General features: G+C 37.9%; 2 protein-coding genes across 2 annotated transcripts; both read right to left on the bottom strand.

The window, feature by feature from the left end:
* Positions 1-37,948: 37,948 nt before the first annotated feature.
* On the bottom strand, positions 37,949-64,903 carry RAE1 (ribonucleic acid export 1). Its single transcript, XM_020981443.2, has 12 exons — positions 64,691-64,903; positions 55,475-55,571; positions 54,853-54,957; positions 52,418-52,510; positions 49,248-49,334; positions 45,089-45,175; positions 44,905-44,976; positions 44,420-44,527; positions 42,127-42,233; positions 41,958-42,033; positions 39,743-39,937; positions 37,949-39,336 (listed from the first exon to the last, which is right to left on the bottom strand). Exons 2-12 carry the CDS (start codon positions 55,562-55,564, stop codon positions 39,250-39,252), a joined length of 1,107 nt encoding a protein of 368 aa, XP_020837102.1. The 5' UTR covers positions 55,565-55,571; positions 64,691-64,903; the 3' UTR covers positions 37,949-39,249.
* Positions 64,904-77,005: 12,102 nt separating this feature from the next.
* Positions 77,006-91,180, bottom strand: SPO11 (SPO11 initiator of meiotic double strand breaks). The gene is made up of 13 exons (XM_020981352.1): positions 91,004-91,180; positions 89,255-89,368; positions 87,141-87,229; positions 86,586-86,652; positions 86,190-86,298; positions 85,447-85,530; positions 84,685-84,721; positions 84,356-84,465; positions 80,998-81,097; positions 80,624-80,661; positions 79,570-79,646; positions 77,707-77,818; positions 77,006-77,164 (listed from the first exon to the last, which is right to left on the bottom strand). Exons 1-13 carry the CDS (start codon positions 91,123-91,125, stop codon positions 77,045-77,047), a joined length of 1,179 nt encoding a protein of 392 aa, XP_020837011.1. The 5' UTR covers positions 91,126-91,180; the 3' UTR covers positions 77,006-77,044.
* Between the last annotated feature and the right edge of the window lie 36,210 nt (positions 91,181-127,390).

Below are 127,390 nucleotides of genomic sequence, written 5' to 3'. Positions count from 1 at the left end.
TATCTGGGCTGGTCCTGGTGTGATAAAAACACCCAATCTATACCTGCTAGACTGTACTGGATGTCTTCCCAGTGATTTCTTAAGACTTTGGAGACCTCTGGGTCACCTCTACTCCTAGATGAGTCTTAAAAAGGAGAGCTTTGAAGGAAGAACTCCCAGACCACGCACACCCTGTGTTTGTACCCTGCTTTACATCTGTGCAGTGCATTCTCCAGTACCAAGAAAGGTCAAGTCAGTCTGAATGGAAGGCATGAAGAGGCCCAAGAATGTTACCAGTGAAGAACTGCACTCCAGAGTCAACATTAAAGATGTCACCAAATGGATGTATAACCAGCAAAGGACATGGGTCAGTCATGTATGGAGAGCAAGTGGTAAAAGATAGTGGGTATGCCACATAATGTCAACACATCTGGAAGAAGGTCCCCAAACACTGGATGAGCCCTCAGTAGATGATTTTGGGAAAACATGGACAAGGCTCCCAAGATGAGGAGTGGATGGGTTACAGCTGACAGAGCTGGCACAAGGAGTCTTATCAGTGAGATCGCAGAGCCATCAAGTATATCACAGCGCAAGTGACATAGTGGGTATGCAGTAGATGCTACTGTTCTGTGATGTTGTGTGGATAAAGAGCCAGCCCCCAAAGAGAGAAGATCCGAGTTTAAGTCTGTCCTCTAACACAGACATTTAACCTCTCAGTTCTCTAAGCACCTCTCTAGGACTATAAATTGCAGAGAAGGGGAGGAGCTACATTGATAGAGAGAGTTTTCTCACTGAGGAGTTTTCGTATACCAATGAAATCAAAGGTCTGATGTCTTCACTTTGTTAATTTGTCCTGTACGTATCTTGTTTGTACCTAGCTATTGACAGTTGTCTCTCCCATTAGACTGTGAGTTCCCTGAGAGCATGGCCTGTATTTTGCTGTTTTTTTGTTTCCCCTAGAGCTTAGCACAGTGCCAGGCACATAATAAGCATTTATTTAATAAATGCTTATTAACTGACTGATTATCCTTATCTTTCACCACTAAGCCTTCTAGAGGATAGGGAATAGAGAATAACAGGAAAACACTTTATATTTATATGACTCTCAAAATTCTCAAAGCACTTCCATGTAAATAATGATGGTGGTGACGATTATAATAATAATGATGTGTATATTTGTTCAGTCATGTCCAACTCTCTGTGACCCCATTTGGGGTTTCTTGGCAAAGATACTAGAGTGGTTTGTCATTCTCCAGCTCATTTTACAGATGAGAAAACTGAGGCAAACAGGCCTAAGTGACTTGCCCAGGGTCACACAACTAGTAAGTGTCTGAGGCCAGATTTGAACTCAGGAAGATGAGTCTGATTCCAGGCCTAGCAGTCTGTGCAGTATGGCGCCACCTAGCTACCTGCAATGTGTATGTGTAATGAAAACTGAAGTTTTCAGGGAACTTTACCTGTGTCATCTGATCCTCACAAAACTGTGTGATAAGTAGTGTGGCTATTCTCCCCATTTTACAGATGAGGAAACTGGGGCTCAGACAAGGTCTCAGATGTCATTTAATCCTTGCAAAAGCCCTGGGAGTAGATGAGGAGAAGGTAAGGACAGAAGAAAGAAGATGGAGCTAGGTAAGATGAGCATCCTGGAGGCTAAGGAAACAGATTCAGAGAGATGAAGAGATTAGCCCAAAGTTATACAGCTAGTAGGTGGGGTGGGGTGGTCCTGAGGTTAAAATGCAGGTCTCCTGCATTCTTTGTAAACAGCAAAGTGCTTACTGCAGCTGCGTGCTCTTGGTGGGTACTTAGTCCAGGATGAACTAGGATAGGAAGTGGCCCCAGTCTTTAAAAATAATATTTTAGCATGAATAGGGCCTTTGGGTTAAGCCAAAGTTAAGCAGGATTCCATCTGATGTGTCAACAAGTCAGTAAGCACTTATTTTTTAAAATTTTTTTTAATTCTTTTTTTTTTTTTTTGGTTAGGCAATGGGGTTAAGTGACTTGTCCAGGGTCACACAGCTAGTAAGTATTATGTGTCTGAGGCCGGATTTGAACTCAGGTCCTCCTGAATCCAGGTTGGTGCTCTATCCACTGTGCCACCTAGCTGCCCTCCAGTAAGCATTTATTGAGCACCTACTGTATACCAGGCATTGTGCTAACTACTGAAGATACAAAGAAAGTCAAAAGACAGCCCCTGTGTTCTGGGAGCTCACAGTCTGATGGGGGAGACAACATGCAAACAACTATGTGCAAACAAGATATATACAGGGTAAACTGGAGACAATCAACAGAGGGAAGGTTTTGGTATTAAAGTGGGATCAGGAAAAACTTCTTGTGGAAGGTACCATTTTAGCTGGACTTTGAAGCCAGGGAAACCAGGAGGTGGTGATGAGGACAGAGAGAATTCCAGGCACAGGGAAAGGACAGCCAGTGAAAATGACCAGAGTCAGGAAATGGAGTATCTTGTGCAAGATAAAGCGAGGAGGCCAACATCACTAGATCATAGAGTATTTGGAAGGAAGGAAGGAGTAAGAAGACTGGAAAGGTAGCTTAGTTCAGGCTATAGGGCATTGTCTCCTAGAATAATAGCTCTATCTTCAGAGCTTGGCTGGTATGTTACTGGGGGCCCCAAAGAGGAAGGTAATGAGGGCCAAACAAAACCAGTCAGGCCAAATTAGTGCCCTACGGGCTGCCAGGCCTGGGCGTGCCCTGTCTCTCCTTGCCAGGCTGAAGCTTCTATTCCTCTGCTTTGTGCTGTCCAGACTCTTGTTCATTCATCCATCAACTTTGCCCTAACAGCAGGAAAAGAAATAAACCTAACCACCCAGACAGGTTCCTTTCAATTGGAGCTCTGGCCTCCACTCTGAGGGACCCAAGGGAAAGCATCTTTTGGGTGAAGCAGTGTGGAGACTCTCCATTAAAAGGTTCACTCCACAATTTCTCCTGAAAAGTAACAATTAAGTATGCTTTTCCCCAACAGATACCAAAGCCCTGGACTCTGTCCAGAAGAGATGTTGCTGTCAATTTTTTTCTACTCTTAGATCTATAAACCCTTGACAGAAATGTAAAGGAAGCAAAGTTTGTCTTTGGTACTCCTAGGCCTCTTTCATCAGAATATCCTCCTCCCCAAACACTTAATGAATGGGAATTTACTGTTCGATTCCATGCCAATCTCCCAATGTCTATCCAAGACCACCCACCACCATCCTCCTGTCCAACCCAGGTAACCGTGGTTCTTTAACTTTCTTCTACTTCTGCCTTCCCTCCATCAACAAAACTGCTCTCATCTAGCTATCACATTAGAAAGGATTCGATAAACTAATTCATAGGACCAAGAGGTTGGAAGGCTCTTTAGGGAATTGGGTCCAACATGCAAAAACTGAGGCTCAGAAAAGATGTGATTTGCCCAAAGTTATATGGCTATAAAGAGCCAGGATTTGAGCCCAAGTTGTTAGAATCCAAATCCTGTGCTCTTTACACCACAGTAAAGTAACCTGTGACCTCTAGGTGGCGCAGTGGGTAGAGTGCTGGGGTTGGAGCCAGGGAGACCTGAATTCAAATCCAAACTTGGATACTTACTAGCTATGTGACTTTGGGCAAGTCACTTCACCTCTGTCCGCCTCAGTTTCTTCAGCTGTAAAATAAGAATCATAATAGCACCTACACAGGGGGTTGTTGTGAGGATCAAATGAGATAATATGTGTAGAGCCCAGTGCCTGGCACATAGTAGGTACTTAGGAGCTTATTTCCTTCCCTTCCTTCTTCCCTGTGTATTAATGATGATTAAATAAGTAGGCATGTAGATTCTGCCCAGGAACAAGGATTATTAAATGAGCAGGCATATATAGATTCTGCCCAGGAACAAGGCAGTACTAGGAGTCAGAAGGCCTACATTCTGGTCCTGGCTCAGTCGATGACTAGCTGTATACCCTAAGGTAAATCATTCTGCTCTTGTAAGAAAGTGTTACCGGGGCTTTCTTTACCTGTTATCTGAACTATCAGTAACCTGATTGGTCCCCTGTTTCTAGTATCTCTCCTTTCCAATCTAACCTCCCAACCTAAGCTTTGAAAATAATTTCCCCAAAGAACAGGTTTGACCTTGTCACTCCTCTGCTCAAGAAACTTCAGTGACTGCCCACTGCCTATAGGATAAAATGCAAATTCCTCAATCCATCCAGACTTTTTTTTACATTACTCTCTTTCATGTACTCTATATTCTAGGCAAAGTGGCCTATTTGTTGCTCCCAGAACTCAATATTCTATCTCCAGCCTCCTTGCCTATTATATATAGGTTCTTCCCACGACTAGAATGCATATCTCCCAACCCTCCTTCCCTTTTCCTCTTAAAATCCTTAACTTTCTTCAAGACCCAACTCACATGTCACCTCCTACAGGAAGCCTTTCCTAATCTCCCCATTATTAGTGCTCCCTGCTTCCTCAAACTATCTTGCAATGAAGATTATGGAGTCAGAAGACCTGGATTCAAATCCCACCTCTAACATTTAGTACCTGTGTGACCTTGGGCAAGTCACTTAACCTTCTTGGACCTCAGTTTCGTCATCTATAAAATGGACTAGATATCCTCTGAAGTCCTTTCCAGCCCAGAGGCTATGATGATATAACCTTGTATGAACTGATGCCAAGCAAAGTAAGCAGAACAGCATACATAATAATAGCAATAATATAAAGGAAAAACCGTAATGAAAGCCTTCAGAACTCTGATCAATGCAGTGACCAAACATGCCTCCAGAGGACTGGTATCTTGTAAATGTTTAACAACCAACCAGCACTCCTGAAAAAGAAAAAAAAAACAGGCTGGCACACTTTTAAGTTTAATTTGCATTCTTAACATTTTCTCCATCACTTTCTTAAGTCTAGACAATCAACAAAGCAATAACCAAGACCTGATTTGCAGCCCTTGTCTCTTGCTGAGGCACAAATGCTTGCTTCCTTTCCAGCAGGCTCCGGCCCCCCACTGACTAATGGTGCAACAGCACACCTACTTCCTCTCGGCCCAGGAGAGGTGGACTGTAGGTGTAGACTGACGCATACATTTTCACGGTGGCCAATGTGTGAATCTGCTTTGCTGGACTGTATTTATTTGTCTCAGGGGAGAGTTCTATGGAGGGGGCAGAAGGAACAAGGATTCATTGGAGATTGACTGTTATCCTTAAAAAAGAAAAAAAGGAAAAGAAAAGAAACTCAATAAATGTTTTAAGAAGAAAAACAATCTTTACTTAGTCATGCACATAAATGTGTATTTCTACCTCCCCAAACTGTAGAATGTAAACTCCTCGAGAGCAGATTCTGTTCTCTTTTTGTCTGGTGTTATCGGGCCTAGCAACATACCTAGTATCTAGTAAGCACTTAATAATTGCTTGTTGAATGAATGAATGAATTTCTAAGGTCCTTTATGCCTCTCAAATTTGATTTTTTACCCAAATTTCTTCCTACAAAGGTGAACTGGAGGACAGTGTTATCTTCCTTTTTCACATTCCTAACTCTTCCTTCCTCTCTCCGCCCCCCACCCCAACCAGAGTCACAGGGGAGCAGAAAGTGAGCCTGGCTCTGTCCACGGCTCATCCCACCTCTGCACCATCTGTTAGGGTTACTGCCATTCTAGGGCTCCTAATTGGGCTCCTTCTACTTTACTGTTTGGACAGAATAGTGATCAAGAGTTGATGATCATTTTGGTTTTTTTCTGAAAGTCTTGGCTGTTACCAGGATAACCTTCACAGCTTTCCTTCCCAACACATCATCTGGGCACACATGGTTCTTGGAGCTGTGCAATTGCAAATACTTGAATCATCACTGGCCCAAGGCGAGCAGGGCTCCTGGGGGCCAGCAGGTTTCTGCTACAGGTTGCCACCTCCTAGATCCTGTCACTGTCAAAGACTTTACTTTCTTAGGATTTACCTCCTCCTCCACCCAGTGGGGGTGAGGGTGGGGAAGTGAGGGTCAAGCGATCTCCAGTCCTAGCATCACTAGGCCCATGGTCCCACTGTCTCCTGCACTATGACTTCTGTTCTCTACCTGACAACTGTTTTCATTCCGGATGAAAAAATTCCTAGCTATGGCTCTGTAAACACCATGGCCTTTAGATGAATTTGTGAGTTAGCTTGATCGTAGAATCTCATTGTTGTGTTATTTAGTCCAACCCATTTCTGACCCAGAATCCCCGCCAAAACACCATTAGGTTGAATTCCTGAGATTGAACGAAGAACGAAGGGTCTCTAGGGATAGGTCTCTAAAGAAAAGAAGATTTTTCCATTGCAAATAATTTTGATTTTCAAGTGTAGTCCTGGGAAAAGAATTCAAGGCTTCTGTGTGTAAAATTGCAACAGGGCATATAGGAGGGGCTCTTAATAAATGTTTATTGGATGAATTAATGCTTCCTAATGATCCATTTCCCCATGATGCCAAGGCCAGAATGGCTCTGCACAGGTAGATAAGCTTGCATAGGAATGAGGGGACCAGGTTTCTCCCAGCTGTCTCCATCTGCAAGAATCACAGTAACAAATATGATCTCGTCTGAAATAACAGATGGGCCAACTAAATTTGAATGCCAAGTGCAAAAGCAGCAAGAACTAACAAATGAGAAAACTGGCTTGAGTGTATATTCAAACAGTAAAGGAATCTGCATTGTTCATACCTTTTAAACTTTGCAAATTAATTTTTTAAAGCTCCATTATCAAAAGGAGACATTCCTCAGCACATCTCCCCTCTACCCATCTCATTGTTCTCCACAATGACTTTGGTGCTTTGTCTATGCCAACACAGGACACTAAAACTCAAAACTGGAAGGGACCTTAGAGATCTTCTCATTCAATTCCTCAGGTTTTGAAGATGAGAAAACTGAGGCTCAGAAAGAAAGGATTCGCCTATGGTCCCAGAGGTACTAAGTGGAGGAGTGAATTCCAGATCCTCCTCTCCGCAGACCATAAAATAAACACAACATGTTTTTACTACTGCTCACCCTTGCGGGCAGCTAAATGGTATAACAGATAGAGAGACAGGCCTGGAGTCAGGAAGACCTGAGTTCAAATCAGTCCTCAGACACTTACTAGCTGTGTGACCCTGGGCAAATCAAATAATCTTGTTTGCCTCAGTTTCCTCATCTGTAAAATGAGCTAAAGAAAATAGCAAACCACTCTTGTATTTCTGCTAAGAAAACCCCAGATGGGGTCACGAAGAGTTGAACACGACTGAAACAACTGAACAGCAGCGGCTCACCCAGCATCAACAATCCCACGTAAATGATCCTTAGCAAGGCTGTTTGAAGTCCACTTTCTAAGCAGTGCGGTTGATTCGAGCTTTCCTGCAGATCGTGTGTCTATCTTCTTTCCATTCATTTAGAAGTTAGAGGCAACTCGGGGGAATATGGATAGAACGTTGGACCTGAAGTCAGGAAAACCTGAGTTCAAATCGAGCCTCAGAAACTCTGTTTACCTCGGTTTCCTGAATTGTAAATTGGGGATAATAACAGTACCTATCTCCCAGAGTCGAAATAGATACTATTTGCACAGTGCTTGGCACTGTGATAGGTGGTTAATAACTGCTTATTTTCATTCGCCTTCTCTACTGGTCAGCTACCCAAGTCCAATCACCTCCCACCTGGACTTTGGGATTCCGGGCTTCTGGTATCTTTCCTCTCCAGTCCATCTTCCACACAGCCACCAAAATAAAACACAAGATGAACAGAATCACTCCCCAAATTGAGAACCTTCCTCTAGTGCTTTCCTGTTGCCTCTAGGATAAATACAAATTTCCCAGCATGGGATTTAAAACTCTTCCCATTCTGCCTTTGTGGGCTTACTTAACGTCACTCTCCTTCACAAACCTTATGTTTCAGCCAAACTAGACACATTTTCTCTGTATGAGAAATATGGGGTGTGTGGGGTGTTCAGAGAGGACCAGCACCTCTGGTATGAGGGCTGCTCATTCACCTTGGTGTCCTCATCACCCAACTCTCACTGGAGGCTCCAAGATGCTGTGGCATGTGCAGAGGCCTCACCCTTGAAGATGAGCTAGATGAGGCTGAGGGTAGGCAATAGGCTTCTAGGGGCTCACGTTCTAACAAAAGAGACCACAGGCAAATAACTATGTCCATACAAGACACATAGGGTGTGAACAGGGGCTAATATCTGAGGGAAGGCAATAGTAGTCTTCCTCTCCCTCTCGCTACAATTTGTCTAGCACGGAGCATATGCCAACATAGGAAGTGGAATTAGAGCCAGGAGAGATCTTAGAGAATTGTGTTCACAACCCTCATTTTAAAGAAAGGATCTAGGGAGTAGCTAGGTGGCGCAGTGGATAGAGCACTGGCCCTGAAGTCAGGAGGACCTGAGTTCAAATCCGACCTCAAATCAAACGCTTGACACTTACTAGCTGTGTGACCCTGGGCAAATCACTTAACCCCAATTGCCTTAAAAAAAAGAAAAAGCAATCTAAGGCCCAGAGAGGACAAGGAATGTGCCAAAAGTCACACAGGCAGGAGAAAGGAGATTTGAACTTAAGTGCTCTAACTCTGAATCCCAGGCTCTTTCCTCTACACCTCAGCATGGCTAATTAATTTTTAATGTCCCGGGGCATCTAGGTGGCAAAATGGAGAGCCCATAGGCCTTGGAGTCAGGAGGAGTTGAGTTCAAATCAGCCTCTGACACCTACTAGCTGTGTGACCCTGGGCAAATCACTTAACTCCAATTGCCTCCAAAATAAAAACAAAAAAACACTGTTAATAAAATTTTTAATGTCCCTATGTCCTGTGTCCCAACTAGACAGGATATTTTTTGCCCTCCCCATGGTAACACTGTGACCTACACATGGCAGGTGCTCAATAACTTACTTGGTGGTGATGAAGACCATTCCGGCAACATCGATTGCCTGTTTGTCTTAACCCCATTTTCGATACTCTCTAAATCAGATTTGAGCAACAGCGTTATGGAGGAAGATAGTCACTTCTCTCCCAATGAGTCTCTTAGAACTAGGAATTCAACAAATCCAATGTCCTGCCATTGAAGAAGTCCTTATATCGGAAGGGCGGTTACAAGGCCGGATGAGAGCACCTTGGTAGGAGGGTCAGACAGTCAGTGGTTTCTGTCTCTGGGCCAGCACAAGAGAAGAAATACTGATTGATGCCTGAGCAGTTGGGCTCTCCTAGCCCTTCTAAGCAATCATGGAAGAGGAGGCCAAGAACTCCATCAGAGAGGCAGGTTACAGAAAAATGGAGCCAGGCTAGTCTTATTAAACAAACTTTGTTGGCAAGAGCAGCTGCCTTTGGCTGGTTCCCCAGGATCTTCATGGAGAAAGCCAGCAAGGCAGGGAGAGCTTCCTAGCTTGCTATTCTCTGCTCAGCACCTTAACCCTCTCAGCTATAGAACCTTGCAAGGCACAGCTGTTCTGCAGGAGATTTCTCCTTTATGCTGGAGTTTGTGCCGCCCCCTCCCCCAGGTGCCTCTTTATATTTCATCACACCTACATACTTGCTGAGAGGAGAGAGGACAGAGTCCACACGGTCGCAGGAGGAACCCTTGTATGGTCAAAAATACAGTCTATACATCCTGAGGCACCTTTTAAGCAGCCAATTATCTGGCACTGAGACAAAAAATAGAACATCCCAAACTATGAAGGCTGGAAGATAGCTGTGCCCACATGAAATGCTAAGCTTCCATTCCCAGGGGAAAGAGCCACAATCCAAATTGGCCATGGGCAACAAAAATATTTGAGGGCATTGATTCAGTTTTCAAATATCTTTTGATAACCAGATTATATCCTCTGGTTCCTATCCACAAATCAGTCCAATACCCCAAGTCACTTTCAAAATTATTGATCATGAGGGCTGTGGAACTCAGAAATCTCTGGTTGCAGGCAGTGAGGGATGAGGTACCACTGGGAAGGGATGAGTCAGTCACATCATTTTCACATCTTGTTGTCACATTTCTGTTTGAAGGACACAGCCCAGGCACTCTTCATTAGTTAGTCAACTTGCATTTACAAAGAACTTACTAAGTATGGGGTGTTGTTCCAGGATTTATGGGTTCAAATAAAGGCAAAAATACAGAACCTGCCCTCAAGGAGCTTACCATCTAATGAGGGAGACATCAACATGTGAATAACTATCTATGTACAAAATGGGTACAGAGTAAATGGAAGGCAATCTCTAATAGAAAAAAATTGTAGTGGGGGAGAGACCAGGAAAGGCCATTTGGAAAAAAAAAAAAAGTGGCATTTGGAGCTGCCTTAAAGGAAGCCAGGGGCGCAGAGGTGAGCAGGCAGAGTAATTCAGACTTGAAAAAAGCCAGTTGTGGGGGAGGGGGAGGCCCAAAGGCAGGAAATGGAGTGTTGTGTATGAGGAAAAACAAGTAAGTCAGTATAGCTGGGTAAATAGAATGTCAAGTATAAGAAGACTAGAAAGGTAGGAAAGGGCCATTCTGGGAAAGGCTTCAGTTATCAAGCAGAGGACTTTATATTTGATCCTGGAGGTAATAGGGAGCCACTGGAGTTTATGGAGTATGTGTATGTGATGCGGAAAAGGAGGAAGGGAAGAGGCAGCAGTTACCATGATCAGAATTATGCTTTAGGAAAATCACTTTTATTTGACAGGTCTCTCTCTTTTGGTTTATGATCATACAGCGTCATGGTGATGATTGTGAGAAAAAAAAATTATTATTTTTTTTTTTATCTCAAGTAAAGAGCATCGGATATCAAACCAGAGCATCTGCTTTTATATCCTGGTTCTGCTACATGCTATCTGTGTGACCTCAGGTAGACCACTCCCTTGTTTTGGACCTGGTTTCCTCATCTATAAACATAATGAGGGAACTATACAAGATAATCTCTTAGATCTCTTCTGACTCTAACTCTTCTCCTCTGAAATAATGATAAATTAAGTGAAACAGCCAAAAAAGCATTTATTAAGCGCCTACTACATGCCAGGCACTATACTAGGCAAAGAGATGCAGTCAAAGGCAAAAGACAGTCCATGTTCTCAAGGAGCTCACAGACAGAAAGAAAAGTCCAAATTCAAGATAAAGTTAACATTTATATGGTGCTTTAAATTTTCCTAAAATTTATGTATATATATATATATATGTATATATATACACACACACACACACACACACACACACACACACATATGTGTATGTATATATACAGTCTTACTGGATACTGACAAATAGGTAGGTGCTTGCTTCTCAACTGGATTCAGTGAACATTTATTAAGTGCCTACTATATGTTGGGCCCTGTGCTAGGCACACACATACACACACACACACACACACACACACACACACACACACACACACAATAATGCAATAATGCCTGCCCTCAAAGAGCTTACATGTTGTTGGGAGATACAACATGTACCCAGATAAATCAATACTAGTTAATTTCAAGAGGGAGAGACCACTAAAAAAATGGAAACACCCAAAAAGGATTCTTGTAAGGAGATGGCACCTGAGTTGAGCTTTGAAGAAACCTAAAGATTCTAAGAGCCAGGAGGAAGTGTATTTCAGACACGAGAAATATCCTGCACAAAGGATGTTAAAAAGATGGGAAATGAAATGCTGAGTTTGGGAAACATCACTTAAGTCATCTTGGCTGCCTCGCACAGTGGATGAAGGAGTGTAATATGGTGAAAAATCAGACAACTTGGGTTGAAGCCACAGGCTATAGGGCACTTTAAACACCCTTCTGGGGAGCTTGTCTTCTATTGCAGAGGCAGTCATTCTACAAGCATTGTCAAGTCCACTGACTATCAGTGAGGTTTCAGGACTCGACCTCCATCACAGATGGCAAGTGTCCCACTCAGGATTCAAATCAATATCTGTCCTGACTCCAAATCCTACTCTTTCCACTCTGCCTAGGCTGGGAGGATCTGGTGAAGTCTGACTTTTAGGTCTGGATTGAATAGAGCCCTTAAACCGTATGGATGAAGTCACCAAATAGAAACATTGCAGTATTTGTTTGTTTTTTAATGTTTTATTGATGCTTTGAGGTTGGGTGTTTTTTTTTGGTTACATTACTATCACTTATCAATAGAGACCCCCACCTCCAGAACTTTTCCTAGTAAGAAAGGGAGTCAGATAAGCAAAACTGAAATGGCAACCATATCTAGTGTAAACAGAACCATATCCATAGTTTGCCAACTCTCTATTGAGATGAGAAAGATGTTTCATTGTCAGTCCTCTAATCTATACTTATAATTGCATTCATCAGAATGCTGGGGTCTTTTATGTCATTATGGTAATTGTATATGTTATCTTCCGGGTTATACATCCTTTTCCTGTGTCAATTCATGCCAGGCTTACCAGGTTTCTCATATTCCTCATAGTCATTATTTCTTATAATGTAATAATATTCCATTGTGTTAGTATATGACAATTTGTTCAACTATTCCCCAGTCAATGGACATCTACTTCCTTTCTGACACTTTGTTGTGGAAAAAAAAAAGTACAGTGAGTTTTTAAAATTCAACATGTACAAGGTTAAATGCTTTTTTTTTTTTTGGAGGGGGAAGATGGGGTTGGGATCACAGGGCAAAAGGCTATTTACAGGTTACCTAAGGGGTTCACTAAAAACGGCCATGTATTCTCTTGCAAGCTATATGGCTAAACATACAGTTACGATGAAAACACTTCCTAAAGCCGTGAAGAAAAAGTTTAAGAAAGACAAATCTAACAATATTTCTTGACAAGCTTTTTTCTCATCCTGAATGACTAAGCTTAGCTTGAGTACATTTCAATCATTCCATGTAGGGTGCAGAAGATCCGGGCCTGGGATGAGTCAAAACACTCATGTGAAATAGATTCCCTGATCATGTCTCTTTTGGGAGCTGGTCGGCTCATTTTCCTTTTAGAAAACAAGGTTATTCACAGCATTTCAGGTCTCATCTATTTTTATTATGAGCAATCCTTTATAGGGATATGGGGCCTTGTATACAGTTGGCACTCAATAAATAAACGTTTATTGATTGACTGGCTTTGGTCTTAATCATAGGATCTTAAATCTAGAACTAGAAGGCAATTTAGGGGTCATCTAGTCCAGAGGTATCAAACAAATGGCCCACAGTACTCCCAAGTACAGCTCAAACCAGTTCAAAATGTCACTCCTATCAGATTTTAATGTGTTGATGTGTTAATAAAAAAGATACATAAACATGTGTGGTTTTCTAAATCAACATATGGCCTCCAGGGATCCTTATACATGGTTATTTGCCTCCATTTCTATTTAAGTCTGACACCACTGATCTGATGCAGCTCCATCATTTTAAAGATGAGGAAACTGAGTCCCACAGAGATTACATGACTTACCCAGGATCACACAAACAGTGAGTGAAAGAGTCAGGACTGTAACCTCAAGCCCCACAATGCCAAGTTCAGCTCTCTTTTTACTGTATCATGCTGGTTCTCTAGACCCTCGTGGTTTTATTTTGTTTTCCCATCACCTCTTTCACCGAGTTGGAAGAATGGGTTTTCTCTTACATGAAGACGTTAGAAACTAAGTCCTTTGAAAAGACCCATATAGACCAATGCTGAGTGAAGTGAGCAGAACCAGAAAAACACTGTACACAGTAACAGCCGTGCTGTGCGATGACTAACATTGATAGACTTAGCCCTTCTCAGCAATGCAAGGATATAAAAAAATCTCCAAAGATCTCATGATGGAAAATGCTATTCACATCCAAAGAAAGAACTATGGAGTTTGAATGCAGATCAAAGCATATTATTTGCTATTTTTTCTTCTGTTTTATTTTCTCTGTCTTGTGGTTCCTCCTATTGGTTCTAATTCTTCCTTACAACATCACTAATGTGAAAATATGTTTAATAGGAATGACTATGTATAGCCTCTATCAGATTGTGAGCTGTCTTGGGGAGGGAGGATGGGCCGGAGTGGGAGAAAAATTTAAAACTCAAAAGCTTATGGAAGTGATTATTGATCAATTGAAATAAATTTTTAAAAAAAGAAACTATGTCCTTCATTAAGGTCATTCTCAGATGTCTCCTAATGCCTTGGAAGTTCTCAGAGGTCTGCCTAGGTTCCCAGAGGCTTTGTCACCAAGTTGGAAGCACTTACTGTGTGGGCCTGGGTGATGGAAGGTGTGTCTGTCTGCCAAGCACTAGCTCAACTAGTCTCAAACAGGCTCATCACCAGAGAGCTGGCAATGAGATAATTTTTTTTCTGCCAAAACTCACGAAAATCACCAGCTCAGTGGAAGGGTTATGGCTTACATTGGTTGAGGGAAGACACAGAGACAGATGAAATAATGAATTCTTTAAGTAATGAAGGGCAGACATAGAGCAAGAGTCCACAAATGGAGCTTTGCCCCAGGGCAAAACACTTGCAGTCCTTCAGTAGGCAGAAACAGCAAAGTTTCGCACCTAATTAGTAAGAATAATTAGTTAAAATGGCAAGCTAGCTGATAGCTCCTCTCGCCCCTTGCAATGACTTCATGCTCCTTGTCCAAGGTCTTTTGTCTGCTTCATTCTGGCAATGTCATGTCAACACTCCTATCCTTCCCTCCACAATCAAGAATATATTTTAAACTCTCTCTCTCTCCTCCCCCCACCCCACTCCACACACACGCATATACACATACATCACAGCAACTGCCTTGTATTCAAACATTTTTGGTTTAAATATGAATTAGAAACTAAGGGAATGTAAGCTATGAAATGGAATTCTGGGTTTTCAAATAATGGTTAAAAAAACCAGACATATTAAAAGAGCAGACAAAAAAGTACAATTCCTGTGAAAAATTCTGTTCTTTTGAAAACAAAGACACTGTTCCACCACAGGGTGCCAAATACCAATGACGTGCAGAGGACTTGAGATGTGATTCTAATCACTTTAACCAGAAAGGCCCCAGCACCCTATAAGCGAATGAAGCAGAAATTACTTTTTAATATACTCTATAATGAGGTATACAATTCTATTTCCAAGATCGATATCAGGTGCAGAGTTCAAACTGTAAACACAATCTGCTCCTTTAACCACTGGCTGCAAGTCGTAATTAATATAGTATAACTGCTCAGATTACGAATCCTCAGTTAACCTTGTAAAATTTCATTAACACTAAACCTGCAAAGTAATCTAGAGTAATACTGACAGTGCATTAAAAAAGGATATCATACTGCATTTTAAAAGTGACATTAATATGTGGAAGGAGAAATCTGTGATTTAGATCAGGACTAAAGAATAGAAGTTAAAGATGCCAAAAAAAAAATGATGATGATGATGATGACGATGAGGTAGCCACACTGGTGTTTTCTTTAGGCTTTTTTTTTCCTTCAAGTTTTATTTCTGCCTTTTATTTTTGCATCACATTTCACTTAACACTTTCCAACCCCTACAGCGAACCCTTTCTCCTAACAAAGAAAAATATTCATGCAAATCAGCTGCCACTGACCCTGTCTCACAGTGCATGAGGCACATTCTGCATCTACAAGGACCCACCTCTCTACTAAGAAGGTCTATCTAATGATCAGTTCTCAGAGTCCAAGACCATCACCATCAGCTCAATTACTTTTAATGCATTGTTATCATTTATCATTTTCAACATTAGGTGTGTGTGGTTCTCTGGGTTCTGCTTCTTATATTCCCCATCATTTCAAGCAGATCTTCCTGCATTTCTCTAAATTACTCAAGCCACCATTTCTGATTGGGCAATAGTATTTCTTTACATTCATTCATTTATCACAGTTTGTTCAGTCATCTCCCAATATATGGCCATCCATTTTATTTCTGAGGTTTTTTTTTCTTTTCACTCCCAGAAGAAATGCCATTATGAATATTCTATTATGGACAATTTCTTTCATTTATTTCATTCTTATGTCCAAGAATGTGATTCTTGGGTCAAAGGATATGAAGAGATTAGTCTCCTTTTTCATATATTTCCAAATGTACGTATGATTCTTTTTTGAATATTTGATAGAATGGCACAGTGAATAAAGAACTGGATTTGGGGTCAGGAAAACCTGGTTTCAAATCCCATCTCAGATTGCTAGATGTGTGAGCCTGAGCAAGATATTTAACCTCTCAATCTTAGTTTCCTCATCTGGAAAATGAGGATAATAATAGCATGTAGAGATTGTGAGGATCAAATGAAAGAATAATTTAAAGTGCTTAAAGTGTTGTGTAAATGCTAGCTATTATGTTGGTGATGATGCTGTAAGTGTTAGCAATTGTTGTTATTGCTGCTTTAATGAATCCATCTGGATCAGTGTTCTCTCCCTCTCCTCTTTGGTAGTTTACTTATGGTTTATTCTATTTCTCTTCCTGTGATTTGAGTTGTTAAAGAAAGACTTCTATTTCTTATTTTGTTCATTTGAGTATTTGATATATTTTTGTAAGTAATCATCCATTTCCTTTATGTTTGCATGGTGTTTGTTCGTTTTGTCATACGATTTGATGAAGTAGTTTCTGATCATTTGTTCTATTGCATCTCCAATGTGAATTTATCTTTTTTATTTCTTATTTTGGTCATTTGATTTTCCTCTTTTTTTTTTGAATCAAGTTACCCAATTGGTTATCCACTTTGTTGTTATTGTTGTTGTTGTTGTTTTTGAAACAGCTACTGCTATTTGTTTATCACTTCTAAAGTCTTTTTTGTTTTCACTTCTATTTCTCCTTTGATTATCACGATTTCTACTTTGATGCTTTCTGGAGGCTTGTTTATTTGTTGATTTTCTAGATTTTTTAAAATTGCATGTTAAGCTCATTGGTTCTCTCTTTTTCATATGGAGTACTGAATATGAGTGCTGGTCTTGGGGTCAAGAAGACCTGAATTCAAATCTTGTTTCAGACGTTGACTAGCTGTGTAACCTGGCAAATCACTTAACCTCTCTCAATTTCAGTTTCCTCATCTGTAAATAGGGATAATAATAGAAGCTAGCTCACAGGGTTATTGTGAGGATCAAATAAGGATAACACCTACAAAATGCTTTGTAAATCTTAGTGCTATGTAAATGCTGGCTATTGCAATGATAAAGTTTTCCTTCTGAGTACTGCCTTAGCAATATTCTAAAAATTTTAGTATACAGTCAGCTTATATCTTTCCCTTTCATATAGTTATTAATTATTTCCATGATTTGTTCTATCATCTGTTTATTTTTCAAGATGTCATTACTTTATTTCCATATAGGTTCACATCTTTTGCTTCTTTTCCCAGTAATAGTCACTATTTCTACAGTCTTACAGTTCATAATATGATTATCTTTTCACATTTATTTATTATTTCTTTGTGCCCAAGCAAAAGACCTGGGTTCAAGTCCCACCTATGATACATATTGGTTATATGACTTTGGGCAAATCACTCAGACTCTTAGTGTGCTAGGTGACTGTAAAATTGGGCTGGATGGCTTTAAAGATTCCTTTCAACTTTAAAATTTTGATCCTCTGACTATAAGATGCAAAGAAGGTTATGACCTCCCTTAGGAGACAGTTTCCTCACCTGAGGGTTCCCTATGCCAGTGAAATAACAGGTGTCATCTTTATACTACCTTGTGCTCTGCCACATGATCAATTTTCATAAAGGCATCATGGGATGAATGAAAAAGTGAATGATGAAGCATTTATTAAATACCTACTGTATGCCAGGCACAGTGCTAGGTTCTTGGATTACTAATACAAAAGTGAAATAGTCTTTCCCTTCAAGGAGTTTATATTTTAATAGAGGAAGATAACACACTAGGAGACTGGTGGTCAGGAAAGCGAGTTTTAGTCTGGGGAGTCAAAGGGACCTAGAGTGGAACTGCAGGGCAGTTAGCTGTCACGCCCATGCCAGTAGCCATGATAGTAGGGATTGGATTAATGTTCTCAGAGCAAGAGGTAGAAGGTGGGAAACCTGGTAATGTGTGCTTTGTCAGGGTAAGATGCTTAGGGTATCCTGAAAGGCTTAATTTACTGGTGGTGGGCAAGACAGGATGTGAAGCATTTCTGAGACCAGCTAGATATTATAAGTTAGACGAGTTTTCCCTAATTTGCCCACCTATCAGGACAAATTGGCCCTGGTACAGAGTTCCAAAGCTAAGTGCATTAACAAGGGGATGGAGGGAAGGAATCATCAGGTTCTGGTCCAGAGGGTCATTGTTCCAGGTGAGCAGGAGGATGGCAACAGGTCATATGGCAAGATGCTTGGGTAGACTTTGCAGTTATCCCTTCCACATCATGTGGGTTAGGGGCACAGTGCCCCCATGATCTGGAAAATCTACCTAAAACTTTTTGGCCCTCCCTTCATACCAGAGAAGAAATCCATTATTATGGTATTAAAAGATAAAATATGCAGAGCAGCTAGGTGGTGCAGTGGATAGAGCATGGGTCCTGAAGTCAGGAGGACCTGAGTTCAAATCCAGCCTCAGACCAAACATTTGACATTTAGCTGTGTGACCCTGGGCAAATCACTTAACCCCAATTGCCTAAAAAGAATAAAAATTTAAAAAAAGATAAAATATGTTGATGTTGTACAATGCTACACATATATTTTATACTTTTTTGAGTTTCTAAACTTTCCTGTGTCATCGGTTGTGTTGTCTGTGACTTCTGCAAAACTCTCAAAAAATCCCCATTTAATTTTTTATGCCAACCCTCGATATATCAAAACCATGATGGGGAAAGTCACAATGTAGAAGGGATAACTGTAGTTTCTTGGCTAGGGTGCTAAAAATATATTATTGTTCAATATTTTCACTTAGAATATAACATAAGCATGTCTTTTTTCCAATAGTCCATAATATTCTATGGTTTCCCTTTTATTTATCTTTCTATTAGATATTTAACTTTGAAAGAAGAACATTAAATATGCTTGCAATTGATGTGTTTTGCATAGTTTTGTTTTTTAAACTATTCAGTTAGCTTTTCTTTTTTGAGGTTAAATGTCATACCTTTTGGTGCATATATACTTTTGTTGTTTCATGGTCTATGGTGACTTTAAGCATAATGTATTTCCTACCTACCCTCTTCACATTGAGAATTTTTATTATTGCCTTGTCTGAGGTCTTCATTGCAGCTCTTACTTTTTTGGAATTGTCTTCTGCATAAAAAAATTTATTTCAATCCCTCATTTTTGTTTTGAAGTGCAATTTTAAAGTGTTTTTCTTACATGCAGCAAGCTGTTAGATTTTTAAAAATGAATTCTCTCATTCTCTCATTTTATTAACAGTTTCATCCATTGACATTTAAGGTTTTGATTGTTATGTTTTTATTTTCCATTTAATTATTTTGTATTTATTTTCCCTTCTATTTTAAGTCAGCTAATTTGATCCCAGTTTCCTCCCGTGGGCTTTCCTGTTTCCTCCTGTTTCTTTAAGCTATTACAAGTTTCTTGAACTTAGTTAAATTATTATTTTTCTCTTATTTCTTTTTTATTTATTTTTCACTTTTCCCCAGTGCAGATAAAAGAGTGGTTCAGAATCTTTCTGGTTCCACCCTCCAAAACCTCAATCCATCTCTTCACTTGAGCAACATTCATCTATGGAACCATTTTCAAGAATAGCTAACTTACTTTTTCCCTCTCCTTAATATTTTCTCCCTATTTAGCCTATTCTGAAATTTAGTGCCCCATTCATGGGCTATCCATTTAAATGTTGTTTCTTTACTCTCTCTGTAGCTCATTTAAGGTAGAACTTCTAGAGAATAAAAGGATTGATTAATTAATTCACTTTACTATTTGTCTGTTAGGGCAACCAAAATTTTGTCCACTCTTCCCTTTCTCACCTTTTTTTACTTAATGGGGGACTGGCCAATGAATCTAGCTTTTATAAGCATGTAGGGAGTAGCTGCTAGTGCAGTTCCCTTTGTAGATGAAGATAGGAGAACCTACTTCTGGGGAAGATGTGATGATGTATAATGAAGTGCCTTGGGGAGACTGTGGGGCACGTGGAGACATTCTGTAACTGATTCCGTCTGCTAACCACATGGTAAGGATGAGGGTTTTTTTTGACTGACTAGAGATGAATTCAAAAGAGCTAGCCCAGCAGAGCCTCAGCCTCTTCTCCCTTGGATTGACCTTCTTTTAGTCTGATTTCCTGCCAGATGGTAGCCAGGGAGAGACAATACTTTAAGGGGAGGGGCTTCAGGCCCTCTTCCTCCAAACCTGCCATGTGGCCCCATGAATATGGGCCTCAGTCCTTTGCCCCAACATTTGCTCTTTCATTTCAGCTGAAGGAAGTTTGAGGTTACAGCCTTATGAGATCTGAAAGGTCAGGAGAGGGACAGGCTGGAATAGGGGCTTGAGCAGATGGAATTAGAGAAAGACAGTCCAACCTCTCAGGGGAACCTCCAAGAACCCAGAAAGGGAGATCTCTCCCCTAGGCAGGATCTCTCAAGGTGAGTGAGGCCAGAGCATATTTCCTACATTTATTTGTTTATTCAGTTTCCTCTCTTGGTTGAGGAGTCTCATTCTTTGAGATCTCAGTTTATGAAAGAGTCAGTATAGTATTATAGTTTCTTGAACGGTAGGGCCTGCTCTTACTCTATTTTCAGGTAGGCTTAAGGGACCAGAGAGTACGTTTCTCCCCTCTTCTATGAAAGCCAGGCTTGAAGTATATCTCCAGCTTCTTCCTATCATTTATGTCTCTTCTTCTTACCTGACTGGTTACCCTCTTAGTATCTACCTTATCTACCTTCCCCGTCCCTGAATAAAAAAAATTTATTTTTTAAAATGTATTTTATTTTCAATTCATGGAAAAAAAAACAAGCATTTCCATATCATGGTACAATAAAAAAGATGATTACACATGGAACTGCAAATCTACCATGTACAATTTGCTATTCCCTCCAAATATAAACAAAGTTATCACATAAGTTTTTTTCTTCCCTCTCTCCCCCCCACCCTAGAGAGGTAACGTGTGTTTTAAGTCACAGATTATTAATTTAATTATCTCTGTTTCCCATTTTCTGATTCTTTTATCTGCTTTATATCACTAGCCCCTTAGGTCCATTTGTCTTTATTATTCTTTATTCTCAGCGTACAGTTGTGGTTACTGGTCTACTCTCAACTGTATTATCTAATTTCAGCTACTCCAGGACTTTCGCAAGTCAACCTTTTACTCTTCCCTAATTGATTTCCTATCCCAGTCACTACATCAATGGTTCTAAACTTTCTCTTCTCTCCATTATCCTCCCTCATCTCCTTCTTTCCTGACCTCTCAGCTAAGGACCATATTTTACTGAAAAAGTTGTGGCCATTTGCTTTGAGCTCCCTCTTTTCCCCTTCTCATCTCATAGCTCCTTGATATCATCTCTAACTAGGTGAAGACTAGGCTCTTCTCTTTGCCAAAGGCAACCCATCTACACGTGTCCTTGATCTCATCCCATCCCATCCTCTCTAACAGATTTTCCCCAATACCATCCCCTCACTATCTCCAATATTCATTTATTCCTTATCTATTTGATCCTTCCCTGTTGTCCAAGTGTCCTTCATGTTTGAAAAACCTTCACTAGATCCTATCCTATCCTACCTGCTAGTTTTCGCTTGCTGATTGATTGATTATGCTGTTATAACCCTAACTGCTCTAATTGTTCTTATAACAAAGGCTGATCTTTCTAAACCAAATATTCTTGCTGTGATACTATATATCATGGAAGCTCTGAAGAGCTGGAGTTTAAGATCCCCCAAATGGCAATGGAGAGATTAGGAATTACTCTGGAGAAGTGGTATTAAGAATGCCAATAGATAAGTGGAAAACAAGGAAAAAGAGATTGGGTAAAGAGATAAAGGATGAAAAACCATTGCTTTCCAACAAAAACAGAATCCTTACACATTGGTGGTACCTGCAGTGGGAGATTTATAGGATGACATGGATGGGGCTGCACAAGAGGAGTAGGTATGGATAAGTTTCTATCTTTAATTGGAGAAAGCAACCATATCAAGGAGATCTCAGAGATATTGGAATAAAATGGGACACTTTCAAAAATGTCGTGACCTAAAGCTATAAATTCTCTGGCTTGGTGCTTTTCTTCCCCTTTAGACTGACTCTGTAGGCCCAGGGTATTTGTAAGTTAGGTAATGAACCTTAGCACAAACTTGAAATAGTTGTTAACTTCAGTGAGCCAATTTAGCCCTGGCATTTTGACTAACTCTCCAGAAATTTTGCAGCAAGGATCTCAGATGAACCCTGTTTTCCTTGTATACTTTTATGGTATGGTTTTTCTAGAGGGCGAATACAAAAGTATAGCCCTCCCAGCAATAACATTACCAAAACTAAATGTAACCAAGAAATAACCCGAAAATAATAGGAATAGGTCACCTGTTTTTACTACTTTAAGGTTTACAGAACGTTTTCCTCACAACCACCCTATGAGGTTGGTATGCAAATTTTTAATCCCATTTTATAGATGAGAAAACTGAGGTTCAACAAGAGAAAATGATTTGCTTAAGGTCTGACAAGCACCAGAGTCTAAATTTGAACCCAGATCTTTCCTGACTCCAAGTCCAATATTCTGTCCATTATATCACACTGCCTTCCATTATTATAGAAATGCTTCATGATAATAACTAATTTTGCCGTGTTGTTTTTATTCAGTTGCGTCCGATTCTTCATAACTTTGGGGGTTTCTTGGTAAAGATACTGGAGTGGTTTGCCATTTCTCTAGCTCATTTTACAGATGAGAAAACTGAGGCAAACAAGGTTAAGTGACTTGCCCAGGGTCACATAGCTAGCAAGTGTCTGAGGCTAGATTTGAACTCCGGTTTTCCTGACTTGAGGCCCATACCACCTAGCTGCCCAATAACTAATATTACAAAGTACTCAATCACTTGCAAGGGGCAGCTGGGTTGCAAAGTAGATAGACCACTTGGCCTGGAGTCAGGAGGACCTAAGTTCAAATCTGGCCTCAGACACTTACTAGCTGTGTGACCCTGGGCAAGTCATTTAACTCTGTTGGCCTCAGTTTTCTCATCTGTAAGATGAGCCAGAGAAGGAATTGGCAAACCACTGCAGTATCTTTGCCAAGAAAGACCTGACTGGGGTCATGAAGAGTCAGACTAAAATAATTGAACAACAACATCTCTTACCAAGTGCTTTCTAGACACAGTGTTATCTGATATGTAAGAGGTAATGGGTGTGAATATTACTATCCTCATTTATAAACGAGGATGTTGACACCGATAAGTGGCAGAATTGGTACTTAAACATAGGTCTCCTGACTTCAAGTTTAGGGCTCTTGGATAGAGCCCTGAGCCTGGAGTCAGAAAGACCTGAATTCAAAGCCAGCTTCAGATACTTATTAGCTGTGTGACCCTGGATAAGTCATTTTACCTCTGTAGGCTTCAGTTTACTCAGTTGTTAAATGGGGATCATAAAAGCATCTGTCTTCCAGGATCAAATGAGATATTTGTAAGGTATTTAGCTTAGTGCCTGCATATAATAGATGCTTAATGGATGCTTTACACTTCCTTCTTTTTGTCCTTCCCCCCCTTCCTTTTTTCTTTCCTTCCCTCCTTACCCCCCTTCCTTTACCCATCCTTTCCTTTCTACTTTCCTTCTTCCTCTCTCCCTTCATTCCTTCCTTTCTTCCTTCCTCCCTTTTTTCCTTCCTTCTTCCTTCCCTCCCTACTTTTCTTCCTTCCCTCTTTCCTTCCTCCTTACTTCTCTTCCTTGATCCATCCTTTCCTTCCTACTTTCCTTCTTTCTCCCTCCATTCTTTCCTTTCTTTCTTTCTTCCTCCCTCCCTCCCTTCCTTCCTTCTCTCCTTCTTTCTCTTCTTTTATCCATCCTTTCCTTCCTTCCTCCCTCCTGCCTTCTTTCTTTCCTTCCTCCCTCCCATCCTTTCTCCCTCCCTTCCTTCCATCTTGCCTTCCTTCTTCCCCTCTTTCCTCCCTCCCTTCCTTCCATCTCTTCCTCTACCCATTCTTTCCTTCCTTCTTCCCCCCCCCTCCTTTCTTCCCTCTTTCCCTCCCTTCCTTCCTCACTCAGCTTAATCACCTTTCTTCAGGTCTCTATCTGAGAATAGGCCACCCCTCTTCCCTGCCCTCCCCCCACACTCTGGTTTGCCTAATTTGAGCAGGAAGAAACCTTCCTGATCACGTGAACCAGCTCAGGAAGCTGGGATCCATTGAGGAGAGAGGCCTGATGCCCAGGCGTTAGTGCCCCTGTTCCATATGGACGTGTCTGAAATTCCAGTATGTGTAAAAACTAGCAAACACAAATTTTAGCGACCTGAGCACACACTGACTTACACAAAGCAAACCTGGAATTTAAGTTTTAAACAGAGAAACAAAGGGCCTGATCCAGACAGATTGAAACATTTTCCACACAGATCTCTAATCTCACTAAAAGAAAAAACATTTATTTCCATAGCACGTTTTCCACCAGAGTAGAGAAAAGCTTCAAATTCACCTCCCGTTAACATACTAAGCACTTAGTGACAACACCAGAGGTAACATCACGCTTTTAAAGGCACCTAATAAACTGGGCTGGGAAACTTTGAACTCCTTGTGCCAACCTTGGGGCCAGAATTTGTCGCTAGTGCCACCTTGTGGCACAATGTGAAATTGCTGGGGGGGTCGATGGAAAGCTTGTCCTTCAATTTAGGTACCAGTCCTTCCTTTGCTTTTAGATGGCAGACGGAGATGCAAGATTAAAGTTCCAATGACATTTTTGCCCTGCCTCTTATTTGATGGTGCAGAAGGAGGCGTGCTCCAATGGAAAAGCAAAGTGAGCGAAATTCCCAACTAAAGTTTCCCCACCAAACTGTTCAAAATTTCATACTCTCATATGGTTAGGAGCTAAAAGGGACCATAGAGATCATTTAATCCCTTAATTCACAGATAAAGTAGTCTAATGGGTCCCTGATCCATCCCCCTTGCATGCAGATGAGGAAATTGCATGTTAAGTGATCTTATGGTCCAAGATGATGCCACAAACAATAATAATAACTAACACATAGAAATTTCTATGTGCCGGGCACTGTGCTAAGTGCTTTATAATTATCTCATTTGATCCTCAAAACAACCCTTGGAGGTAGGTGCTGTTATTATCCCTATTTTACAGATGAGGAAAAAGAAGCAAATGAGTTAAATGACTTGCTCAAGTCTATAGTCAAACAAGTGTATACTCAGTGCCCTTCCAGTTGGAGATGATGGGTTATCTGAGTATTTTATGCTTATGTGTCTCTTCACAGGTTCTTGTGAATTCTCATGTAACATGACTCCCATGGCCTCACCACATGGAAGGCCAAGTAAGTTAGATTTCACTCTACCACCAGGGTTCCTGGTGCCCACAAAGGGGTTTGAGGTGTCTAGGCTCTCTGCAAATGGTTCCAGTCCTCACCAATGAAGTTTCCTCAATTGTAAGGAGTGGCCCCCTAAACCCTAGTTCCATTTCATCACTAACAATCAGATTTGCTTTTACAAAGGAATATATACTTCCAAAGGTATAGTCACAAATATACAGATTTGCTCCTCCCAACACATGGGAGGTCTAATCCTCCTCCTCTGTGCCACCTCAGTCTCTGGGAAGGAGACTCTGTGCTGTAGGGCACAGTCCTAGTTCCAAGACCCAAATCCTGTCAGGTTCCAGTCTCAAGCACATTGACTTCTTAGGGCTTCTATGCCCGGTTAGCTGGCTGGCTGCACCATCTAACCTGTAATCCTGGCTCCAAGGTCACCATCGCTCAAACTCTGGTCCATGAAGATCACTTCTAGCACCTGCAACTGAGGAAGACAAACAGCACGGAACAGAAATAAAAATTTAAAAATTCAGGCCCATTTGTCAGAGCCAGGACAAAAGAAAGGGAGCAGGAGAAGAAACATCCTTCCCCTCTCATTGGTTCAATCCACGGAGCCTATTCTTGGGTGAGCTATGACCTTCATCCTTTGGACTTGGCATCTGACTGGCTACAAAAGAATGCAGCATGCTCAGTCTCGCCAGTTTTCAAGATGAAGGCAACCAGTCGAAGGAGACTACATCCACCTACGTGGTGCAGGATGCAGAGGGCTCCATGTTAGGACATGCTCCAATCTGGACATGCACCAAAGACCCCTCAAGAGAGCTTCCATGTTACCTGAACTGGGCATGCTCAAATGAGCCTAGGTTACATTTAGCATCTTGTGCATTTAGATGAAATAAGTTATACCATACCCAATATCCATATTGTACACATGGTGACAGTGTAGTAGTTGGGGATCCTGTTGTCCACAGTTAGGGATACCTAAATACAAATTATACTTTAGTTTTATTTTGGAGATTTTCTTGGATTTCTTGGATTGGAGGCAATGCACCAAATAGAGGGGAAACAAAAGACCTTCTTGGGGTCAACCCTTAGGTTTGGACCTAATCCATGTGAGTCTAAGGCTTGAGTTGTTGGATTTGGGGGAGGGGGGTCAGGAGAACAGGGAAGGACTAGGAGATGGGTTCCATGTAAAATGAGAGTTTGACTAGAAGATCTCTAAGGTTCCTTTCAGGTCTACTCTATGATCAATGAAAGGGACTTCCAAATCAAAATGCCTCAGATTGCAAATCTAGTATTCATTCCTACATACCATTCTGCCTCTCCTTTGTTGTAATGTTTCAAAGAATTGCCACATTCAAGTCAACAGAGATTTGTTAAGCATTTACTATGTTCAAGACCCTCTCCAAGGTAATGGGAATACAAATATGAAAAATAATGTAGTCCTAGTGTGCAGTCTACATTTGAATTTGGGAGCTATGCCAAGTACTCAAATAATTGTGATACAATGAGAATGTGATAGGGCAAAGAAGAGAGCTAGATGAAGTGCTCTAGGAAATTGAGAAGAGTGAGATCACTTTCATAGATGGCTTGGCAGGAGTGTAAGAGAAGGATCCATGGGGAAGGTAATATCTAAGCTGGGACCTGAAGATGAGAAGAGATTTCAATAAGTACAGATAAGAAGTAAGTATATTCCAGACATGGGGAGGGGTAATGGGAAGCAGTCTACGTGAATGCATAAAGGAAGAAGAAAGACAATATTTAGACATAGTAATAGTGTGGTTGTAAAGAGAGTTATGAAAATGAGCAGTGTAAATTAAGGCTAGAAAGGTAGAATAGATGTAGATTGTGGAGGGCCTTAAATAACAAATTAGGATTTACTTTTTTTTTCTTTTGGCTATAGGCAATAGTGAGTCACTAAAGATTCTTGAGCAAAGGAGTGACATTCTCTTCAGTTCAAACACATGTATATTATGTGCTTTCTATGTGCACAGCTTTGTGAAAGGGGATGAGAATGCAAAGACAAAAACATGAGCAGTCCCTGCCTTCAGAGTTTATCTTTATTAAAGAGATACAAGGAACTTAAATTCTGCTGGGGAGATAGAATATGCACACCTAAATAAATACACGGTAATTAGAGGAGTCACTAAAGACTAGAGAGACGAGTAAGAGTAATTAATCTCCATAGGAGATGTTACCTGAGCTGAGTTTTGAAGGAAGAAAAGGATAAGAAGTGACAAGGTGAGGAAGGAGAACGTGGAGGACATGTGGCCTGTGCAGAGAGATCAGGGAGGGAGCATCAAATTCAAGAAATAGCTAACTAACCTTCTTGGGGAGAATAGAGTGTGCGATATGAAGTATCTGGAAAGGCAGCCAGTTTGTGGAGGGCCTTGAATGCCACACTGAGAAACTTATATTTTATCCTAGAGGCAGCAGGGTATCACTGAAGACTTTTGAGTAGGGGAGCCACATTGTCAGACTTACGTATTAGTTATATTAAATTGGCAGCTATGTTGACAAATGATTGGAGAAGGGAGATATGGGAAGTCGGGAGACTAAAGCAATAGTCTGTCCAGAGGCCCTGAAATAGGGTAGGGGCCATGTGAGTTATTTGTGGTGAAATGATCATTAAATACCTATGGGAGCAGCTGAGCTCTCTGAGAAAGACAGGAAGGAAATAAGCACTTATTAAGTACCTACTATGTGCCAGGCAATGTGGCACTTTTTTTTTTTTACAAATATTATCTCAAGGGATCCTTACAACATTACTTGGTAGGTGCTATTGGGGAAACCAAGGTAGACAGAGGTTAAATGATTTAGCCAGTCATAGCTAGTAAGTATCTGAGGCTGGGTCTGAAATCAGGTCTTCCAGTGCTCTATCCATGGTGCCACCTAGCTGCCTCAAGAGAGAATAGTTATTGTTTATCTTTCAGTCTGGAAAAGAACCAATGATATCAGGAGGCTCTTGACTTACAAGTGAATTGGATTTAAGTGAAGCAGGGCCGTGCAAATCATCAGCCTCATTCAGAGAGCATCATATGGTACTCAGGAGAGTTTTGAGAGATGATTATGCCTAGGAGAAGCATAAATGCTATCTATTTGGGGGCAGGAGATCAGTGATGATCCAGCAGAGGAAACATAGACCAGTGGTACCAGACCAGTCACTTGTCACTCCAGACACTGGAAAATTGAGGGTGGAGGCAGCCGTGGCCTTGGGCCAGACCGCATGCACACTTGGCACCAGCCCCTTAGTCCCAACCCAACATGCCAGGGGATGAGGCACAGAAGATGTACTGCATGCACAGAAGCAAAGGCCCTAGAATACTTTTGGATGCTTGGGATTGGTTGGGACTAATCAGGATGTCTGATCGATGTGCTCTCTTTGGTACCAAGTCTGCTCATGCCTCTCATTTTCTGATGGTGAGGCTGTCTTATGGTTAGACCTGCGGATAAAAAAATGATTTTCTTAGTTTTGTGAAGGATGGATTCGAAAGGGGAGAAACTGAAGACCAGTTAGGAAGCTTATCTCTTTTAATTAGGTCTCTTTTTGCCTTTGCTTTGTCTGAGATCACAACTGCTACCCTTGTCTTTTTGACTTCAGCTGAAGCATAATACATTCTGCTTCAGCCCTTTATTTTAACCCTTTCTGTGTCCTTTTGTTTCAAGTGTGTCTCTTATAAACAACATATTATTGGATTCTGGTTTCTAATCCATTTTGTTATACACTTCTGTTTTATGGGTGAACTCATCCCATTAACAATCACAGTTATGATTATTAACTGTAGATTTCCTTCTATCTTATTTTCTTCTGTTTATCTTTCTCTCTCGTTTTATCTTGTCCCTCCTCAAAAGTCTGTTTTGCTACTGACACTTGCCTCCCTTAATCTGCTCTCCCTTTTATCACCCTCCCCCCAAATCTCTTATCCTCTTCCCCTTATATTCCCTATTGGGTAAGATAGATTTCTATACCCAACTGAGTGTGTGTATATATCTTCTTCCCCCTTTGAACCAGTTCTGATAAGAGTGAGGTTCAAGCATTGCTCACCACCCTCCACTTTCCCTTCTACTATAAAAGCTCTTCCTTGCAAGCCTCTTTCATACCTCTCCGCATTATACCTCTCCCTTCCCCCTTCTCCCAATGCTTCCGTCTTTCTCACTGCTTTTTTTTTTTGAGATCATCCCAACATAATCAAGTCACACTCATGTTCACTGTTTATGTAGACTCCTTCTAACTGCTTTAATAATGAAAAAGTTCTCCAGCATTACATGTATCATCTTCCCATGTAGGAATATAAGGTTTAACTTTATTGAGTCTATTAAGATTACCATTATTATTATTTCATGTTTACCTTTTATGCTTCTCTTGAGTCTTATGTTTGAATGTCAAATTTTCTATTCAGCTCTGGTATTTTTATCAGGAATGCTTAAAAGCCCTCTATTTCATTAAATATCTATTTTCCCCCTGAAAGATTGTACTTAGTTTTACTGAGTAGGTTATTCTTGGTTGTAATCCTAGCTCCTTTGCTTTTTGGAACATATTCCAAGCCCTCTTCTGCTTTAAGGTGGAAGCTACTAAGTCTTTTATGATCCTGACTGTGGCTCCATGATATTTGAATTGTTTCTTTCTGGCTGCTTGCAATATTTTCTCCTTGACACGGGAGCTCTGGAATTTGGCTATAATATTCCTGAAAGTTTTCATTTTGGGCTCTCTTTCAGGAGGTGATCAGTTAAGTCTTTCAATTTCTATTTCACCCTCTGGATCTAAGATATCATGGCAGTTTTCCTTAACAATTTCTTGAAATATGATGTCTAAGCTCTTTTCAGGTAATCCAATAATTCTTAAATTATCTCTCTTTGATCTATTTTCAAGATGAGTTGTTTTCCCAATGAGATATCTCACACTTTATTTTTTTCATTCTTTTGACGGTTTTATTGTTTGTTTGTTTGTTTGTTTGATGTCTCACGGAGTCGTTAGCATCCACTTGCCTAATTCTAATTTTTAAGGAATTATTTTATTCAGTAAACTCTTGTACCTCTTGTTCCATCTGGCCAATCCTGTTTGTTAAAAAGTTCTTTTCTTCAGTGAATTTTTGTGCTTCTTTTACCACTATGCCAATTCTTTTTTTTTAAGGTGTTATTTCTTTCAGTATTTTTTTGTGCTTCTTTTATCAAGCTGTTCATTCTCTCTTCATAAGTTTCTTCATCACTCTCATTTTTTTCTCCAACTTTTCCTCTACCACTCTTATCTTTCTTTAAATCATCCAGCAGAGCTGGAGAGAGGGGAGCAGGATTGGCTCCAATTGGCATTTTTTCTTTGAGGCCTTGTTTATAGTTGTTTTCATATTGTTGTCTTCTGAGCTTATGTCTTGGTCCTCCGTCGCCCCTGTAGTAGCTTTCTATGGCCAACTTCTTCTTTGTTGTTGTTTTCTCATTTCTCCAGCCTGTTTCTTGACTCTGAACTTTATGTTAAAGTTGGACTCTGCTTACCTTGGGGTACGCAAGTTCTTCCTAAGCTTCAGGCTTCTTTGTGCTGCTGTTTTCAGAGATAGCTGTGGGGGTCTGCATGTGCTAGGGCTCCTCTTGGCCCTGGAACTGTGACCAGGGCACCTACTCTCTCGTGACTGACCACAAATGCTCCTTTCTGCCCTGGAAGCAAGCACTGGGGAATGACATGGTCAGAACCGCCCTTTAGAAAGACAACTTTGGCAGAGTGGAAGAGGTTCTGTAGTGGGAGGAGACTTGAGGCAGGTAGACCAACCAGAAGTCTATGGGAATGATCCAGGCATGAGGTAATAAAAGCCTGTAACAGGGCAGAGGCTGTGTGAGTAGAAAGAAAGGGACAAATAGGAGAGACATTGTGAAGGTAGAAACAACAAAACTTTACAACAGTTGTGACCCAGAACTGCATATGGGCAATAGAGTTGCCAATCAATACTAACTGTTGCCAGTGCCAGCAAAAGGTCCCCTGTAATTTATTTTTGACTAGTTGTCTCATCCCCTTACCATCTCTGGGCTGAGAGCTTTCAAGACTGCTGCTGCTACTGCTGCTGCTGCTGCTGCTTGGCTCCAGGCTGACCCCTATCCCACCGTCACTGACCTCTCCTGCCGATCTCCTAAATTGTCTTAAGCTGGAAAAATGTCTCCCCCTGACCTCTTGTTGGTTCTGCCACTCTAAAATTTTATTTGAGGAGTTAAAGTTGTTTGAATGGGAACATTGGGAGAGTTCAGCTGGATTGCTGTTTTAATTCCAACCTCTTGGCTTCCTATTTTATGCATTTTAAAACATTATTCTGAGAAAGGATCCATAAACTCCACCAGATTTCTGGGGGAGTCCAGGAGCCCTGAAAGCTGATGGCACATCAGTAATCATATGGAAATTGGGAGGAAGGGCAGATCTTGAGGGGAAAATCTGCTCAGTTTGGAATCTGTTGAATTGGATCTAGTGGTACAACATCCAAGTAGAGGTTTCTAGAAGGCAGTAGGTGTTATGCTGGAGTTCAGGGAGAAAGAGGGGAAGAGGATTGCTTATATGGATCTGAGAGTCAGCTACATAAAGATAATAGAACCCATGGGAGCTAGGATCACCAAGGGAGAGAGTACAGAGAGAGTAATAATTTATATTACTGTCATAGCTGTACTTCATCCTTAACTCATTCAAGAATAGTTACTTAGCAGCAGAGAAACTACAGAATTGGTATATACCAAGAAGCCCATTTCAGAGAACTCATGTCTGACTATGCACACAAGGTTTTAAGATGACTTATGTATTTCAGAGACCTCTGACATACCCTAACTAATTCACTGCGGATAAGTGTAACTAGTTGAACTAGATGGCCTCCTAATTCTCCAATTCTCCAATTCTGGGATTTTGTGAAGTCATGTAACATAATATGCCCCAGGCTACTCCAAGATGACAAATTATGGAGGAGTTGCTGATCTGCATTGGGGGAAGCAGATTCCACACCAGGAGTTCTCCACACTGATGAATGGAATAAAAAATATAAAAGTAATCAGTGTTGCTGATATGAGCTGATATGTGTACTCTTTTCATGATTTTCTCTTATCAAATGTGTCCTAGTAAGTACAACCTATGCCTTCTTTGCCAAATGGGTATGTAGGTGGTTGACAGAGTAGTCAGTCATTTAAGTTTGTGATGAAACAGGCTTCACATTGGTAATTTCCTGTTTGCCTAGATTTTGGCAATATAAAGTGTTGCTTTGCATATACGACCTTTCCTCTACCATTAATAGCCACATATTTGAATCCTTTTTGCAGGGATGGGTTGCATCAAACCCCACTCTTCTGCCTTTGTTACTAATGATCCATGTTTTTAATTGTTAATTGGAAGTAAGATCGTCAGAGAAACAGAGAGAGAATGAGAATGGTTTATGTAGCTTTGAATGAAAGTGGCTGTTCATTGATGGGCTTATAAGATATACTGAAACAAAAAGCTGTGTTTTTCATCTGGCTTCTAAAATTTACCATACTGGTTTGTCCCCCTATTAGAATATAAGCTCCATGTGAACAGCTCCATGTCTTATCTAAACTTTTTCTCTTCTCTAGCACCTAGTGACTGCTATAGACACAGGAGGCACTTGGTATTTGATTGACTGAAAGGACATGGGGAACAGCCAAACTGGAACATGGCAATGGTCACCATTATCTGCTTGGGTATAACCAGGCAAACATTAATTTTGTTTGGTTTCACTTTAATGCACCAGAGTCATAGTCAAGTCATGGTCTCTGGTTTTAGATATTTAGGGTTTGCATAAAAATCAACATAATACAACCTTTACTTCCCCCACGTGGGGGAAATGGCCTATAGGCCAACACGTGGGAGGGATAAGACTTCCCAACACCACTTTCCCACACATATAAGTTGTAACCCCAATTCCAAACCCAGTGCCACCACCTCTAGCTTCTACAAACAGCTGGCTAGCCACAGTGCCCCATCACTTCAGTGAGATCAGAGAGAAGTCAAGGTGGGCATCTCTTCTTCTTTCAGAACCTTGGGAGCCTCCTATATAAGCTGAAAGACAGATAACAGAAAAGGTAGCAGACAATACCAAATCTGAGAGAGGGGCCTTAGCTATTCACCATCCTGCTCTTCCTAACGGTGGTTCAGCCTAGAACCTCCCTCCACGCTGGGAGGCTGGAGTGGAGGGGCAAAATGGGTGTACCTAGTGCTGTGCTTAAGCCAGCTCCCAGCTCATAACAGCTCTTAAGAACCAGAGCCAATTGTTAAATTTTCAGTGTGAGCACTTACACTTCAGAAATCAGCAAATGCTACAAATCAGCTAATTTATTGTTTTGATTTTTCTAGAAAATGTAATTAAGTGATGAAGAAAATGTAAATATAATTCAGATTTTTAAAGTGAGTAATTCATTTTGCAGACCTGGTTATTAAAATTTTACCAGCATAAGGCTGGAGAACCTCGGCATCTGGGTTTGATGAGCACTGTTGAAATAAACTTTCATCACTTTCACCTGAGGGTCTTGGACTTTTCCCCCTGCAATTGTACATCCTCAAAAGATGCCCAGCACTACTATTGAGGGATAAAAATCACATAAAGTCCGTATTTCCCTTCTCCCAAATTATGTACTTTCTTATTCCACATCCTCTATTCATGCACAGGGTGGTGCCAAGATCAAGCAGACACAGAATACTTAGTCCAACTTGGGTAAATTATGCCTCCTCCCCATCCCTGGCCACTCTCTACCTAGTAGAAGGCCTTATACATCATCAGTAGAGGTGAGAGGCAGGTGATTGAAGAAATATATTGGACCTCCCTCACCTACTCACCCACATCCACCATATTGGGGCCTTTGGACCAATTGCTCATGCCTAACACTTAATTTAAAATTATTGAAAATGGAAAACTACCAGATGGTCCATAGGGGTTAGCTATACCACATTCCCACTACCACTTTCACACCACTGTGTCTGTCTCATGCCACTCCCTTCCTCCAGTTCTGAGGTTCCATCTTGCTTCTTGGCCAAGGCGCAAAAATCATAATTATAGTTCTGCAATATACCACCTAGAGTTAAAACATACACACACACACACACACACACACACACACACACTTTTATGTTACATTTCAGACATTTCACAGGGAGTCTGCCAAATACAATCAACCAAAAAAATTTCATGATTACTTGTTGTTGTTGTTGAGTTGTCTCAGTCATGTCTAACTCTTCATGACCCCCTTTGGGGTTTCCTTGGCAAAGATATTGGAGTGGTTTGCCATTTCCTTCTCCAGCTCATTTTACAGAGCAGGAAACTAATTACTTAGAAGAGTTTTAAATATACTAACTGTACTCTGGGCAACCCCAACCAATCACATATTTAGCATATTCTAAAGCAGAGGTGTCAAATAAACTTTCTTGAACCAGATTAAAATGTAATTGGGAAATATTTAACTAAATAAAAATGTAACATAGATAATGTTAACATATGATTTTCTAAGACAATATGCAGCCAGCAGGGCTTCTTGTTTACAATTTAGTGGGCCTGTGTCTATTTGACATCACTGCTCTAAAGCAATTTTAAAAGATACTTAATTCATATTAAACTATTGTTTAAATATTAAGCAATTAATCAGTGAAAAATTTTTGGATAGCAATCTGGAAGTACATTTTACAGTCCTTTCTCTGAAGCCACACTGCTCAATGCTGCAAATATGCCCATATAACATCAGTTGCTTGATTCAGTTCTGGGCTCAACACATTCATTTGCAATGTCTGTCCAAGATATATACAAGTCTGATGGATGAGATCCATGGTGTGTACATTCAGCTGACCATTATAATCCACACCTTTCTCCATTATGTGGATAGTTAAACTTATTTACAAGGTAGGTTCTAGGGCTTGATGCAATCAGTATATTATATGCAAACAAGATATCTGTAGGCTTTTATTATTTATAGGGAATCCCTGGATCTTTAGGTATCCTAGAGGTGAGAGGGAGCCACTGAAATGTGTTGAAAGTGGATGACATGGTCAGATTTGTGCTTTAGAAAGACCACATTGAGAGCTAGTTGGGGGACAGACCAGAGTAGGGAGACTTAACAGTAGGCTATAGCAACAGTCCAGGCATGAGATGATGAGAGTTTGCAACACGGTGGTAGCAGTGTCAGAGGAGTGAAGAGGGCATATACAAGAGATATTACATAGGTCTTGTATGCAATTGTATACAACTGTTAAGACTTACAATAGATTGGATATGGTAAGGGATGGTAAGAGTGAGTAATGAAGGATGACACCTAGGTTTAATGCTTTGATGACTAGGAGGATGGTGATGCCATTGATGGGAATAATAAAGTTAAGAGGAGGGGAGGGGTTAGTGGAGATACAATGAGTTGTTTTGGATGTGTTAAGCTTAAGCTGTCTATAGCATATTTACTTCTATTTGTTCAATAGGCAGTTGGATATGTGATACGGGGGGTCAAGAGAGAGATGAAGGATGAACATGTAGGATGTGAGAATCATTTGCATAGAGATTAATAATGTAATCCATAGGAGCTGAAATGGTACAGAAGGAGAAGAGGACTCAGGACAGAGCTTTGGAGGACATCCACGGTTGGTGGGCATGACCTGGATGAGGACCCAGAAAAGAAAACTGAGAAGCACTTAAAGAGCAGGAGGAGAACCAGGGGAGAGCAGTGTCATTAAAAAAAAAAAACTAGAGAAGAGATTACTAAGGAGAAGAAGGTGATGATCACCAGTGTCAAAGGCAGCAGAGTCAAGAATGATGACCACTGAGAAAAAGTCATTCAGTTTGGCAGTTGAGAAATCATTGGTAACTATGGAGAGAGCAGTCTCAGCTGAATGGTGTCAGAAGCCATACTATATAATTGAGAGACTGAGAATAGAAGGAAGCAGACTTTAGATGGCCTTCTCAAAATTTAGTCATGAGAGCGGAGAGATATAGGATGATGGCAGGGATGGATCCATCAAGTGAACCTTTTCTGAAGATGGAGGAGGTATAGACATTTTAGTAGGCAGCAAAGAGAACATTAGTAGACAAGAAGAGATCAAAGGTTAGGGAGAGTGGGGATGATACACAGGGCAATCTGCTACAGAAGGCAGGATGGAATATCCACACAGAGGCATTTTCCTTGTCAAGAAGGGCCACCTCTTCATGTAAGATGGGGTGGCAGAAGGCATCTAAATATGATGGTAGAGGGGCAGCTAGGTGGTGCAGTGGATAAAGCACCGGCCCTTAGGTCAGAAGGACCTGAGTTCAAATCTGGCCACAGACACGTAACACTCACTAGCCGTGTGACCCTGGGCAAGTCACTTAACCCCAAATGCCTCACCAACAACAAAAAAAATATGAGAGGAGAAAAGGAAGCTGAGAATTCTTCAGTGAAATAGGAGGCAAGGTTCTCAGCTGAGGGTGGGGGAGGAGGAAGCCATGGGAGGCCAGAAAAGAGATGAGTTTTCTTAGCAAAAATACTGGAGTAACTTGCCATATCCTTCTCCAAGCTCATTTCACAGACGACAAAGCTGAGGCAAACAAGGTGAAGTTATTTACCCAGGGTCACACAGCTGCTAAGGCCAGATTTGAACCTGTTGTGGACCCCATTAGCACAAGCATCTTGTATAAATTTTGGCATACAGATTTAACAGAAGGATAAGAATAGGCTGGATTGCCTTTGGGAAATGGAAAAATTATCTTAATGATTCTAAGCTTCTCTCTGAAACAAAGACCTAACTTCTTAATACCCATTTTCTTCCACTGGTGGCTTGGGGCTCTATCATGGAGCACTTTAGTCTCTGCAGAATCCAAGATGAAGATCACCGAATAAGGAACATCAGCATAGAATAGTGGAAATGACATCAAAGATGTGTCTAAGCAGAAAAAGATGCTGAGCTGGCTGTCGGTGAGTGAATAAGAATCTATGCACATCATCATTAGTGTACTTCACTTGCATTCTCATTATGTTGAGAGAACTTGAGGAAGCCCTCCAGCATGCTGAGCTGAATCCCTGGACAAAATTAAGGGAGGACATACAGAATGGGTTGCAATCTGCATCACCAGAAAGAATATCTTGTCCTAGGAGGACCAAAAGTTTAGTTCTTTTTACTACTCAAATAACCAAATATCATGCCCCTAGGCAATCTTATGCACTTAAATGGATTGTACTTAACCCTTTTACTTCTACAAATATTTACTGCGTATGCATAAGTTACTGTGAGGAAAAATACTAGCTTTGTCAGAACTTGTTAGTTCAAGTTTCAAATCTTGCACTTACGATGTGAATACATGTAATCACATAACCTCTTTCTTGATGACGGGAATAATACTTTCATCATCTAGCATGTCACAGCATTATGTAAACATATCTTGTAAACCTAAAGTTCTGTATAAATGTGAATTTTTCTTCTGGAAAGAAGCTTAAAATAATTCCTGCCCTCAAAAGACTTAAAATCAACCAAGACAGCAGATAAGGATGCATAGGTAAAGCTAAACAGCAATTAAACTATCTGATTTGTCTTTTCAGGAAAGACTCATGATAATTTAAAAAAAAAAAAAGGAAATTCTGCCTTGTCTTCTTGTTTGGGGCAACAAAGAATCTGTATTACTTAGAAATTCCACATCTAGTAACAAACGTTTCAAGTTTGCAAACTATAGAAATGCTAACACCATAGTGCTGAAGTCTAATCTTGGAAAACAGAACACCCTGAAGAGCAATCTGGCCCACGATTCTGGCAAACTTATTTTGTGGTTATTTTTCAATCATGAATTCTGCAGCTGACTTGGAAAAAGGCTGAAAAAAAGACAACTTTTAAAGTAAAATGGTATGGCTGAACTGAAGCCAAAGACAATTTATTTACACCAAATGACAATGAACATTAACTGAGACTAGTACTAAGTATTTCCATAAAACAGCCTTTTCCATGGAATGTTTTATTTAACAGATCGTTTTTAAACTTTAGAATTCTCAAGCACAGGGATAATTCATAATGAAACAGTTTTTATAACAGTTTTTTTTTCCCTTTATCTACCGGTTTCATTTTTGGAAAACAATTTTCAAACTAAACTGAGTTAGTGAATTATAAGAAGAATTTTACTTGAAATGTTCAGCTGTGCATAGGCAAACACATCTCACAATATAAAGGTAACAGGCTTTTACAGTTAGCAGGCCTTTAGGTCATACACTAGCCCCAAATGATAAGGAATTTCAAGGATTTGCTGTTCATTAGGTACACAATATTAGATCTAAATTTTAGGCTTGTTCCATTTCTAACAATTACAAGGGATTTGTAACTACATGAAGTGAAAATACAATGCAAAACTGTAAAGATATTAGCAGTAAAGAATTAAGAGCACTTCACAGGCAAGGGACCTGGTTATAACTTGAAGGCCATACATTACATTACTCACTGTAGCTTTGGAAGGTTCACCCACAAAACTAAACATAGTTTGGCACAAAACATTGCCTGTTTAAGACAATTTGCACAGCAGAATTGATTAAGCACTGTGAATGTGGAGAGGGAAAAAAAGGGAAGTAAAATAATTGAATTCAAATTGCCTGCTAGCAGTCCATAGAATCTCTACTTCATCTCTATTTTATGAACAATTACATCATAGGATTCTTCTCCACTATGAGCCAAGAGTTTTGTTTTTCCAGATAGGACATTTCCAAAATTACAAATTAAACAAATCCAATAGTACATTATAGAAGATAAATACTTGAGAAGTTCAGAGGAAAAACAACTTTTAGGCAATTCTGAAAATAGTTTATTACAAAATATGATACAGTCTTTATAGATTTGTGTCCCAATCTCCCATAACTCACACACCTTGAAGATTGTAAAATATCTATGCAAATGCCCATACAAATCTAAGCTGTACAGTACTTTCAATCCTCTTACATTTACAGAGCAGTTTGTCAGGCAGTATTATAGTGGAGTAGAAACAGGCAAGTCACTCTGTGGACATCTGGCATTCTTGCAGGTAGCATGATTCAAATGGTTTTTTCAAGTGGATCCAAACAACGCAATAGTTGTTGAGAATCCACCACATTTTAGCGATCAAAACCATACTGGGGCGAGGAAGAACAATCCAGGTCAACACAGGGTTTTGTACTTGTTACTTCTTATTTCTGGGCTTTAACTCTTCTGCAGCATTACGTAGAAAAATGTAATTTTTCTTTTGGGGATTATAAAATTCATGTCCCTAAAAAGGGAGGAAATATCAGTTATATTAGAAAAAATTACATTTTGAGAATTCAATTCTTAAACAAGCAACAGTTTAATTTAATAAGAATTGAAAATAGCCCCAGAATGTTACATGTTCACCTACAGGCACAGCTCCTTGCTGTTTTCTTTTCTAGATGAAGGTCTAATACAGTTAATTAAGACAAAGGCCTGACTCAGTCTCTTCAGAGTTAGAAAATCTTCAAAACACTTCAAATTCCACCTTAAATTTTCTTCATGTTATGGAATAAGGTCAAACAGTAATTGATTTTATTTATCCAAGTAATAATATATAATTTATGCCAGAATTTATAAACTGAGTTTTTAAAAATGTATATACTGAAAAACCTAATTTTTTTAGTTAAAGTTGGAATATGAATCCTTACCTTTGACCAGTCATAGCTAGAGGCATATGCAAATATGTTTCCATTGTGATTGAAACAACAAGCTGAAATTGGCTGATCTAATTGTTCCGAGGTTTTTAGTTTTGTCCTTGCGTCTTTGTCCCAAAAGCTGAATCTACCATCAGATCCTACAGTTGCAAGGGTTCCATGAACAGGATGAAATGCTATCCCATTCACCTGCAAAGAATTGTATATATTATAAGAAAGAGAAGGTAGAATAATAGCGAGCAGAGGCATTTTCAATATATGTGGGACAAACCCTTAGGTTTAAATTGGAAAGACAAGAGAAAATTTTAAAATAAGTATTTAAAAGTACCTATTAGAAGGCCATTATCATTCTAGTGTTAGCCACTCTGGGAATGAAAGACAAAAATGAAATCATACCTGCTGTCAAGGAAGTAAATAAAAACATGTACAAAATAAACACAAGGTAATTTCAGGGATGGGGGAGGCTCTAGCAGATAAGGGGATCAGAAAAACCTCCTTAAGGAGGAGGTGCTTGATCTGAGCTTTGGAAGAAAACTGAGATGAAGTATAAGGAGGGAATGCATTGCAGGCATAGGAGATGTCTGAGCAAAGCCATAGGAGAAGGAATGCTGTGTCTAAGGAACAGGAGGTAGGCCAGAGTATGTGAGGGAGAAGTAATGTGCAATAAGCCTGGAGCTAGAAGCCAGCTAGAGCCAGATTCTGAAGGGCTTTTTAAAATTACTAACAGTGGAGCTGGTGTTGTATCCTGGAGGCAACAGGGAAATGATGCTTCTTAAGTAGTGAGCAGCATGATTAAAATTTGTGCTTTAGGAATATCAATGTGGCAAATGTGGAGAAAATTACCTGGAGAAGAAAGAAACTGGAAGTGAGAAGACCAATCAGGAGGCTATTTTATTGGTCTAGCTACATGGCGGCCTGACTTTGGATGGTGACCATGGGAGTACAGAGGCAAGAGATATTGTGAAGCTAGAATCAACAAGAATTAGGAACAGACTGGGTGTGGAGAGGAAGAAAGAAGAAAGAGTAGAGAATCAGTCCAAAGCTGCAAACTTGGGTGAATGGAAAAATGATGGTACTCTTAATTAAAAAACATTTACTAAGTGCCTGGTCCTATGCTGGGGACCAGGAATACAAATTTTGAAAAAAGTAAATATCAACAAAAATGGAAAAGTTAACAAAGGTAAGAGTGGAGTGGGGATAACTACTTTGGACACGTTGAGCTTGAGATGTCTAAAAGACATCTAGTTCTAAATGTCCAACAGACAGCTGGTGATGAGGAGATGGAGCTAAGATCTTGGAATCATTTACACAGAAAGACTAATTAAACCCAAGAGTTGTGATGAGGTCATCTAGCAAGAGAAGAGAAGAGATTGCAAGGCACAGAGGAGGGGACATGACATGGATGATGACTCTGTACATAACTCTATACTTCTATAAAGTAGACTTTTATAAGTACTTTCGTAAAGTATTTATATAAAGTAGACTGACAGTGATCAGGTAGAGGAGAATCTCAAGAGAACAGTATCATGAAAACCTAGAGAGGATATTCAGGAAAAGACAGTGGCAAATGCTGCAGGGATGTCAAGAACAGAAACTGAGAAAAGACCATCAGATTTGTCAATTAAGAGATCACTTGTATCTTTGGAGAGAGTAGTTTCAGGTGAATACTGAGGTCAGAAGTCACATTGCAAAGGGTGAGGAGTAAGTAGAAAAATGGAGGCCATAGCCTTGGCTGTGAAAGAGAACTTGAATGAGATGATACTGTCAAGTGAATGTTTTTATTCAATTCATTTTTAAGAATGGGAGATATCTAAGCATGTTTGTAAGTAGCAGGGAAAGAGCAAGTACATAAAGAGAGAATAGGGAAAGGGTGATGACTGCAGGGTCTTTATTCATTTCAGACACAGAAGAAATCCAGCAGTTGTAGTGTTCTTCAATTACACAGTGATTTTCATCTTATCTTGTATGTGGGGATGTGTGTACAGAAGCTATAGTTTTTAGCTGTACTTTAAAAAATTATAGGGGCAGCTAGGTGGCACAGTGGATAGAGTACCAGCCCTGGAGTCAGGCGGACCTGAGTTCAAATCCAGCCTCAAACCAAACACTTGACACTTACTAGCTGTGTAACCCTGGACAAGTCACTTAACCCCAACTGTCTAAAAATAAAAAAATAAAAAATAAATTATAGTCACTTTCTCTAAATACTTACAGCATAGATATCCTGAGGAGCTGAAGTATTAGTTCCATTAGAACGATGACATTTAAAGGTGAAGTTATCTTTTGCACTGAAAGAGAATGTTATTTTAACTTTTTAAAAAACTTTTTTTTAAAAGCTTCAAACAAAAAAAAATTGCTGAAATTGATGCAGTGATACTTACGGATTTGGTGGATTAATATAATGAATAGCAACTCTTCCTTCAATACTTCCCAGAGCAAAACCAGTAGGCTTATTCTGTTTGTCTTTAAAAATGGCAACACAGCGATGCTAACAATACAAAGAATCACACAAGGTCAATTATTTAACTCCATTTTAAATCATAACGTGGAAGCTAACAAAATTTGTATGTTCTCTGGAATATGCATTTAAATTTTTACTGATATATTTTGTTTCTACATAATTTACATTTCCAAACATACATCTCTACTTTTTCTTAAAAAGCCATCTCTTATAACAAAGGATTTTTAAAAGAAAAAAAAAGTTCAGCAAAACCAAATAATCAGTGTTTCATACTCACAGACCTTCACTTATGCAAAGAAAGGAGGGAGAGGCCTTAGCATCTCTTCCTTGGGACCAACCTTGGCCGTTCTAATTTCAGTTTTGATTGCTTTGTTTTTTCCATTTACATCGCTGTAATTACTGTGTATATTGGTCTGTTTACTTTACTCTGTTTCAGCTCATCTTAAGTCTTCTCCATCTCCTCTGTACTCAGCTATTCTGAAAGCACAGCACTATCACATTACATTCATGTAAGCCTGTTCATCCATTCCCCGATAGGAGGACATCTACTTTATTTCCAGTTCACTGCTACCACTACAAAAAAGTGCTGGGTATATATTGGTGTATATGAGTCCTTTTTTATTTTTCAGAAAACCACATTATTTATGTTAACATGTAATGGGTTTTTTATTGTTTTTAATGAATTTATGTCCTTTGGCCACTTTATTTATTGGCTAATTTAACTGGTGTTATATATTTGTATCTTTTCCTAAAAACTGTGGACATCAAACTTTTCTCATTGATATTTGATGTAAATATTTCCTTCTTTTCTAATTCTAATTATTTATGCAAATTTAAAAAATTTTTATTTTCTTTTATCATCTCCTTTACCTCTTATTTAGACAGTCTTTTCCTTGCTATCACTATAGAAGGCATCTGATCTCATTTTAATTTTTTATGGATATATTTCAATCACTTTGTCATTCTGAGTTTATTATAGCAAACAGAAACCTAATTTCTGCCAAGTTATTTTCTAATTTTCTCAGCAGTTCTTATCAAAAAGCCCTTACCCTGAGCAATTTAGGTTCTTGGCTTTATCAAACATGGGGATGTCATTTTTGATTGCTTCTGTTTCTTATCCAATCTGTTTTCACTACATCAAACAGTTTCGATGGCTTTGCATATAATATGGCTTGATAATGCTATGCCCCCTTCATTTATACTTTTTCTCATTAGTTCCCTTGAGAGTCTAGGTAAGATGCTTTTTTCATAACAACCCCATGTTGATAGAGGAGCATCAGTATCTTGACAGCTGAATTAAATGAGGCCCAGAAAAATGTTCAAACTGAGGTCTTACTCCAAGGAGACAACTATATATTTCTATACTACTGGGTATCTAATAAAGTAGTAAGTCACCCCCTTTGAATGAGTATTTTAGGATTTAGAGCTAGAAAGAGATCATCCAGTTCAACTTCCTCATTGTAGGGATGAGAAATTGAATCCCAGAGAGGCAAACTTTTATACTGACCTATGCTATTTCATAAATCCAACTATATAGACTATTTTAATTTTTCTTTTATTTTCTATTGTAGTATACTATCATACCATAAATTGCTTAAGAGGAGACTATGGTCCAAAAAGACTTAAGACATTTTGGGAAACAAATACTTCTTCAATATTTTAAGGATCCATGATTTCATTGTTCTGGGTACTCCTTCCACCGACACATACTTCAACCCTAAAGGAGATTGTTTACATGTGAACATGTCCAAACTTAGGCAAAAAATGTCTTCATACAAAAGACATAGGGACAGGGACCAGGGACAGAATCTGTCAGACTTTATGCTTTTCTAGTAGAACCCAGGACTGCATCCATGCCACAGGGGATTACTTTTCTCCAAATATGAATTATAAAATTTGAAAAAAAAAGGAGAAATGACTACATGAAGATCTAAATCACTGTATTTAATTGCCTCAATATTCAATATTACCCCCTAATTCAAACAATAAGATTTTCGTTACCTAAAAATTTAATGTTTTTCTTTCTAATACTGATTTATATAACTGCAATACGCTCAGAATTTAATGTAATGTACATAACTTAATACCAGTTTAGATAAAACTTCCTTGACCCTCCCTAGAGGAAGACTTTCTGTAGTGTATTATTTACAAGCACAGCACCTTTCATAAGGTAAGACCGTAAGTATTCACTGATGTGATGTGTTGCTGCTTACCTGATGTTTAAGAGGAGATTCTATTCTCCTGAATTCAGAAGGCTGATTTTCTAACTGATAAACTATCAGTCCTCTCTCAGCAGTAGCTACAGCTGCCATGGGGTAGACCTAAAGCCAGAAATGAAGAAAAGATGAAAATGCATACTCAATATTAAGATCGAACCATTCTCTTAAAAGCCATTTCCTTTAAAATGAAAGAATATGCTTCCTATAGCCAACTGTTAGAAGTAATGCTATTCAGTCATAAAATTATAAATATGGACTTTATTATTATTTTAAGTGAGAATTTAATCATTCCATACTATTAACACATTCTACTATAACCTGAAAGGTAAACACTTGGGAGACATTCTTACGCCTAAAATTGATGACCATTCACAGGGTCTCTACTTCATTATAATATAGCCTTCAAATTTATTATTAAATGTTATGGTCTAGATACTATTTAGGTAAAGAAATTAGAAGTCTAGCATGAAATGGCTCACCACATCAGCACAGTAACATCTTTCAGGCAGTTGCAATGTCATCATAGGACTTGGTGACCGTGTGTCCCAAAACTAGATAAAATGAAACAGTGAGCCTTTGGTTAATCAGAGCTCATGGCCAAATCATATAAATCTTGCCGTATCTTTTAAACTTCAAGGACATTATCTCGTCAGTGTGTTATACCTTTAAAGTCTTATCCCAGCTTCCTGTCATCACACAACTATAGTTTGGTGCTTTGATCCAATGCACAGTTTTCACAGGAGCATCATGCTTTTCATAAACAAACAAACAAAAGAAAAAAATCGATTAGAAAAGACAAGGTTGGTGGTGAATACTAAATATCTTCAAGATTCAGTGAAAAACTTTTTCAACTGAACATTCAGGTTAATGTTAATATAAAGAACAATGAAGCTCACACATTCAGGTTTCTGCAACCCCCTCCCCTACCCCATTGCCCCATGATAATCTTCATGAAAATACACAAAGGATTTTCAGCTGGAAGGAGGACCAGCTTAGCTTGTTCAATGCACTCATTCTACAGACAAGGAAGCTGAGGCCTAGAGAGATGGATGGTAAATACCAAGCCTCTCCTTCAAATTCAATGTACTTTATACTATAATATGCTGCCCCAATGGTGATCTCAAGGTTCTATCACTGGCTCTTTTCTCATCTCTCTATAGTCTCTCTCTTAGTGATCTCATCTATCCTGATAGTCTGATTATTCTGATAATCACGATCTCCTAAGACTATATACCTACACCTGACTTTTCCCCAGAGCTCTAATACCATAGCTTTGACTATCCGTTGGGCATCTTCACTTGGCTGTTTCAACACAACCCCAAGCTCAACATCAATCTTCCTTCCTACCCACCTTCAAATTCTATTTCTGTTGATGGCTTTCCCAGTCACTCTGGTCCATACCCTGTGAGTCATTTTTGATTCTTGCCTTTCTATCCAGGCCAGTCCTCACTGTCATAATCTGGGGAGGAGGCCAGCCATCCCCACCAGCTACCAACTACTACTCACAAGGCAAACCTTCTAGCCTAGCTGAATGAAGCAGGAGGGCACCCTGAGGGGTACAGAGGAGGCATGTCAAACTACACCCTCACCACCTCCCTTCAGACCCTGAAGGAGATAGCTGAGAATTCTGAGCCCAACAGCTTTTGGAAGAGCAATACTGCCACTCTTAAGTGCCTGTAATCATCATCTTGAGAAGCTACCCCTATGGAGATGCAACCTGGTAACAACTCCTGAAGGAGATAAATCTACATTTGGTGAAGACCTAGAAAAGAAAGTTCCTATCACTACAGTCCTTCGTACTGTCAATATCAGAAAAGGGTATCATTTCATTAGTGGAATGACATTAAAGAAGAGACCATCTGCTTTGCTGCTGTACCCAAAGGACCATGGGACCTTTCCATCTGACTGGCAGCTGAAACTTTTCACGTGTGTTGTCTCCACCAAAAAATGTGAGCTCTTTTACTTTTTTCTTTGTATCCCTAGCACTTAGCACAGTGCTCTGAACTTAGTTAAGTGCTTAATACTTCAATTCATTCATTCATTCAGTCTATTCTTAATATTCAAACAATTGTCAAGTCCTATTGATTCTCTCTCTGCAACAACTCTCTCAAGTGTGTCCTCCTTTCCATAATCAACTGAAATCTCCCCAGTGCAGGCCTTCATTAATTCTGGCCCTAACTACAGCCTTAAGTCTATCTTCTATTTAATGAATCCTTGAATTAGACATGCAAGGAATATTCCTAATACTCTGCTATTATTCCACTATTCTGCTACTCAAAAACCTTCACTAGCTCCAGCTTGCAAAATGAAATATCAACTCAAGATCCTGAATCAAGGCCTCTCAAAATGAGGTTCCAATCTACTTTTCTGGCATTATGCCATACTACTCCCCTTCATGAGCTCTGTGGTCCAGTCAAACTAGAACTTCCACATTCTCATTCAGGCCTCTTCTGCCTTGGTGCCTTTGCTCATGCTGTTATTAACATGAGAAAGCAGGACGGTTGAGCTGATGGAGCAAGAAATAGCACTTCCTGCCAATAATCCTAAGAAATGCACATGTCTTCCTCAATTTTGTTTAACTCAAACATTTATTAAGGACCTATTACATGGAAGGAATTGTGCTAGGTGGTGGGCATACCATGACAAAAAGCTAATTTCTACTCCTATGAAACTCCTGCAGGCAACATATAAAAGCAGGGAAGAACCCAAGCCTCTGCACTGATATTTCTAATACTGTAGTTATGAACCTAATTGTGTTAACAAGCAGGGAAGCAAGAAAGCTAGGTCACTGTGGGCAAAAATCCATTTTCCTTTATACTATAGTCTGAAAAAATGTTACATGTGACAAAAAGCAATAATTTTAAAAATACTTTGAATAGCCTCAATTGTTTTCCCACCTCAGATCTCTTCCCACTCCAATCCATTTTCCATAGAGTTGACAAAGCAGGTTTCCTAAAGTGCAGGTCTGACCATGCTATCCCTCTTAGTCAAAAAAATTAAAATAGCTCCCTACCACCTCTAGAATGAAATACTTGGCATTCACTTGGCATGTAAATGTAACAATACTTAAAACCAGTTTAGTATTTAAAGCTCTTTACAACGAGGCCTCTTTCTCTCTTTCTTGTCTTCTTACACATTACTCTTTCCAACATACTCTTTGGTCCAATGACACTAGACTATTTGCACTTCTCCACACCAGGCTCCTCACAACAGCTGTCCTTTATTCTTGTCCTTCTTATTCTCCTCACCTCCACCTCACAATTCTTAACTTCCTTCAAGACTCAGCTCAAATGCCACCTTCACCAAAAGGCCTTTCCTAGTCCCCTCAGCTGCTTCCTCCTACCCTGTATTTACTCACTATGTATCTTGTATAAACCCACTTATGTATATGTTGCTTCTCCTATTAGAATGTAAGGACCTTGAGGGTTATAGGGCAGTTTTCACTTTTTCTTTGTATTATTAGGGCTAAGAACAGTGTTTGACAATGGGCTTAATAAATGATTGTTGACTGACTGTGACATCAAATTCAGCATTTTCATACTATCACTTATAATATTTGTGTGTGTGTGTGTGTGTGTGTGTGTGTGTGTGTAAACATATCAATACAGATATCTACATCTATGGAAACACACACAAGAAGTGGACAAAGTAGAAAAGATATACATGACCTGAAAAGGAGGTGGACTGGTCATGTAGTGAGAGGGAGGGTCAACAGTTAAACACCCTGCATTGGTTTCCCATGAGAAATGAAAAGAACCATAGGAAGGCCACCATTATCCTGGTTATAGTCTCTACAGAGGATTTACAAAAGGATGAGAAAGGCCTTAGAACTCAATCTAATCTAACTCTCTGATTTTACAGAGAAGGAAACTTGGACCCAGAGAGGATACGTGACTTGTCCAAAGTCACACAGCTACCATAAGCTGAGCCAGGATCTGAAGCTATATACTCCAAACCCATCATTCATGTATTATTCTGCCTCCCAAAGTATGGACAGATTTATAGTCTGCACAGACAGAAGAAGCACTGCCAATAAAATCACAGATACCTCCAAGTGTTTCTAGAACTGCATCTGAATACTGGAAGTTAGCTCGTTTAGTAGTGTTTTCAATGAAAAAAAAAAGAAGAGGGTATAACAACAATTTTATATATTTACTAAGATAATGAGGGTATGAGACAAAAACACTTCCTCTAGACTACACAACTAGAATAGCTGAAAAGCAACACCTTACATACAATTAAAATTTCCTTATAAAGTCAAGCCACCTAGGGTACAATTCTGTTATTGTGTACACATCACTGCACACAGAGGACAGGCCTGAAGTATACCAGTCTATGATAAATACAGCAAGGAACATTCTGTCACTGTAACTGGTACCCACTGTATTCTTAAATAACAGTATAATAAGCCAAATAGCATCACAATGAAAATGAATACTACAGAACAATACTCCACTTGAGACAACTTTAAATTTTTATTTGAATTTTATTTTCAGGTCTGTATTCTCTCCCTCCCTCCTCCCCCATCTCTTAAGGCCTCTCTCCCTCCCCCAAAAGCAAGAAAAACAAAACCTGCTACATACACATAATCAAGCAAAACAAATTCCTGCACTGGCCATGTCTTGTCCATTCCCCACAATGCTCCTAAAAAAGCCTCAGTCTGCGTTCTGAATCCATCACCTTTAAAGAGCTTTTATTACAAAGAAATAAAACTACTTAAGGATGTTTTACCCCTTTTACTCTTAGCAAAGGTTAAGTTTATTAATTAATTAATGTTATTAATTAATAATATTATTGTATTAATAATATTAAGTTATATTACCTGTGCAATCTGTATAGCTTGGTTACTGTTGAGGTCCCACATTTTGGCAGTTTTATCACAAGATGCTGTAAATACTTTACTCCCATCCTAAGAAAGAAAAGGCAAGGAATTGATTATTCTTGTTATAACAAAACCAATTCAACTAAATTAACAATTAACTTTTCTTCAAAATAAATTAAGTATTTTGGAATCGAAGTACTGAAAATTATATGACTGTGGAATCACAGAAACAAAGATTTAGAACTGGAAGGGACTTAAAGATCATTTAATAAACTCTCTCATTTTAAAGATGAGGAAATTGAGGCCTATCTAGAATTTAAGAGACTTGTTTAAAGTCACACAAATAGTAAGGTAGCAGAGCCAGGATTCAAACCTAGGTCTTCTGAATCCAAAATTAGCACTCTGTTATGTAATGTTCCATTTGATTTAATTATCTATTTTTATCTTGCCTTCTACAACTCTAGCTTTGTATTTCCCAGCACATGTAGAAAAATCTCACTAAAATGGAATAAAGTCTTACTTGAATTATAAAGTATGTGTAAATAATAAATTTAGTTTTGGTATACCATTTTCGGCACTAAAGACAAATTGTATTAAAACTTTTGTAAATTGGCTCAGTGATACATAAAGAAATATGACTTAGTAAACAGAGTACTATATTAGAAGTACTGACTACTACTTATGTCACTGATTCCAACAGAAATTTACCACCATCCCTCCCTTTTTCTGTCCTGTCCCTGTAATTCTCCATCTACAAAACTTAACAGTATCTTCCCTTCAAACTTTAGAACTTTATAAGGTTAATTCTATATATGTCCTTAGAGATACCACAGGAAAAGTATAATCTTTCAAAGTGTTCTCTGAGCATTATTATTTCTGGTTGCTTAGCTCTAACTGCAGACACCATTAATTTTGTGGTCAATATCACAGAGAAAGAGATGGTCAGCTCTACAAAGCTATTCCTTTAGGTCTATCTTTTCAAAGTGAAAGAGAGCCTTCTGTTCCTTGGGGGATCAAATTCATGGGACTGAGCAAGAGAATGAGTGAGAACCATTTGGAAAGGCAGTGAGGGAGGGGGAGAAAAAGAGTAAAGAACATACCACTGCAGAGCACAAGCAATTCAGTTTTATCCCAGGATGGTGATAGATGCTCACTGCCTTTACTGCTATCACTGCAGATCAACTAACTAGTGTCAATCACTATGCTCTTCATCCTAAATATCACTAAAAGGGACAGAAATGCCTACAATGTTCCCTAAATTTGGTCTAAGCCACAAGAGCTATGTCATCCCAGCAACATGACAGAGACATGCTTCATACTCCTTCCTCTGTTAGCCCCCACTATCCGGCTGACAAATGGGAGGCAATACGATGATTTAGGAGAGCAAAGGCTCTTGCCAAACTCACTAGTAAAATGGGGGGGGGGGTGTCTGACTAGCAGGCCTCTTAGGTGTCTTCTAGCTCTACATTTATGATCCTATGATTTCAACTATCTCATAGGGGACACTATCGAGACTTAATGGGCAAATATAGGTGCTAGGGAACTTGGTCATTTATATAATGCTCATATGTAGTGTACTAGATCCAAAACACCACAGAATTTAAATTAGTAGTATCTGAAATAAATGAAATTTATTGCATTGAATTCTGTGATTTATAAGATTATATTGCTCAATATGTCATTTCAGATTCTATTTTTATTTATTCCAACAATTCTCACACTATTTCCATACTAACATGTATTAGTCATACTATAGCCAAACTGAAGTACTTTCTGTCCCTTGCACAGGTCTACTACCCTTAGGTCTGGAGGAATCCTTTACCTTTTAAAATTCTACTCATTTCTTAAGATTAAGCTCATATCACATCTAATTAAGAAGCCTCCTCTAATTTTCAATCAGCAATGTTCTTTCCTTGCACTGACTTTAGGTAGCATCTTGTACTTTATTGCACTATTGTATTACATTGTGCTTGAGAGGCAGTGTAAGAGCTGGTCTGGGATTTAAGAAGAAGTAGACTGAGTCCTATTTCTAAAACATAGGAAATTTGTAGTTCTGGGCAAGTCCCTTAACCTCTCAGTGTCCCATACAACTTTCTTAAACTGTAACATTGCAGAGTAGTTGCTGATGTGCATTACTAAAGGGATTTTCCTCATCGGTATTACCCTATATCAATGAAATTACAGATCAAGCCCCCTGAAAAAGTTATATTCTGCACAAGTCATTGTATAATTTTGTATATTCCTGCCTCCACAGGGCAAAGACCATGTCTTAATTTTCTTTGTATCTCTCTCAACACTTAAATAAAAAAATGTTCATATAGAATGTGTACTTAAAAATGGAATAAAGGTAACTGTTTACATAAAAGAACAATAAATTAAATTTCTACTTTTATCTGTTTTCTTTTCAGAGTGTTTTCATTTCTATTATTTGTTCTTACAACAATTTTACAACAACAGAGTAGGTTATTCTGCTTATTTCCCACTTTACATATAAAGAAACTGAGACATGAAAACAGTGACTTGTAAAAGGCCATATTATTGATTAGTGCTCTGTTTTGGACTATCATCTAGATTTTTTAAATCCTAGCCCACATGAATAATATTTATACATTTTAAAGTATAAAAGTGGCATTTTTATTCTTACATAAACTAAATATGAACATGAAGGTATGGTTTAGTAAATTATGATGATTTCTTCTCAGCAACTGGACTCACCTTTAAAAACTCACTGACATTTTAATGTGTATTCTACTAAAACATACCCAGAAATTAAAAATAGATTTCATAAAATAAACATCAAATAATGGCATTTTTAACAATTGCTATGTTAGTAGAAAAATGTGTTCTGAGCAGTGTAAATTTTAAAAGAAAAAAATCTACCCAAGTATCTTTAGGTAAAAAAAGTGGTACACTATTTAACATTTTTTTTTACACAAAGCATCTTTCACTTTATGAGATATGTATGATGTAGGAAAAGTTCTTTGCATCCTAGATCAAATAACATACTGTCAAACTTGAGAAAACACTAAACTTATACTGAGAAACAGGGACTTGTAACGAAGAAGGAAGGAAAGAGTCTCTTGATGTTTACCCATTTCAAGTCATTAATGGTTGTGGATAACAATATACTTCAACCGTTAAGAAAACTGTAGAAACTGATAGATACATACATCACTCCAACAGACATCAAGTACAGGCCCTGTGTGCATCTGCTGGGCTTTTGGAATAGTTTGTCCATTATCCTGAACTTCCCAACATCGAACCTGTATTAATAAGAATAATTAATATTACTAGAGCAATACACATTATATTCAACTAAATCTGATAATGAATAGGATAATATTACCCCACCTCTCCCACCAAAAGGAGGGAACAATTACTCCTCTTACAAAAATGATGAAAAGGACGTCAATAATTATGGACCCTAAACCTACTTTCTCATCTCTATAAAAATCATTATGGGAATGATCTACACATTTAAGCTTGGTCCCAAAGAAGAAACTACAAATGTACCTCCCTCCCTTCTTCGCAGAGATGAGACTATGTATATAGAACACTACATATGCTGCTAGCTTAAGCTGATACATTAGTTTTTCTCCATTGCTCTTTAAAATTTCTTTTTTATCCTTTGTTATAGGGGATGGTTCTCTGGGTGGAAGAGAAAGGAGGGATATATTTGGAAAAGGTAAAAAACAAAAGTTTTCATTAATTTTTTAAATGACCCACATTACATATGTATTCATGGTAACCTTGATAAAAATACAAAAGAACTGGCATGCTTTTCTAAAGTAAACCACATCTTCATAGTCACACAATTGACTGGAAGGTGGAGAGGATACAATATTGTTTTGTTTTTTATTACTGATTATAAAAAAAATTTGACTATATAAAGCAGAACATACTCCCAAAGACTCTCCATTCTACAAGGTGTCTCTAATGAATATATTATTCTTTGGGGCAACTAGAGAGAGATATATTTATTTAATGATCTTTTGATAATCAATAGCAAACATGGCAGAACACAGTCATATGCATGCTTGCTCACCAAAAGGTCAGAGAAGATGTTCTATACAGAATCCAAATAGAAGGTAAGTCTTCCAGATGCTATTTGTAGATGACAGTGCTGACTGCATCAAGTTCCAGAATACTACAGAGTCTCCTCAATGAGATCCATTATCACTCAAAAGAGATAGGCCTAACAATCCACACAGGAAAAGCCAAAATGATAAAGAATGCCTACTGTCTAGACTATGATATTTAGTTGGATGGGCAACCTAATGAGTTAATCCATTAGTGTACATAGCTGGGACAGGAATTGCAAGTGGACAATTAGCTAGGCCTAGAGTTCAGTAAGAGAGCAGGCTGGACTGCATTTGGGAAATTGCACAGTGCTTATGACATTTCCAGGTTGATAGTCATTCAGTGACGCTAATATAGCTGCAAGTCATTAAACAACAGAACCTCTGAAGAATCAAAATTAATTTTAAGTAAGCTAAAAGGCAATGGCAATTCACATGGTTAAGAGTAAGTAGGTATTGCGTATTATCAATGATGACTGACACGGGCAGCAGTGTGCAAGATCTCATTCACGAAATATTTTTACTGAAAAAAGGAGGCAGGTGCTCATACAGCAAGGATGACGGCTGGTGTCCACAGAATGTTAAAAGCCCTAAGTTAAGGTGCTCTGGCAGTTGGCTAGCTCTTTGGTGGGAGATTTATGGGAGGACAAAGAAAAGAATCATATACAATCAGAAGGCATGGGTGGGTTGCAATTTGTACTGTGTGAGGCATCAAAGTACCTACAACAAGAAGATCATGGATCCACTGCAGCATTTAAGAATTAACAGTATATAATTTAATTATACCTGGACTTATTTTTTTATATATATATATACGGTTTATAGAGAAGACTAATTCTTCAGTATTTCTCTGATCTTTAAGTGCATGAATGTTTTGTTTCCTTCTACTATACTCTGAGATACTTCAATTTCTAGAAGATGCAGCAATGCATCATTTATCCAAGGGTATAAGGGGAATCTGGTTCACAGTGGAAAATTTCACCCTTCCTCTCAGAATTTTTGTACCCTCATTATGTACACCAAATGTGCTTATCATGTTACTGGTGTATTTGGAATTGAAAACATTTCACAACAGATGGTTGGAGACTATTCATTTAAAGTAGTACAAAATAGGGTGTTTAGGCCTCTGTGTACTATATCTGACAACTTCAAATTCAAATAATGGAACATAAACCGCACACCTGATTTAAGAAGGTGAATCAATATACTATATAGATAATATTCATCAATATCAAAATGTTTTAAAGGCTGTATTTATGAGGTTGCACATGATTTACTTTATCCTGCTAATAAACAGAACTAGAACAGGTAACATCCTAGTATGTTACAGGTTTAGAGGTTCAAAATTAGTCAAAGACTCTACATAAAGATTTCTCTCTTTGCTCATAAAATACTGTTTTATTAGCCAGGGCATAAATGCCATAGCTAATATGCCAAATAATGCCAAAATAAAAACTCACAGTCAATTATAATGATCCATATGAAAAATAACTCATTTATATAGCTTTCACTCATATACCACTTACATCATTGGCCCAGGATCCTGCAATAAGAAAGTTCCCTGGCAATGTAGGCGGGCTAAAAGAAAGACATCCAATACTGTCATCAGGAGAAGATGTAACTTCAATATCCTGTAAAGAGAATTTGTAAATATTATGTTAAAGCTAACCTTAAGTACCAAAAATGTAATATGATGCCTTTCCTGGTCTCCCAACTTCTAGTGTATCTCTCCCCTCCAAAATTATCTTGTACTTAACTCTGCAAGTTATTTTGCATAAACTCATGCGTATATGTTGTCTAATCCAAAAGGATATAAGCTCCTGAGGTCAGGAACTGTTCAGTTTGTCTATGTAACTTAAGCACCTTGTACAATGCCTTGCACACAGAAGGTGCTTCACAAATACTTATTAATTTTGTCAGTTTAATTGAGCTCTTCCCTTTCTGTCCCTAAACTGAAGAGATCCTCTGGCCAAAATACTACATAAGTGCTAAATTCATTTCTGCTATAAGAGATATGACAATCTTCTCTTGCTTCAGTATTAACAAACACATCATGATGGTGAAATTAGAGCATAGCCTCTCTCATAACTCAAATTCCTACTTTCTTCAATGTGGATGCCAGTTATAGGAAAAGGTCACGTTCATTACCTTCATAGGATTGTGATTATCTGTTGCTGTGCTACCAAACATGCTCGTCCCACTGGTTCCAAAACCCGAGGTTGTTCCAAACAAGCTCATTTTGGTCCTAAAAAAATAATGGAAAGTATTCATGACAGCCTTTTTCTTAGTATTACATATCTTTGGGAGGCAAATGCAAGTAGTGAAATTGTGTAGTACTTTATATCTAATGTATTTCATCATGATCTATTCAGTATTATAGTCATTTGCATCTGTGCTATAACCACCTACTGGAGAAGGGCAGAAACCCTGTCTTATTCATCTTCCTGTTTTGAGAACTGTGCTCTGGGCCTGAATAGCACTTATACTGAACAAAGACGGGAATAGCAGTCTCCCTCAGATAATAGCAGGATTCTCTTTATGAAAGTAGCCTAAAGAATTGTTCAATTTAACTGATCTATTTGTTTTAAAGTTTTTAAATTTATAATTTAAAATAACAATTAACTGTCAATTAAAACAAACACATAAAACAAGAAGCAAAATCTTACTCAAACTCCCTAGCCTTTAACAAGGCAAACACAAAAGAGTTAACACATGATAAATAAGCATTTTTTGTTTGTTTATGTCCCCTTCTAGGAATGTCCGAAATTCTACTACCTTTAGCGATGTTTGTCTTCTTTGGTAGAGACCAGGAAAAAAAATGAAAGAAAAGTAAAGAAAAATATACACATATAGTATAGATACAGTTCAGGCAGTGATGATTTCATTCCGAATCACTTAATATCTATATTTCCATACTTGCTCGTGTTTCATTTTAAATGAATATAATAAAATAGTAAAAAAAAATACTGTGATTCTCTACTACATTAAAATACTCTAATTTATTCAGTAATTCTCAAACTGCTGGAAACACGTAATGTTTTTTTTATTATTTTTTTGCTATTAAAGAACAATTTTTAATATTTTATAGAAATAGGCCTTTCTTTTTGATGATAATTTTAAGATAGCATCCTTGAAATAGAATCTGGATTGATTAGTTGTATGACTCTTAATAAATATTGCCATGTGGTTCTCCAAAATGCCTGCACTTGGATAAATACTAATTGTTCATTATTAATGGCTGGATAGACCAAGTCAACATAATAAAAATGACAATACTACCTAAAATTAATTTTACTTATTCAGTATCATACTTTACTGTGCATTACTTTATATTGTTAGGGAAAAGAATAATCTGGAGGTGGTCAAGAATCTCAAGGGCAATAATGAAAACAGGCGGGAAGGAAGAGGCTCTACAACACCAGATTTCAAACTATAGTACAAAGCATTTATCATCTAGACAATATGACTAAGAAACAGAAAGGCTGATCAGTAAAACAGATTAAATACACAACATAAATTCATTGATTACAACAGGGTAAAAACTCATTATCTGACAAGAACTGTTGAGAAAACTGGAAAACAGTTTGGCAAAAACCGGGTAGAGACCAACATCTATCTTGCACTGTTTTCCAAAATAAGATTTATATGGATACATGACTTAGTTTTAAAAGGTGACATCATAAATTAGAGGAACAAGAAAGAAATTATGTTTCAGATCTATGGATATGGGATGAATTCATGACCAAACAAGTGAATTATCATAGCAGATAAAAATGCACATTTTTGATTGCATAAACTTGAAATGTCTTGTAGAAAGCCAATACAAGCTAAAATTAGAAGTACAGCAGATAAGCTGGAAAAATTTTTGCAGCAAATTTCTCTGATAAGGATCTCATTTCTAAGATAAGGAATTGATCCAATATTATAAAGATAAGAGCCAGACCCTAGTTGATAAATGGTTGATAGGAATAGGCAATTTTCTAAGGAGGAAATCCAATCTATGAATGCCATATGGAAAAAATCTCGAAATCTCTAATAATCAGAGCAATGCAAATTAAAGCAAATCTGGAGTTCTACCTCACACCCGTAAAACTGGCAAAACTGACCAAAAAAAAAATGACAGAATGTTGGAGGACATGCAGGAAGACACGCAAAGCACCACCGGTGGAGCTGTAAACTGGTCCAAGCCATTGTGGAAAGTAATCTGGAAACATGTTCAAAAAGTCATTAAACTATGCACACTTTCTGACCCAGTCATACCCCGCATGTATACCTCGTATAGCTCAAAGACATCAAAGAAAGGGGGGAAAGATCCATAGGTACCAAAATTTTATAGTATTTCTTTTTGTGGCAGCAAAGAATTGTTGTCCATCAATAGGAGAATAGCATATGAATATAATGTCATATTATTGTGCTATAAGAAATAATAAAGGAGATGGTTTCAGAGAAAACTGCAAAACCATTATGATCTAAAGCAGAGTAGTGTGCAGAACCAGGAGAGCAATTTGAATAACACTGTGAAGACAAACAACTTTAAGAAATCTTATCAACACAATGACCAACCATAATTCCAGAGAACCCATAATGAACCATGCTACACTCCTCTTGATAGAGAGGTGATGGATTCTGAGTACAGACTGTGGCATATATATTTTTTGGACATGGCCAACACAGGAGTTTGTTTTGCTTGATTATGCACATTTGTTACAAGGGTTTTGTTTTCTTTTTCCAGTAGTGGTGGGGGATGGGTGGGTGAGGAAGAAAAGAAATATTTTTGCTCACGGAAAAAAATAATTTAATTTTAAGAAATGCCTGCACCAGTCTGCAATTAATGCATGTGTTTACCATCTTCCAGCACTGAACTGAATAAGGTAAGCCACTAATCTAGGTAACATTTCAGATCTTACAGCTAAACTTTTAAAAAGCACTTTGTTTTGTTTGTCTACCAAGAATTCTGAATTAGCAATGATTTGAGTTGTGGTAGGGTGGGGAATTTACATTATTTGATACTGAATTTTCCCCTTTTGTATTTCTAAAAGAAATTTTGTGAGCACAAATCTGGTTATTCACTTATAACACTAAGCTGATGCTCTCAATCTCCCCCAACTTACTACAATGGGCTCCCTCTACTGCAGTCTCTAAAGGAAGACCAACAACTGAATAACATGCTAATTACTGTAATCAAAAAGAGAATGTCACCAAAAAAGGACTGAATATATATAAGAGATTAAAAGAAGGGTTTTATTTCTTGGCTTCATATCTTCCTGAAAGATGAAACTGATTAGAAACATCCACAAGCAAAATATTTGATGGTTAACAGTAAGAAACCTTTGCCTTCAGAGGGTAAAAGATATGCCTTGAATATTCTTCATGGTCTTATCCTTAAAAGCAACAAAGATGAGAAAAGTTCAGGTATCAGAGCCAAATTTCACATAGAGGGCAATGGATAGGGAATTACAAATTCTAGGTCACAGCTCTATACCATTCACTAGAGCATGGTTTGCTCATCTACAAAAGGAGGGAACTGCAACAGTCCTATTACTAGGACTATATTAAAAAGGCATTTATTTGTTCAAAAATATTCGTAAGATAAGGATAGCTTCAAGCTCACGTTCTTAATTGTCCACTTGACATTTTAAATCATATGCCTCAGACATATCAAATAATTCAGCTTGTTCAAAACAGAACTCATATTTCCCTGGAAACCCATCCTTCTCTCAAACTTTCTTATTTCTATTGAAATTCTTCCAGACTTCAGGTTCCTAACTTGGCATTATCCTCAATTTCTCACTTACCCCTCACTTCACATAGCCAATCAGCTGCCAAATCTTGCTGTTTCTACCTCCATAATAATATTTCTAGAATCTAATCCCTTGTCTCTACTCACACAATCATCAACCTGGTTCAGGCCCTTATTGCTTCTCCACTAGATTACAACAGCTTCCTAATTGGTCTCCCTGTCTCAAGCCTCCCTTCAGTATTCCATCCTTCATGTTACTACCAAAGTAATTCTCCTTAAACACAGATCGAACATGTCATTCCACTATTCAATGAACTTCAGTGTTTCCCTATTGACTCTAGAATCAAATATCAACTATTCCTTTAGCTTTAGAACTCCTTCACAAGCTGGTCCCAATCTACCCCTCTCTAGCCTCTTTATATATTATACTCCTTCCCACTGTTGGATCCAACCAAATTGGCATTCTCTATTCCTCACAGGCCAAAAGTCCTGTCTCTGTGCCTTTTCACTAGCCATCTCCCATGCCTCGAATGTACATCCTTATCACTGACTCATAGAAGTCTTCTCTTCCTTCAAGATGCAGCTCCAGAACCACCTTCTACATGAAGCTTTTCTGACCTTCCAAAATGCCAGTGTCCCCCCCATTCAAACTACCACGCAGTTAAAGCATTTTGTATTTGTATTCAGTTGCTTTGTCCACTACCTTTGTTAGTGGAGTTGTGTTCTTTGTATTTTTATCTTTAGAGCCTAACAGTGTCCTGGTACATAATAGCTGATTAATCAATACTTCTCGTTTTATTGACTGATAGGAACTGGACATGTGATTTCACTAGCACAGAGAAATTCCAGGTGAGGAAACTCCATCTTACAAAACAGATTAGTATCTTTTCTGAAACTAATAGCCTTAGAACCTAGGCCACTGAGAGATTAAGTGACTTGCCCGATCAGAATCACACAGTCATTATGTATCAAGAACTGAAGTCTTCTGAGGTCAGCTCTTTATCTAAGAAGCTACACGGCTTGTAAACATAGCAAAAAATAAACAAAACACACACATTCATACTACAAATAAGATGTTTAACAATTGGGAAATGGTTGAATAAATTGTGCTGTATATATAGCAATGCAATAAAATAGTACTGTACTGTAAAAAATGGAAAGAGAAATAAAGAAGTATTGAAACTAACTCAAAGACACTAGAATTAGAGAACCATGCGCATGAACTACAACTTCATGAAAATAACTAAACCTTGTAATTGCATAGATGACAAACTTTTTTCCCTCTTTTTCACTTTCTTTTTTTTTTATTAATTTATTTTTCAACATTCACTTTCATAAGATTTTGAGTTTTAAATTTTCTCTCCCTCCTCCTCCCCCCTCCGCAAGACGGGGTGCAATCTGATATAGGCTCTACTTACACATTCATACTAATGGGAAGAACCACAAGAAAGAAGAAACAAAACAATAAAAGAAAAGGAGAGCAAAAATTCCATCTGCATTCAGACTCCATAGTACAGACGACAAGCTTCAAGGAAACACAGAATATAAATTATTATTACTTGGCTAAAGTTAATTTTTTTCTTTTCTCTTTTAAAAATAAAAATGTAGGGGCAGCAAGGTGGCACAATGGATAGAGCACCAGCTCTGGAGTCAGGAGGATCTGAGTTCAAATCTGACCTCAGACACTTGACTCTTACTAGCTGTGTGACCCTGGGCAAGTCACTTAACCCCAACTGCCTCACAAAAAGAAAAACTGAAATGTAAATAGTTTGGATTTTATGGTTTAATTTGAGGTTCATTTCCATAGTCTGCATGTTGCATATTAAGATTACAATAAATCATTTTTTAAAATAACAAGAAAAGGTTAAATGGAATAATCCTTAGGGCCTTAAGATACTATAAAAATCTATTCTTTCTATATAATTAAGACAAAAAATTTTCCCCACCTGAGTCCAGAAATAACATCTGTAGACTGTATCACACAATTTAAACAACATTTTATATTAAGTAGTTGTTTCATATGTACAAGTTTTATCTCTCCTAAGAGGCTGAAAGCTCTTTCAGGGCAGGAAATCATATATTATACCAATCTCTGTCTTCCTTTCCTAACACCTAGCACAGGGTTGGACCCACAAGAGGAACTAATCAAGACTTGCCAATGCCCAGAGGCAGTATTGTATTATATAATAAAAAGTGCAATGGATTTAGTCAGAAAATTTAGGATCCATTCTCAAATCAAACACTGGCCCTACAACTACAAGTAAGCCACTTTATCTCTTTCATTCTCAGATTTCACTTATGTATGATAGGGATAATTCCTGCCTTACTTATTTCACAGAGTTGGTATGAAAAAGTACTTTACAAAGTGCTATGTGAGCTACACTTAGTATAGGAGTATTATAGTTGTAAGGACTTTAGGATTATCTAGTACCAATTTTAAAGGGCAGGAAATTATCGCTTTAAAAAGTAAAGGACTTGGTCAAAGTCTTACATTGAACAGAGTGAAGACCTGGGACTCTTGACTTATATCCGTATATCTTTCATTACACAGAATTTTGCTATTTTCTCTTACTCCAATACCCTGATAGATCCATGATGCTAATGGTGCAGGTACTTTGTCGAGCAGTATAGATGGGAAAGCTTCCAGAGTTTGGCTCTAATCTATCATTTCAGCCTTCTCTCATACAACTCCCCTTTACTCTCTTCTTCTTGCCCTGCCCTCTGTCTTGAGGTTTGTTTATACTATCCCCAATTGCTAGATCACTTTTACGCTTTCTCCACCCTCCTACCCTCACCCGACTCCAGCTCTCTTCCTTTCAAAGCCCAGCTCAAGTGCCACTTTACCTAAGAAACTATCCTGTAGCCCACAACACCCATACAAAGTGAAAAATTATCATTCTCCTTAAACTTCTCATAGCACTTGCCTGAACCTCTCCTTGGTACTTACTTCCCCTTTAATACAAGTAATGTTTGCCCATACTCCATTAGGATGCAGGGGACAAGAACACCAATATGAATGCTATAAAGAATAACAGATAATAATAATAGCTAACATTTATATAGTACTTACTATGTGCCAGGCACTGTGCTAAGCACTTTACAATTATTATCCCATTTGATCCTCACAACAACCCTCGGAGGTAGGTGCTATTATCATTCCCATTTTACAGATGAGGAAACTGAGGCAAACAGAGGCCAAGTGACTTGCCCAAGGTCACACAGTAAGTATTTGAAGAAGAAAGTAAGGGGGCAAAGAAATTCTCTAGGAAAATTTGGGGGAGAGATTACTTTCGGCTGAAGCAGGAAGAGAAGAAAGGGGAAGGGATCTGACAAGGCTTCATAAAGAAAAATTCATAAGAATTTCAACAGGTAGAGATGACGAAAGCATGAGAGATAGCTTGCACAAATGTGGGAGAGGTTAAGAGAAGCTCTAGATTACATCTAGTAATGCAAATTGGCTAAGGATCAAATAAGATTACATGCTGAGTGTTTCGCAAATTTTAAAGGGCTTTACAAATGTTAGTTATTATTACTGTTAAAAGAGAGCAGCTAGGTGAGGCAGTTGATAGAGTGTTAGGCCTGGAATCAGGAAGACTCATCTTTCTGAGTTCAAATCTGACCTCAGACACTTTTTAGCTGTGTGATCCTGGGTAAGTCACTTAACCCTGTCTGCCTCAGTTTCCTCATTTATAAAATAAGCTGGAGAAGGAAGTGACAAACCACTCCAGTTTCTTTGCCAAGAAAGTCCCCAATGGGGTCATGAAGAGTCAGACACAACTTGAACTGACTGAACAATAACTAAGACATAGAGGGAAATAATGGGAAAGAAGGCTCACAACATAGGTAGGCAGGAGCCTGAAGGTGGGAGGCTTTAAAGACTAGGATGGGTTTTTATTTTATCTAAATGGCAAAAAGGTGCCACTGAAAGCTTTTAAGAGGGGGAATGTATATGATATCAAACATGTGCATAATGTGACAGGCAGAGTGCAGGACTTGAAGTCAAGAAGACATAGGCTCAAATTCAGACCCTGACACTTGACAGGCAAGTTACCTCTCTGAACATTTGTTTCATCTCTGTAAAAAAGGGGTTAATAAAATTGTAGCAACCACCTCACAGGATTGTTGTTAGGAGCATATGAGAGATAAATTACAACTTTGGAAGCCTTAGGGTGCTAGGCAAATATCATCTATTGACCAGAGCTATGTACTAGAAAGATTATTTTAACAAACTTAAAAGGGCAGAGCCTGGAGGGAGGCAGGCACCAATTAGGAGGCTCATATACTAGTGAGAGGCAGTCTAAAGATGTGAATTCAGATGGGAGTCCTGCAGTGCACAGGATGCTGATAGTATCACCAGCTGCTTCTGTCCATGCGCTTCCCTTTTATTTGAATGGAGCCTCCTTGGGATGAGGGCCTGTGCAATACAAAGAACACTCCCTAGTTATGGAATCAGACCTGGCTTCTGATCCCTGCTCTGAACATTAACTCTGTACTCCCGGCAGAGTTATTTGAGCCTCTTTTCTGTAAAAAGATGCTACCTGCCCTTTTCAAACCTTAAAGTAGTTGAGAAATGTGAGTGATGGTTGTTATTTTCTACCTTGGTACAGTCTCCAGTATCTAGCATAGGACTTTGTAAAGAAGAGACTCTTCCTAAGAACTGGCAGCTCTGATACAGTGTAGGGAGCTGATTAGGGGTCAGAAGCCCTCCAGTTTGAATTGCAACTCTTCTCCTTACTTTGTGGGTCCTTTAAGAAAAATGACTGCACTTCTGTGGCTTCAATTTCATCTGTAAAATGTGAGATTGGGGGGAAATGACGACTTCTCTTGCCAATTATTTCTCCTACTGATTATGGCTTTATCATTTCCCCCAAAATCTCTTACCCTTACCTGGAATGCTGTTTGGGGATGAACAGGAATGAACCCTTCTCCCAAGGCTGGTACATGCGGACACAGGTGAAAGAGCACCAGGCCTGAAGTCAGGAAGACCTGAGTTCAAACATGGCCTCAGACACTTACTAGCTGTGTGACCCTGGGCAAATCATCTGCTCGCCTCACCTGTAAGTTCCTCATCTGTAAGATGGAGATGGTAACACCCACCTCCCAGGGTTGTTGTAAGGATTAAATGAAATAATTTGTAAAGTGCTTAGCAACGTGTCTGGCACATAGTAGGCACTACATGAGTTAGTGGTAGTAACATTACTATTATTGTTAATCCTCCTCACAAGCTCAGAGGAAAGAACATAGGACTTAAGGCCAGATCCATGGTCGGATCTTTCTCAGTTATGACTGAGGGCCAGTCTCTTCAACATCTTTGGGGCCCCGATTTCCCTCTCTGCAAAACAGGGACAGCCACACTTGCAGAGATGCAGCGAAGAAAGCATTTGCAAAGCACTCCGGCGGCGTGAGCTAGGAGGTCCAGGAGAGGGGCCCCGGCACAGCCGGGGAACTGAGGGCAGGGTCGGGGCACAGCGGGGGGCGGGAGCCCGGCCCAGCAGGACTGGAAAGCAGCGCGCGACGGGGAGGGGGGCGCGCCTAGGCCGCGAGACCCTGGGCCATGGGCCGTCTCCCCCACGCCGGGGCCGGGCTGCGGAAAGTCCCCTTCGATGGCTCCGCGTGGGGCCTACCTGAGAGCTGGGGCCGCACCCGGGCAACAGGAAGAACCAGGAGAATTTCACTCCGCGCCTGACGCGAAGGAAGCGAAGGCAGGAATCCGAGGAGAGTAGAAAGCCTTAGGATTTTCCACCGGCTTGGAGGCCTCCGAAAATACTGGACTCCCCAAGAACCGTTGAACACGCATGCGCGTCGGAAGCCGAGCGCCTCATTCCCGGAAAAAGGGGGAAAACGAGAGAGACCGGGGGATAGGCTGGCTTAGCACATGCGCAGAAGCCCCGCCGAGGCTAAACGGAAATCGTGGTGCCTGGTATTGATGGTTGTCAAAAGCAGGGAATAACGTAAGGAAGAACAACCCAAGTAAAGACAGTTTATAGAATTCAAAGTTCCGTTTCATGTGAATTTAGTCAGATGTGTTGCTGCTGCGCGTCTCGGTGGATAGGGATCTGGCCACAGAGTCAGCAGTGAAAGTTCTGCCTCTGTCACCGAACCTCAGTTCAGTGGAGAACGCTCTCTGAAACTGGGTTCTTAACGGTTTTTCTATCTTGGACCCCCTCAGAGCTGTGCTGGGAAATGTTTAACAACCGACTCTCCGGAAGAAAAAAAAAGACACGCTTTTAAAGTTTAATTTGCATTACCAGCATTTCCTCCATCACTTTTTAGTCTAGACAATCTACAGAACAATAAAGTCCTAATTTTACAGCGTTTGCTGATTTCTGAGGTGTAGATGCTCACGTTGAAAATTTAACATTCAAATTGAGAGGCTTTTTGAGTTGACTCTTGCAAACCACTGCATGGACTCTGGGGAGTCTGAGGGAGTCTACGGACCTCGTGCCAGAATAATGATTTGAAATGCATACAATAGGATTAAGGAAGAAAACAATTATATTGAAATACAGCTATCAAAGTATTTTAAAAACCAAGTTCTTGGGACCCTAAGTTAAGAGCCCCTGCTCTAAGACCAAAGCTGCTGAGCAGGTACCTATTTGCAGTGGTAGAGGAAGTTTCCCAACAACGTGAGTTCCCTTCCCAGATAAAAGCACAGGTGCCCGAGGTAAAAAAGTTTAATACATACATACATACATATATATAAAATGAAATATATATATGTATATATATACACATACATAAATATACATATACATGTATACTGTTCAGATTTAATTCTTAAGGTACGCCATTGCTCAGGAAATTCTATTCTGAAAGGCAAATGCACTTTTTTTTTTTCGTGTCAAATGACCCTTGTAGCAGTTTGGTGAAACTTATGAACCTCCTTTTAGAAAAGTGTTTTGAATAATTGAAGGAAATAATAAATTTCATTTATAGGCTATTGAAAATAAATGTGTAACTTCTTTTCCCCCTCACCCCCATTCAAGTTCATGGATCCCTGAAATCTGTCCAGGAGCCAGTGGACCTAGAGGCTCTCTTTCTCACCGTTAGGATAAAGTACAAACCAATGCCTCTGTATTCGGAATTTAAAGATCTTCACAAATTTGACTCCAGCCTGCTTTTCTTTTTTTTTTTTTTTAAGGCAATTGGGGTTGAGTGACTTGCCCAAGGACACACAGCTAGTAAATGTCAAGTGTTTGCTCTGAGGCAGGATTTGAACTCAAGTCCTCCTGACTTCAGGGCCAGTGCTCTATTCACTGCACCACCTAGCTGCCCCTCCAGCCTGCTTTTCCAGGCATGTTCCACATTACTGTCTACTCATGCTACATTCCTTCCAAATCGTCCAGAACTTACAGCTCCAAATCTTTCTTTGCAAAGGCAGGTTTCTCCTAACTGGCATATGTAGTCTCCCCTCAGAAACGCCTAGCTTCTTTCAAATATCTGCCCAAGTGCTGGCTCTTAGAGGAAAGTTATTCTCACTTGCTAGTGTTCTCCAAGATATTATTTTGTATTGAATTTTCTTTGTACACATTTTTTTCTTGAAATAAACTCCTTAAAACAGACTGCTGTTTTTGTCTTTATATCCCCAGCACTTTGCCTCGTTCCTGGCAAATAGCAGGTGCTTAATAAATGCTTGTTAAAATAAATGGAATTGAAATAACTTTTTTTTGCCAAGATTTTGCCTATAGACCTTTACTGATTCATCTCCATAAAGAAGCTTCTTCTGATTAGAGCTGACCACCTTACCAGTCCTACATTATGTCCCTGATACTGGGATGCCCTCATAATTACTGTCTATATGGAATCATAGTGTGTTACAGTTGGAATTTTTCAGTTGCCTCCCTGAAGCACTGACTAGATTTCTAATATAAAAGGCTTTTTTTTACCCTTAACCATTTAATACCAAACTCCTAGTACATAATAACCCATGTTTGTACATTGATTAAATTTTACAAAGTGCTTTTTTTCTCACAGCAATCCTGTGATATATGAAAGGAAACCATTCCTATCCTCTTTTTGCAGTCAAGAGAGCTCAAGGTTAAGTAACTTTACAGTCACATGCATCTCCTTACCTCGGACTCATGAGCTAAATAACTCAATTTAAGTATTTGTTTAGTGTTGAATAATATAGCACATAATTTTTATAACGAGGTCTATTTTATCCAAGGGAATTTAATTATTAGGCCTATCCAAAACAAAGATGTTTTTAAAATATGACTTCATCTGATATTGATTCCAAAACACAGCTTTTGGCAAACTGACCTTCTTGCTGTCCAGAAGTTTTTTGACTGATAGTGACATATTTTGCCATCTTATGCAAATAGTATAGCAGTATTCTTGTCCAAGAGTAAAAAGGAAGATGGAAAGCTACCAAGTTGTAGTAATTGCCCGTATCTATTGAACTTCCTGCTGACTTAATATAATGGTGTGTAAAAGGAACAAGTCAAGTTTATCTTTGCTTAAGTAATTTAATGTCTCTATGGGCCATTTTCATTTATATGAATATTTGGCATTTAACCATTTTGTGAAAAGCAGTTTACATTCCATTTCTGTGTTAATGTATATTGCAATTATCTTGATGTTAGTTTATTAAGTTTTTATATTTTAAAAAATCCCAGTTATAAGGATGCTCAAAAACTCTAAAGACAGATTTCTTAATCTGTAGTCCATGAACTTGCTTTGTGAAAAAATTTCATAACTGTATTTCAGTATAATTGGTTTCCTTTGTTAATTCTATGTATTTTATTTTATGTATTTTAAAACATTCTGAGAAACGGTTCATAGATTTCAGACTGCCATGACACAAAAAAATTTTAGGCTTTCTTTTCTAAAGGATCTATAATCTCAGTGATCTGAGAGTTGCCTCCAACAATACAGACTGAAACCCACCCAAGACTGTCCAAACTATGAAACTCCTTGTTTTCCCAAGAGTTTAGCACCAGGGGTCCACCCAATGTACTAGAGGCCTTCCTTGCTTTCTCCCAACATCTTAAGTATACCCAGTGGAGCGCTTTGGCTGTCTACCTGTCTGTCATTCCGCATTCTTGCCACATGACCAGTTCATCTTCTTTTCTTGTCCTACAATTTCTTGATGACATCTTTACTTCTGTTCTTTGGAGTTCTTTGTTATATGTTGCAGCTTGCTCACACCAACCATATGCCTTCCTTTGTCTGCCATGATACTTATCTTTAGTGCTTTGAAGGTAGTAGTTCCACAACCTGCTGCCAATATTCTAGTTGATTTCCTGAGGACAGCAAATGTTAAATTGAAAGGGTAGAGTGTAAGAGGAGTGTTCAGTGATTCCATCTCAATAATTACAGGAACCCAGACTTCTCAACTTAACCATGCAGAGCTATGAACTAGGTGTGAATAAGGCTTCGATATTTCTATTGAGTCAGTCGATCTAAGATATAAGAAAAGGTCTGAACAATCATTCAAAGGAGGAATGAAACGCTTTTGAGTCGCTGGATAAAAGCAAATGAACCTCACAGGAAATGTATTGTGGTGGTGGAGGAATGTCAGTCACTCACTGTAGGGCTTGGATAGAAACAGCAAGCCAGTTTGGAATCCAGGAATTCCAGTACCAGGCCAAACTAGTAGTAAACCATTTCTAGCCAAATCCTTGAAAGGGAATAATTTGGGGAGAAGAGAGTTTCTGTCTCCTCTCCTTCTCCACTTTGACCAGAGGATGACTTCATAAACTTTGAAAAGTTAGACTTCTCATGGGTGTCAGAGACAATCTAGGTAGGTACCAATTAGTGTGAACAATGAATAATGTGAAATGGTCACATTATTCAAAGTTATAATTACATATATAAAATATAGTAATTTGTTCCAGTCCCATGGAAATATGAAGTGAAAAAATGTCTAAATAAGTTTTTTAATATATTTTTTAATATGACAGTAATGATAAGAAAACTAGCAGAGTAGATAGAGCACTGGACTTGGAATCAGGAAGGCTCATCTTCCAGAATTCAATTCTAGCCTCAGACACTAGTTCTGTGACCCTGGGCAAGTGACTTAACTCTGTTTGCCTCAGTTTCTCATCTGTAAAATGAGCGGGAGGAGGAAATGGCAAACCGCTTCAGCATCTTTGCTAAGAAAACCCCCAAATGAGGTTATGAAGATTTGAGTGTGACTGTAATGACTGAACAATTTCTGATTCAAGTTTATTGAAAAATAATTGAGTAGTTAGAAAGAGCAATTTTTTTTAAATTAAAAATTACCAAATATCGTATCTAAAGATAAGCTTGCACTGATGACATGATAAAATTGCCATTTAAAATATTTTATTAGCATAGATTCTTTAAACACAATATTGTTGTCCTAACAATATTTTTAAATAGCTGGGCTAAAATAACCTGAAAACCTGTCTTTGAAATCATCTTTAGTCACCTATGCTTTCTTATAACTAGAATCGACTGATGGTTGTAGCCCCCTTAAACTGTGAGAATCAAGGATAAGAAATACCTATTGGTTTTATTATCTCCCAAAACAAGTGCAGATGATTCTTAAACACTTTAAATACAGGTTGAGATTTTTCTTTCTTAGAAATGGAAGATCTGGAAGCCATCCTTTTACAGAATAAACCTGTTTCATCCACATTAAAAATTTGTTGGTCAGTGCATCCATTTTCTTCAATTATTTTCTTGAAAACATCAGGATATTTAGTTGCCATCTCCTCTTCTCCACTATTTCCCTGGTAATTTTACTCTGGTAATTGAACTCAAATTTTAAAGTGATTAAGATAATCAATATTTGGAGCAAAAGGTTCTTCATTATCCATTTCATTTCCATTTTCTTTCACTGCCTTAAACAAACTTGAAGCTTTTGTCTAAATGGCTGCTCTACTAAGATGAATGTGTTTTTGATGCCGTCTTCAATCCATACAGCTAAAAGATGCTCCATTTCTATGATGGTAACACTTCTGTTCCTTGTAGCTGCTTGCAAACCACAAAAAGCAGATGCAATTTTGCCTTTTTCTTTTACTTCACTTGTAGGTTCTATAATACCTTTGTATCATAGATTCAGGCATTTTGGAATCCTTTCTTATTTTGGAGGCACTATGATCATGTTTATGCTGTTCAGTTGTATCAACTTTTGTTCTAATGTAACAACAAGCCTCTTCTTTCTTGTGTTGGCAGTGTTTCCACTTGAAGTATTCTTTCTTTTGTCCATTTTGTTAATGGCTATTAAAAAAAATCAACACCACTATTGGTAATGTGGTATGCAGCAGCATAGCACATCTACATGAGATGATAGGAATGCAGTCTGATGACTTAATGGCATGTTAAAACCCTCAAGTCCTCACATGTATTACATTAATTGAATTTTGGCTCACATTACATTTGACCTGGTATCACTTAACAATTCACACTAAATTGAGTTTCACATTATTCAAATTTACATTAATAGTAACATAGCTGTATTATGAAATTAATTTAGTTATTCAGTGTCAGACCAATCAAACTACCAAAGAAGTGCATTATAGAGCCAGAAAAAATAAATAAACTTCATCTGGAGAAACAAAAATATCAAGAATATCAAGGGAATTGATGAAAAAAGCAGGAAGAGACCCAGCAGTACCAGATTTCAAATTATACTTCAAAGTAGTAATCATCGAAACAATTCAATACTAGACAAGAGAAAGATTGATCAGTGGAACAGATTAAGTAATACAATATACAAAAGCAAAAGAGCTCAGCAGTCTTGTTTATGATCCCAACAACTGGGACAAGAACTTACTTTTCAACAAGAACTACTAGGAAAAATAGAAAGCAGTCTGGCATAACTAGCACCTCATGTCATACCAAGATAAGCTCCAAATGGGTACAGGACTTACATATAAAGGATGACACTATAAACAAATGAGAGGAACAAGGAAGAAATTACCTGTTAGAGCTGGGGTAGAGGAAGAGTTCATGACCAAATAAAAGATAGAGAGGATCACAGAAGATAAAATAAACAATATTCATTCATGAAGTTTAAAAGTTTTTGAAGAAATGAAATCAATGCAGGTGAGTGGGAGAGAATCTTTGTAGCAAGTTTCTCTTATAAAGGTTTCATTTCTAAGGTATATAAAATTCAAATTTATAAGAATAAGAGCCATTCTTCAATTGATAAATGGTCAAAGGATATTAACAGAGAGGTTTCAGAAAAAGAAATCCACACTATCAACAGTCATATGAAAATTGTTCTAAATCATCAATAATATGGCCAATCACCTATTTTGTGTGGTCTGCAAACTAAGAGTGTTTTTTGCATTTTTTAATCTCTAATCTAGAATACTCTGGAATTGTGATTGGTCATTATGCTGATCAGAGTTCGTTATAGTTTCTAAGTTTTTCAAAGTTGTTTGTCTTTACAATATTGTTATTGTTGCATAAACTGTTCTCCTGGTTCTTATTACTTTACTCTGTATCAGTTCATACAAGTCTTCCCAAGTTTCTCTGATACCATATCCTTTGTGATTTTTTCTAGCATAATGGCATATCATAACTTGGTCAATCATTCCCCAAGAGATAGGTTCTCCCTCAACTTCTAATTCTTTGTTAAGAGGATTGTGTTTTTTTATCACAAACTTCAATCCATATAGATAAAAGATGCTCTATTTCTATTGCTGTATCACTTCTATGCCTTGTAATCATTTGCAAACCATAAAAAGTTGATGCAACTTAGCCTTTTTCTTTTATTTTACCTGTGTTTAAAAAAATATCCTGTACCATAGATTCAGGCATTCAGGAATCTCATCCTAAACTAAAATTATTAATGGCCATGTTCTAGAGTAAAGACCTAATTTCTGTCAGGTACTTTCCACTTTCTCCCAATAGTTTTTTGTTGAATAATGAGTTCTTGTCCCAGTTGCTGGGATTTGGGGTTTATTAAACACTAAACTTTTTTACATTTTACATTAAAAAATGTGAAAGCTGTTCTTATCTCATGAGTTGGACAAAAACAGTTGGTAGGCTGCATTTGACCTGCAGGGTATAGTTTGCTGATCCATGCTTGCTTCCTGCTAGAGAGGTGATGGACTCAGAGTACAGATTAAGACAATTTTTTTATATAGGCTATATGGAAATTTGTTTTGACTAACTATACATGTTTGTCATAGATGTTTGTCTTTCTTGATATCTCTAATGTGGAAGAGAGAGAGAAAGAGAGATGAGAGAAGGAGAAAGAATGAAAATCTGAAAATAAAATAAAAAAATAAAAAACAATGGACTATCTGAAATTATGACCAATAAAAGAGCCTAAACATTGTAGTTCAAGAAATAACAAAAGAAAACTGCCTAGAACTGTTGGAACCAGAGGGTAAAAAGAAAATAGAAAAGAGCCATTTGTCACTTCCTGAAAGAAACATAAAAATAAAAACTCCCAGGAACATCATAGTAAAAATCCAGAGCTTCCAAGTCAAAGAGTCAGTCAGTCAACTAGCATTTATTAAGAGCCTACTATGTGCCAGGCACTGTGCAAAGCACTGGGGATATAAAAAAGGGCAAAAGATGGAGCTTACAATTTAATGAAAAAGACAACATGCAAACAAATATGAACAAACAAGATACTTACAGTATAAATAAGAGATAATCAACAAGGGAAGAGTACTAATATTAAAGGGAATCAGGAAAGGCCTCTTGTATAAGGTAGAACTTTAGCTGAGACTTGAAGGAAAACAGGGAATCTAAGAGGTGGAGAGAATTCTCAGCATGAGTTACAGCCAGTGAAAGACTAATTTGACAGCTGAATGTAATTTGAAGTGGAGTGGGAAGAGATTTGAGGCAGGGAGACCAACTATTAGACCAAGAAACAGACCAACCCACTGTTGCAATAGTCCAGGAATAAGGTGATGAGGACCCACACCAGGATGGAAAAACACGTACATTCATGCATTGTTAGTAGATTTGTGAATTCACACAGTCATTCTGGAAAGTAATTTGGAACTATGCCTAAAGAGCTGCTAAACTGTGTATCCCTTTCACCCAGTAACACCACTACTAGAAATAGGCTTCTATCTGTAGCTTACTCTGTATCTGGAGAGGGGTAACATATTTCATCATGAGTCCTTTGGAAATGTGGTTGGTCTTTATGCTGCTCAGAGTTATTAAGTCTTTCAGAGTTGATTATCTTTACAATATTGTTGTAATTTTGTTACAAATTGTGTAAATTTTATAAATTGTTCTCTTGGTTCTGCTCACTCCCTTTGCATCAGTTCATATAAGTCTTTCTTACAACATGTAAGTAGTTTCTGCCAGACTGCTTTCTAGTTTTCCCAACAGTTTTTGTCCAATAGTGAGTTCTTTTTCCCACAGCTGGGATTTTTACCAATCTTCCTTAATTCAAATCCTTTCTTTCTGTTAATTATTTCCAATTTATACTATATGTAGCTTGTTTGTCTATTATGGTTTGTGTGTTGTCTCCCTTATTAGACTATGAGTTCTTTGAAATCAGGAACTGTCTTTATCTTTCCTTTATTCCTAGTACTTAGTGCAGTGCCTGGTGCATTGCAGGTGCTTAATAAACATAAATTAACTCAACTGACTGTAAAGATAAGCAGCTTTGAAAAAGTTAATTTCAGAGGCCTTATGATGAAGCATGCTTCTTACCTCCTAGCTGAGAAGTGATGGAATCAGGGTGCTGATTGAGAAATATCTGTATCTATATTTATATAAATTTGATCAATGCAGAAATTTGTTTTGGTTATGCACATATATTTGTTACAAAGGTTTTGGTTTCCTTTCTTTTTTCTTTTCCAATGGGGGGAGGTGAGAGAAAGAGAAAACAGATTTTTTGTAAATTGAAAAATAATAAAATTACACTAAAAAAGAAAGTTCCCAGAAAACTATATTCTAGGAGAAATGGATCATTGTAATATGAAGTTGCATCTTTTGAAAAATGTGTTCAGCCTTCAATTTTTCAAGGACATGCGACCTCAAATTTCTGAAGACTGAAAACCATTAGAGAATTGCAGAATTTCAAACTTGAAAGGTGCTCCATGGCCAGCTAGTCCAATCAATATCCCCACTAAAAGGTTACAGATAAGTGGTAATTCAGCCTTTGCTTGAACAGCCTCAAACAGTGGGGCCCACCACTTCCCAACATAGTCTGCTCTATGCCTAAATAGCTCTTTTCAGGAAAATTTTCTTTACATTAAAGAACTAATTATCCTTACATTCCTTACATTTACTTGTTCCATCTGTTGTTCCTGGTCCTCGTCTCTTGGGCCAAGCAGAACAAACCTAAACTCTTTCTACGTGATGACCCTTCAAATAGTTGAACATAGTTATCGCGTCCCCTCAACAAATCTCTTCTGCAGTCTGAACATACCTAGTTTCTTTACAGCCTTCATATGATATGGACTAATGGACCTTCAAAATTCTGGTTGCCCTCGTCTGGAAACATTCCAGTTTATCAATGTCATTCCAAAACTGTAGCACCCAGAGCTGAACCAAATGTTCCAGATGTGGTCATTGTCAACCTAATCTCATTTGAAGGTTTAGCACTCTTGGTAGTATTCTTACAGGACTGTACCACTTTTTTGGTATTCATCTTCTGCTGCTTACCTTGCTTGTATCTTTTTTTTTTTACTGGACCTATGAAATGCTGATAGGAAAATTCTCTCTACCAGGGCAGGTCAGCATCTACTCTGTAACTTATGATCTTAGAGAGTTACCTGGGACACTGAGAGAGTAAGTAACTTACCCAGAGTCACATAGCTAGTAAGTGTCAGAGGCAGGACTTGAACCCATATCTTCCTGACTTTGACGCTGTCTCTCTATTCACTCTATCATGTTGCCTCTCTTGTACATATCTTTTAAAACCTAAATTGATCAGAATTGTCTATGTATCAATATAGAATTCCTTAGATAACTTCTATTTTTCACTCCTTATTGAAATTGCTTCCCTTTCTATCTTCAAAATTTATGTTTGTGTGTGTGTGTGCATGTGCGTGTATATATTTCAATCAGCAAAAATCTACCTTCTCTTTTTCTTCCTCACACCCTGTCCCTACCCCCAATGAGAATGAAAGAAAACCAAAACCCCTGTTACAAACATGTATAGTCAAGCAAAGCAAATTTTCTTGGTTTTCCCCATCAGGTCCATCTAGTGTGTTTTCTAAATTTGTCCAAATATGTCCTCATTCTTAGTTCTGAGTCCTTTTCTTTCTATCAAGAGGTGAGTAGCATGTTTCATCATGAGTCCTCTGGAATTGTGAATGGTCATTGCACTGATCAGAGTTCCTAATTTTTTCATAGTTGTTTCTCTTACCATACTGTTGTTGTATAAATTGTTTTCCTGGTTCTATTTACTTAATTTTGCAATCTTCCCAGGTTTCTCTGAAACCATTCCCCTCATTTCTTTCACCACAATAATATTAAATCACATTTATATATCATAACTTGTTCAACCATTCTTCAGTTTATGGGCACCCCTTCAGACTCCCATACTTTACAACCTCAAAAAGAGCTATAAATATTTTGTACTTCCTTAGGGTTTGCTTTGCTTATCATCCCTCCAATTCCCTTTTTTTCCCTCCTCCTTTTCTGCTCCTATATGCCTGTTTAATGAAATGTATTCTTTTTTTTACCCACCTCTTTCCTTCTTTGACCAGTTTGATGAGTGAAGTTTAAGTGTCTGCCACTTCCTCCACTTTGCTCTGGGATTCTGAGCTACACTTCTGATTAATTTGTTTCTCTTTCAGTACACAACCTAGGGCCTGAGACTGCTGGAGCTGGAGGGAACCTGAGCAGATCTTTTCTACTAGTGTATGCCTTGAATCTGTGACCTGAAACTGGGGAGTGGGCAACAAAGTTGTCAGTTAACATCTGTCTCGGTTGTGGTGTCTGGAATGCCTTCTTGCCCCTGTGGACAGCTTATCCCTGGGCACTTTAGTGTCTTCAGCACCAGGACCCATCCCCAATGTCCATAGACCTCTCTGTCTTTCTGTGATAACTTGGGCTGGAAATATATCTCACTGTGACTTTTTCTTGGTTTTCTCTATCAGGACTTAGTCTAGTGTGTTTTCTAGATCTGTTTGGAGAAGTTTTGTTGGAAGTTCACTGTACTGCTTCTATTAGTCTGCCATCTTATCTCTGCCTACCAGAATTACCTCTTGGGCTGACTTCCCCTGCAGAATTTTAATTACCTATCTTTCCTCTGAGCCCTTTGAAATCTGTTTTCCCAAAATTGAGGATGCATGTCAAAATATGCTTGGTTTTCCTTTCTCTTATTACAAACTCCAAGAGGTAGTGATCACTTCCCTCCTAGGTTCGTATCATTTCTATCCTAGAAGGAATAGGTACACTTGTAATTTGTATCGATTTCCTATTCTATTCATTGTATTGAACTAGACTAAAGATAATTTAGATCACTCAAATGTTGGTTATGATCCAATAAACTCTTCAATGTTTTTTTAAGTAATAATTTTCTGATAAAATACATATTATATGAGAAAATAAGTCTGGTCATGCCCTGACACTTAATCATGGTATTCTTTCTGGATTATATGGTTTTTGATGAGGCTGTAACCCCTAAATAAGAGGATGAAGGAAGTTTTAACTAAGAAAATATCCTCTAGAATTTACAATTACTTTGCAAAAACTTGATTTACACTTAGAAACATTTATTCTTTCATACGAAAAGGCCAATAAGAAGAATAAAGACAGCTAAACGAAAAATAAATAAAATCTTTTCTTCAGCTTTTGGCGATGTACATAAAATGATTATTGTCCTAATAATTTCAACAACAGTCAAAATACCAGAATTATAGATGGAATTCCCTTTATATTCTCTTTTTAACTTATCATAATCTCTTTACAATATTTTCACAAAATGGAGATAAATATGAAGCTGAATAAGATAAAGAAGTCTAAAGAAAATTGAATAAGTTTAAGCTTATTTCAGTTTGTATTTTGTCAAGAAAACAGAACCTCAAAATAGCGTCTGTACGTTAGTTGTTTTATTAAGAGTTGCTAAGACAGTCTTATATCCATCCTCCAAATTGTAATTTATTAGGTAAGTATACTCGAGAAAGATAATCTGATGAAATAAATGTCAAAGCTTGAATTTCTGCCTTCATTTTCAATTCTGCCATTATTTCCATCTGTAGATGAAAACAAAACATAGTCATACTAAACACCTTTGCTGTAGTAAAGACATATCAATAATGTGTTCCCTCCATGTTTGGACTGATCTGTTCCCAAACCATGTATACTAGCCTCCAGAGGAAAGCATGCTATTTATTAACCCTGGGAGCTAAAACCACCTATGTTAAGAAAAGCTCAGCTTTGGTTTCTTTTATAATTAAGTCAGATCAGCGTTCCTAAAAAGGATTTGCCTTGAAATTCCTAAATATTACTTTTGAAGGACTATACAATCAAGATAATGAAAAATTATCTTCATTCCTATCAGTATTTATAAAAGGAATCATGTAAAAATGTCATCAATCATACATTATCAAATATCTTTGAAAGTCCCCTAAAAGAAACCAATTGTGATATCTAGTTGATACTTACAAAAACTCAGAAAACCTTTTCTAAATATTGTATGTTAGACTATAACAACTTTTTCTTTCTATTGAAGTTAGTAAAATACATTTAAATATAACATAAAACATTTGAATTTATAATCAAATAAATTCTGTACTTCTTTTTTCCAAAATGGTTGGCATGTAACATAAGGTCGCTTTAGGATGCTATCAAGTTTCATTTGGTCCCGTTTAGTCAGCGGAATTAATGTATCCTTTGGTATATTTAGTCTGGAAAAAAATAGGCAAAAAAAAAATAATGAAAGCAAAATTTTTTTTGTAATTTGTATTTATAGTTCAACTGTATTTCTTTTATAACATCATGTATTGTTTTTATATTATTGTATTTATGATACTGTATCTCTATCAGATAACTAGCCTAGTCAAATTCAGAAAAGCTTATCATCAAGTTGGCTCCAGGATAATAAATTTTGCCTCTATAGCAAAAGAATTTCAACGTCCTTGAAGGAATGAAACGTGATACCCAGAAATAATAGATAAGAAAATTAGGGGACTCTTCTCCCTGCCCCTGCAATGTATAGTTTCTAATTAAAATAATTAAAGTAGGCATTATCTTGGCCAAATAAACGTTTTTTAAAATTGAACATGTAAGTAGCCAAAAACTTTGGTATGGAGGGTGGAAATCAGAGTAGCATCTCTCTTAGAATCCCTGTCCATGTCCTACAAAGTAGGACACTGGTTTTATTGAAAGAAATGAAAGAAGCAAGAGAAAAAGGAAGAGAAAAAAAGGAGAGAAATTAAAACATGATAGAAGTGTGTTTCTGAAGAATCTATAGGCTCAGAAATTTAGGGATAGAATTAAAGATGCTAAAGTATGGCACGCATTCCCCTGGAGACAGCACTATGTTTAGAGGGAAATATGGAAAAGCACTCTTTGATGGCTTATTAATATACTAAATATATCCAATAGAGCAGTGGTGTCAAACTTGAATAGAAATTGGGGGCTGCTAAACAATCCATAAGGATCCTTGCAGGCTGCATCTTGACTTAGGAAGATACATGTTTATATATTTCTTTTTTTTTCTTTTTCTTTTTGCTTTTTCTGGTGAGGCAATTGGGGTTAAGTGACTTGCCCAGGGTCACACAGCTAGTAAGTGTCAAGTGTCTGAGACTGGATCTGAACTCAGGTCCTCCTGACTCCAAGGCCCAAGCTCTATCCACTGTACCACCTAGCTGCCCCTTATATTTCTTTTTTTATTGTTGTTAATATATTAATACATTAAAATCAGATAGAAACTACATTTAAATCTGGTTCTGGCTGTACTCAGGAGTGTCGTGAGCTAATGTGACCTCTGAGCCACATATATGATTCCTCTTTAAAAGAGCACATATCAAGTGCCCATTGACTCTGGCCATATACAATAAAGTGAAACCTCCATTTGCTGGTATCCATTACTATAGTTCTTAATTTATCATTTATTTGTATTTTTCTGTACTTTGCTGTCATGAGAAAATAAAATCATAAGAAAATAAACTCTTATCAGGGATTTAGTAGAAACAAACAAAAGCAATTTCTACAATTATGACTTATGGCCAATACTCATTTAGACCAATATCCAGACTTAGGGGTTCTACACGTATAGAATTACAGATATAATGATGATTAATTAAACTGATAAACATTCAATTAAGTTTAATTTATGGCATGTGGTAAGTACATTAATGCATTTTAGAAAGATTTTCAACTTACAGGGTTGAAACAAAAGATCCGATTAACTTTTAAAATAACTAAAGCATTCATTCAATCAGAATACCATATTACCTAAGCATTCAATTTAAGTAAATCTGGAACAATGAACAGTTTAATTCAAAATTATATAAAATAATTCAAAGTCAAAGTAGAGAATGAAAATGGAAAATTCTCAATAATTCTCTTAATGATTTGTTCAAATTATTGTTATATACTATACTATCTACAGAAAAATTATTTTTAAAAGGTCATTTCTGCTAAAATTGCTAACCTTTCAATGTCAGAGGGAAGAAGACCAAGCCATCTAATAGTTGGAACAGTGAGATTATGAGCTTCAAAAGACATTGCCTAAAATAAAGGATAAACATATATTAAAATAGGATAAAGTTGCCGAAAATGTTAGCACTCTGCCATTTTCATTTCTTTTCTTCTTTCTTTCTTTCTTTCTCTTTTTTCTTTTGAGGCAATCGGAGCTGGCTAATAAGTATCTGAGTCTGAATTTGAAGTCAGGTCTTCCTGACTCCACAACCAGTGCTTTATCCACTATAACACCTAGCTGCCCCTTGTTTTCCTTTCTAACATCCATATGATTATGACATTTAGAAGGACTTGGTAGTAATGTTGTATGACTCTTGTCTTCTACATGCTCCCTGTCATGCAGCCTCCTACCCTCAAGTTTATAATAGTATCAGAAATAGCAGCAAGGTTTTAGATTAAAAATCCATTTAAGAAGAATAGTATTCAATATTTGTGGGTCTATTAGTCTATTCCTACAAAACTAGCCTCTTTCACTTTATCTTCCATTATTGCCTTCTTTGATTCTCCTTATTCTATCACTTTTTCATATTAATGTATATTTTAAAAGGATTTGGGCATGTAAATAAAAACACTACAAATGTAAAATCATATATGATAATTTTCTTAATCTCGGTAGTTCTAATAATAAAACTGCAAGCACAGACAATTTGGTGAAAGTGGCAATTTCTTCTTATGGTTGTAAAGAAAAGATATGGGATCCTAAATGGCTCTATTGTGACCAGACAATATTATTTCTACCAATTCACTACAACCCTGATAACAGATAATACCTCTTGTCTAATATTAATGCTATATATTTAATAGTTGTGCTGGTTACTGTGGTGTCTGGTATTAGAATAAATTAAACATAAATTCAGTCATAAAATCTATGGCTAGGCTGTCTGGCACATTTCCTAGTTCTTGCTTAACTCAGTGATTCTATGTCAATGAAGAAATTATTTAGTGTGACTAGTATATTATTTTAATAAATAAATAGTGTAATAAGGGAAATATCTGGCTATACTTACCAAAGATCCATACTTATAGATGCACATTATTTCTATGCCTGTTAAACAAAATTAACTTTAAAAATCAGTGTTGTCAGATTTCATTTAGTATATATATATATATATTTAAATTTTATTTTCATGGATATTACACATAAGACAATATGGCAATCTGAGTCTCAGAATATAATAGGAGAAAAGCAATAGAGACTTGTCACAAATTATCGTTAGCTCTTTAAATTCCGTTTAATCAATTATTCTTTAAGAATTAAAATCAGTAAGTTTCTTCTCAAAGAACTAATTTAAAGAGAAAAAACCTCCCAAAGATAGGAGAAAAATTTCTATTGTGAATATGGTGGAATTATTATTGTGCTTTCATATAGTTAGTCAATTACCATGTGGATCGGCATCCACAAGAGTGAAAATGGGAAGATGAAATGTATCCCATAGTTTCTTGACTAAAAGTCTTGTGTTCAGATCTGGTACTCCTTTGCCCTAAGAACAAATTTAAATATCTGTTAGTAAGAGTAAAATTAGGCCCATAAAAAATAACTCCCAAACTTTATCAGTGGTTTAAAGAAGGCCATTTGTATTTCAATTACATTTACAACTCTAAGGATCTATGCCATTTTATGTATTATTGATATATTTATCAACTATTAAAAACATGGAATTATGTAGCCTATGAAAATGACACAATATTCTACAACAGGGGTTCTTAACTTTTTTGTGTCATGGACCCTTTGTCAGTCTGGTCAACCCTATTGTCCCCTTCTCAGAATAATATTTTTAATGCATAAGACAAAATACATAGAATATAAAGAATACCAATTACATTGAAATATAGTTATACATTTTTTAAGTTCACAGACCCTAGGTTAAAAGCCCTATACATATAGGTGGTACAGTGGATAAAGCACCAGCCCTGAAGTCAGGAGGACCTGAGTTCAAATCTGACCTCAGACCAAATATTTGACATTTACTAGCTGTGTGACCCTAGGCAAGTCACTTAATCCTAATTGCCAAAAAAACAAACAAAAAAACCCCCTATATATAGCACAGTATATTATTTGAGGCAACATAAGCCCTAAGAATTACACATAAGAACAAGCAATAATTATCTTTTCATTCTTCTCTGACCATACTTTTACCACCCTGTAATGGTATTTCTAAAGATATAGTATATAGAACTCTGCCCTTTTCTTATTATACTTTCTTCCTTGGGGAAAGCTTTGATTTTTATAGCTTCAACTATCAACTCTAAACTGATTCTTAAATCTGAATGTCCTGTCTTTTCATCTAAATTCTAGTAATTTATCTCTAGCCACTAAATATTTGCCCTTGGATTTTTTTTACTGTCACTTCAAATTAAATATGTTCACAATTAAATTCATATCTTCCGATTCAAAATAACACTGTTTCCTACTTCCTTGTCTTTTAGTGGCACCACCATTCTTTCTCCCAATGATATAGGCTAAAAATCTTTAGCATCATTTTTGCTTTTTTTAACATCACCAAGTTCTGCCATTTTTTCCTTTGAAATAGCTCTTGCTATTTGTCTCTTCTTTCCCATATCCATTGCTATCATATTAGTTCAAGACTTCATCTGGATTTACAGCACACCTGGATTATTTCAACTGCACCCTTAATGGCCTCCCTGACTTCAACTTCTCCCTCTCCCTATCCATTCTACCACCATACTTGTCTTCTTTAACCACTACATCCTTTATAAAGTTTTCTTGATCCTCCTCCTCCCACATTTTCCCACCCCTCCCTTCATGTTAATGTTCTCTCTTTTACTTCCTCAATTTTCATATATATGAATATATTAAAATACATATATAGGTATAAATGTATACACATACATATACATTTATATGTGTACTATATTTATTTGTGAGCATATATCCTACCAGTAGGACCTAATCTCCTTGAAGGCAGGAACTTTTTTTTTGTCTTTTTGTACATAGCACCTAGAATATGCAAAGGGTACTTAATAATATTTGCTGAGTTGAATCATGTCACTCCTCTGATTAAAACTTCAATAAAAAAATTTGTGGATGCCAGTTTCCTATTATATTAAATCTATATATATAAAATGAAGGGGTTGAATTATATAATTCCTAGAGTTCCTTCCAGTTCTAAATCTTTGATACTATGAAATGATATAGAATACACTGCCTGGTTTTCAAGGCCTTTCATAAGTTTGCCTCACCCAATTTATTCATCCTTATTTTTTATTATTTCTCAGAACGAACCATCCATTCAAATTGTCATTTTCTTTGTTGTTCCCTGAATATTCATTCTCTATTCCATTCCTTTATTTGTTATTTCCTTATTTCCTCTATCCAAATTATTTTACCTCTCCTTCAATGCTAAACTCAAAACCTATCTCCTCCATGAAGCCTTTCTTTGATCTCTGAATTCTTCTAGCACCTACACAGTCTATACCTCAAATTTTAGTACTTTTGTATTATTCACTGACTATTTCATGCATCTGAATCTGTCTCGCCATTTAGATTGTAAGCTCTGTAAGGGCAGGTATTGCTGTAGTTGAGTCATTTCAGTCCTGTCCAACTCTTTTTCTTGGCAAGGATACTGGAGTGGTTTGCCGTTTCCTTCTCCAACTCATTTGACAGATTAGGAACTGAGGCAAACAGGATTAAATGACTTGCCCAGGGTCATACAGCTAGTAAGTGTCTGAGGCCAGATTTGAACTCAGGAAGATGAGTCTTCCTGATTCCAAGGCCAGCGCTCTATCCACTGTGCCACTTATCATTTTTTTGTATTTTCATAGTGCTCAGCCTAATACTGGGCCATGGCTGTGTCCCAGCAAAATATGCTAATTGACTAATATTAAAATATATTATGGTGCATAAAATTGTGTGTAGCAGTGAGTGAAAGGCATTATTTGTGATTTCAGTATTGAAATGATCACTAAAGCTACATAATGGTAGTGGCCCATCTAAAATACGTGCCTGCAGTAGAACCTTGTCATAAATGGCCAAAGCTGAAAATGATGCAATATCATGACTGGCGACCTGAACGTTATACCTAGAACACATATTCTTTTAATGAGGTAAAGTGACCATCCACTGTGGGTACTTACTATAGTAAATAGTGGTAGTTTTAGCTTACAGTAATAATTTAAAAATGAGAGGCAGTGTGGAATGGTAAACAGAGGGTCAGCTTCAAAGTCAGGACAACTTGAATATCAATCTTGCCTCTGACCTATCCTGGTTTAAGCAAGTAAATTAACATCTTAGTACTCCAAATAATTCATAAAGACTAGAAGTTACAGAGGTAATGTCAACTTGCATTAGTTGAGGGAATACCTCACCAGGAGTTCCCTATTTCAATGATATCATAGATACAGACCAAAAGGAAAAGGAGAAAGTATTTTGACTGAAAGTTTTGCTAAAATATAAATGCATTTCTTTAATGGACATGTCTGTTTACCATCACAACTACTTACTCAACACATTAAATTTAACAAAAATTTATTAATCACCTACCACTTGCAAGGTACTTTGCTAGACTCTACAGATAAACTATGAATGACTGTCCCTATTCCCAAGGAGCTCACAATCAACTTGGGTGATAAGTCATATATAGAGCAAAGAGTAATACAGGGTAGAATGTGAGGAAACATCCTATAAATAAGATGAAACTATAGAGATCTCTTAAAACATTAAAATCCACCTTTGCAAAGCATGATAAAATCTTGGAACTTAAAAAAAGCTATCAATATACCGTAATAATTATGCATGGAGATAGTTTGTTGCAGAAGTTATCATCTAGGAGTCGCTGAAATGTTGCATCTTTTTCTACAATTAGTAGGAACTTAGCATCTGTAGCCAAATCTTCTATGTTAAGTCCAAATTATGGGTAAGATGAAAGCAAGAATATCAACTTTAATAATCAATTGAATAATTAATGCTATAAATAAACATTCAGAAGTAACCATAGTTTTCTTCATTTAATTTTTGATTAAAAATGCATGCAAAAATGAATTTTAAAACATGGATGATTTCTTACGCATTTAAAAAATAATTCAACTTAACTTTCTACTAAAAGGATACTTCTAATTCCTTGGATATTAGATGGCACAGCAACTGCCTAAATAGAGAGATGTCATTTGAAATAAAAAGGAAGCATAGCCATATTTAGTAATTAAAACCAAAACCAAAATTGTACGGTAATCATTCGTCCCTTCCCCCCCTCCAACCATTAATCATAGGAGATTTATGGCTCACTCCTTTGATTCAGGCTATTTCCCATCCCAGCTTATAATTTCTTTCCATCTTGCCTAGTGTGGATGAAAAAGCAGAAACCAATGGCACAAAGGTGAACAGATTCTTCATATGAAAAAATTTATTTAACTTCATTATCTATACCTCCAACTTAGTAACCTGACCATGCCTTGCTGTTACATGTTTTCTGCATCTTAAAAGCCTAGACTATAGTTACAGTTTTAAATACAGACTTTGTATTTCTGTATTTTACCAAACATTATAAAGATTTTACAACATTTTGTGCTAAAAAGGGAAATAGTCTATCTTAAATGAATAACAAATGTTTAAAAGCATAATGTATGTACATTTGGGTAAAAATTACATAACCATTACCACTGAAATTTCGAATCTCACCAAAACAAATTGTGAAGACAATATAATAGAAATTAGCCTAATCTTCCTCTTCCAGTTTTATGTTTCAAATCTTAAACTCCAAAAGAACATTCTTAAAATCTGAAATAACACAAATCATTTAATGTTTTTAAAAATCTAAAAAATTTAAATGATATAAGTGTGACAAAAACATGCTAAGGCATTACTGATAAATACCGTTGAACAGGTACAATTCACTTTGGTACCATCTTCTTCAATGTAGCTTAAATTGCCAGCAATTAGACCCTTTGAAGTAGACAGCTGGAAAAATAAAATTTAAACGTATTTGATCCAATTTTTTGCCGATATAGTTTATGCAGTTTTGTTGTTCCCTGAATTCACCTACAATACTATGTATATTTAATGTAAGGCTGCAGTTTTTTTTAAATTGTCTTTTTTATTATGAAATTAGCAATCATCAACAAACAAATATTTAAGTATACAATGAACAAGGAGTATATAAGAAACTGTGAAAGCCTGTTAAATACATTAAATATATATACATAGATCTTACAATTTAAGAAGCACAGAAGAAGAAAACATGTGTGTGTGTGTGAGTATGTATATATATATATATATAGCAATTTAAGAAGTGAAGGAAAAAACAATATCCATTTGGACATTACTAAGGATATTTATAAATTCCATGGCAGGGGATAGTTTATACTTCAATAGGAGAATAATATGGTATCATTATATTATAACCAAGAGTGTATTTTTAAAGTTCTCCTTTAAATTAAAACATGACTGAATAATGAACATAAATTACATTTTTAATCCCTTTGTATTTAGGTATAAAAACAATCTAACAAAGGAAAATGTCAACTGAGGAAATTTTCATTCTAATTAAGATATTGCATATGCAAATGGGATGAAGCATTTTGATCAAACAGAAGAAAATTATTTTAAAAGGTACTTACAATATGCAGATATCTCCTTGGTACTTTTAACATACAGGAAATGTCATTGATTATATTGTCCACAACACTCTGGTTACCAAATAGTTGGATATCAGTATAATATATGTCTCTACAAAAATAAAATATCTTTAACCTTATTTTTTTCAGAGGACAAGATACTTTAAAGAAATGAACATATAGAGAAAATATTTTGTTTTCACTACTGATAGTCCTATTTCCTTAAATGAATATACCATTATGCCATCAAAAATATTTAAATACTCCATAAACACAAGGATGAAAAGTTGTATCCAAAGGATATCCACAGGACAAAAAACATAGTGGCTCGATTTTTAATTCAATTAAATCCTCATGTTATTTTTTTAAAGAGTAGTTTTATAATTATAACATAGTTACCTCTTGGTTGCATAAGTGTTGCTCTGGACTAATTTGTAGATCATAGATAATATTTTAAGAATTAGAGCTGGAAAGTAAAATCAATCTACGTGTTATTCATTCTATTCATTATCAATTCCTCAGGCATTGTTAATAGCATGAACTGTAATGCCCTTCTTTTGAAAATAAAACCATATGAATAAGGAAAATGCAATAACCTAAAAGACAACCATTTGCTAAATTAATTTCAACTATATCACATCACAGTTATTTCCCACAGCATTTTAAAATATGTTCCCGAAGAAGAATTAAATGGAAGATGAGTTGGTCCAAGAATCAGATTGAAGGAACTTGATTTTTAAACCAAAAACTATAAAACTGATTTTCTATTAGATCATGTATTCTGAGGATACATTTGTTCTAGAATTATTTTCATTGTTATTGGCAACAAGAAATTGTAATAAATTTGCTTCCAGGAAAATGTGGTGTATTAAAAGAATTAAAAATTAAAGAATATAATATAATCTATGTTACTTATTCATTAACCCTAAAAATCTAAGAAAATATTCATTTTACCAAATCTTTGGGCTGATTGTGCTGAATCACTTTTGATTTTTTTGGTGGAACAATGAGGTATCATCTGTAGACCCACAGAATCTTCAAATCTAGTAATTTTTTTTTAAAGGAAAACAAAAATGGGGAAAAAATGAAGTTTGGAATGTCAATATACTTAATTGTATTACTCTATAAAACATTTAGGTTACAAAATGAGCACTAAAACTATCCTAATGTTAAATTTATACTTCATAATTCAATGTGTATTCCAAGTATAATCTTTGTAGAATAGACCTTAGTCTATTTCCAAAAGATTTACATAAAAATTACTTCCATGGGATAACATACAGTATTATTAAATGTTTTGTTCACCCCATATTTTAATTTTATGATCATATATATTAATTGAAAATTGTATATTAATTTCTTTCCAAAGTTACCTGAAAAATACAATTCTGTACACAACTGTTGCAGTTACCTAATTGAACTACCAAATGTGTCCTAAAGGTGGCAGAACACACCAAGCACAGTAAAAACATGCCAGGTGTCAAAACGGTTACAAAAAGTAGTTCCTGAATCAAAGCTGCTTCTAAAATGTGGTATAAGTTGCATCACTTAATACAGTAAATGAGTAATTTAAAATTATAAGAACTATATTAATTGCATTGTATTATAGAAAACCAGAAATTTCAGTTACTTAACAATTATTTCTATTCTGTTGGTATAATATCAATCAACAAGCATTATGCTAGGCACTTGGGGATAAAAAGACAAAAATGAAACACACCCTACTCTCAAAGAGATTACATTCTCTCTGAGGAGACAATATGTATATATGTGTGTGTGTGTGTGTGTATACACATATATGTGTAAAAATTGTGTGTGTGTATACACACACACACACTCACACATATGGAGAAAGAGTAAGAGAGAGAAATAGAGAGGCAGTGTGGCATAGTAGCTAGAGAGCTGGCCTTAAAGCCACAAAGACTTGCGTTGAGTTCTCTACTGTGACACTGGCTGTGTGACCTTGGGCAAGTCACTTAACTTTTCAATGCTGTTGGCTAATTCTTGAAAATGCCTAAATAGCAGAGAAGGTGCTGTCCTGAATTGTAGAGGGAGTTTGTTTACCTAGGATTTCCACATATCAGTAACGTTACACACCTATTTCCTATTCTTCTGTGCAAAATAAATAAAAGATCATTAGACAGGGGAAGAATGAACTAGTAGCTGAGTAGCTCAGGAAAATATCCTTTTGGAAGGTACTATCTGAATTGAGTTTTGAAAAAAACAAAGTATTTGCAAAGAGACAGAAGTAAAGAGGAGTTAGTTGTATTCCAGGCATGGGGGAAAAGCAACCAGTACAAAGGTACGAAGTTGGGGCCAGGTTGTAAAAAGGCTTTAAAAATCAAACTGAGGCATTTGTATTTCACCCTAGAGGCAAGAGGGAGCCATTTGAATTTATTGAGTAAGAGAGTGATATGGTTGTACCTGCTCTACAGGAAAATCACTTTGACAGATGTATGAAAGATGGACTGAAGAGACAGAAGAGATAGGTAAGGAGACCAATTAGTATGCTTTTTTAATGGCCCACCTGAGAGATGATGAGGATATGACCTAAGGTGGTGGCCATGTGAGTAGAGAGAAAGGGAATGGTGCCAGAGATGTTGTGGAAGTAGAAATAGTGAAATTTGGCAACTGTTTGGACATGTGGCATCAGGGAGAAAGTGGAAGTCAAGATAATGCTAAGATTGAAAACCTGAATGAAAAGGATATAGGGTCTTCACCAGAAACTGGAAAGTTTAAAAGAAGTTTTTTGGGGAAAAATAATGAATTCTCTTTTGTATAAAGTGAGTTTGAAATCAATCAATTGAATTATAAAGTATGAAAATCCTTTCTTTTGGACTTTAATGTGATTTAGTAGAGTAACAACTGAGAGAGCCTCAAAAAGAAAACTACAGAATCAGGTCCTGTAATCAAATTGATTATGGGAATGACCAACAAGATGACAAAAAATATCTGCTGATTTTTATTATTTATGGGAATATAGAATCATCCTCATTACAGAGTTCAATAAAACAATATTAGCATTGACATTTAAACTGATTTAAAACTTAAATACAAACAATGCCCACTTGATATTTTCCCAATTTGATCTGTTGTCTAGTGTAAGAAATGGTGCTTCATTTCTTGCCAGGCTTGTGACGATGTCTTGGATAATATTTTCTATAGATACAAGAACTTCAGAACTGAAATTATGAACAAATGATAATTTAATATGACAATTGTAATAATTACTTTAGCCTATATAACATCAGATTCCCCTAAATCAATAGTATTTTTAAAATTATCTCAGTAATACTTTATTTACTGTGTACATGTTTATGCATATATGTATATATATACATATACATTTCTTCTACTAACTCATGGAAAAGCTATAGATAACCAATGTGTTACCTTTGTACCTTGACAATACCATTATGAGAAGAAAAATGAGTATAGTTGTATTTTTTAGAGAAGTTCCAGTTTGCCTCAATTTTCTGTTACCAAAACAAACTTGTAAGCTTGAAATTCAAATGATGTAACACAAAACAAACTTGTAAGCTTGAAATTCAAATGATGTAACACTGACTTTGGTCACAAGTTAGATCAGTTCAATTTCTAATGTAAAAAATTATAAAATGGATAAAATAGATTTCAGCCTACACTGAAACCTAATTATTGTCACTGGGAAAGCATGCCCTAGGAAATTAACTGTACAAGTCTTTCTAATAAAGGACAAGCGTCTTGTAAGAACTGGTTTTTAAAAACCTATTACGATTTTCCACCAAGTTATGTTAACCTCTCTAAGATACAAGCAAGTAAATTGATAATTTAAAGTAGAGGTTTCCTTTCCCCCTCACTCTACTTTAATTCTGTTCAAAATTGAATTATTCTGATAGATATGTTTTTGTTTTGTTTTGTTGAAGGAAATGTTCTCAAAGAAGAGCTATTTCTTTATAAACACTTCGAGTGAGGACATTAATAAACCAGGAAAATACAATAGAGAATGGCGGCAACAAAGCTCTTCGAAAAAATAATGGTTATAATACAGGCGGATAACAACCGACTGTAGACGCCCCATTGTCATTACAAAGATTATAAATATTTATTTTATATGAACATTGTCTTAACTTGCAAGAATACTTAAAAACATTATTAGATAAAACGGTGGATCCCAGTTATGGAGCTCTCACAGCCACCATTTTCCCTTTGATCTAACCAAATAAATTCCTTGGATGTCACTTTTTTTTTTAAGTATACAACTTAAGGTCTTTTAGAATGAGCTAGAATTAGTCATTTATTTTTATTTTAAAACAGGATATACACCCTCAAAGGGATTAATTGCATGAGCAATTTACTATCTCACCAGAAAAAAAAGGAAAAACAAAAACAAAAACCATTGTTATGAGATGCAAAAGCACAATAACAGTGTTCCCAAATGATGCTAAGGCCGCGTAAGACTGCACACGTCAGTGACGGTAACCTAGGCGGAGCCAGGTGGCCTGGAATAGGAAATGGCTCCAGTCAGAAAGCACCAGAGGGAAGGCGCATTTCAGAGCCCGTAGAGAGGCCACCAAACAGCTTTTTCGTGACAAAAGGGGCAATAGAAAGAGCCCGGTCCAGAGGGAATTCCACCTCTGAGGTAATTTTTTTTTTTTTTAAGGAAGCCTAAGTCTATTCAGGAGGTGCTGGGGGCTACTTTGTCCCCTTCGAAGTCAAATGGTGTTGGTGGAGAGGCTCCAGCGGGGGAAGGCCGCAGCAGAGGGGGGCCGGCCCTCAGCGGCGAAGCTCCCTTCCTCGCTTTTTTTTTTTTAAACCCAGGTCTCCTTATTCTCTACCTCGAGGCCTCCTTACGGGGGGCCTCCCCTGGGCCTTCCTTAAGGGACTGGATCAGGGAGACCCTGTGCTGGTCCAAAACCCTGAAGAAAGAAGCCTCGGGGCCCATGAGTGCAAAAGCCATTGAGTGCGGCTGGGCAAGGGGGAGGGGGCGACCGGGAGCAGGCCAGATGCGTGTGCGTCGGTCACCTCACCACCCCTCGCTCCCGTCCGCCTCCACAGGACTGCCTGAGGCTACTTTCCCCACGCGCTTTTTTCTCCCACCAACCAATCCGAGGTGAGGAAAAGAGAACCCACCAGCCAATCCCAGATGAAGAAAGGAGAACGGGGTCGGGGAGGAGCCGGCGAAGGGTGAGAGCTCGAGGACACTTGTGCGCATGCGTTCCCTGCCTCCCAGTGTTAGTCACTTGTGCAAGTGCCTCTTTCTGTCAAGTGTGGTCTTACCCAGAGAAGCTGAGGTTGAGACCTTACAGTGGAGAACGCTGGATGTATGGCTATGTTGCAACATACTGGTGTTGGGGGTTAGAGAACCAGGAATACTTTGCGTGCAAGTATTAGACGCTGCTTGGTGGTGCAGTGGTGGGTAGAGAGCACTGCATCTGGAGTTAGGTAAGCCTAGAGTTCAAATCCAGCCTCAGACACTTACTGGCTGTGTTGACCCTGGACAAGTCACTTAGCCTCTGTTTGCCTCAGTTTCTTAAACTGTAAAATGGGGAAAATAATAATAGCATCCATGTCCCAGGGTTGTTGTGAAGATCAAATGTGATAATATTTATAAAAGACTTAGAACAGTGCCTGGCACATAGTAGGTGCTTAATAAATGCTTGTTTCCTGAAAGTCCCACCTTTGATTTATACTGGAGGTGCAACCCTAATCTCTCAGTGCTCTAGGCACCTCCCACTCTACTTAAGTTGCCAAGAAAGTGGCGATTTGCTTTGATGGTGTGAGTTTCCTCCTGTGAGAGATCTTTATACCAATGAAATCTCATATGTAGTTCTTTTCCCAATGCTAAACTGCAGCATTCTTTTATTAGAATGTAAGGTCCTTGAGAGCAAATGTCTGTCTGCTTTAATTTGTATCCCTGGTGCTTAGCAGAGTGCAGGACATTATGGTAAGCACTGAGTAAATGCTTCTGGACTGACAATGCGAATGTTGGGAAGTTTGACACCCAGGCAGCCCTTTCAGAGAGGCAATGTCTTGTCATTTTACCAATAACCTAGAAAAACATGCCATAACCATTTAGCAGATTTCATCTGTTCTCTACAGTCTTCATGCCCACTTCCTCCCTTTAATTATTTCCCCTACAGCAAGGGAATAGAGTATTTCTTTTGCCTTCATCCCTTATGGGGATAAGAATTTTCACATTTCCATAATGCTTTAAGGTTTACAAATTTACAAATCATTTTCCGCACAATGGTGTGCTTCTCTGTGTGTGTGTGTGTGTGTGTGTGTGTGTGTGTGTGTGTGTGTGTGTGTGTAGGGGGTTGGGATGGTTGGAGCAAGTATTATTCTCATTTTAAAAATGAGAGAGGTAAAATGATTTGCCCATGGTCTCACAGCTAGCAATGTTATGCATGAGTATGAAACACTGGTCTCTTTACTCTTTAAGTTCAGCATTCTTTCCACCATACCATGCTGTCTAGCTAATGCAGGAGCATCCGGAGTGGAAACATCTGGGAAGGGAAAGCATCTATTTGAACTGTCTTTTAAATAAATTTCTGGCCTATGGGATAGTCAAGTGTCATTTTCTTAAACGCTAGGGGAAATGGTGAGGCAGCCACTGAGGGAGAGCAACACACAGACAGAGACACAACACCCTAGAGAAAACAATCTCTGACATCTTTGAATTATGATCATTTTAAATGATAAGTTGCCAATCTCCTTCACTGTCTGTGTTACCTCAGTTCTCAATCATTTAGTGCTATGAGAAATTTTTTTTTAAAGAGCTAATTTTCTGTTATCAGTACTTTTGTACTGACTGCTAGGAGTGTTTACCAGCTCTGTGTTTGTCTTTTGCGTTAGGACTTATTGAATGAGGAAATTCTGCTGCTGCCTGGAAGCAGCTGTTTTGTTTTCTATACTACGGATTCTTTACTTGCAATTCAATTTAACAAATACTTATTAAGCACCCACTTTGGTACAAGACTTTGTATTAGGTACCAGAATAATAAAAATAATAATTGATTTTTCCGTAATACTATGCTTACAGCAAATGATGAGAAAAGAAGCATATTAGCATTCCAATTTGTAGAAGAGGAAATAAATACTCAGATTTAAAGCTAGTCTCTGTCTGACCCCAATAAATGAAATGACTTGCCCAAGGTCACACAGGTAAGATGAAGCAGAGTCAAGATTTGAACCCAAAGTCTCTGACTTGAAGGCCTTTCCTTCCACCACTGTATCCCAGGAGTTTACTGATTTGTGCAGGGTCCCATATCTAGTGTCAGAACCAGGACTAAACTGTGTCTTAAACTTGAAATACTTTTTTTGTTGTTTAGTCATTTTCAATGGCGTCCAACTCTTCGTGACCCTTTTTGGGGTTTTCTTGGCAAAGATACAGGAGTAATTTTCCGTCTCATTTTAGAATTAAGGAAATTGAGCTCACTTGCCCAGGGTCTACTAAGTGTCTGAGGCCAGATTTGGACTCATCTTCCTCATTCCAGGTCCAGCACTCTATTCACTGTATCACCTAGTTGCCCAAAAGACTTTTACCACCACATGTTTGTCATCTGTAAAATGAGTATTATCTCTAAGGTCCTTTTCCCCTTTAAAGTTCTTTGAATGTCTATAATCTCAAATAAGATAATATATGTAAAGGGCTTTGTAAACTTCAAAGCATTTATGTAAGATTTGACTTGTATTTATTCAGCAATTCAATTCAATAAATCTTAAATGCCTGTTTTCTGTGTAACATTAAAAATGCAGAGAATCCAAAGACAAAAACAAAACAAGCTGTGCTCTCAAGGAGCTTACATTCTCCTGGAGGTAATCTAGCATGTACAGTACACAAATAAGAAAACAGGAGGTAATCTGGGGAGAGAGTGTAACAGGGAGCAGGCAGTGGAGGTGGGGAAGAACCAGAGAAGGTACCTGCTGTGAGCCTTGACATAAGCCAGACCTATAACTAGGGGGATATATTGTATCATGGAAATACTGAACGTGAATTTGGACAGGCTTTGAGAGATAGTGGAAGATAGAAGAGCCTGACGTTCTATGACGTTCAACTGAATGACTGTACAGCAACAATTGGAGTTTTACTGTATGATAACAAAATACGTGACAATCAAAAATAATGGTATTTAAAGACTTTTCTATTTAAAAATTTATTACATTTTGATAATACTTTCATTTTTTTTTTTATCAGTGTAGAAACTAATCAGCCAGGGCAGCTAGGTGGAGCAGTGGATATAGCACTGGCCCTGGAGTCAGGAGGATCTGAATTCAAATGTGGCCTCAGGCACTTGATACTAGCTGTGTCACTTAACCCCATTTCGAAGAAGAAGAAGAAGGAGAAGGAGAAGGAGAAGGAGAAGGAGAAGGAGAAGGAGAAGGAGAAGGAGAAGGAGAAGGAGAAGGAGAAGGAGAAGGAGAAGAAGAAGAAGAAGAAGAAGAAGAAGAAGAAGAAGAAGAAGAAGAAGAAGAAGAAGAAGAAGAATTAGTGAAACTAGGAAGCTACTAGAAGCTACAAGGCCACTTGTAAGTCTAGGTCTCCCCTCACTCTGACCAGTGCTCGAATGTCCTTCTCCTTTTGCAGACATAGGGTTCTGGGGTCTCCTCCCCTACCCCTGCTAAGAATTTATTGGAGGGAATCTTTAGTGCTGATTTCACTAGATCTCATTTTTGTACCATGTGCCTTGAACCCCCAAATTGCTAATTATGTCTGTGAAGGACGCTAAGGATCTAAAGAAGTGATGGTGAAGGAATCCATTCCAGGTATGAGGAACAGCCTGTGTAAGTGCAAAAATTAGAGATAATGTGCCATGTTCAGAGAATAGTTAGTAGGCTAATTTGCCTGCGGCAAAAAGTTCGTGACAAGAGTCATCTGAAAAAAGCTATAGAGAGGCAGATTAGTGTAGAACATAAAGGGTCTTTAATTCTGGACTGAACTTGTATTTTATTTTAGTCAGTATCCACAGAAGCTTTTGAGCACCCTCTGCCTTTGGAAGATTATTTTTGCAATTGTATGGAAGATGGACCTGAGGGGAAAAAACAGAAAGCAACAATACCAACTAGAAGGCCCTTCCATTAATCTAGGCAAAAGCTGATAAAGGTCTAAATCGTGATAGTGGCCATGTTGGTGGAGAAAAGGGGGTGGTAAATATGAGAGATACTGTAGTTTTAGACCTGATAACTGATCATCAGCATGATATAAAGAAAAGAGTTTTGGACTTGGAGTTAGCAGGGTTTGAACCCTGCCTCTGGCATTCGTCATCTATGCAAACCAAGTTTTCTGAGCTTAGGTCTCCTCATCTGTGTATCTGCATCACTGAACCAACAAGGTTGTTATGAGGGTCAAATAAGATTATGTATATAAAGTGCTTTACTGATGTCATTTATTTTTATCATCATGAAGAAGAGAGAGGAGTCAAATGTGACTTTGGGCCAGGCTGAGGCTACGTTGTCTGTCTAGGGTACTGATGATGTCTCATTGATTATTACAACAAACTTGTGAGAGAAATCATGAAAGAGAGAAAAGACCCTTACCTAGAGGGAAAGAGGGGGAAATATAAACAGAGTTAACTAGAGTGACTGAAGTATATCCTTGAGTGCAGACCCTGATTTGAAAAGGAATTCCACTAACATGTGATTAGGCTCATTGACATACTCAGGTTAGGAGTATTCAAAAGTAGCTGGAATTTGGTCCCTTGGAGTGGAGAATCTGGCTCCTTTTCTTTATCCAATATAGAATTCCTCATATCCCTGGCAGCCTTGAGCCATACAGAGCTGCTCTGCTGCCTGAGCTTTTCCAGTTGAATGTGACTTCAATGCCCCAAATTAAGCCAAAGAAGAGGATTGGAGTGGCATTGAAGTGAGGAATACATATATTTCTTACCCTTCATGTTTGTATGAGTATGTCCACATGGTTTTTACATTATTTAATAAATCCAATTTAACATAAACTCAGCTTTCCATCATCAGGTAGCCCTTCCATCATCCCCACACTGTTATCTTTGTCTGTTGGCTACTTCCCTACCGCTTACAAACATGCCCATGTCTCCCCCATCCTCAAGAAGCCCCTCACTCGACCTATCCATATCCATTAGCTATTATCCCATATCTCTTTTTCCTTTTGTGGATAAACTCTTTGAGACATCCACCTATAATCAATGCCTATACTTCCTGTCCTCTCACTCTCTTTTTAACTCTCTTACAGTCTAATTTCTGACCTCATCATTCAACTGAAACTGCCCTCTTCAAATTTGCCAATGATCTCTTAATTGCCAAATCTATTGACATTTTTCAATCCTCATCCTTCTTGACCACTCTGAGGCTTTTGACATTATTGATAGTCCTCTGCTCTTTGGTAGACCCTTCTCTCTAGGTGTCCATGACACTACTCTATCCTAGGTCTCTCCTCCTACCTGTCTGACTGCTCCTACGCAGTCTCCTTGGCTGGATCTTCATCAAGTTCATGCTCACTGAAGGTGGATGTCCCCTAGGACTCTGTCCTAAGTCCTTTTTTATTTTCTCTGTTATTTCATTTGGTGATCTCATCAACTTCCATGGTTTCAATTATCATGTCTATGCTGATGATTCCCAGATCTATTTATCAAGCTATAACTTCTTTCCAAATCTCCAGATTCACATCTCCAGTTGCCTAGTGAATGTCAAACTGGATGTCCCATAGACATCTTTAAGTCAATATGTCCAAAACTGAACTCATTATTTTTTCCTCATCTTCCTAACTTCCCAATTACTGTTGAGAGTACTACCAAACTTCCAGTTTCCCAGGTTTATAACATAGGTGTTATCTTCAGCTCCTTACTCTCTTTCACTCATCATAGCCCAGTCTGTTAGCAAGGCCTGTTGATTTTACCTTCATTAAATCTCTTGTATATGCCCCCTTCTCTCCTTTGACATTGTCACAACCCTGGTATAGGTCATCATTGTCTCACATCTGGACTATTGCAATAACCTATTGGTTGATCTCCCTGTCACAAATATCTCCCCACTCCAGTATGTCCTCCCCTCGGTCTGACCATATCACACCCCCTACTTATTAAACTCTAGCTCTCTGCCTCTTCCAGATCAAATATAAAATCATGATGCTCAAAGCCCTTTATAACCTGTCCTCTCCTTTCTAGTCTTCTTACACCACCACCTCTCCATATACTCTTCAGTCTAGTGGCACTGGCCTCCTTGCTGTTCCTCGAGCAAAAATGCCATCTCCTGATTCCAGGCATTTCCACTGACTGTCCCCTGTGCCCAGAATGCTCTCCTTACTCACCTCTTCTTCCTGGATTCTCTGGCTTCCTTCAAGTCCCAGCTAAAATCCCACCTAGAGGAAGCCTTTCCTAATTCCACTTTAATTCTAGTGCCTTCCCTCTGTTGATTATCTCCAATTTATCACGTGTAAAGCCTGTTTGTAAATAGTTTTTTGTGTGTTGTCTCTCCCATTAGACTTCAAACAGGAATTGTCTTTTACCTTCTGTATCCTCAATAAATAGCACAGTGCCTGGCACGTAGTAGGCACTTAGTAAATGCTTGTTCACTAACTGACTCTAACAGAGAAAATATCCCCATTTTATAGATAAAGAAATTGAGGGATTTAAGTGACTTGCCCATGGTCCTTTCAGTACTTCAGGTTTCTGTGCTTTTATTATAAATACAGATCAAAGCCCTTTCTTAGTAGATGGTCTTCATGTCTTACTTTGGTTGAAAAAGTTCATTACCTCACGCTCTACCATTTAGTGATTGGCCTTTCCAAATTTAGCTAGGCTAGTACTCTGGGAACAGGTCTCTAATGTCCTTTTCAAGGCCTGTAGTTGAAGCCTTTTCTGTTAGGTAGGACTTGTTAGAACTCGTGCTCCTTTGGCAGAGCATTAAAGAACCCAGGGTCACCTCCCTGACATGAGGCATCAGAAGAGAATTTTGATGGTCATATATAGCTAGTGTGGGGAAGCTAGGTGGTACAAGTGGATAGAGTGTTAGACTTGGAGTCAGGAAGATCTGAGTTCAAATCTATCCTTAGATACTGACTATCTGTGTGACCTTGGGCAAGTCACTTCACCTCTGCCTAAGTTTCCTTGACTATAAAATGGAGATAATAAAATAGCACCTACCTCCCAAGGTTGTTGTGAGAATCAAATGAGATGATATTTGTAAAGTGGTTAGTACAGTGTCTGGCACACAGTAAGGATCAAATGAGATAATCTTTTTAAAGCACTTTGTAAACTTTAAAGCCCGATATAAATTATATTATTGTTATTATTATACAGGCGACCAAGGATTCCAACTTAAGTCTTTTGACCTAAATTTCATAGTGTTCTATAAGGATATTAACAATTACTGCAAATAAAACAAGCAAGCAAGCAAACAAACAAAAACCCCAAACCCCTGGCATATGGGTCAGCTAATGAGAAAGTCATTCAGTAAAGAAGATTGCTTGGATGTTGTTAGCTGACTTTTTAGTGGAGCTAAACTGGCTTTATGTTGTTTTACTCTTTGTCTCAGTTGACTTCAAAACTATAAAATAAAGGATATTTTGGGGTAAAAAATCAGCAAGGATAAGAGCCTCAATTGTGAGAGGGAAATCTAGCCCCTTCTGTGCTGAATTATTGTTGGAATAAATAAGAACACAACCAGTTAACTATAGCTGACATAATATTAAAGTCCTGGGGCTGTGAGAGAGAACAAGTATGTAATCAAAACAGTAAATTGAACAAACCCATAATAAACCTTGCATTCCAGCAGGGGAAACCTCAAGGTATGGACATGAAAGCAAGGTACAGCAGTTCACACAGAGTCAGACAAAGGGAGGAGGAATTAGCAAATGCTTCCAATGCTCAGATCTTGAATCTTAATTCTGTGGCCTCCAGGTATCCTGAGATCACTCAGGTAACATTTATGCAAACCCCCTGCAGCTCTTTTCAAGAACTCCACATCAAAGCCTACCGTGCAGGAGTTTAATGTTTGATATAGAACCAGAAAAACAGTATTATGCCCTTAGCAACCGATTGCAAATAAAAAATGGCAAATGTGAACTTGTAGGGAGTTCTTCTAATGAATTATTTCTTCCAAAGGGGTAGTTAAGGTCTCAACATTTGCAAAGGGTGTGATCCAAAAGCTGAGCCTCCTAGTGCAAGGGCCCAGGCCTAGGCAGCAATTTCTAAATTAAAAGCATTCCTCTCTTTGCCCTTCCCTCCCCCCAAATCATCTGTCTTTACTCAAAGCCAAACCTGAACATCCAGAGAATTGTCTGAGTTAGGATACTACCTTTATGTTCCATGCAGGGTGGAAAGAAACATGGTTTAAATTATGAATAATTATTGCTTCCAGTGCTAACAAGCTGAGAAAGGGAAGGGAAACAAAGAGAGGGAGAAAACACAAACCAAAAACAACCTAGCAATAACCATTAAATGGTTATTTCTTTTGGACTACAAAAATCACAAATAGCCAGGAGATGGTGCCATAGTGGTTACAGGCAGGAGAGATAATTCTTTAAATGTAACTCACAGGTTTGAAAATTTTATTTTAAAGAGTATAGGTATATTGGTCCTTGAGGAGAGATTCCTAAAGTAAATACTGCAATCCTTTCTATTTACAGCAATAGAAACTTGATGGGAGGGCCTACCTCCTGTGACTGTAGAGGACTTTTATGAGACAGAGGGAGAATATGATTCCTTAGGTCTGTTCAGGGACCTCAGAGGTCATCTAATCCAACCCCTTCACTTTATAGATGAGCATACTGAGACTCAGAGAGGGAAAGGGATTTGCCATCAGTCCTAGGCTTAGATAAGTGACAGAATTGGGACTCCAGCTCAACTCTTCTGAAGGCATGACCATTGTTCTTTCCACTAAAGTTCCAAGGGTGGGGAATCTGTGGTCTCGAGGCCACATGTGACATTCTAGGTCCTTGGCTACAGCCCTTTGACTGAGTCCAAGTTTTACAGAACAAATCCTTTTATTAAATGAGATTTGTTCTGTGAAATTTTGATTCAGTGAAAGGGCCACACTTGAGGACCTAGAAAACCACATGTGGCCTCAAGGCTGCAGATTCCCCACCTCTGCTGGGACTAAACCATACAATGTTCTTTCCTGACTCCTCCTTCCTATTCCTCTTCAACCTGTTCTTCTTCTTTCCCTCCTTATCCATGTTCCGCCCCATGATATCTCTATGTTCCTTTTCTACTATTCCTCTATTGTCTCTTTCTACTGCTGTTTCTTTGCCCCCAAGTGCCCTATAACAGTCTTTCCCTTATTCCTTACCAGGTGAAGGCAGAAGAAACAAAAAGAGAATATGATACTGCACAATAAAACTGATTTTTTCATCAAAGCTATAGTTTGATGAAGGAACCATCTTTTTTTTTTTCCATATTATTATTCTGTACTGGGACTATAGTGCATTTCACTTTCTCAAGGATCCAGTAGTAAATCACATATTGTGATAAGGTGATCTGTCTGCTGTGCAAACTACTCCCCAAATGAAACACATAAAGGCTTATGACTACTTAGAGAAAAGGAATGAAAAAAATAAATACAGAGGGGAGGGAAAACAAAATAAACATTTAAATGTTGGGCATAGAATAGAATGGAGGCAACCTGGAGTAACAGAGAAAGCACTGGATAAATGAATGAATGATTGAATGAAAAGCATTTATTAGGGGCAGCTAGGTGGTGCAGTGGTTAGAGCACCGGCCCTGGAGTCAGGAGGACCTGAGTTCAAATTGGGCCTCAGACATTTGAGCCTTACTAGCTTTGTGACCCTGGGCAAGTCACTTAACCCGACTGCCTAGCCAAAAAAGAATATGAATGAAAAATGTCTATTAAGTGCTACTATGTGAAAAGTACTGTTCTAAGTGCTGGGAATACAAATAGAAAAATGGGGACAGTCCCTGATCTCAGGGAGCTCACATTTTAATAGAACCTCCTGACAGGGAGGTAAGTGATGGACTCAGGGTACAGAATGAAACACTTTGGATATGGCCAATGTAGGAATTTGCTTTGCTTAACTATGTCAATTTGTTATAAGAATTTTGCTTTTCTTTTCTTTTTCTTTATGGGTACACATATGAGGAAGAGAAAATAGATTTTTGTTTATTGAAGAAACTTAAATTAAAAATTAAAAAAATAGAAATAGAGATAACACATAGAGAAGGTTTCTGCTGCAAGTCAGTTTGAAAGGGTCTATGGCTCTTAGTGTGTAGCAGCAGTGCAGGTGCTATTGAATCTCCCCTAGTGTCTTTTCCATTTATAAAATAATATTTGATTTTGATTTTCAACCCCTTGACAGTGCCAAAAACTTTCTTTTCTGGGTCTTCAATAGCTGTGGTTGCTGAGGAGGTGGGGCATTAGCACCTGCAGAAGCAGGTCAGGTTGCATCTCCATAGGGCTTGCTTCCCAGGAGGATGGCATTCTCTGCCTGGCTAGTAGCCAGATAGGTGGTTTGGGGGGCACTGCTATTCCAGGGGTTCTTGGGTTTCAAATTATAGTTATACTGAAACAGGTCGTGGCAGTATTATGGACAATGCATCGAATATAGAATCAGAGAGCTTAAATCTGAAGTCCAATTCTGCTACCTTATTACTTTTGTGATATTAGGTAAGTCACTTCTCTCTGGGTCTCTATTTCATCATCTGTAAAAGGAAGGGATTGGACAAGGTCACTTTTGAGGGCTTTTCTAGCTTTAAAACTCCATGACCATGACAAGTAATAATAAACCTTCCATGAATGTGCAATTGTTAGCACTAAAAGGAACTTCATAGATCGTCTGGTCAAGCCTTCTCATTTTACAGAGGAAGAGTATAAGGCCTCAAAATTGAAGGACAAATCCATCGCATTTTAAGATCATTGTGTATTGTTGAGGATGAACTAACCAGGATAGGGGTAGGGAAAGATAAAAGAAACAAGTAATTTGTTTTGACTAAAAGATAGATTTCTTTTATTCTTTTCAATAACACTAAAAATCCCTTGGAACGGATTTCTAACACTGTGTTCTCCCATGTCGACCTTTCTTTCTGCTAGAGCAACACGCTGCATTTTGCCATAAACAGTTTCCCTCCCTCCCTCCACTTTGTATTTGATTGCAGCTTTCCTTCTCACTAGGCTGATAATTAATCTTTTCTCTTTTCCCCCTGTTATAGTTGAATAGCTGGAGCAGTGTCCTTGAGACACCCCATCACAGCTGTTCACCAACCCTGCATGAAAGTCTTGGTTCATTTGTGTGTGTGTGTGTGTGTGTGTGTGTGTGTGTGTGTGTGAAAGATTGTTTAGAAGTAGAAAGTCTGTCTACTTGATCAATGTTTTCTGAAATGATTTTAAGCTTTCCAGGTTTAAGAATTTTTGCTATCCATCTTGATTTTTCAAAAAAAATATCAAAGTATAAAGTAGATGTAGCAAATCAGCGTGGCATGGTGGATAGAGTTCTAGTGTTGGTAGAGAAGACTTGGGTTCAAATCCTGCCACAGACATTTGCTGGTTATGTAAAGAGGCAAGTTTCTTAATTTTTCTGAGCTTCAGTTTCCTTACCTATAAAATAGTTAATAATAGCAATTATCTCATAGAACTGTCATGAGAATGACAAAAAGTTTTGCAAACCTCAAAGTACTACATAAGTAAAAAGTATAATTATTGTTGTTATTGTTGTTGCTTTTCCTTTCATCTGTATATACAAATATTTAACTCCAACAGAGACCAAAATGTTTTGTCACATAAAATGGTGTCTCCTTTGAAATTAGTAGCCCTGCATTTGGGTCCTGGCTCCGCTTTTCTGTATGATGGGCAAATTACTTGATTTCTCTTGGGTCATTTACAAAATGGGAATAAAATACTTATACTGCCTACTTTACAGGGCTATCTATATAGCTTTGGCCTGGAGGCCACATGTGACTTTCTAGGTCCTTGGGTGCAGCCTTTTGACTGAGTCCAAGTTTTACAGAACAAATCCTTTTATTAAGGGGATTTGTTCTGTGAAGTTTGGGTTCAGTCAAAGGGTGACACTTGAGGACCTAGAGGACCATATGTGGCCTCGAGGCTACAGGTTCCCCACCCCTGATGACCTTCTGTAGGAGTATCCCACCCAAGCCTATCATATTTCCTCCCAAAGTGTTCCATGCTTCCAAATAATTTCCCTCCTGTCACACTAATCAAATCTCCCTTAATTCAGCAGATCTTATCTAAGGCATCAGATAGAAGGTAATGTAACAGGTAATTCACATTTATACCTTAATCCAGATAGAAAGACAGACAGAGATAGAGTTCTATACAGAGACAGAGGGAGACAGAGAAAGACAGAGAATGAGATTTGGATTGTATGGGAAACGATATTTTGGGAGATGTAAGATTCCACTATGCCTGTCAGACCTATCTGTGAATCTGCTCCCACTAGCAGCTCCTTTAAGGGGTTACTGTATTGTTATTTAATTATATTATCTCTTTTATCCTCCCAACAATACCGTGAAGTAATACAAGAATTATCCCCACGGTACAAGGGAGGAAATTGTGTGGCCTCAGAGAGGCTAAATGACTTAGCTAAAGTCACTACTGGAAGCCTTTCCCGGTGCTTGTGGTTGTTGGTACTGCCTTCCTTCTCAAACTGTCTTCTATTTATTTAGTTATTTACATAAACCTTCCTCAAGCCCAGTAAAATAGAAGCTCCTTGAGGGCAGGGACTTCTTTTGGTTTTGTGTTTACTGTATTTTCCTGATCCTAGCACAGTGCCTAGTGCATAGTAGGTTCTTAATAACTGCTTGTTGGATTGGATTAGATGATCTATATCTAGCAAGCATTAGAATTTAAACCTGTATTATACAACTTCAAATCCAGTGTTCTTTGTAGTGTACCAGGGTGCCCCTATTGTACACAGGGAGAGAGAAGAATGTTTAAGAAAACTCTATCAACTGGACATTTTCCTTAGGGCAGGCTTGTGCAATGGTGCGGGTATATAACAGATGAGGTCTATCAACAGTTGTTTCATGCACCCATTCCACTATCCTATCCCTAGACATCCATATCCATTCAATAGCCAAAGTAATTTTCTTAAAACACAGGTCCATAGCAGTCCTGGAATCAGGAGGAGGACCTGAGTTCAAATCCAGCCTCAGGTACTTACTAGATGTGTGACCTGGGCAGGTCACTTAACCCCATAGTATCAAAAAAAAGGGGGGGGGAAATAAGCAAACAAACAAGCAAACAAATAATGCAAGTCCAACATGTAACCACCACCCCTACTCAATAAACTGAAGTGCCTCCCTCTCGCCTCCAGGATCAAATATAAAATGATGTTAATCATTCAAGGCTCTTCATAACTTAACCCTCTCCTACCTTTCCAGACTTTGTACCCCTTCCTCCCTGACATGTACTTTTAGTGGCTTCCAGGCTGTTCCATGAACAAGACACTCCATCTCCCAGCTCCAAACATTTTCTCTGGCTGTCCTTCTTTCCTGGAATGCTCTCCCTCCTCATCTCTATCTACTGGCTTATCTGGCATCTTTTAAGTCCCAACTAAAATCCCATCTCTTACTGGAAGCCTTTCCCAACCCCTCTTAATTTCTTATGCCCTCCCTCTTTCAATTATTTCCTATTTTTCCAATATATAGCTTGTTTGTACACATTTGTTTGTAGTCTCTCCCATTGCTTTGGGAGCTCCTTGAGGGCAAGGACTGTCTTTTGCCTCTTTTTGTATCCCCAGAGCTTAGCTCAGCACCTGGCACATAGTAGGCACTTAATAAATGTTTATTTACTAACTACAGAATATTAACATATGCCCTCCCCTGGAGTTACCCTCTGATACCACATGATAACCTGGAGGTGACCCTGACTTCTCAAACCATATATCAGTGGGGTACAACATCTGGTAGCTCTTACCACCATGGACCAGAGGACCAGCCTAACCAAGTGTCAAACCAAGTGCAGAGAGGCTCACTGATGAAAGGTTAGCCACAGAAGAATATTTTGGTCACAGAAATTCATGATTCTAGAGGGATGTGCCATACTGATAAAATGGTAGATCTGTCAAACCAGTAATTCCCAATCTATGAGGCTATAGTTACTGCAAGGAGTTCACAAATCCAAATGCATACCAGTGTTATTTTTGTCTTTCTTAATCTCCAACAAAATATGCAACATAACTCATATAAATTGGCAGAAATACTGTCTGTGGACTGAACAATATGTCTCAAGTGCACTTATGTATATATATTACCTTCAACAGCATTTTGATGCTATTTTGCAATTGAAAAAATCCAAATTCATTTGAAAGTATTATTGACTCATAATAGCTTGAATTTAGAATCAATAACCCTGATTTTGAATCTTAGCTGGCCCACTAACTTTCTGTGTGACTGAGTTCATAACATTTAACATCTCTCAACCTCAATTTCCCAATCCATGAAATGGAGATAATAATACTTGCACTGTCTGTATTACAAAGTTGTAAACCTCAAAGCACTATAGACATGGGCACATTATTATAAGTATATATTTTCTAAATCAAAGGACACTGCATTAGGTGAAGGTCCTCAAATGTCTTGCAAAATCATCTACTCCTCCCAAAAAGGTTGTAAACCATTATTTTGGAGCATTCAGTGAATATTTGTCCTAATGTTAATTACTCATCTCTCGCCTATCTATTACATACACATTCTCTCCCCCAGATTCTTTTGTCTATTTACTCATTTCCCCTACATCTTTCCAAAGAAGGGAGGAAAGTGGTTGTGCATTTTCTTATATCTGTGTTACTTACAACTTACTATACAGGGTGTCCCCAAAGTCTTGATGTAGTTTTTAGTTTGGGACCACTTGGATCTAGCACTTTAGAGAGCAACATAACTTAATAGAAAGAACATTGGATCTGCAGTCATAAGATCTGGGTTTGAATCTTACCTCTAAGAGTATGGTCTTGTGACCCAGTATAAATTATTTCATATCTCTGACCCTTAATTTCTTTATCTAAAAACAGGGGTGGACTAGGTAGTCTAGGAATTATGACATTGTAGAAAGATAATTGAACTTGTCAGTTAATCAACAAACATTTATTAAGCACTTATTATTACCAGGGACTGGGGATAGAAAATAAAGCAAAAATATGGTCTTTGCTGTCAAGGAGCTCACATTCTAATGGGAAAGATACCATGCAAACAGCTATCTAAATACAAGATGTAGACAGAGTAGACGGAAGCTAATCTCAGAAGGAAGGCTTGAGCTTTTTCCCCTCTCTCTTCTCCCCCTCCCCCTTTTGGGGGGTAGGGGAGACTGAGAAAGGCCTGCTGAAGAAGAAGCCAGGATTTGAGCTGATTTTTGAAGGAAGCCAGGCATCCTCAGGAGTCCTCAGTTTGAATCTTCATTGGAATGCTTATTAGGTATGTTACCATGAACAAATTGCTTAACTTTTCTGAATCTTAATTTCCTCATCTGTAAAAAGGGAATTATAATACTTGTATTGTATACCTGATAGGATTGTGGCATGAAGCAAATAGTTTGTAAGTTTCCAAGCGCTACAGAAATGTGATTTGTTATTATTTATAAGTTCTATGATCTGCAAAATAGAGGTCGTAATATTTGCATTATATGCTTCAGGGTTATCTACTCTCTATTTATGCATTTGATATCAAATTGAGTTATACAGATTGCAGAGGCTGGCTATCTTTGCCTTAAGGATATAACAAAGCTGGTTTTGTCACAAAAAGAAAAGATAGTGAAGACATAGAAAAGTGTTGCCCGAAAAGGTGCTGTAAACTGTAAACTGTAAAACAGTGGAAATGTGAGGTATCAGTTTTGTTGCCTCCCTGGGAAGGGCTTTACAGGTCAATTATCCTAAATTGTTTATCAGTCAGGTCCTAACAACAATATTTTGACCTCTAGTTATCGCTGTATCTTATTAGATCTTGGCATACTTTATGGGGGAGTTGTAGAAATACTACAAAAACCTGACTTTGCCCTGTTTTGTTTATTAAAAAAAAATAGAAAAAGAATCAATTGAGAACTCTGTAAACAAGGTCTGCTGGAGTAACATTTGACATCAAGTAACAGTTTAGTAAACAGATAGATGCCTGGAAAAAGCAGATTGGAAAATCTGTTGCTAACTTAAACAAGATGAGGAACTGGTAACAAAAACATAGACAGCTGTGAGTTTCATAAACTGGTGTGTACTCATGGACCTTTCCCACTGATGAGTTTTGTTTTAATGGCAGGTGTGTGTGGGCGTGTGGGCTTGTGGGTGGTGGGTTACAGGGTAAAAAAAGGTAGACAATAAGTTGGTTACATCGTAACTGTCTAGTCTAAGGGAGATACCACTCTCATGTCACCTTTATAATTATACATCAAGCTTTGTTTACTTTCCCTTCAACACAGGCAGAGGCACTGAAGACAAAAAAAACAGAGTAATTGGAAAAAGAAGTCTGGAGAGAAAAAGTACAAATATCTAGTTGGAGAGTAGGTTAGATGATTGTATGTTCTGGAGTTTATTCTGCTATTTTCGTTGCAGTGTCTATCCAGAATCTATCCTAGATTAAACACAGGATTCCTAGAACAAGAAATCAGACATCTCTTCCTTCTAATTGGGATTTCCCCCATGTTCTAAGAATTTCTGGAGGAAGCTGGATCCCAACTCTTACTTTGTAGACTGTAAGATTTAAATTTAAACTCCCCAAAGGCTTTCTATAGCAACTCAATTGGATGAGCATTCCCAATACCTTCATTTTAAATAGGGTTGGCATGATAGGGATGTACTGAAAGGAATAAGCATCATTGCCCATTAGTCATTATTATATTCTATAGATTGTTTCATTTTCTGATACGATAGGAGAGAATTCTTAATCTAAATTTACTTTTACATACACTTTTGCTTTTGCCAAAATCTGCTGTTTAGCCAAATCCTTTGTTTTCATATCTGTTTATGTGTTTCCTTCCATGTTGTCAAAATCCTAGAAGAAATTTTCATTGTCTTGTTAGGTACAGGCCTAAAAAGCATCCCTTTCAGATTTTCCCAGCTATAATATGTGGTATAGTGGAAAGAATATTGAACTAAGTATAGAGAAGACCTAGATCCTGGTCCTAGATTACCTATGACTTACTATTTCCTAACCAAGATTACAGTCTCCATATTAGGACTTAAAAGCAATTTCAAACTGAATAATATATATTTCCCAGCATATTTTGGAGTTACTTGCATTAGATTTTCCACCTAGCTCTAAATATTGTTGTGAAGATACAGCATTGGATAAATCATTTTACTTTCTTGAAGCTCATTGTCACCATCTATAAAATGAAAGGGCGAACCAGATGATCCCTAAGGTAATTTCTAGCTCTAATATTCTATTCTAAGCCTTGGTTAAATAACTTCATATTTCTTTTTTTTTTCAGACTTGAGTACTAAAACCTAAATACACAAGAAAAGAAAAAGAAGCATATTATGAACTTAAATATTAAAACAAATATAAAATAAGAAAAGAAAAAAACACGTGCACAGCAGAACATAAGAGAGAATTCAAAATATATAGCAATTAATTTCCATTTCAAGAAAGCCTATATATTAGTTACTATCTGTTGTGTTGAAAGCTTATTTTAATTATATTATTTAATTATTTTATTTTCTTTGCTTCCTTGTAGATTTTATTTTGTTCTCTGCTGTACACTTTTTACTTTGTTCTTTTTTCCCCCTACCTCTCTCCTGCCCCCAGGCTATAAGTAAATATGTATAGCTATTGATATATACATATACATATATACATACATACATACATACACACATACATATATATATAAACATATAGTTTCCCTAAGGGATTCTACTCCTAATCTTTGTTTTTATGTTTGTGCGTTATATGCTTCTTTGACCTATTTCCTCACCCTTCCCTCTAAGGGACCCTTCCTTATGCTCCCAAGGATCCCTCCCTTATCCTCCCATTCCTATAAATCTGAACACCCTTCTGTACCCCCCTTTAACCTATTCCCTCACCCTTCCCTCTGATCCCTCTCTTATCCATAACTTCACATTTCTGTGACCTCACTATATTTTTCTTTTTGTGATGACATGAACCCTGTTGTATCTTTATGGCAGAGATAATCAACCTCTGTAGTTTATATAACTTAATTTGATGTAAAAAAAATAAACACAGAGTGGATAAACCAATTTGATCTTTCTGGATTTGTTTTAATTATACCATTATAGTAGAGGCAGCTGGTGGCTTAGTGGATAGAGTGCCAGGCTTGGAGTCAGGAAAACTATCTTCTTGAGTTCAAATCTGACCTCAGACGCTTACTAGATGTGTGATGCTGGGCAGGTTACTTAACCCTGTTTGCTTCAGTTTCCTTACCTGTAAAATGAGCTGGAGAAGGAAATGACAAACCACTCCAATATCTTTGCCAAGAAAACCCCAAATGGGTCATAAAAAGTCAGACATGACTGAAATGATTGAACAATAACAACAACAAAACTATAGCAGTGTTAAAGGGATGGTGTAGTGATCAGGATTGTTCAGTCCCTTCTATGTGTCCCTCATCCCTCTACTGACTCATTGCCCAGATAGGTTTCCTGATATAGATGGTCCATCTTCACTCTGGGAAATAGTATCAAAGGGGCTATAATTTTTTTATTTTATTGTTAGCTACAAGCCCCCAGCCATAGACAGAGCTTCTGGCAAAACACCTCAATGTTTAATCTATCTCTGTCTCTTCTCAAATGCTTCCTTCTAAATGCATTCAGAATAAGTACAGCCATTAGCAAATACTGCCAGATAATTCTATTTCTAAAGCCAGAGTAAACATTTAAAATAAAGGTAAATAAGCTTCTTTCTTCATGTCTAGGGTAAAAGATTTTAGGCTTCTATGAAGAGGTTCAAAGGAAGAAAGAAGATAGAAAATTACTTGCTAGGAAGGGGGGTGGGAATCTGTGGTATCAGCAACGTAGTTTCTGTCCAACACACCTCCTGCCTGATGGGCCTAATGCTTAACCTAAGCATTCTCACTCCCGAGTCCTGTTCCATTTCTTTGAGGCAGTTGCCTCTGCCTGGATAACCACTCTCTCAGCTCTGTGTTTCTTTTTATGGCTTCTCCTTCTCCAGTTCCATGTAGCTTGCTACATCTTCCCTTTCTTTAGTTCCATGATTCAGACTGTTTATCAGGAACTGGGTTCATCTCCTGGTTTGTCTCCTGAACTCAGTGAACTGATTTTTTAAGGTTAATCTGAGATGGCCTATTATATTCTTCATTTTATCCATTTTTTTTCCTTTCCAATTTCTTCAGGAGATTAATATGTACCCCATAAAGAGATCACTTGGTAATGTTAAATTATAGTTAAATACTTCATTGTGTAGTGACCTGGGATTTTAAGGACCACTTCCTTACACCATAGATGTGTCTACTTGTAAGTGTTCATCAATCTATCAATCAATAAACATTTATTAAGCTCCTATTATATGCCAAACATTGTGCTAATTGCTGGAGATACAAAAAGAGGCAAAAGATAGTCCCTGCCCTCACAGAGCTCACAACCTAATAGGAGAGAAAACAAACAAATATATGGCAAACAAGCTATATACAGGATAAATAGGAAATAATTAACACATGGAAGACAGTAAAAAAAAAAGCAAATACTATCTAATTCTCATTCATAAAAAAGAAGCATACAATTTAATATGGTTTGGTGGAAAGAATACTGGATTTGGAGTTACTTGGTATGTGAATACAAGTTCTGCTATCTGCTGCTTGTGTGACCTTGGGTAAGTCACTTCATGGCTCTTGTTCTATTTCCTCATTTACAAAATGGAGAAGATGAACTGAACATTTCCAAAGACCTTTCTGACTCCAAATCCTATTATCCTTCCATGCAGGGCTGTACCATTACAACCTTAAATAGGTAATTACCTAACTTTACTACAGGTAACTTCAAAATAAGATGCCAAATGTATACTAATACTTTGAAATAGTTTTAAGTCCCAGATATGGAGGCACTAATCATGGTTAAGGAACAAATTAAGTTATTTTGATACTCCTCAGTTTCTCCTACATAGTTCCTATCAGTAAGATGGATTTCTTTGCAAATATCAGCTCTACTTTTTTTTTTAATTGGTTTAATTTAGAAGTAGTATCAGCAAGTCATATCTTCTCAGTTAATTCATTAACATGTTGTCCCAACAGGGTAAATTCAGGAGAGAGAATGGAAAGATAGTAGAAAGAAGTTATCAACTCTTCAAGAGAACAAGAACATGAATACATGGTAACTGAGTTCCCAGAATAAATAAATTCTGTATCTTTCACTGAGCAAGCCTGTTTTAGATGAAGTCAGTTTGGATTCTTTCCTAGAGTGAGGATTACTTATTTAAAATACCTTAGCCATTCCCAGGTTCAGCACAGCTGTATTGGGCTAATAACTATTCCATTTATGCACTAAACCCCTACCTGATATACTGCTTTATGATTAAACCATACCAAGACAAATAAATCTACTAGCAAGATAATTTAATTAAGTCATGAAACAAGTGGTAAGCTAATAAAATATCCTCTGCATCCTTTCACAAAGGTGTCCAATCCCTTTCACTTCTACGAGTCATCTAATTCCTTTCCATTCTCTTGGACTCCAAGCACAGGGTCAAAGCACTTGCTTCAGAATTCACATTTTCATGGGCAAATGCTTAGGGTATGACACATTACATGGATAGATTATCTTTTCCAGGGATTCCTTCAGGCAGATTGCAGAATGCCTGAAATATCCTACCTTGACTTTGGAGTCTCATGTTCTAGACATGATCCTGGAGTTTAGATGTGCCATAGCCATAGCCATAATGCATCACATGATTATCTACTCTGTTCCACTTCAACTCAGTTATAAGCTTTGCCTCTGCCATCCTCGCTACTAGCCCCAGTGTAAATTTTGCTCTGCATTCTTTAACCTCCTACCTTGTGGAGCATTCCCCTACTAGACTCATCCCTTGGCAATTTTACCATGCTTCAGACTCGAGGACAATTTAAGCAGTATGGGAGCCGTTGCAGAGAATTTCTAATTATGAGTGATATTCTCTTGGCTCCAAAAATTATGGGAAATTCTTTCTTGTGGACATACCCTAAACTTAAACTCATTGATCCAATGGCTAATAGAAGTAAAAATAAGCATAGCTTAGAAATGTAGTCAAATGCTCTTGCTATTGGATTTGACTTGGTATGGTTCAGCAGTAGGATAGATAATATGTCAGATAGGGGTTTGGTCCAAAAATGGAATAGTTATTGCTGTGTGAAATACAACACAATATAGCTGTGTGAAACCTGGGACTAGCTAAGGTATCTTAAATAAAGTAATGCTCACTTAAACTTATATTGACTCAAAAAAAATTTTTTTTTTAAATCTTCCAATCAGGATGAAAATATTGGTGAATTCACCAGTGATCATCCTCTCTTTGGATTCTTCCATTCTTCTACCACAGGCCTATCTGCTAATTGCTTCCAATAGTGGCCTGAGTTTAAATTCTAGGCCCCTAAGCAGAAACTTCAGAATTTCCTTGTTCTTTATTCAGGTCTCTAGAGAAAAGGACATTTTCCTACCTTTTGACTGAAAACATTTAGACTGTTCTACGTGTACCATTACTTCAATTGGACCTGTTTCTAAATCACCTCCCTTTGCTTCTTTCCCCCTAAACCTCAAATGACCAATTTCAGTCTGTTCCCTCCCTTCCCTACCATCCCTCCAAAGCCTGAAATTTAAATTCTGCTTTTCTTTTTTCTATCTAAATTCTACCCCACTTTCAAGGACTTGTTCAAGTCTTACTTTGTTTAAGAGGCCTTTCAAGACTACTATAACCTTTATTTATATTCCTTATCTGAATGCCAATAGTTTTTCATTGAAAGTTTATGGCCTCTCTATATAACCACTTGCTTATGTGCTAATTCATTGTTCTCTCTTAGTTTACCCATCTGTAAAATGTGAGGTGGGAGAAATAGTGGAATTAGAAGGCCTCTAAGGCCCCTTTCAACTCCAGTGTTCTATAATTTTGAACTGTGGACATATGCTTTGTCTCCCTTCCCTCTCCCCCATCCCCAGGAGCTTATTAGCAATGATAAGCTTCCCAAGAGTGTGGAACTCAAGAAGAACCATGCCTTCAATTTATTTTGCATGGTATTATGGGCATACTATGGGATCAAACAATACACGTAGAGGTGAGATAGTGTGATATACAGGAAAAGACCTAGGTTCTAATCTAGGTTCTGCTACTTAACTAGATAAGAGGTCCTAGGCAGTCACTTTTAACCTTTCTGGCCTTCATTTTTCCCATTTATAAAATGGGGATAATAATGTTTACTTTACTCATCTCATAGAATTCATTTATTTTCAGTCTCTCTTGGCTTCTTGCCTTCTGACTACAAACATGCTCAGGCAGCTTTCATCAGTAAAAGACCTTCACTTGACCTTTCCACCTCCCCCCCCACCAAGCTATCATTCCAAACCTTTGCTCCTTTTTACAGCCAAGATCTAGTAAAAGCTATCTACATTCGTTGGCTCTACTTTCTCATCTCCCACTCACTTCTTAAGACCCCTTGAAGATTGGATTAAGACTTCACCAGTCCATTGAACGATTTCTTTCCAAGATGACCAATGACAGGCTTTTCTCAATTTTCATCATTCTTCACTTTGCAGATTTTTACACTCCTAACCACTCCCTCCTCTTCATTCTCTTTCTTCTCTCAGCTTTCTGTTTCTTGGTTCTCTTCCAAGAAACATTTGTTGAACTGTATGTGCTTGCCCTGGTTGTCTGAGGTTCCTGGACACTAAGTTTCTGGTGCCTTTTGCCTTTTAATTTCATTTTCTGAACATAGGTTTGAGAATAAAGTTGCTGAAGATGGACTTTTCCTGCCCATGCACCTGGGGCATTGATAGAGCTCCCAAGGAAGCACACAGAGGAGGCACCCATGTGTTTACATGAGGACTGGAGGAAGTGATTATCAGAGTGAACTTTTCCAACCATGGGGGTTACCTCATGGATGTCCCCAAGGTTCAAGCAGCAGCTTCCAAGAAGGAGATTTCCTCAAGTGTTCATTCCTCAACAGCATTAGAGGCAGCTGGTGGCACAGTAAATAGAGTGCTTGGTCTGGAGTCGGGAAGAACTGGTTCGAACCTGGACTCAGACATTTACTACCTGTGTGACCTCGGGTAAGGCACTTAATCTCTCTTTGCCTCAGTTTTCTCCACTGCAAAATGGGAATAATAATAGCCTCTCAGGTTTGTTGTGAGGATCAACTGAGATAATATTTACTTTTTTAAAAAGTGTTTAGCACAGTGCTTGGCACACAGCAGGCACTATACAATGCTTATTCCTTTCCTTCCTTGGGAAAGAAAAGGATTTTAGTGCAATCCCTCAAGGTGTTTGTAACCACATCATTTCTCACCATGAACTCTTAGAACTCTTCATCCTGGAAGACCCCATTAGCTCTGGAATTCATATACCTCAGAAATTCCCTCAGCTTCTGCTGGCCCTCCCTCTGATTGGATGGCACTTCCCAGAATGTCTATTTAAAGAAGGTATCCAGCCCCAACCTGGGCATCCAGTGACTCAATGGATAGAGTACCCAGCCTGGAGGCAGGAAGACTCATCTTCCTGAGTTCAAATCTAGCCTCTGACAATGACTAAATCTGGCCTCAGACACTTGCTGGCTGTGTGACCCTGGGAAAGTCACTTAATCCTGTTTGCCTCAGTTTCAACTTCAGTAAAATGAGTTGGAGAAGGAAATGGCAAACCACTCCAGTATCTTTGCCAAGAAAACTCCAAGTGGAGTCACAAAGAGTCAGACACAGCTGAACAACATCTAGGCTAGCTAACTTTTCAGTTCCCATCAAACTACAATCCAGACTCCTCCATCATGCCTCTATGCCAGATACCTCCCCACTCCCTCCTCTTTAGCTTCCTTTTCTGTGTCATTTTCTGTCATTGGAATATAAGCTCCTTGAGGGCAGGGATTGTCCTCTGCTTCTATTGTATTTTTGCTTTTACTTGTATTCCTAGTGACTGGCACATAGTAAGCACTTAATAAATACTTGTTGACTGATTGCCAGGTTGAGGGGGATAAGATCAGGATCTTGCCAATCCTCCGCACTTTTGCCAGGAGTTGTTCAGGCAGTGCAGGTCTCAGGTGAAGGGAGTGCTTATTCAGCAGCTGCTAAATTGGATTTATCTCTCAGGAAGAATCTAATGGACTATTTGAGTGCATAGTATATTGATGTCTTCATGGCCTTCTGTGAGTCTTTTGCATTTTATGTATTTTCTGTGGGGTTGAAATAAGCTGTCCCATAAATTAAACCCTATTGTATATTGAATGACTTTTCAGGAATCAGGGGCCATATCACTCAGATTCAGGGAAACCTAGATATGAACTCTATCTAGACTTTATTTTGGAGACTTTGCCAGAGTACTGCTTTTGGGTAGGAGAATAATGAACTAAAGAGAAAAATTCTTCTTGGGTCAGGCCTCTAGAACTGAACCTGATGCATGTGAACCCAGGGTCTTTTGGGCACTGGGCTATGGGGTTACACCAAGATAAAATATAAACTCTTTGGTTTGGAATTTAGAGTATTTCACAGTCAGGTTTTAGCTGACCTTTATAGACTTGTTGCATGCTCCTCCCCTTCAGGTACTGATGATATTCTAGCCATGTTAACTCACCTACTGTTGCCTGAACACAGCATTCCAGCTTCTGCTACCCCCCAGTAAAATCATCTTGGCAGATGGGCTAAACCAGGTTGAGGGTAACTGATAGACTTCAAACCTATTAGTGAGTTAGGAGGTATCTACGCCAAGAATGTGAAGACTTCCCCCAGTGGAATGGACAGATGAGAACAATTTGTTCCAATGACCATAAAGGTGGCTGAAGCGGGTGCTGTGGAGTGCTTGGAGCATGGTCAGACATTAAAGACACCAAGGTCATCCACTATGTCCCAGGCCATCACCAGTTGTCCTGACTTTTATCTTGTCCCTGGACTTGGATGACTCTGGAAGATAGAGTGAGGGTGATGACCTCGAGGAACTCTGCCTCACTTAAATCCAATTCACAAGCAAGTCAAGACATCATCTTATAATGCTATTGGTCCTCAAGACAGACCCTGGGAAAGTCACTTTAACTCTGTTTACCTCAATTTCTTTATCTGCAAAATGAGCTGGAGAAGGAAATGGCAAACCACTCCAGTAACTCTGCCAAGAAAGCCCCAAATGGAGTCATGAAGAATTGGACGTGATTGAAACAACTGAACAACAACAGAAGACTGGCCAATGAGTTCAGTCCTTATGAATGTGCACAGAGTGATTGGCCAATGAAATCCTCTTGTAGGCTTAGCTGTACGTGCAGACATCCTGTAACTGGTTCAGGCCTGCAAACCACTTGAGGAAGAGTAGCCTCTTTCATTGCCTACTTAGCCAGAGCTGGGTGTGTATTCACAGTATTAATCATCCAAGACCTGTCCGTTGGATTGTTTCTTTCCTGCCTGGTTTAGTGAGAGAGACATTATTGTGAAGGAAGAGTTTTTGGGATTGTAAAATTGAAAATTTATTTTAATTCTATTTTGCTAAGCCTTAATCAAGCTAGTTTTAATATTCCCTTTCCTGGTTCCTTTCCCTTGTAAACTTCACCTACCACTCACATCCTGGAGAAACTTGCCTAAAGGTCAAGTTTTTGTCTTGTAATTACCTCCACCTTTGTAACCCCACCCATCACCTACTTTCCTGAGAAACTTGATTAACCTAAAAGGCCATATCTCATCCTTTTAAACTATTGTAGCAACTCCAGGCAAGAGAACCTTTGTTTTATGACTAGAATCATGTCTTGGCTGTGGTTAAGGGGTTTCAGAATTCAAAGTCCCAAATCTCAGTTCTCACTATGTCGTTGCTCAACATTATCCTCTTTGTTTTAAAAAAACTCTGTCCCTCAACGTCTTTGGTCACTGAGAAAGGCCCCTGACCCATTTTATTGGTTACTGCTAACCTAACTAATAAATTGATTGTGCTTGGAGTTTTGTCTCTTAGAATTTCCATTGTGATGGGACTACTCCATACCAGGCTGACATGTGGCCCATGAATAGAAGCTTGTGTTCTTTGCTTCTTTGCATTGTTCTTTTCTGTTCTAATTGAAAGAGATTAGATGTGACAATGACCTTTCGAGGGCAGCTAGGTGGCATAGTAGATAGAGTGCTTGAGGCTGGAGTCAGGAAAACTCCTCTTCCTGAGTTCAAATCTGGCCTCAAACACAGCTGTGTGGCCCTGGGCAAGTCACTTCACCCAGTTTGCCTGTTTTCTCATCTGTAAAATGAGCTGGAGAAGGAAATTGCAAATTACTCCAGTATCTTTGGCAAGAAAACCCCAAATGAGATCATGAAAAGTCAGACACCACTGAAAAATGACTAAGCTTCAAAAATTCAGGTAAGCAAGCCACCAGAGTACTGGAGCTGTAATCCACTCTGGGATTTTCCAGAAACCAAAGAGTGGAGAGCAAAGACCTGAGTGACTTGTCCAGTTCAGCAGGAGCAGAAATGCTGCCTTAGGTATCCATCAAACATCCTGAATCTGGAAGTAAATGTAGTAGAGTGAGATGTAGAAAACTATATTAAGGCTGAGCCCATTCTCCCCAAGGCCTGAAGTGGTAAAGGGCAGAGTGTGCCTTCTAAGTATCAAGGAAGAAAATGTTTGTATTTCTGTTCTAGTCATATCTTTGAAGTAAACATACCTTTGGAAAAACTAATTGATGTTAACTGGTTAAATGGAACTAGGGCATTAATTAACATAGCTAACTGGAAGGCCCTAGAACCCTGAGGGAGAGATAGTGTTGTCCTTTCTCTAGGAGAAGGAAGCCAGAGTGTTGCTATATTGTGGAGTGTTTAGTGTGGAGTGTATTATTTGTGCAAATATTGTCTTTTCCCAGAAGAATGTAAAGTTCTTCAGGGAAGGGTCTGTTTTTTATTTTATCTCTGTATTCCCATCACTTTGCACAATGTCTTGCATGTAGGAGGCATTTGATAAATACTTATTAAAATGAAAATGTAAGACTCAAAGTGTTTTAGAATGGTGAGCTATCATTATTATTTGCTCGCCTTTCGGTCATTTTCCTTTGTTCCTCTTTTATTACGGATTTGTCTTAGGGCTTTTTTTTTCCTTTCTAAATAGCATATAAAAAAAATCCTGGCTCAAGCAGCTCATTTAATAGAATTAGAATGTTTAAGACTAGAACAATTTTTCTTTGGAATGAACAAGTCAGCCACTTAATCAGCTGCTTCAAGGAAGGGAAACAGTACAGCATTAGCCTAGCACAGAAGATGGCCCCATAGCTTTGGAGTGGGGAAATCCATTCTCTAGTCTTGATCTTGTCATTTACTGTTTTTTAACATTGGCTAAATCATTTTATCTCTCCAAGCCTCAGTTTCTTCATTTGTAATAAGCATATAATAATACATTACCTATCTCATGCCCTTCATAGAATACTTTTTAATGATGTATCACAGTATTAACATGAGATATTATTTTTATTTTTCTATTAATTACAGCTGATGTTTGAACTTTGTAGATATGGGATCTTAATTGTCCCCTATAATTTTACTTAGATTAAAACATCTGTGTAAGCAATTTATCTCAAAGGGTCGACAAATGAGATAATATGTATAAAGTGCTTTGTAAAGTCGATAAAGTGCTGCAGTGGATTTTTGAAGTCAGGAAGAACTAAGTTCAAATTTAGCCTTGGACCCTTACTAGCTGTGTGACCCTGAGTAAGTCATTTTAAATTGCTCTTTGCCTCAGTTTCGTCAACTGTAAAATGAGGATAACAATAGCACCTACCTCTCAAGGTTGCTGTGAGGATTAAATAAGACACTTGTAAAGCACTTAGCACAGTGCCTGGCACAAATAGGCACTATAGAAATACTAACTAACTACTAGTAGTAAAGCTGAGAGGGAAGCTGTAAGCTACTATTATTTGGGTGTGATTAGCTTGATGACTAGCAAGGAAAAAGTACTAATAAAGAAAACTACAAATACAAAGCATACTTTGTATTCTCTATATCATTTGTTTGTCACAATGCTATGAAGTAGCTTACGTTTTATTATTCCCACTGCCAGATGGGGAAACTGATGGTCAGAGGTGTTGCCCAAAGGACTTACCCATGGTTATACAGTTAAGTAAGTGACCAAGGTGGGACTTATGCCTAGATTTTCTGATTATACAGTCAGTATCCTTTCCACTCTTCCTTACTGACTCTGCTAGCAATTCTTATGGTCAAAGTGAAAAATTGAAGAAGAGTCATATAATTTATTATGGAGTTGTTTGAGTAAGTTTTCTGATTAAATACTTTGGCAGTTAATATTGTCTATCTAGTACAAGGGAAGGGAATGTTATATGAGCCTTTGATGGGGCCTTTTTTTTTTTTTATAATCCCAGGACAGCCCTGCACCTGTCCATTTTAATCTCACCTGCTTTGGGGAATTGGATGAATATTTCCAACTCAACTCTCAGCTGGGCTGAGACCGTGCAAGAAATGGTTTTTATTGTTGTTCTTTTTGTTTGCTTCTTTTAAAATTGCATCTGGGACCATTTTTGGATGATGTCCTTAGCCAGTTTGAGTCTGACTCTCATAGTACAAATCCCCCAGGAGCTAGATTGAACCTTAATGAAGTCACCACCCCACTGTCTTGGGCCCTCAACAGTCCAGCCAAATATCATTCTAACAGGTCAGCAGCCTACAGACAGCCGAAACCTGTTTCTCGACTTGTGGCCTTGTTTCCATGTGACTCAGTAGCAGCACACGGATCTGAATTTTCCTCACCCATTTTAATTTGATTCAAAATAGCCAAGCACAAGTTTGAATATTTAGAATTACAACATCCAGTTATACGAATGGGAACACAAGGAAATTCCCTCCCTTTCCCATGGAGTTTTCCTTTCTGTGCTTTTAAATTCCTGCACTGTTTTATAGCCTCCCATGTGTCCAGCCATTAGTGCGTGTTAAGCATCTAAGTTTCAATCCCTTTGAACATTCCATTACAGTGTTTACAAGTTCTTACATGCTTGCTCACAGATGGATGGCTTTTGTGTGTTGTGCTGTTCTGTTTTGCTATGTACTCCCTCTGTAAAATGTGGTCAGAATGAAAGATTCATGGGCTCCATTTCCAGGGTCAGAGAAACAGGCATGTGGGAAGCACAAATCCAACTACTGCTCCTGTGGTCCTGGTCCATGGATCTTGGACTTATTTTGGCTTCTGAAAGCCAAATTCAGTCATATTCATAGAATCTCAAAGCTGGGATGGACCTTGTTCAGCATCCAGTCTTTATAGAAAGCAAAATCCTTTCTGCAGTATCTCAAACAAATGGTCATCTTTTGTTATTCCAATCCAGAATTTCAAGGAACAGAAATGTGCCTCTACACTGGGTCTGATCTATCTATAGATTTTGTGAATAATATACAGACTTCCTATGCACACAGACACAGAGGATACAAACAGACAAATGCAGTTTATTTCACTGCCATCCCAGGTCTCAACCTTTGTTCTGAAGTTTTGAGATATGAAGCAGTTGACCTAATAGTTTCAGGACACTAGCTGTGCCCAGAAAATAAGCTAATTCTAAGTGGCCGGTGATAGTTGGAGATAGCATTGTTTTATGACCAATAGGACAAAAGGAGCTAGAGCCCCCTTTACAAACCTATCAAGCTAGGACAAATGTACTGAGCCTGCCCTCAGGCACTTTTGAGTATATCAATCATGAGAAAGCTAGATAAGCAAGAACACAGGTTTGGTAAAATTCCTTTGGTGTTGAGGGGCTACACTTACGGACTCATCAGTCATTCTAACTGCTTGTATGTGTTCCTCCTCCTCCCTCTGGGGGAAGGAACCTACTCTGACAAGATTACATCATTATCCAGTTTCTGATTGAAGATGTCCAGTTATGGGAAAACCATTAACCTTTAAGGCAGCCCATTTCATTTTTTGGACAGCTCTCATTGTGAGGAAGTTTTTCCTTAAGTAACAGTGGCCATCTCTTCTGGGGAACATTCCTGTAGCTGGGCCCCTTCTGGGCATAGTCCAGGGTTCTTTCCTGTCATTCACGTTCTGGGTCTGGAGCTGAGGCCTTTCTGGTGACATATTGGCCGGGGTCCTTTCAGCAGTTCACACTCACCCAGAGGCTTCTGATTGATTCTCATGAGGTATTGAAGATGATTGGTGGCTGATCAAGAAGAGCTCCCCACTGGGTGCTGGACAACTTCTGAGCATGCTCTCTGTCTCTTTCCCTGAGAGCACTGTCTTGTCTCTTTTCTTCTGTTTGTCTCCCTCTCCTCCTCTTTGCTCTCTCTCCCCTCCTCCATCTCTTTCTTTTCCCTTTTTCTCCTCCTCTCCTCCCCACCTCGACCCTGACTTTCCCCTTTCTCTCTTCCCATCTTGTAAGCTATCCCTCAGAATTCTATTGGATGGAGGCGTGAGGAGACCTTACTTCTCACCCCCTGCAGCATTGGCAACCACCTACATATGACAGCAAGCATATGTGCTAGCCTAGACAAGCCTGAGACTGAACTTCAAGCTGTTTCTCCTGCTTTATGTTTCCTTCCCCAAGCACGGGTGATTGGATAGCAGGCCTGAGATGGAAGGAACCTTAGAGGCTATCTGTTTTACAGATTTTACAGATGAGGGAACTGAGGCACAGAGAGATTAAATGCCTTGCCCTGGGTCACACAGCTAGTAAGTGTCTGAAGCAGGATTTGAATCCAGTGCTTCTTGACTATATTCTAGAAAACCTCTAAAGAGGTTCAGTAATTCAAGTTCCTGGATCTGGGTATTGTTTGCCCAGCTGGAGGTGATCTCTGAAACAACTTCTTAGAGGAAAAGGTGACCACTAAGAGAAGAATGAGTAATGCATGCTCTGGCTGGGCAAAATATATGGACCTTGAGCAGAGGAGAGCAGAGGTGGAGGTTCAGTGCTTCTTCAGAATTGCTGGGAAGTGTTTCATATTTTAATGTTTTAAACCTAACCTGGAGAGAATAACATGTCTGATAGACTACTGCAGCATACTTTAAGTGTCTGTCAATGTACACACATGATTCTTTCATGTTTTAAGCATTTATTTTGTGCTGAAGGAAATAAATAGCAGTCCTATACCTCATCTATTTTGTATATTGAGTACTGGAGTATCTAGAAGGGACCTTTCCTTTTGGGATTTTTGAGACAAGCCAAAACTAAGCTGTATTTGATCTCTGAGGCTCTGGAGATGCAGGCATAATGATTCAGAGTGTGAGAGATGCCTGATCCCACTTTGCTTCATAGATTAGTACTGTCTGGGTGAATTCAGAACTTGGGCCCCTGGGTGTAAGAAAGTGCCGTCATCCCTTGTGCTATAGGTCTTTACTCTACTTCTCTGCAGCGTATACCTATGTAATATGATACAGTGGGAAAATCTTGGATTTGAAGTCAAGACCTTCATTCAAATCCTAAATTTTTCCTTATTACCTGTGTGTTCTTGGTCATCATTTAATTTCCCTGGGTCTCAGTTTCCTCATCTGTAAAATGAGGGGGCTAGATAACTTCTGAGGTCAGTTCTAAATCTATAACTTTTAGTTCTAAATCTATAACTTAATCTTACATGTTTCATCTCTCTGGGGCTCAAGCAGATTAAGCCTAATCCTTCCACTTGATACCTGTAGAAATATCTGAGGACAATGACAAAGCAATCACACTTACCCTGCTTATGGAACAACACTCCCTCCAATATCCCATCCACCCCAGGCCCCACAACTCATCTCTTCTTCCAGCCTAAACACCATTACTCATTCAACTAGTAAGTCTTGTTTTGTTTTCAAATCCTCTCACTGTCCTGGTTGTCTCTGGGTACGTTACACCTTGCCCTTCCTAAAATGTAAGTCTCAGAGCTAAACTCGGTTTTGTAGATGTGATCAAACAAGGGCTGGGTACCACGAGACGGTAAAACCTCCCTTATTTTGGATACTATGTTTCTGTTAATACAGCCCGAGACAACATTTCCTTTTTTGACTGCCATATCATACTATTGAATCCTATTGACTTTGCAATCCAGTAAAGCCCTCAGTTCCTTTATGTGTCAACTGTTGTTCACCTTCCCCATCGTGTACTTATACAGTTGGTTTTTAAACAAGACATTTACTGTCTGTGTGACCTTGGACAAGTCACTTAACTCTCTTTGCCTCAGTTCCTCATCTGTAAAATGAGCTGGAGAAGGAAATGTACTCTAGTATCTTTGCAAACAAACAAACAAAACAAACAAACAAAACCAAACAAAACCCAAATCAATTAAAATGGAACAAACCCAAATGGGGTCAAAAAGAGTTGGACAAGACTGAAACAACTTAACAACTAAACCCTACGGTTATGGCCATAGCAAATACTTCTACACTCTTTCTCCTAACATATTCTAAGATCAAGACAAGCTAGAATGCTCATTATGCCCTGAACTTAGTTCTTAGGAACAGATGAGGAAGGCAGTGTGGATTACTTTAAATTTTAAAATAATTATTAACATCTTTTATTTCTTACACTACAATGATTTCATAATATATCTCATCCCTTTTCCTCTTCCACCTTCTGCATATTAAATTCCCCTTGGCATTAGAAAAGATAAAATAAAACCCAAGCAATAAAGCAGTCTCATCTAACCATCTCTGTTGAGATAAGGGAAACTTGTTTCATCGTCTTTTCTTTGATACCATAATTACCTACACAATTAATCTAAATTTGACTGCCTTTCATTTTTATATTATTAGTTATTATGCATATTGTTTCTTAATACTACTTTCTTTACTCTGTATCAGTTTATATATACATATATATAATCTTCCTGTTTCTTTGAATTCCTCATCTTTGTCATACCTTACTCTGCAATAATATTATATTATATCCATGAACCACAATTTATTTAGCCATTTCCCCCTATTGATGGCTACCACTTTGTTTCCAGGTTTTTAAATTTTTTTTTCTTAAATTAAAGAGCAATTCTATAAATGCTCTGGTGTGTAACCTTTCTGTCTTTGACCTCTTTGGCCTATGTGCCCACTAGTGGAATTGCTAAGGCAAAGAGCATGAGTAGAATAGTGAATATTTTAAATATAATTTCAAATTTATTTCCAGAATGAATTATTCCTGAATAATTTCAATATTATTTTGACCAATAATAGTATATTATCTCTTCAGGTTTTTGTTTGTGATATATAAGAATGCTGATGATGTATGTGGATTTACTTTGTATCCTGCTACTTTGTATTAATTGTTTCAACTAACTTTTTAGTTGAGTCTTTGGGACTTCCCAAGGATATCATCATATTGTCTATATAAAGAAATGGTTTTATTAACTCATTTCCTATTCTGATTCCTTCTATTTCTTTTTCTTCTCTTATTGCTATTGGTAGGATTTCTAATACAATACTGAATAATATTAGTGACAGGGGCATCCTTGTTTGACACCTGATCTTCCTGGAAAGGTTTCTAGCTTTTCCCCATTACAAATAACACTGATTGTTTTAGGTGAATGCTTTTTATCAATTTAGGGAAAAATCCATTTATATTTGTACCTATGCTTTCAAGTGTTTTTCTTTTTTTTAATAGAGATGAATGTTGTACTTTATCAAAAGTTTCTTCTGTATCTATTAATATAATCATTTGATTTTTGTTACTTTTATTATTGATATAATCAATTATGTTAATAGTTTTTCTTATGTTAAACCATCCCTGCAATCCTGGTATAAATCCTGCTTGGTCATAATGTATAATCTTTGTAATATGTTGTTGTAATCTTTTAGCCAGCATTTTATTTAGAATTTATATATCCATATTCATTAATGAAATTGGTCTATAATTTTCTTTCTCTCTCTCTTTTTTGTTTATATTTTATTCTTCCTACTTTAGGTATCAGTATCTTATTTGTTTCATAAAAGGAGCTTGGTAGGACCCCTTCTTTGCCTGTTATTCCAAATAATTTATTTAATATTGGAATTAGTTGGTCTTTAAATGTTTGATAGCATTTACTTGTAAATCTGTCTGGTCCTGGTGCTTTTTTCTTAGGAAGTTCATTTATGGGTTATTCAATTTTTTTTTCTAAAATAGGTCTATTAGGTATTCTATTTCCTCTTCTGCTAATCTAGGCAGTTTATATTTTAGTAAATTCTCTTCTATTTCACTTAACTTGTTAAATTTATTGGCATTTAATTGGGCAAAATGACTCTTTATAATGTGCAGTCATCTTTTTTTACCTATTCTATTGCTATTGAAATGCTTGTTTTATTTTTCAAATTCAGAATAAAATAAATTTTAAAATAGTGCACCAATGTTCCTGTCTTCCCATAACCCTTGTAACACTAATTATTTTTATCTTTTATTATCACTTTTTGATGGGTATGAGTTAGAATCAGATATGGCAGTTTGAATGTCACTTGACAGTAGTATTTGGACCATTTTTTTTTCATTTTGCTGTTTTATCTTTTCATTCACTTTTATTTTATTTTCTGTTTCAGATTCTTTTCCTCCCACCCCACTCCTTTACTCATTGACAAGACAAGAAATACAACACCCATTACAAATCGTATGGTTATTGATAATTTGCATTTCTTTTTTTAAAAATTGTTCACATCCTTTGACCACTTATCTATTAGGGAATGGCTCTTTTTTGTCTTATTCATTTGTGTCAGTTTCCTATATATCTTCAATTTCTGATTTTTATCAAGGATATTTAACACAAAGATTTTTTTTCTCTTAGGAGATAGTATCTCTTCTTCTATTTGTATTGATCTTGGTTGTACAGTTTTTAGAAAAAAACCAGACTAAATACCTTTCACAGCTATGGCTAGAGGGAAAATTCTTAACCTAACAAAGGATAGAAGTAATTACAAAAGATGCAAGAGTTAATTTCAACAACATAAAATTAAAATGCATTTGTATGAATAAAATCAGTACAACTAGAATAAGAAGGAAAGCTATAATTTGGCAGAAAATGTTTGCATCAAACATTTCTAATAAAGGTTTGATATCCAAGATATACCTGAACAAACACAAATGTAAGAGACAAAGTACCATTCCTCAGTGGATAAGGTGTCAATGGATATGAGTAGGAATTGTAGATTATAAATAACTATACTTATGATAATTAGAGAAATGCAAGTCAACACTACTCTGAGGTTTCACCACATACCCAGAAAATTGGCAAATATGACATAAAATGGGAAAAATCAGTTTTGAAGGCTTTGTGAAAAGAAAGGCACACATGCACTATTGGTGAAGCTGTGAATTGGTCCATCTTTTCTAGAAAGCAATTTGGATTATGCTAAGAGAACTCATTTATTCATACCCCAAAATATTTATAGCAGCACTTTTTGTAGTAGCAAAGAAATAAGAAACAGAGTTAATTAAGGTATGAATAAATAAGTTGTGGTACATGAATGGAAGGGAATATTACTGTGGTACAAGAAACAATAAATATGATGTATAAAGTGAATCCTGGGAAGACTTACATGAATATATGCAAAATAAAGTAAGCAAAAGCAGGAAAATAATATACACATTGACTACAATAATGTAAATGGAAAGAATAACAACAAAAAGTCAAACTGAATGCCAAATAATTATAATGATAATAACCTTGGTCTCCAAGAATAGAGAAGAATATATTTTCCCCTCTCTTCTGTGCAGAGGTGAAGGTCTATGGGTGTAGAACATTGCATATATTGTCATATTCAATTGATGCATTGCAGAGGTGTCTTCAAACATGAAGGCTAGAAGGCCACATGCTGTCCACAACACTCCTGAGTATGGCCTGAAAAAGATTAAAATATAATTGAGGAAATCTTTAACAAAATAAAAATACAATAAAACATAGATAATATTACATTTTCAAATTAAGTCAATATGTAGAGATTGGTCAGGCATCAAAGACACCAAGGTTTTCCACTTCATCTTGGACCATTGCCAGTCAACTTGACTTTTGTACTGCAACCGGACTTCAGTCACTCAGGAAGAGAGAGTGAGGTTGAGGACTTTGCACATCCCTGCCTCGCTTAAATCAAATTCATGAGCAAGTCAGGACTTCACCCATGATGTCATTGGTCCTCTTTGAAAATGAAGAATGGGGGGCGGAGCCAAGATGGCAGAGTGAAAGCAGTGACTTGCTTGAGCTCTCCTCCAAACCCCTCCAAATACTCATAAAAAATGGCTCTAAACAAATTCTGAAGCAACAGAACCCACAAAAAGACAGAGTGAAACAAATTTCC

Source organism: Phascolarctos cinereus, unplaced genomic scaffold, assembly GCF_003287225.1.
Source record: "Phascolarctos cinereus isolate Bilbo 61053 unplaced genomic scaffold, phaCin_HiC Scaffold_2;HRSCAF=192, whole genome shotgun sequence".
In the NCBI taxonomy this organism is placed as follows: domain Eukaryota; kingdom Metazoa; phylum Chordata; class Mammalia; order Diprotodontia; family Phascolarctidae; genus Phascolarctos; species Phascolarctos cinereus.
The sequence above is the reverse complement of the archived record's forward strand: the minus strand, read 5'-3'. Positions and strand labels throughout refer to the sequence as shown.

Coding starts and splice junctions, on each gene's coding strand:
- RAE1 (XM_020981443.2), bottom strand. CDS start 55,564: ATGAGCTTGTTTGGAACAACCTCGGGTTTTGGAACCAGTGGGACGAGC. Junction 54,958..55,474: donor ATAATCACAATCCTATGAAG/GTAATGAACGTG, acceptor TTCTCTTTACAG/GATATTGAAGTTACATCTTC. Junction 39,337..39,742: donor CTAGCTATGACTGGTCAAAG/GTAAGGATTCAT, acceptor CTCCCTTTTTAG/GGACATGAATTTTATAATCC.
- SPO11 (XM_020981352.1), bottom strand. CDS start 91,125: ATGGCTTTTGCACTCATGGGCCCCGAGGCTTCTTTCTTCAGGGTTTTG. Junction 86,653..87,140: donor ACAATCAGCCCAAAGATTTG/GTAAAATGAATA, acceptor TTTACTTTCCAG/CTCTAATTCTTAAAATATTA. Junction 84,466..84,684: donor TAATATCCAAGGAATTAGAA/GTATCCTTTTAG, acceptor TTAACATAGAAG/ATTTGGCTACAGATGCTAAG.